At 36.9% G+C, this 144,179-nt stretch overlaps 5 protein-coding genes across 7 annotated transcripts in view; 4 read left to right on the top strand and 1 right to left on the bottom strand.

The window, feature by feature from the left end:
* CCDC80 (coiled-coil domain containing 80) overlaps positions 1-16,536 on the top strand; it is a 76,516-nt gene extending 59,980 nt beyond the window's left edge. Inside the window, exons 6-8 of the mRNA XM_072426787.1 lie at positions 1,943-2,046; positions 11,647-11,727; positions 12,985-16,536. The gene's annotated coding sequence lies outside the window, so the exon portion shown is untranslated. The remainder of the gene's footprint in view (positions 1-1,942; positions 2,047-11,646; positions 11,728-12,984) is intronic.
* A 7,781-nt stretch (positions 16,537-24,317) lies between these two features.
* SLC35A5 (solute carrier family 35 member A5) lies at positions 24,318-38,349 on the bottom strand. Of its 2 annotated transcripts, XM_072426752.1 has the most exons (8): positions 38,185-38,349; positions 32,924-33,011; positions 31,476-31,637; positions 30,459-30,557; positions 28,638-28,771; positions 28,298-28,365; positions 26,805-27,552; positions 24,318-25,346 (listed from the first exon to the last, which is right to left on the bottom strand). In XM_072426752.1, the coding sequence occupies exons 3-8, from the start codon at positions 31,603-31,605 to the stop codon at positions 25,278-25,280; spliced, it is 1,248 nt and encodes a 415-aa protein (XP_072282853.1). In that variant the 5' UTR covers positions 31,606-31,637; positions 32,924-33,011; positions 38,185-38,349; the 3' UTR covers positions 24,318-25,277. The 2 variants fall into 2 exon arrangements, with proteins under 2 accessions (XP_072282853.1, XP_072282862.1); XM_072426761.1 differs by lacking the exons at positions 31,476-31,637; positions 32,924-33,011; positions 38,185-38,349 and having other exon boundaries at positions 30,454-30,551.
* Positions 38,350-38,510: 161 nt separating this feature from the next.
* On the top strand, positions 38,511-65,989 carry ATG3 (autophagy related 3). 2 transcript variants are annotated; one of them, XM_072426773.1, is made up of 13 exons: positions 38,511-38,603; positions 38,685-38,782; positions 42,400-42,441; positions 46,478-46,527; positions 51,837-51,907; positions 52,932-53,039; positions 54,808-54,857; positions 55,091-55,172; positions 56,845-56,879; positions 57,119-57,274; positions 64,019-64,146; positions 65,200-65,268; positions 65,772-65,989. In XM_072426773.1, exons 2-13 carry the CDS (start codon positions 38,711-38,713, stop codon positions 65,851-65,853), a joined length of 945 nt encoding a protein of 314 aa, XP_072282874.1. In that variant the 5' UTR covers positions 38,511-38,603; positions 38,685-38,710; the 3' UTR covers positions 65,854-65,989. The 2 variants fall into 2 exon arrangements, with proteins under 2 accessions (XP_072282874.1, XP_072282882.1); XM_072426781.1 differs by lacking the exon at positions 42,400-42,441.
* Positions 65,990-71,890: 5,901 nt separating this feature from the next.
* On the top strand, positions 71,891-117,723 carry F5 (coagulation factor V). Its single transcript, XM_072414088.1, has 28 exons — positions 71,891-72,219; positions 79,423-79,505; positions 81,523-81,645; positions 84,781-84,993; positions 86,774-86,929; positions 87,878-88,099; positions 89,879-90,032; positions 91,053-91,200; positions 92,421-92,517; positions 93,817-94,028; positions 94,465-94,609; positions 95,454-95,663; positions 97,157-97,549; positions 97,646-98,040; positions 98,113-98,252; positions 99,454-100,206; positions 101,738-101,912; positions 102,434-102,670; positions 102,864-103,080; positions 104,505-104,684; positions 105,626-105,742; positions 105,918-105,989; positions 108,316-108,410; positions 111,034-111,189; positions 112,212-112,356; positions 113,288-113,439; positions 114,665-114,847; positions 116,547-117,723. Exons 1-28 carry the CDS (start codon positions 72,068-72,070, stop codon positions 116,688-116,690), a joined length of 5,469 nt encoding a protein of 1,822 aa, XP_072270189.1. The 5' UTR covers positions 71,891-72,067; the 3' UTR covers positions 116,691-117,723.
* A 7,863-nt stretch (positions 117,724-125,586) lies between these two features.
* On the top strand, positions 125,587-141,650 carry SLC19A2 (solute carrier family 19 member 2). The gene is given in 6 exon segments (XM_072426741.1): positions 125,587-125,888; positions 132,247-132,843; positions 134,472-134,703; positions 135,578-135,770; positions 136,831-136,972; positions 137,539-141,650. Coding segments are annotated over 6 exon segments (1,458 nt in total). The 5' UTR covers positions 125,587-125,714; the 3' UTR covers positions 137,659-141,650.
* Positions 141,651-144,179: the final 2,529 nt, after the last annotated feature.

Raw genomic sequence — 144,179 nt, 5'->3', positions numbered from 1 at the left:
TATTCATATGTATACAGCAAATTAAATTTGCAAGTGAACAGTTTTCAAAGACGGTATTGAAATATACTGTACATTTACTATACAAGAAAGATTTTATTGCTTTAGTTCTTGTTGGAAAGCTACCAATAGAAAAGCAAATTTTCTCTTACAAAAATGTAAGGAATGTTATTCTCCTCTCCATGGGAAATAATTTGGTTTGTGGGCATATAAAAGTTTAAATGTATTACAGGTAGGTGGACCAAGTAGAACTAATGCAGCAGGGGACTGATAGGAAACCAAGTACATATGGAACACACAAAATATATTTTTTATCGCTCATAGATATCTAGATAAAGATGCAAAAACAAGATTTATCATACAACTTCATTCCACTTATGATGGTGGATGAACCCATATTAGATAATTTGCAAGAAAACAAGTGAGTACTGTATGTGACCCTTTATGCTATCTTTTTTTTTAGGTACAAGCAGTACTAATGCAGGGGGGCTCACAATATCATGTCCCTACCATAGTCATATGTCATTATTACGGTCAAAGGCCAATTAATATAACTGCATTGTTTTTTCATTTGGTCATTTTGTGTTGTAGATATGTTGTTTTAGGCTTTTTTGCCTTGATTTAGAGAAATCTGTATTTAGGGAGAAACTATACAGGGTGATAAGAGCCTGGTGAGTGGGGAAGTGAAATATGTAATGGGAGGGGAGAGGCAGATAGGTGAAAATGTTTATTGAGAGTCATTGTCATATCACTAACTCAGAGAGCTCACAATGTAACATCTTTAGTACAGTGTAAGGCCAATTTAGGGGGGATTCCATGTTTAATAAGATGTGGGAGGAAACCAGAGAACACTGAAGAAACCCACACAAACACAAGGTGAACATACAAACTCAATGGAAGCAGTGTTGGCTCTGAGATTTGAAATGGTAGCACTATCTAAATACAAGATAATAATAATAGTAAAACTAACAATTAATAGTTTAGAAAGTTGAGATCTATTTACCTTCCAGTGTATCAATATCTGTTTTGAACCATAGCTATGTATCCTTTTAGAGTATATTTAGGTTCTGAAATAGGAAAGGGACTTGGTGATTGATTGAAGAAAAAGCTAATTTTGCAAAGTGAATGTTCATTTAGATCAGTGAATGTTCTGACATCATCTTCATATGTAATACCTAGTGTTTTATAAAAAGAAAAAAACAGGATTTTACTTGATTGGATAATTAGAGTCCAGGAAGCTTTCTTTACTAAGCTAAATATTTTGGCTGGAAAGTAAAAATCATCTACTACTTGAAAATACCAAATCCTGTGATTTGTATTACAGTTATTGTATTTTAATTTAAATATGCTGGTCCGGATATTTGAAGAGACACTGTCACTTATATATTTAGAGCAAAGTAACAATGATTCTTAAAAAAAATGCTCTTATAACAGGTTATGTTTACTGATCTGTAGTATCTCACTACATCCTAACTGCATTAAGTAAGCCCCATAGATGAAGGGTGTTGGATATTACCTGGGTGGGCAATATCACTGCCAACTCTCCACTGTCTTGTGATAAAATAGAGGTTCATGGTTGGCCTCCAAGGCCCTAGCAATCACATTGATGAGCCTGTCACATGAATGAAGTCATATGTTCTCCTGTCCCAAATGCCCCATTTTTTTACAACAATGGAGCCTGGGCAGGGCAGTGTGGATCAGTAAGTATAGCTTGCTGGGGTAGTGTGGTATCTTAGTTGGCCATTCAGGTTTGTTCTGGCAAGTAATATCACAATTCTATGAGTATGATGACGTTGTTCTAACATCCATTTTTATGTTACTTTGCATATCTAATGAAGTTTCTCCTGTCTTCCCTAAAAAGAAATGTCACTGAATGAGGATTTAGAGCACAGATAATAAACTGTTGTTAATAGCTGTTGCTGATAATTGTTTTTCTTTTGCAAAGATTTCGGTGGAGAAGAAGACTACTCATTATATCTGCTCCTAATGATGAAGAGTGGGGATATCAACAGCAGCTTTATGCACTCAGTGGACAAGCTTGTAATATGGGTAAATGTTCTTCATTCATAATTTATATATAAAGATGGCATTTAACTTACAAAATGGGAGGAAGTTTAAGTTGTGCTTGTTTGTTTGTGTAAAACTCACATACAGTTCCAGAATCTAAAATATACTGTCCGGACATAAATCACAAAAAAAGTCACACATTCTAATATTTCATTGGACTGCATTTAGCTGGGATTTACAACATGCATGATATTCTATCAACAGGCTTATGCAATTCAGAACATTTGTTTCTGTCCAGAGTTGCATTTTTTTTCGTCAAGATCTTTTATTGATGATGGGTCAGACCACTGTGTAAAGCCTTCTTCAACGTATACCAAAGTGGGGGTTTGGACTAGGTGGTCAATCGATGTGTGATTGTCTTCTTGGAATATGCCCATCAGGGCAAAAGAAAAAATCAATTCACGCAAAACCTGGTCATTCAATACATTCAGGTAGTCAGCTGAACAATAACAATCTTTAACCTAGAACTGACCAACTGAAGCAAACCCAGATCATAACTTTCGATAAAAAAACTTTAGAAACAGATAATAAAAATCTAAATATAAACGATATAGTTTAGGTATTAGTTGTACACATTTGAAGGTACATGCAAATTTTGACTTTAGTTGCTAAAGTCAAGCTCCCTCCCCCACTTCCCTAAATTCGTTGGGTTCCTGATTGGAGAGACAAGTAAACCCTAACAGAAACAAAACAGACTTTTATATCGTATTTACAGAAAATTTCAAAATTATACCCAGTAAAAAGTTTGCTGGTAACTTATTTACAAGTTATTCACAAACACATTTTTCTTAAAATATCTCCATAATTATAAGGCTATTTGCAATATTGTATTCCGGTAACTGTATGTGGTTAATACCTGTAATTATAGGATTTAATATATAAATTGTGGTTTTATTTCGCCTGTCTTATTTTATATTTTTCCCCACATTGACATAAAGACCAAAATGTTCAGCAAAAGCGATAGTTACGGGGGTTGGGATAAATCGACAACACTGTCAGGAGTACTTACAATGTATGCTTTTATTTACATGGTTTAAACCTTTTTTTCCAACTGAAAGAAAAAGTTTTCTGTAAAAGCTTAAAGCTGGAGCTGGGCTTTAATTTGTTTGTTCCTCATTTAAAATATATTTGAAATGACATCTCCATCTATGATTACCTTGTCCAGAGGTGGACAACACCAGAACGGACAACTTTCCCAACCATTTAATGTATTGGTAAGATTGGCTGGTAAAAAAAATCTGTAACAATAAAAGAAAACATAACAATAAGATTAAAAATAATACAAGGGAAACCAATTACATTTACATTGATAATGTTTCATAAGTGACTCTTTCCTTTGCATTTGCAAGGGTATCACATGGAAATTTATGAGCAGTTTCCAGTTTTTCAGTGCAGCCAAGAAGAGACAGAAAAGCCTTGTTTGTTCCTTGTTTTGCTTTAGTGCCTAACAGAATGAGCAGCCCACGGATAAGAAATTTGTGCGTGTTCCAGGTGATTAGAGGCTCTGGGAGTAAAATATTCCAGAATATCTTTGTGTTTGATTTCTAATGGCAGAAACAGGGGCAGTGTAGGGAATTCAGTCCTCACCACTGGAGACCCTGAAACATAGAGGAGGCCAGCTAGCTATTCATCCATTTGCCATTTCATACTTACTTTTCAGGCACACCGGAATGGAGTTACACATTAATTATATGAGTATAGTGGATTCCTACATTAGAGCAGGTTATAAAGTCAGAGGAACGGAATGGTACTGTACATGTAAACATATACCTCAGGGTTTTCCCTCATGAGTCATTTGGCCAGAATACAAAATAACAACATGCCTACAGATAAAGCCCACAGATCCGGCCAACTTTTTCCTTAAAGGAACATTAGATCATACTTTTAAGTGGGAAGCTGGAGATAAAATCCCTATCATTATGCTGAGTCTAAAATAATAAAGATGAATTAGGCTAAATAAGATTTGAAATGTATTGTTTTGATTTATTGGCACCTAAATATCTATCATTATTTCCAATCTACTTTTTTTAGCTTCTTTTATTGTGTTTAAAGGAAAGCTTTCCTGAATAATAGATTGAGACCGCCATGATGACTTCTCATTCTGCATATGCCAGTTCTCTGGCTGTTTTATTAGCTTTCATACTTAGAGCCACAGATCCAGAACAAGCAGCTCTGACTTCTATATATACATACTTGTTCCAGAATAGTGACTTTACTATGAACTTTTTTTTTTGCTAATATTTGCCTTCTTTGGTTCATCATTTTCCCCTTATCACACTGCTAAGGGTATTGTCAAATACCGACATATATTCTTGAAAACAAAAAGCTGTAATAATACCCACATGTGATGCTGAGTCTCCATAAATAAAAGAAAATAAATCCAATAATCAAACTGGTGGACCGGAGAGAGTAAGCCTAAGAAATGGCTAGATCTTCTACACAACACTAACTTAATTTCCTTTAGATAGTCAGGCTCTTGTTAACTTGCTGCAGCACACTGTGAGAAGCTGACTGTGCAAGGGAATCAGAGGAAACGATTTCCTTATAGGAGAGAAGACTGTACACATGTGTAAGAATAAAGGGGAGAAATAAGAGTAAGCGATATCCTTATAGGAGAAGAGACTGTATACATGTGTAGGACTGAAGGGAAGGCCGGAGCTAAGCTTTAGGTATTGAAGCCAATGGGTGAGCATAGTAGTCATGCATTTTGAGAAGGAGGTCAGCATGGCAGCCTGTTAGGAAAGGTTTATTGCACTACACTAATAAAATATTAAATTGATTGAATGATTGACCAACTTGTTGACTGAGATGCTTTTCAAAGTTAGAAAGGTCTACAAGGAAGAAGTTTTATTTATACCCCTTCTTAAAGATTGGTCTAGAGCTAAATTTTATACATATATCAATCAATATAGCAGAAAGTCACCATATGTCCTAATTCTTTGGTAATGAGGATAGTTGGGCTGTACCATAATAACATATATGGCATTGTGCCTAGGGCATAAGGGAGAAATGGCACCCTCAATATTTGCAAATTCTTTTACCATGTCTCATTTTATTTTCTCTGGTTGGAGATGATTGGTCCTACAACACATAAAACCTTCTCTTCATTAGATTTGTTAATGGCCAGTCATGTCGAAAAAAACAACTGTACCACAAAGCAAATAGCAGGACCCCACAACAGCACAGTCTACCAATAATTATTATTAAGATAGATAGCCAGAAACTTGGTGGGGATGGAAGAGAAGAGAAGAGAGGAAGATGCATGTTAAAAATGAAAAAAAAACAAAACAGAACTTAAAACAGAAACAGAATTTAACTCCTTTACTTATCCTTATCTGCTACCCAATAATTTCATTAACTCTATGTAAGACTTTTAAGTTTTAACTTTCCTTTATGATGGTTTATTTAGCAAAATAACTAAGTATAGGCAATGGTCATCTTTAAAACTATTAATCTCAACAGCTGATGACCTAGTTTCTTTTTCCTGGCTGCCTGCCCAACTAGTGGTTATCCCAAAACCCATATGTTTTCCAGACGCATATTATTGAGTGAAATGATGGAAAAGAGCAGATTTTTTACAGGGAGATCCTTTAAACTGTTAGCTTTGGATTGAACAGACATGGACATATGCAAAAAGTTGCAGTTTCCGCAAAATAGGAACTGTGTGAAGGGGGTAGCATATTTATCATTTTTTACTTTAAGCCCAACTCTAGCCTCATTCCTTATATTACTTTATATCCAAATACCACCCCATGTATTTTTTTATATAAAAAGTTTATAAACAGTATTTATATATATCTATATATATATATAAATCTAAAGTGATGAAATTTAAACCCAAACTTAACACTGAACATCAATGCCCTTTGAAGTGAAATGTCTAAAAATCCTGACAATGTGTCAAAGTTAACATGTGAACATGTATGTTAGAAGCAGAGGTACAAATAAACAAAATATTCCTCTGTACAGAAGTGAAAAGAACTTACTGAACAGCTTGATAAAATTGTTGCCAGGCTTAGATGCTTTTCTATGCTGTAGTTTTGTCGGCACAAATACATTCTAAATAATAAAGCATGTATGATCATTATTTTAATGGAAGGAGACTTTTGTAAATTCAAGTCCAAAGAGCCTTAGGTATAAGGGATAAATCATCACACACCTCTGCCTTAGCCTATTTACAATTACCCCTGAGATATTCTGTATTATATTACAGTTACCACTCACAGTTTTGGAGACCACACCAGTAGTGTTAGATACATAGACCAGTGACCCAACTGTTAATGCATTACTCAATAGGCTCTTTGAGCAGGGGCATCAATGAAAAATAAGCTTTGTACGTACATTACCTGTACTTTTACCAGTGTTTCTGCATCAGGTCAGGAAGTCTCTTACTTTACGTTCTTAGAGTTTTCTACTATGACTCCCTCCCTGAGCAATAGAGGTAATGGGGACACCACACTGCTTTAGTGTAGTCAACATATTTTTTTTTTAGTGGAAACTCTGATCCCCTTTAATTACCCCAAATGCACTCACATTACTTACCCACCCACAAAGGTACTTTCATAGTGCTGCTGGAATAATGTAAAATACTGGGTTCTGCTGTAGAACTTTACTAATGTTTTCTCTAAACCAGGCTAAACATGAACATCCTTTCTTTGAATACACTTTTTGGTATCTAGAAACAACTTTTAAACAGGACCTGTACTATCAAATGTGTGTCTGTGGCCCCCTGAAATTGATCTTTTACTTTATTAATGATTTACCATGGTTGTCCCACATTGTGTCTCTGTGAGGAGTCATCCATCTTGGTAGAGGCAGAATCAATCTGTTATCAGTGGATGGCCAGGTTTCAGGTGATCTTTTCACAGGGAAACTTTTTCCTTTTCCCAGCACAACTATGACAGCCACTGACTGGTATTTCCAGTTGCTTTAGATAATGTAAATCTACCTCGGAAACGTTAAAGCATGACTACACCCCTTTCTTTTCCAAAGGAATAGAGAATTGACTTTGGCTTGGACTTCAGGTAGCTTGGCCAAATACCAGAGGCCTGTGCCAAAGGTTAAAGGAGATCTAGTTTCAAAAAAGAAATGTCATTCAATTATTGATGAATTGAGGAGGGATATAATCACCTTGTATAAATGCATAAATGGCTCATATAGTAAACTTGGTAAAAACCTTTTTTAAAGTGCACCCATTATAGCACCCTCCTCTGGACACATATACAGAGTCCTATTTACTGATATTTGTAGGGCTACGGTTATAGCATTTGTTTTCTACCAACAAGGTAGCCACCATCTGTGGGGTTCCCTTCCAGCAGTAGAATACAGCCCCATAAAAAGGTATGGAGCTGTACTTTGTATGATCAAAACCCTTTAGGTTAGAAAAGGTATAAATAAAATAATGAACAATGTCTTTTAAGGGTATTGCTAAAGATGCATGTTGTTGTTATTAATATTATTATTATTAATAATAATAATAATAATAATAATAAACAGTATTTTATATAGCACCAACATATTACACAGTGCTGTACTTCAAATAGGGGTTGCAAATGACTGACACACAGGAGGAGGCGAGGACTCTGCCTGAAAGAACTTACAATCTAATAGGCATTTGCCTATGGAGAAAGGAGATTTAGCTATGTACCTACCTATGAAAAGGCTCGCTAGTGCTGTAAAAATGTGGAATAGACTTCTACAGTTTTAGTCAACTTGTTCAAAAAGACTACATGTGCTTCCAAAATGCACAAAATATAACCGCATGTAAATATTTATAAAAAAAAATAACTCAAGTTTGTTGATCTGGGGGAATAAATGTTTTCTCTGTTAAACTAAATTAACCCACTCTCTATATGAGTTCTACCTATTTTTGTATTGGGTCTTTTTTCAATGTAACTTATTAAGTGTTTAGTTCTATGCTATAAATATTACTGATATCTCTGATATCTCTCTATCCGCCATGGCTGAACAATTGCTTAGAAATCCTGGATTCTGATCCTTGCTTAAACAAAGACAACATCTCCACCTAATGGCCACACTAAACATCAACTTTATTTACAAGATTTCACCGAAACCTAAAAACCAAAATGACTGCTTTTTAAAAAAAATCTGAAAGGAGCAGATTATTAATTTTATTATTATTATTATTATTATTAATCAGGATTTATATAGCCCAACATATTACACAGCGCTGTACATTAAATAGGGGTTGCAGATGACAGACAAATACAGACAGTGACACAGGAGCAGGAGAGGACCCTGCCCAGAAGAGCTTACAATCTGAAAAACAACTATATGTTATAACTAAATATATTTAATTTTTGTTTCCTATAAAATAGAACATAGAGTCTTACCGGTCTCTATGTGCAGCTACTCACTTTCTCTAACAAAATGTTTTTTTTTTTTGTTTTTTTTTTAGCTATGTCCTTTTAGAAAAAATTGACTTTAGTCCTTTCCCCATGTCACTAAAAAATGGGTAATTGCTCCCACAGAGACACAAATAGCTTTTGTTTATTACAGTGGAGAAAGATTTATACGTTTATATGTTTTTATTGCTTTGTGTTCATTGGACTCTCCTACTGGTTTATATGTCTCAAGCAGGTGGAACAAGAGTGAGCCATGGGGGTATTAGAATTAGACATAGTGCACCTTTTAATAAAATGGACCAAGTCACATCCCCTCCACTTCTCTACAAGAAATGTCTTTGTACCGAGGGCTGTGTCTGTAATTAAGCTACACCAGCACTAGAGTAGGAGAGCTTGAAGCAACACTTACTGAGAAAAAAAAGTTTTGGAGGCATTCGTCAGGTACAAATTATGTCATGTAGGGGAACAAAGCAATAGAAATGAAGAAGACCTATAAAGATTAAAATAAAACTCTCATGAAGCACAATTCCAACAGAGAAGCTTATGTATCCAGGAGCTCTGCGTGTAATGTGACCCAGAACTAGTGGCATACCCAGAAAGCAGATACTTTGGGCCTGATTTATTAAAGCTCTCCAGGGCCAGAGAGGATACACTGAAGCTGGGCCATCCAGCAAAACTGGAATGGATATGGTCCAAGATTCAAAACATTTGACGTTGAAGAAATTCAGTCCAGGTTTTCTGGATCACCCAGCTTCACTGATGAAAGTGTATCCTCTCCAGTCTTGGAGAGCTGAGGCTTCCCTCACTGATTTTTTTGTTTCATTTCCCTTTAATAAAACACTGGTCTCGGGGATACGTTTTTCTTATGGTTCAAAGAATCCTACCAGCAGCTTTAAATGGTTCCGAGACAATTGAACACAGGAGTTTTCTTAGGCTATCACTATAAAGTGACTGTGTTGTGGTTACATTCCTAGCTATATTTAGCCATCTGTAAATGTAGAGAACCTTATCTGTTTTGATTCATGAGGTTCGGGCCAGATATGCCACCAGAAACTGGCCAGGATGTGTATGTAGTGGTCTGCATTCCTGACCACATGAAAAACGACACATCATGTTGTCTTCAATCTCATACAGCTGAAGGCAATTATAGTTGTGGGTGGCCACTGCTTTGTCCCCACATGGCGAGCACTATTGTAGCCAAATAGATGAAGTTTGTTTTTTGTATAATTTCCTGATTCACAATTAGCGCAATGGGAAGCTTTTTGTTCAGAGCAGCAGCAGCAGGATAAGAAATCCAAGGGAACAGACAATGAACCGGTAGCTTCTATACCACGATAACACACAATATATTTTTCAGACACTGCTGCATGCAGTGCAAATAAATATTGTTACAATCTTTGAGGTTTGACAATTTCCATTTAAACCACACTTTATACAGTGCATTTGTTTCAATCTGATTGTGTTTCAGAAGAGAAAGATGTTCCACTTCAGTTCTTTATAAAAGACAATCGATTAAAGCTTTTGTCGATAAAAACCTGGCTGTAAAGGAACAGTACAAATACTTATAGTCATGTGAAAATGTAAGTGCACTTCATAGAACTAGTTGTGTTTTAGCATATTTGAGCACATATTTATACAGTGCCTACAGATAAAAGTAATATACATGAATCAAATGACCTTACCTGGTGGTAATCAATTACTGCCTTTGATACACATGGACCTGGAAGATTCTCATGGGGGAATATCTGATTCCTTGTTTTATAAATAGAGCCTATAGTGTTTTCAAACTCATAATCTAAATTCATGAAAATGTAAATTTGTAATGTGGATAAAAAAACATGCATTTATTTACCATTGCTTCAGTTGCAGGATTGGTTCCCAAGATCAATAACCTACTTTGGGTTTATGTTTGTGGGACCTGTGTCATTTACACCTGAGATATCCAGTCTCTGGTGTTCTGTTTGCTATTGATTTGTTTTAAAGTTTTATCTTTATGCCATGATCAAAATACATCATTAATTCCCTCATAGGTAAAAGCCAGCTTGACAGTTCTTTGGAACTCAAGTATTTCACTGCAATTAAAATAATTTATAATATAAACAGATTTCAATGGATTGCTTATGTGACCATGAATGGTTGGCCCTGTAAATGCAGGCTAAGAGCTGGCTGTTTGATGCTCAAAAAGTCCTCTAGAGAGCTAAAAATATACGCAGGTAACTCTTCCGACAAAGTCAAAGTTCATGCTTTTAATATAAGAGAATGTGAAGAGATGGAGAAAAGAACATTAGAGTAAGACTACAGTTTGACATTGAACGGGTAAGCAAAGGTCAAACCTTCTCAAACATGTGCTGTGGACTGATGAATCAAAGACAGAGTTGTCTGTGCAATATAACACTGGAAATACTTACAAAACGACTGTGTTTTAGTAGAAGAACCTCATACAAACTTTGAAGAATGGTATTAAAAATATAGTGCTTGAGGTCGTTTAACTGTTTTGGCGTCTGGTTTGCTTTCAGTCATTAAGTCAACTATAATTTTGCATTACATCAAAGTGTGCTGGATGGCACTTTGAGGACATCTGTCTATAATTAAACTTGCAGCAGAAATACAATATACACAATGTTGATCTGAAGCACACTACCACATTCACCAAAGAATGGTTCAAAAAGAAGAAATGGAGGGCAATGGGCTGGCCAAGTACTCATTTGAATCCGATTGCACATGATAAACCCTAACAAAGGTTTTAAATGGGCAGTTAATGGAAGGTAACCCACAAACATGTTGAAGAATTTAAAAAATAAATGATTGGTCAGAAATTTCATGATTGTCTTTATAAATATGTTTACATATGTTAAGAGTCAACATTTTCCATGGGTGTACATACTTTATTCACATTGACATTCACTTTCTTGAAAAACTACACTTGCTGTAAAAACTTCTGCATCCGAAACTGTTGTGTCAAATGTGTTGGATCCTGAAGATTCCCTCTACAGGTATTGCTCTGCAAGAGGGCAAAGATCTAAGGCACAGGTAGTAGGACAGGTAAATATTTGTACAGGCAACTTTCACTATGCATTGGTCTCTATAACTAATTTAAATGGTTCTGCATATGTTGACATTAGAATATATTAAACATCCTGGTAAAACACAAGTAATAGAAGAACTATGTGATAAATATTACTATTTCTTGTAATAAAATCAATTTTTTTGTTCTAAGGACTGCGGCATATGGCCATTTTAAAAATGGTTGGCATGGGTGTTGATGGAGGTGGTGTTTTGGAACTCTACCCAATCAATGGTAAGAAAATATTAGTTGAATTATAGATTGTGGCATGCTTTTAAAGTTCATATTAACTATGCTGGCAGTTTTATAGCATTATGTGCCCCTTAAGTCCAGTTTTATTTTTAAATCCAGGCAGAGGAGTTAGGAATCTTATACATGTGTCATATTTGATTTTAATTTCTCTTAAAAAAAACTACTTTCCTAATTTTAATTTACATTATTTTGTTATTGTGCTTCTACATTTCTTCAAAAAAGCATGGAATAATAGTCATAGCTAAAAGTTCTAATGCTGCATATATAGCTGTGATGAGAATCCTGGTGGTAACATCACATTACTATTGTCAGGGTTGACTTTGACATAATTCTGGGTAATTCTTTTGTGACAGGGAGCACTGGCTATCTCCCTAGGTGACTGCTAGCATTGCTTATGGCCACATATGGCCCTAGATGTGTAAATTACAAGATTGCCTTATATAACTTCAAATATAGTGGCAGGTAAAACACTCCACATACTGTATATTGTAGGAATTTAACAAAACATTAGCAATAAAAATGTCTAAAAAAAGTTATACATATTGCCGTTCAAAAATTATTCTTTTTCAATTTTTTTCCATCCAACATTTAGATTCAAACTTTGAAAAGAGGAATGGGAGTTCTTGGAGTTCTAATGTAATTGTAGGGATTGGGCTTCCATGGTCCTTTCCAACCCTGTATCCTCACAACCTCCATATAATACAGTTACCTACTGGTTAGGCTCAATTAGCAAAAACATAACTTTACTTCCAACAACTTTTCTCAGACATTGTCTTGAACCAACAGGGCCACCTTCCTGGCCTGAGATGCTAGCCTAAAGATCACACACTCAGATCAATCACTCAGGTTTGATAAGGATCAGCCCTTTTCTTTAGCCTTTAACCTTTGACGCAAGGGTACAATATTGCATTCTAAATACTGTGGTTAAGGAGACTGGGGTTTTTGGGCCAGTGAGGTTAAATGTGTAAAGTAAGGTCTCAAGCTGGGCTACTAATAGGAAATCAATGGGGACCGTAGTGAACATCCAGTGGGGTGGCCAACACAGGCAAGGTTCCAACCACATAAGACTGCCTATTCTCACTCATCTAGAATTCAGGGGCTGCTTTTTAGTGGTAAAATGTAGTTTTGTAATATTCATGTTACTATGCATTATGACACATCAGAAATGTATTGATGTAATAGAGTTACTAAAGTGTATTGATCAGACTGATGCCATTTAACTATTTTTGCCCATCACAGGAAGTTCCAGTGTTGAAAGAGAAGATCTTTCCTTTAACTTGGTAAAAGACATAAGAAATTATTTTCAAGTCAGCCCTGAATATTTCTCCATGCTCCTGGTTGGCAAAGATGGCAATGTAAAATCTTGGTACCCTTCACCCATGTGGTCCATGGCAATTGTCTATGATTTAATTGACTCTATGCAGCTCAGAAGACAGGAAATGGCTATTCAACAGTCCCTGGGAATGCGTTGCCCAGAAGATGAATATGGAGGATATGGTTATCATGGTTACCCTCACCAGGGATATGAAGATGGCTATCAGGATGACTATCGACACCATGAGGGACACTATCATAGATATCATGACTAATACTTACTTGGCTAAGACTAATGTTTTTATTATAAAACTGAATATGTAAATTACACATTTCAGAATGATAAAAGTGCTAAATATTGTTTTCCTATATATGTTTTTGAAAAAATGGTTCAAGCAGGGACTGTTCTGTAATCCTGAATTGCATCTTGGTTATGGTAAATGAAAAGAACAGGATAGCATTTTATTTACTTAATTTCTTTCTTGTTTCATATATATTTATTTAAAATGCTACAGACTCACATTGACTGTTTGCCAAGTAGGCCATAAGCATATTTTATATGGTGTCAGATTACACATACATTTGTTGGCTTCTCCAGCCCCTCCGATATTAAGAAATTCTTCCAACATATTCACTCTTGTGATGGATTATGTGAGATATTTATGCTTTCTAAGTCTTTACTATATTACATTGGTATGCCACAGAGAATATTTCATCTTCCCACTAGGCCCTAACCCTATTCATGTTGCAGATATTGTGCAACAAAGACATTAGGCTTAATTCATAAAAGTAGAATGCATGTTATTTTTTACACTATCCTATTTTTATGATCAAAAAAGGATTTACACTTCTGCAAAGTTTTAATCACACAGATCAACAGAAAAAAAAATTAAAAATGGCCATTAGATGTGGTGATTTTTTTTTACAGGAAGAGGTGTCAAGACTAGTAAAATGAAGGTTGTTAGTACAATGTCTATCAAATTATATATCTATATTTGTTACTAAAATTGGGATTTAAAGAATAAATAGGGCTATTGTGTGTAGGACGTCATACTCAGGGCACATAGCAGTGTTTACAGCAAATGCAGAAATAACACCGAGTCCATCTAGACCAGCCATTCACAATGTTTTTACACAGGAGCAGAGGTCGGCAAACTCCGGTCTCTGGGCCAGATATGGCCTAGCCGGAAATTTGTTCCGCCCTAACGCCCCCTGGCCGATCTGGCCTAATGCTGGCCGGCAACCTGTGGCTCTGGAGCCTCAGGTTTCCGGCTGGGATTAGGCCAGAACAAACTACTGGAGGCGCATGCGGCTCTTGAGCCTCCTCTTGCTGTGGCTCCCTGAAGGGAATTGCAGAGGAGAGGGAATGTTCCCAATTTACCCCGGCGACGGAAGTGTTAATGCCGGCCGGGGTAAATAGGAAACATTCCCCTTCCTTCGTATGCATTGCAGTGGAGAGGGAATTCCCTTAAGGGGGCGTTCCTGGTGGGGGCCGGAGCCATTAGGGCGGGACTTGAGAGAGAGTCCAGCCTAGTATGCTCCTGCCCACCCCTGAAATGGCCTAGTGGCCAAAAAGTTTGATGACCCCTGCCCTAAAGGAATCCTTAGAATAATGTTCAGGTCCCAGGGAAGCCCTAACAAAATAAATTCATTGGAAAATGCTTCTTACATTGATGCCAGTGTGCAGAATGTGCCTCTTACTATGGTGATCCAAATTCAATAGATAAAAGATTATTGGGGTTCATACTTGTGGGCCTGCCAGGTGGCAATAAACCACAAATTTTGCATGTACCATTAGATAGAAGGACAGTTACCACAACTTACAACCAAGATGATGTCGGCAACTAGCGGTCTTGCAAAGTACAGCGGGACAGGCAGAAGCAGAGTCAGGAGACAGGTAACATGCTGGCAGGTACAGTACAAGGCAATAAAGTGGAGAGGGTTAGGTAGCAAGCTATAGATATTTTCAGAGGTCTGAATCCAAACGCCAAACCAGGGGTAATTCAAAGAACAGATCTAGAGTCAGATCAGAGTCTTCAGTTAGACCACTCAGCAAAGGAGTGAAGTTGAAGTGTTTAAAAAGTCTGCACAACTAATTAGCATGTAATTACATGTGTGAAGGTTTTACACCTGACTTTCTCACACATAGGTGCAGTGCACACAGTAACCTTGCACCGTGCTCAGACAAATGAGCAGGCGCACAACAGTCTTAAGCATCTTCTCAATCATCATGCTCACACAAACCAGCAGGTGTACAAACTGTTCTGAGCATTCTCCTATAGTTCCATTATGGTCCTACATTTTCAGGTATGCGCAAACGAATGGGGGATGAGGGGTTAATAAATAAATGCTCAGTTCAGGTTTGTTTTAAGGCATCGGCTAAAAGATTTTGGAATGTCTTATGTCAACCACAAATCATTTCTTTTTTTATTTAATATTTGAAATGTTCTTTAAACTTTTAAATTCCTTTTCTTCATGTGGCACATGTTTATGTATATTTTGTTTAACTTCAAGAGACAGATAATTGGTCTTTATTTTTGCATTTGATAAGCAGTGTCATGGCCTGTATTTGCTTTCTATGCAGTATACAGCCATTTTATAAGATTATATATAGTAAATATAAATTTAAGGCATTTCAATATGCAGTAAGGTCACATCATTGGACTGTATGTGAAATGCCTCTTCTTTGTGTCAAACTGCCTTTTTATCCATTGGAGTAAAATGATACCTATGTGGTCTCTCTGTAACATAGGCTATTGGATATATTTTGTTCCGTAAGTAACGTTTATTGGAACAAATGAAATATTATGTAAGGCTAAATGTAACCTTTCACCTTTCTAATATGCCCTTGCTAGTGCAAGAATGTAAATACAATGTTTTCTACCAGCCTTCTTCTTTGGATGCACATCAGCACTCTGTGTCAGAATATATAAACCTCAGCAGTGGAATGCGCTGAGAATAGCCACCCTGATAAGGAAGGTGCAATAAAAAAAGAACACATTAGCGTAAGCAAATCCCAATATATTTTTGAAGGAAAAACGTTAAGAAAATGTTTGGTATGACTACAGGATCTAAATGAGCTTTAGGATGAATAATCTAGATTGAAAAAATATACAGATAAAGCTGAACCTCTTTCTATGATGGTGATGTTATGTTCGCGTAATAGAACATACCTTCTATACCAATAATTTTTGTGATAGAATAAAAAAAAAAAAAAAAACTAGAAATAACAGCCATGAAAAATTCTACTTTGACCATTAAAGCCATATAAAAATGGCATATAGAATGCAAACTGTTGTTTACTATATATTATGAACTTATCATTGGAGGTGGACTGTTAAAACCATACACAATTTATTAAACCTGTTGTTCATAATATGCAAGATGACAGTATTGTAGCACTAGTTTGTAAAGCAAAGATGGTGTGCGAAAACAAATAAAATGTGCAATCAATCAATAAAGATTTTTTAAAAACAATCGATCCTCATGTGATTTTTTTTAATCTACATTTTATCCACTAGCCTCTTTTATACCTGCAGTCTAAAATAGTATTGTTAGCCACCCCCAGGTGCCCCTAAATTTGTGTGTTACTGGTGTATACAGCGATACAGTGGGATTCCATGTGGTCTCCCCCTCCAGAATCCCATAAGGTTAGTGCTCATTGGCCCATGGGTAGTCTCAGGTAATTTTTCTTTGCCTGCTTAATGTACCAATTGGGTTCTGATCAATACTGCATGATAATTGGCATAACCAGTGTATGCCTAACTTTTATATAATGGGGAATGGCAGTATAGAAAATATGAGGGAAACAGTGGGATGGTTTAGAGGATTTCTGCACTTTTTCTTTCAAAGGATGCCGCAGCATGCGGTAAACAAAAAGGAGCTCTAAAAAACTTTTCACGCTTGAGGAGACAGGGCCATTTGGGGCCACTATGGCTTGCAGAGAGGTGGTGTGAGCCCTGAGAAGGGCCAAGGCACAGAATCAGAAGCAGTAACCAGGTCTTCTCCAGAGCCTCTAGCAGTGAGGATGTTATGCTGCTGGTTACTGCCAGGTTGCGGTCCTTGGGCACACCAGGGTGGGCAGGATGATGCACGGTACAAAATCACTAGGCAAGAGAATTGTCTAGGAAGGCCAGAGTCACAGCAGGCAGCAAGCAAGAAGGGTTGGGAATAAACCAGGGTTCAAGAACCAGAAATCCAAGGAACACTGGAACATAACAAGGGAACAGGCATGCATATACCAGACAGGGGAGTAAGGGGTTAACACAGGAGCTGGATAGGAAGAGCACTGAATTAAGCAACAGGTGTGCAGGAACTTCTCAGCAGTGCTAGGAACTTGGCACTAGTGGAGACACATTACATGAACGCTGAGTGCGATGTTTGCTACTAAATAGCCAGGGATGATTAAGAGGCTATTTCCTGATTGGCTGGTGAGGTGGACGAAACTGATAAAACTTGGGAGAGCAGGCAGCCCAGGGTCACAACTGCCTGCACGCTCAGGAGAGAGGCGCCTGTTCTTTAGGGAGGAAGAGGTTAAGTGTGACACAACCCATTAGTGAGAAGCCAAATATCTTGCTTTGATCATCCTAATTTAAAGAAAGGTTCTACTAACGTACAATTAAAAAATCAAGTTCAAAAAATCATTTAGAAAAATAATGGTGGAAATACATTACATATAATTTTTGATAAATTAGGGATCTGCTTATGGACATATGGGCTTATGGACACATGGACTTAGAAGATTTCAGTACATGACAGATTCACTGTTATAAATAGACACCAAGATGTTAGATTTGACAGCTGAAGAAGGTAGTGGTGGACCTGCAATAGTAGGATGTGGAGATGGCGGCTTTGGGAGACGCAGGGGTGGCAGACACTGAAAAAGGTAGGTGGTGCTATAATCAGCAAGTATTCAGTGCCTCTTTGAATATTATGGAAACACTTGTGCTGGTGACAACCAAGAGGACATTTACCTGACTTTGAAGAGATTTTCTTGGACTTCCTGGTATGCCTACAGAACACTCATGAGTGAAGGAGTGAAGGAAAATCTTTACAAATGGGACACCATTTGTAGACACCATTGTCTACACAATCCAGAACTAAAAACACATTTTAAGATAATTTAAGAGACATCTTCAAAATGCAAATGTTCTAAAATTTGCATATCACTATATGCAAATATTTCTGGTTCATTGGTGTTATTAATAAACAGGTTTTATATAGTGCCAACATATTACACAGCGCTGTGTATTAAATAGGGGTTGCAAATGACAGACAGATACAGGCAGTGACACAGGAGGAGGAGAGGACACTGCCCCAAAGAGCCTTCAATCCTAAAGAAGACTGTCACTTTTTTTGTGAAAAACAAATAATGCCCAAAATAATGCTGCACGGACCACACCCACTCTGATTCTGAGAACATGCTCTGCACTGACACCGCGCTCCGTGCACAGGGAATCCCTCACGTCAAACTGGTGAGCACCCCCCCCCAAATCAACTCCAGGCCTTTTATCTGCTTAATTGATAATGACATAACAAAGGAAATGCCCACACCAGCCCATGAAATAGCCTTTGAGTCAATTGTCCAATTATGATTGTGTAAAAAAAAGGCTTTATGAAACTGATAGAGATTTTATGCAGGCAATGAATTACATAAACAATGCTGGATCGATGACCTAGCTGCAGCATGTGCTAATAGTAATACAGCATATTGTAAGGAATGTTGTTTCATCCAAATAGAAATAGAAACACGTGGCAGGATAATGGGAAAAGGGTCAGCCTGAGGACAGATGTAAAAGAAAAATAAAAACCCTTGTAGAAGCATGAACATGTACATGTGTACATAAAGTATGGATGTTTTGCTATAGCACTTAAGTCATTTTGGTAAAATAGTTAATAGAAGAAGAATGCAGGGACATTAAGGGGAATTAATGAGGTTTTATTTTAAGGCGTAGAGCATAATGAAAACAATGTTCAATTTGGTAACACTTCAAATATTTAGCAGCTGGTAGCTGTCTACATATATACAGCAAGTAAACAAAGAGTTCTAGTGCACAGTTAGGTCCATAAATATTTAGACAGACAACTTTTTTCTAATTTTGGTTCTGTACATTACCACAAATTATTTTAAATGAAACAACTCAGATGCAGTTGATCTGCAGACTTTCAGCTTTAATTCAGTGGGTTGAACAAAAAGATTGCATAAAAACGTGAGGAACTAAAGCCTTTTATTTTATTTTTTTTTTTTTTTACACACAATCATTTCATTTCAGGGGCTCAAAATTAGTTGGACATTTGACTCAAAGGCTATTTCATGAGCTGGTGTGGGCAATTCCTTCGTTATGTCATTATCAATTAAGCAGATAAAAGGCCTGGAGTTGATTTGGGGGGGGGGGGCGCTGCTGTATGTGGAAGATTTTGCTGTGACAGACAACTTGCGGTCAAAGGAGCTTTCCATGCAGGTGAAAACAAGCATTCCTTAAGCTGCCAAAACAGAAAAAAAACAAAAAAATTGACCTTAGACTGTATAAATGACATAGAACCATGCGTAGGGACATTGGATTGTGAGCCCCTTTGAGGGAGAGTTAGTGACACGACTATGGGCTTTGTACAGAGCTACCGTGTTTCCCCGAAAGTAAGACCTACCCCGAATATAAGACCTAGCACTTTTCCCCCAACCTGCCCTAATATAAGACCTACCCCGAAAATAAGACCTAGTAGAAAAATAAAAAAAATAAAAAAAAAATAAAAGCAAACATTAATTAAAACAGTACTCACCGAGCGGGAGACAGCGGGCGTACACACAGCCGGCTAACACACAGCCGCACAAGCCGATGCTTTCCTTGTAGTTCCGGCTCCTGTCACAGGCGGAGTGATATTACATGCACTTCGCCTGTCAGAAGCTGAAGTGCATGTAACCAGGCTAGTTCTAGTGAGCCCTTAAAAATGTGTTAAAAAAAAAAATTAAAATAATATACTCACCTGATACGCGATCCTGCGTGTGTTTCTGGCTGCAGCATGTCTCTCTTCTCTCCTCTGCCAGCATCGTGTTTTCTCCTGTCTGTAAAGCAGAGCGAAAGAAACCGGCACAGCGCCACCTGCTGTTCCATATCCTAACTGCCGAACAGTGGAAAAAAAGCACAGAGTGATCAGAAGGGGAATTTGTAAGGGGAATTTGGGAATATGGTGTTTTTTTTCATTAAAAAAAGTATATAAGACCTACCCTGAAAATAAGACCTAGTGTGTTTTTGGAAGCCCAAAAAAATATAAGACAGTGTCTTATTTTCGGGGAAACACGGTATGTAATATGATGCCACTATAAAAATACTGTGTAGTAATAATAATAATAATAATATGTATATATTAACCTCCCAACCGTTAAGCCCGTACTTTTTCGTACTAAAAAAAGTTGCAATTATTGTTAACCCCGTACTTTTCTCATTATATTAAAATCTCACTTACCTGGTCGTGCTGTGCTCATCCAGCGTCGTGTCCGTGTTCCAGCGTCGTCCTCTAGCGTCGATCTCCCTCTCCAGTGTCGGGTGCCTTCTCATATACCAGCGGGACCGGTAAGATGCCGGCCGGCGAACCACAAGATGCCGGCCGGCTTCTTACCTGGTCCCGCTGATCATCCAGCGTCGTTCTCGTTCCAGCGCCGGGTGATCTCTGAAACAAGAAGCCGGCCGGCGGAGGAAAAAAAAAGCCGGCCGGCTTCTTGTGCGTGCTTACGTGATGACGTCAGCGCGTGTGCGGGAAATTCAAATTGAAACTCATTCATTCATTTTGTATTGGATTGAACACAAACTCCTGTATCCAATCCAATATAAAATAATTAAAAATAAATACAAAGTATGTATTTTGTATTGGATTGGATACAGGAATTTGTATTCAATCCAATACATAATGAGAGTTTGAATTTTGTTCTCATTTTGTATTGGATTGAATACAAAGTCCTGTATCCAATCCAATACAAAATAATAGAAAATATATTTATGTGGTTTTGTCTATAGGTATGTGACGGACACTAGGGAGGTGTTTTAGAAAAATATATTACTATACAGTATACCGAATTATCGCATTTTCAGTATTGGATTGAATACAAAGTCCTGTATCCAATCCAATACAAAATAATAGAAAATATATTTATGTGGTTTTGTCTATAGGTATGTGACGGACACTAGGGAGGTGTTTTAGAAAAATATATTACTATACAGTATACCGAATTATCGCATTTTCAGTATTTTTCATTTATTTATGCATTCTTGTTTAAGCTGAATTTTGTGTTTTTCCTTTAATTTTATTAAAAGTAGTTTTTTTTTTGTTTTACATGATTGTGTGTTTCAAACATTTTTTATATTCATTATATCTACTAGACCCCTATTCGGACATATTTCTGTAAGTTACAGGTCTACAATTAAAAAAAAAAAAAAATTCATGAAAACCTGTAACGCTTTTGGTACAGAAATCTAGACCTCAGTGTAACGCCCAGGTGGTTAACCAATAAGTAGCAATTGCTTTGTCTGCAGGATGACTTACCACTATTTTGTAAACAGACCTGAATAGCAGAACTATTACTACTACTCCCAACACACATCTGCCTGACTTGATAAGAAGGACAACCCCTACTCCTTCTTTCTTATGCAAGTTTAAACCTACACTAACCAATGGTGAACTTATATGTTTTTGATTTTGTACCAAGGTATATTGCTCAGGTTTTTCACAGGCAGTATTTAAAAATATCCCTAAGGAATGAAACAACATGTTTTTCTAATCATTTAAATATAATTTTTTCCTTGAATACCTTAGGAAACAATCTCCTCCAAAAACCTCCTAAATTCAGCACATGCAGCATTAATATACATCAAGTTGTATAAATCAGATTTTCAGAAATTGAACAGTTTTGAGTATAAATATGCATTTGTTTATTATGTTAAAAACATGGCAAAGTGAAACCTGAACAGAATTCATTTTTTATCCCTTTGTAGGTTTATAAGAAAAAATAATTTAAACAATGCATAATAAATTCTTGAAGCTTCCAACGTACCATCAAAATAGATCTATTATAGTAATAAATACTGTGTTGTATAGGTAACAGTCTAGATGAATACTGAATTAAGCAAGATAAAATAAGCAAGAAAATAAGGTAAACAGACAAATCACAAAATGGGCCAAATCTATATAGCTGATTGTACTGTTGTAGATTATACGTTGATACATATCCACAAATCTATTTTTTTGTCCTAAGACAGAAGTAAAAATCATCAAGACAATTGGCCTGATTTATTAAAGCTCTCCAGGGCTAGAGAGTACACACTTTCATCAGTGAAGCTGGGTGATCCAAAAAAGTCATTTGCTATTTGTTTGTCAATCCTGGAACAGATCCACTTCAGTTTCACTGATAAAAGTGTATTTTCTCCAGCATTAGAGAGCCTTAATAAATTAGGCCCAATAACTGTAATCACGATAACTACAGGCAATCATGGCAGGAGAAGTACAGATTCCTTCTAAAAATGCCAAATCTATAATTAACATGCTAATAAAATGTAAAGCTTTATGTTATTGACCCAGAAGTGATATTTCAGAATACCTATCAAAAATACTGACCAGGTGTACATATTTGTTCCATTTTGGAAACATAATAATAACCACAATGCTTTTTGTTTCCTAACTCAAGCAGGTAAACAAAGTTTCTTTATTTGAATATCATGTTGAATGTTTTTCAATACATAGGGAATGGTTACCAACCAATGAAAAATTAGAAAAGCCAGCTTTATAAATATGACCCAATTTAAATACACTAAAATTATTGTCATTATTAATATACAGTAGGATCTCGCCTATCTGGCTTGCAACTACCCAGCCTCCGTACTATCCGGCCTGGTGCAGAGGCCGAAAAAAAAAAAACTCCATTATTAAATGCCGAGGCGGTGCAGGTGGACGTGTGCTGCAATGCTCCTGCATGGCACACTATGCAACGTTGCTGCTACCTGCTCTCCAGAACTGTGTCGGATGTCTGCAGGTGCAGCGTGGGTAGGGCTGGAGCATGTGTGGAGTTAAGTATAGTGTTTTATTAATGGAACTTCGGACTATCCAGCTTTTTTGTTATCTGGCCTATCCTGCCACCACATTAGGTTGTTGTTACAAAATATTAATTGTTAAGTCTCATGTCTTCACTTTTTCTCTATAGTATACAATTAACTACACACAACCTATTCAGAGTCAGAAAAGCATGCAGGAACAGATACATTCTCTATAGCACACTGAACAGGCTCTGAGCTTGTAAATAGATGTTTCTATAGAGGCAACAACATTTTTGCATATCTAAAATGGTGCTGATCTATGTGTTTGTTCATACATATATTTATATAATATTCTGCTGTTTAAAGGTTGAAGTAAATAACACCCATGAATACTTAACTCTACTTTCTTGCAATGAAACTGCAAATTTGAAAGTCAGTAGATGTGACAATCAAAGGTAGATGTGGTGTCAAAATGAAGGATAGGTTAGAGATAATATTTGACCAGCGACGGGCTTTAAAAATGCTCATTTACACTAGAGGGTAGACAAACAAACAGGCTAACTAAACTGCCAATACCTTGGTTCACCTGTCTGGGATAAAAACAAAAAAAAAAGGAGACCTCATAGACTTATGGGATTTGTCATCCAATCAAAGTAACAAAAAAAAAAAAAAAAGTTTAGTTGTACTGTTGTGGCCTCTTATTAGTGAGACTTCTTGGGGGAATCCAAGATGACATTCTGACCTCCATACACACCATATACAAATTAAATAATAACCAATCATGTGCAAGAATATAAGTATAAATGGTTTTCTCTTGTACTCTTACTTCATGTGAATAATCTCTTGCAGAGTAAACAGCCTGAACTGTAGTTTTTTTTTTACATCTGTCACTTGAATAAAAAATTGAAATTGTTTAAATCACTGGTCATATAAAATACATGTACAATGAAAAATACTTTATAACTATAACCCTATTTTCTGAAATCTTTTACAACCTGGTACTTTTGCTTTCAACTTGAAAAGCCACCAAGTTTAAATGTCAAACTGTTTTCAGAATTGTATGTGTGTGTATATATATATATATATATATATATATATATATATATATATATATATCTCACACAAAATACATAAATAGCATGTCAGTAAAAAGGGTCACTTTCTTTGCTTGTTTAGTTTCCAGCTTTTATGGTTTACCAATACCGAAACAGAAAAATAAAAGCACAATCTTTTCAGATATAACAGTTTTTCTGTGGCAGTATATTTTTTTTATTCTATAACTCCAAAATACAAATTCAATGGAAAACGTCCTGCACAGTAGGTATACTATGTAAAACGAAACAAAGGCACTCATATTGGAACATTCCTTGTAACCATGTTAGATTATCAGTTTTATTCTATACCAAGCCAATTTAACCTCTAAAAGGTCAATTGCACCCAAAACTGATCTCACTGATATGCAAAACTACAGATATGCTGACTCAGGGGGAAGAAAATTTAAGAAAACTTTACAACAAAAGGATTTATTAACAGTCAGTCCAAATGATAGAGTCTGCCCCGTAACTGGGAAAAGTAGTAAGAAACCTAATTAGATGTGGGGAAATCTAACCAATGTTTCGAATGGAATTCTCGTCATATCGATGAGGCACCTCTGGTAAGACTCATGCAGCTAAAATGTCAAATAACATACCTTAGTTGGTATTTTATTATAATATCCAATGTTGCTTTCCAATGATTGGTTATTTGATTAGAAATGTTTGCTTTTGTATTTTAAATAGCACTAGTAGTTATCTTTGGATGCTCGGCTTACTCACCCTTAAAATGGGGTCCAATTATCTTATTTATAATATGTAGTTGATTTACCTGGGGATCTGCTATACACTAACCACCATTTAGGCGCTTGGTATAATTTGCTTTTTCCATTTAGAGAAAAATACACCAAAATGCAAAGTAAGTAGGCCTTCACTGTACAAAAAATTAAGGTTAGAGGGGAAGAGGGTATATCAAACGTTTTTGCCTGAAACTTTTAGAATTGATTGAAGGCAAGTGGTCCATTTAGGCCCATCCTAAATGTCTCAATATAAGGAATGTCGTAAAATAATGTTGCCAATAAAAATGGCCTACTTTGTGCAATTTTTTTTTTAATAAAGTGTCCACAAATTTGTTTTTTCACACTATGTTATCAGTAATGTGTAATAATTAGAAGATTTCTTCATCGGTCTCAGAGTCATCACTTGTTCTGGTTAGTTTTTCAAGTTCTTGCCCATCCTATAAAAAAAAAACCAGAATAAATAAAAATGACTTATAAGGTTAGTAGGAATTAACAAAAGAATCCAGCTATACTTTAACAGGCTAGTCAAAAAAAATTACCTGATTTATGTAAAATGAAAAATAATATGAATATTCTGAACTGAAACTCTATCAAAACAATTCATTTTCCTGGAGAATGTGGGGTAAAGGGCAAATAAGTGAAGGTCTATAACCCCAGGGTAGAATCAGACATAAAAACCGACAAGGTCCCAGAGCACAGTCAATTATTTTACCCTGCCTGGTAACATGGATCAAAACAGCAGTTCTTTAAATCAATGTTACTTGTCAGATAGGACACACTATAGAACACAGAAGATCCCAAACATCTACCATCAAAACTTAAGCAGAAATGGACCATATTTTATCTCCTAACCTGATAACATTCAGTGTGGTGTTGTTGGGGGGAGGGGGTGAGGGAGTATAAAGAAAGAGAACAATAAAAAGAAAACATTAGTAAAAGCTCAACTTGACTATGTAAATAAGTTGTCAATAATAAAAATAGATTTAGAAGGCACTGATGACCTCTGATATAAGATAAACAAAACTGAATTAATTCTCCCTTCGGAAAAAGGGGATGAAGTCTAACTAAAAGCACATTTTGCAAACTTAATGTCTGCTCACCTTAACGTCAATGTATATGTCAATGGGACATACTTTGCCTAAGCAAAGAGCCTAAAGCTACGTACACACAGCAGATTTTTATCGCCCGATAATCGGCATCGGCCAAATATCGTGCGAAAATCTTCCGTGTGTACAGTCGGTGTCGTCCATCGTCCGAACGACCGTCCTGCCGGATCCACGGATGATGGACGACAACCGATCCTAATGAAAGGGAAGGGGGAGAGCGCGCAGCAGGGTGCCGCTCCGTCGCTCTCCCCCTCCCCTCTCCATAGAGCATGAACAGTGCTGTATGTACAGCACCGTTCATGCATCGTTCAGTCCCTTGTCGTTGGAAAGGATCGTGAAAGATCCTTTCCAACGACAAAAATTGCAGGTGTGTACGCAGCTTTAACCACCACATACAGGTATCCTTTACAAAAATAGCTGTACAAATAGGGATTGGCTAGATATACTCAAACTCTGTATATCTCTTTTAAAAACTGGGACATTCCTAGATGTGCAGATTGCAACTGTATATTAATAAGGAGAACACCACAGATTGCTGAAGCAGGGTGCATAGGATTGCTTTAAAAATTCAGTAAGGATTTGTTTTCTCTGGTGGAAAAATTTGGACCCTTTTTATATATACTCTGAGAATGCAGGTTTTTTATTTATTTTTGTATTTGTGTTGAATTCCTGAATATACTTTTATACTTTAATACTTTCTTAGTTTAGCTGGTCATACATGCAAGTATACATTATGTTGAAATTAAAACAATATAGAAAGAAGAATGGAACTCAATAAAAAGTACTTACCCCACCAGATCTCTCCCAAACGTCTCCATTTACTATTTTTAGCTTTTCACGTTGTGCTGGCCCTTTGGATTCTGATATTCTGCTGGCATTATAAATATATATAGAGAGAAGAACCACAGGTGCTTCTAGGAAGAACTCCAGAGAGGGTTTAAAATTGAATACAAAAAACGACACAATTGTAATTATAACTGTTGTCACTTGTGCCGTTAGGACATGAAACATATTGTCTCGGAATTTCAATATAAAAGCCACCGACAATCCTACAAATGCAGTTGCAAAAATGAGAGCAATTGAAAATCCATTATGGCCATAGAAAAATCCACAGGATTTTATTTTGCTAAAGTGCTCACTGTGAAAAGACAACGTGAGGCCATTGAACAACACGCCAAATACGTAAAGTTTGCTGTTTTGAATGAAAATGCTCTCGGAAATCTGGTCTCCGTCTTTTAAAATTTTCTCATTGTAGATGTTTGCTAAAGCGGATATAACACATTGAATTAAAATTAGAAAATGGCCAAATCCAAAGGGCATATTCTTCAGTGCAGACTGTAACACCGATGTCTTGGTTTCTTGGCTTCCTGGATCAGTCTTTGACATGATGATGCAACTATTAGATGGAGCTGAATGGAATATGTGGTGAACCTCCTGAACAGATACATCTTTGTGGGTTTTATTTTGTGATGTTAGGCCCATAATAGCTAAAAAGAGAATAAGCAACGATGCCCACTGTACATAGGAAAGCTGTCGCCTACAAGAGAAAACATGACAGGTATATTAGGGCTCTGAATGCATTTCTTATCTCTAATTGTGTGTAACCAAACCTTGCAGCTTCTTCCATAAACTACAAAGCAAAAAGCAACTATTATATCTTTGCACTCTGGGATTTGCACTATGGCCTCACTGCAAGGGAAGTTTTTTTGCTGAACCTGGAGTTCAACTTTAGGGAACACTACTCATCTACTTGAAATGCCAGGCATAACAAATAACTTAGCAAGTGTAACACATAATCTCTGCCTTTCTTGTGATTTAGGGGATGTCACAGTCCAAGTCACCTTGCTTTGATTACATTTAGCCTGTCTGGACTGTACAGTATAGAAACCTGACACTAAATTAATTACGTCAAATAGGTGGTTGTTGTATATGATGTAACATTCATCATTGCTGATGGAAAAAAGGTTTTTTATAAAACACAACATTTTGAATTCAACTGGACCCATGGAGACATCTGCCAGATCAGGAAATAAGAAATCTTACATTTTAGCTCAGCCATATAATAGAGTCTATCTCATCTTCCTAACTGTGTAAGTTTCATCGGGGGTTCTTTAAATTTTTCTACAAAATCTTAGGGCAGACCTTGCATCAGATTAATTTTTAAAATTTTATACATCAAATTTAATAAATGTCAATTTGCGCAAATATTTTTTTTCAACCCCAGCCCTTTGCTTTATTGTCCCGTAGCCCAACACCTCTCTGTCAGATAAATCTGTACTTACTTAAGTATGATCCTGAAGAAAAATGCAGTTGTAATGATTACAAAATTGGATAACAATACAGCCATGGCCTAAGAGAAAAATAAAGCAAAAAAAAAAATTAATAATCGCACTTAGGAATGTAAATTTTGAACTGCAACATGTAGAACACCCCCTTACATTACCTGTTGCTTTTTGGAAGCACAGACTATGCTGCATTTTTGAAAACAAAGAACGCCATATTTGGTTACATAAACTACATAATTGTCTTTATATTTGTCAGTGGGAATGTATGTGCCCTTAAAACTGTTTATTCAATATAGACTAAACATGACATAAGCACGAAAAAGGAACCAGTACTTACTGGCTGTAGGTAGGTCAAAACATAGAAAATGATCAGATTATCCAGAAAGTAAAGAAAGGCTGGTACAGCCCATTTCATATAGCGACAGAACTCCTTTAAAGTAAAACCTGTACAGCATCTCAATGGGCGCCTCTCTAGAAAAGAAAAAGAAAAAGTAAGAACATTTTATTAAAATGTACAAAAGCCAACTAAGCAAATCGAAAGAAACATAAATCAACTTTGTTTTATGTATTAATGTATTGCTGTGCAACCAGTACCAGTTATTTTTTAGAGTGCCTTTAAGGTAATCCTTAAGTTAATGTAGGGCTCAACGATGAACTCTCTTATTTGCTTTTTTAGTCTGTTAAAAATATCATTTAACATTTTGTTATATTTTTTGCATTCAATGAATGAAAAAATATACATGCCAGAAATCTAAAAAATCCAATAAATTCCTGGTTGATCTGGCTCTTTACTGAAACAATCTCAAACAATGACACAGTCAGCAGAAATCTTCACAAAACTGAAGGATGAGGAGTGGGCAACACCATGGATTTTCTTATTGTGCTAGTTGTCAGGACCATAGGAATTACTGTACACAGAGCAGTGCACTCCAACAACTTTATTCTTACCTAATTAAATGTAGGACTTCCCCTCTGATTTTGTGACAGTGGTCACCAGGCTAAATAGAATATGTCTTTCTAATAGGGTCCCTATACCTGTAATAAAGGTAAATGAAATGCACTGTTGTGTGCTGTAGCTTTTTTGTGGACTACGTCGTGTGAGCCCTGCCCAGCTGGCTTTTCCTAAACTACATAACCACTCTCACTCAAGATACATACACATATGCAACAATTATCACTGGAAACACTTTTTAGTGATTACGTAGAGCAACAGCCTGAGCTTGGGCTTGAGGAACCCCTAGAGATACTCTAGAGCTCCATGGAACCCTGGTTGAGAAACACTGGAATAGATAGTGCTGTTCTTTTTTATGTGGGCTGATTTGAAACCTGGAATGAATTTCTTAAAAATCATTTGCTATTTGTTAGTAACTATTTTCATTTCTGGACAAAATCCATTACAGGTTTGCTGGATCACCCAGCTTCACTGATGAAAGTGTCTCCTATCCAGCCTTGGATAACAAATAAATAATTGGGCCTCAATAAATCAGGCCCATGGTGAGAGAGGAGGAGGAAGATGAGAGGCAGGCACCTAAAGAGAGGTTCCTAATAATCTGGTACAGGAGATCCCTAAATGACACCAGGGGACAGTTTTACAAACGCTGCACTCTCGCCCACTGAATAATCATCTTGGGTACCGAAAAGGTTTTAACTCTCTTCAACATAATGAATATTCTGTAGTCCCAGAAACAGACATGTATTGGATTTTTTAAAGTGTGTGCAAAACACACAACAGCTCTGGATTTCTGACATAGTTATAAGGTTAATTGTAGTTATTAAAATGATATACCAAAATGTTTTAATATTTGTAATACAATGATAGAGCAATGGTAATATATTTCAATGGATACACAGCAATGTTTAAAAAACAAATAAAGTGTTTGAAAGATTCTACACAAGCAACAAAACAAGGAAGTGAAAAGGTAAAGTAAGTAAAGTAATGACAATCATGGCCTCAACCCTCCAGCACAAACATATCAGACACTGGATATTAGGCTGTGCTTTTGTTATTTATCTAACATTACTTAAGTAAAATGAAATTACAAATTGGCAGTTATGACAAAAGCATAAATATACGAAGATAAAAGATCAATAACATTGTTCCAGTGCAGATTACATTCGTTTAGTCAGCTAACATTGGAAAATGATGCAGACACCTTGCCTTTCAGAAGGACTCTAAAAGCCATTATCAAGCAGGAAAGCAGCTTGACAGCCTCGGCGCACACATTAACGGTAGTGGGAACATAGTCATAAGTGTTATCTGCAAAACAAAATACACACAGTAATTGAACATATACTTTTTGTACTTTTCACATTAAGCATTTGTGTCCTGGCGCACAGCTTGACTCTTCAGTGAAAAGCGATCTGACAGACACAAAGCTTTAGCACACAAAAGGACTTTGATGGGTTGAATTTCAAGGCTTTATCTATATGTGATATAAAAATAAACTAGAAAAAAACAGTAGTTACATGTACAATTAGTTTAGTGAGCTGAAAGAGTTATAAGCCAGTCATAGGGCCATGGCCTTCTTGTTATTGCTGAAAATGAACAAAGATAAAAAAAAAAAAAAAAAAAAAAAAAAAAAAAAAAAAAAAAAACACAAGGCCAGTTCGTGCAGTAGGATACAAAACCTACAGGAATATGACACGGTTAAAAGAGTTATATTGTAAGCTGAGACAATTAAAATGTGCTGCTACAGGAGCAGCAATGAATTGATTCATAATTTGTTTTTTGTGTCATTTAGATTTTCCATTCAAATTATCTATTTATTTTATTTTTTGTTAACATCAAAGCAAAGTAAAAAATGATTAAATTACTTACCAAATAAAGTGCATATACTACATAACGAATAATGAATTTTAAAATCATTGATGACTGTAAAATCAGGCCTTTTATGCTAGCTATATGATTGAGTATCGACATAACCTGGGTTCTAGTGACACCTGCTGGTCTGAGCATGAATAACCATTGCTTATGTTTTTTGGTGTGCATGCTTTTTTGATGTTTTATTTACCGTTATATTTATTTAAAGGTTTATTATTTCTAACATAAACCCTCCCTCCTCCTGTACAAACCACATAACATGGAACTAATTTAAATTCCATCAACCAAATGACAAGAAAAATACAGAATAAAATGGTATACAAAAAAGTATTTGAAATAAATCACTTGACTTACCCTCATTGGCTGAGAACTTGACCAGAAGCACGCGGCTTGATCCCAGAGCAACATAAGTGAATGCAAGCAGAAAAGTGTGCAGTGTTGATCGAGAGAAGAATGATGGACTCAGACAGGGCTTGTACCTCATTGTTTCAGGTTGTGTGCAGCATGTCCTGTTTACTAAAACAGTAGACAATATTCTGATTTATTGTCTTTTTTTTTTCTAAAATTGATTTATATTGCATAAAACAAATTTCAAAAGCCAATGAAGAAAAATTCAAATTATATGTGTTAGCAATATGATGTGTTGGATTACTAATGAATGATGCCACTGTAAATTGTATTACTGTCCCAGCAGCAGGGCATCTTCCACTGCTATACCCTCCTCCCCTGTCTTAAATTAGTTATTAAACAGTATTTATATCGAGTCAACATATTAAACAGCTCCGTACATTAAATAGGGGTCGAAAATGACAGACAAATACATACAGTGACACAGGAGGAGGATATGACCCCGCCCAGAGAAGCTTACAATATAAAAGGTGGGAAAAGATAAGTTTTGAGTGCTCTTTTAATTAAGCAGAAAGTGTGAGCAAGCTGAATAGGACGTAGAAGGCGATTCCAGAGACTTAGGGCAGCTCTAGAAAAGTCTTGGAGCTGTGTGTGTGTGAGGAAGTCAGTAGTAGGTCATTGTAGGAGTGAAAAGAGCAGCTATGTGTGTATTTATCTATCACATCAGAAAGGTAAGTGGGGCAAGAACTGTGGAGTTTGTGAATTTGAAGCACAGTAGCTTGAATTTGATTCCCAGGTGAAATGGAAGCCAATGAAGAGAATTACAACGAGAGTTTGGCTGCAGCATTCATAATAGATTGTGGAGGAGAGAGTCGGGTTAGTGGAATACCAGAGAGGAGGATGTTACAGCAAATAGAACAAAAGAGGTACCATTATCATAAGCGGAGTCTGTCGGTGCAGTAATTGTTACTGCGCGCTCACCTGAAATGATCACCAACAAGAGTTCCAATGGATAACTAAAAACTGATCATAAATGACAACACACTAGCTTTGTCATAGCATTCTAGATCAAGGATACCCGAAAGTTATATTAGGTTTAATGTTTGCCTTTTCTCCCCTTTGTGTGAACATCCAACTTTGAATTCCTCTTTAAATATCAAATTAGCAGGCAATTCACAAAGTTGTGCTGTTTAAAAGAAGCATTTTACTACATTAATAGAGGGGGTTTTTGGATTACCAGAACAAACAACCCTGACAATCTGTAACTATGTGCCTGATTTAATAAAGCTCTCCAAGGCTGGGGAGGATACACTTTCATCAGTGAAGCTTGGTGATACAAAAAACCTGGAATGAATTTCTTTTGCCATTTGATAGCAAATGTTTTTTTAATCGTGGACCAGATCCATATAGGTCCTATAATTAATATTAATGAAGAATAAATAAAACTTTCATACCTTCTTAGTTCCAGAATCTTTAGATTTTTCCACTGTCATGGCACAGCTGTTTGGGAAGAGGCGAGACTGATGTGGAGACAACTGCAACCTGTTTTTTAACAAAAGACATAAATAAAAAGTAAATATTATATGAAAGAAATTTATCACAACTGAATTGTTATCAAACAATAAAAAAATAAATAAATACACAACACTGCCAATAAATCACTTACAACATACAGCCTTATGGCTTAAGCTACGTACACACTTCCAATAATTATCGTTGGTAAACGAACGATCCTGCACGACATCTGCGGACGATCGTATGGCACCGATCCTGTACATACAGATAACGACACAATCTCTCTCTCTCTCTATATATATATATATATATATATATATATATATATATATATATACACACACACTCATATACACAATACAGCCTGTATGAATCGAACGTTCGTTCATCGCGCATGCTCAGACCATACACGATCACTGAACGACCGTACACACGATAGATGGTCAACGATCGTCGTCCAATCCGATCCGCCGGTCCGGTCGTTCATTTCCAACGACTATCCTCGTTCGTCGGCGTCGTTGGTTACTTGTTACGATTTTTGGCCAATCGGTCGTTCATCGTGCATTTCCAACGATAAAAATTGGAAGTGTGTACGCAGCTTTAGTCTACACGGACTATTTCCCCAGTGTTTAACCTGAGGCTTTTAAAGCCCTTGTTTGAAATCTTCTATGCAAAAAGTGTTAAATTTTTTGCATGGAATTTTATTTTAGATTGTAGGCTATAATTCACCGAATTACTCAATAATTACTTTTAATTCACCGAATTACAACGAATTACCGCATAACTTACCAAAATATGTCCAAAATTTTATAAATTTAATAAAAAAAAATTTCTTTTATAAAACATAAAAAAAAATAAATCTTTAAATAAAATTAAAAAAAAAAATAGTCTATAATGTAATGTATGTGTACAGTAGCTTATATAATATATAAATAATACAATTATATATATATTATATAAAGATTTCTTTGTATTGGACTCAATACAGCTTTTTTGTATTGAGTTCAATACAAAGTTTTTTAATTTCCCGCACCGACGCTTGCAGCGACATCACTGGGTCATCGTCACTGAACTCGCCGGGAGAAGACTGAAGTGTCCGGACGGATGTGGGGACGGAGAGGACGGACGTGTCCGGAGGAGCTGTGGGGACCGGGTAAGTATATTCTTACAGTTGTAATCCGATTGTCATACAATGTATGACAATCAGATTGCAATATAACGCTTGTTTAACCACCTAAGAAAAGTTTGGGTTTAACACCTTTTGCAAGTGTTTTTACCCTGAACCAAGGTCAGGTTAAACGGCCGGGTGGTTAAAGCACGTTTAAAAAAGTGCAACGTTTAAAAAATTAAAACGCTGGAAAACACCCAAAAAGGTGAGTAAACGCTTCCATTGATTTCAATGGGACATTTTCTTGCGGTTTCACGCGTTTTTAAACACCTAATATGCAAAAAAGTTAAAAATGCGGCATATGCAGTTTCCAGCATTTTAAAGGCAAGCTTTAAAACGCCAATAAAAGTGCAAAAAAACGCATGTAAACGCAATAGGAAAGTTTACGTTCGTTTTTAAAAAAACGTCCATGTAGACCCAGCCTATAAGAAGTGTATAAAATGTATGAAGTGCATAGTTTCCTTTACAAGAATTATACAGAGATACAATAACACATATTTTTACCTGACATACAAGTACTACTCACTATTTCCCAGCTCTGTGATCCACTTTTTGTAATTTTAGACACTGCCCAGAGTTCTCAAACTAAAACTGTAAGATTAACAAATGATGATCAGGGCTCAGGAGTGTTGCTAAGGATCTGGTTTAGGAGATTAGTAGCCCTGTTACACACCACGCCCGTGTATAGCACCGATTGGGAAGTCTATTATAAATGTTTATATGCCTTTGATTGGCAGCCTGAAATGAAAACAAACCACACCAAAAAGGTAAAACTTTCACAGTGTAATTTACTGAGAGAAATATGGAGGATACTATTGCTGACTTCATACTAGTTAGGTAGCTGTGACTTTTTTTCTGAAACTGACTCAGAACATGCATGTCCAGATCTGCATATTTATTCCAGGTACATGACTCAAAGTATTAAAGGAATTGGATTAGAATGACAGCCAAAGAAATAACTGCCTCCATATATTCCTCTAATTGATTTTTTAGTACTGTCATTCCAAGATTGTTAATGCTGGGTTTTCTACTGAAGAAACAAATGCATCTGTTTTGGGGATTTTTTTTTAAAGGCAAAATACTGATACAGAATTTTAGACTACTAACCTTTACTTGTGAAAATTACAGTTGCTTGGCTGTTATGCTGATCTTATAGCTTCTACACTTTCTGGTACATTGTTAGAGATGTGAGAAGTTTTACATCTCCTCCATTGTACTGAGCTGTTTAAGTAACCTCTCATAATGAGCCTGATTCATTATAGCTTTTCAAGGCTGAAGAGGATACATTTTCATCCGTGAAGCTGGGTGATCCAGAAAACCTGGATTGAATTTCTTCAAAGTAATTTATTTGTTGGCAAATGTTTTTAGTCCCGGACCAGATCCATTCCAGGTTTGCTGGATCATACAGCTTCACTGATGAAAGTGCAATGCTCAACCCAGAAATTATTTTAGGCTGGGTGGGAAGAAATTTTAGGCGGGTGGCAGCCCCTGTATTGTGACCCAACTCATCAGTAACTACCCAAAAACAGCCGGGTGGTTACTGAAAAGTGCCGGGTGAAGCGCCCGGTTAAAAGGGGCTGGGGAGAACACTGAAGTGTATCCTCTCCAGTCCTCATAAATCAGGCTCCCTGAGCTTTTTCTATTTTTTTTATGTCACTGTACACATACGGTAGCTATGCCACTTACAAGGTACCAATAAAGGACTATTACAAGGTCATTTTTACTACATTTATTGAAAAGCTGTACACCTGATAATAAAGGAATCTATGTTTGGGAAATGGGATAAACATTGTTCTAGGGAATCAATATACAGGCCAAGTTTTTGCAGCAAGGGCCAACAAGGAAAAATTACCCTGGAATTATAATACTGACAAAAGGGGGTCTATTAGGCACATGTTTTACTGATCAGCTACATGTCAAAATATTACTGGACTGAAGTAAGTGCGCAATGCAAGATCGGGTGACAGAAGAAGGAAGAAGGCGGCTGAAGATGGCGGCACCCGGCACTTCTTCCATCTTATCAATGGGCGATAATATACAAAGCAGAGAATTCTCCCCTTCACTGATAGTTGTTAGGAGGTTTGGGGCACTGTGTAATTTCTAGCAGTAAATGTATGAACGTATGAAGCGATACTCTAACATTGTATATTCTGTCATACCACGGCACTGGAACAGAAGAGGGAGTAGCTTGGTGATTCTATTTAGGATTTTAAAATAAATATACATTTATTTATTTTTTTACAGATTTTCATGTAATATGTGCCATGCTGACAAATAATACATAAACAAAACATTCATGGCTCTATGTTAGTTTACCATTGGTTTTAATTTATTTGACAAGAGTTTAGCTACATGCAGGCTCCCAAATATGTCAAAATGTGTAGTAAAGTCACTGTACACTTTTCAGTGACCAGGTACTGCTTGTTCACAGCAAATCAGGATGAAAACAGAGCAAGGCTGTGCTGCTGGAAGCAGAATTCATATTTAGAAAAAAGTAACTGGCATTTTTTTTCATATGTTGTAGAATACATAGAATTTTTATTAAAATTATTATTATATTAATTTGACAAAAATCACATAAAAGGGTTTTTGCTCTTGATTTGGTGTTTATAGGTTTCCAATGGAGACAAAAAAGGTTTTACAGTTGAAAATTGGATAAGTGAGTGTGGGCTATATATTAGGGAGCGGAACAACAATCATGTATCTAGGTGATTATCTGATCTGAACATGATATGTATTGTATTGTATTATCTTTGTCTCAAGATGTAAAGTGATTGATGTATCCGTCATAAACGTGTCCTTCTGAGGAAGCCTTTGTGGGGAAACACGTCAAGGACAGTAAAGTAAACAAAACAATGAATATCCAAATTATTGTACTCCAAAAAGGAAATAATGTTGTTTGTAATTGTATTATGTGTTTTTAATGAATTGTATTGGTAGAAATAAAATTGTCTAGAAGATTTTTATTGCTAAATTGGAGCTGTGCGTTAAAACACACCTAAAAAATCCCATCTATTTGGAAAGGAGATATTTTTCCTCTTTTCTCTCTAGAACCTAATATTATTGTTATTATTTATAAACAGGATTTATATAGCGCTGTACATTAAATAGGGGTTGCACAGACAGACAGATAGATACGGACATTGACACAGGAGGAGAAGACCCTGCCCTGAAGAGCTTACAATCTAGGAGGTGGGGGAAGCACAATAGGAATAATATATTAATTTAAATAAAAGTCAACAAAACCCATTTTCTTTAGAAAGCAGCCACATCCTAAATAAAAAAGCATGTCTTCTGCCAGCATGATTCACAGAAGGACCTTTTGTTGTGTGCAAGGAAGCAGTGGTTGTTCTGCAGAGGTCTGACATATCGCTAGATAAATCTGAGCTCTCCAATCAGCAGGGAGCATGATCTATGCCAATGTAAAGGTTTGAGACCACTGCTTCCCAACTGATATGGTAAAGGAGCAAACTTCTTACATAGCATCTGCTAAGAAAGGAATCCTTTACCCAGGTTGGGTAAACACCTTTAGTTTAGCTGCACCTAAAACCTGTCCAACAGGCATTAAATGAGAATTCTGTTGGGCGTCAAAGATAAACATTATGCCTAACATAATCCAAACATTTGTTTGCTGCAGCAACATCCGGATTTGATCTATACCAGTTTATTGACACAAACTGATAACTGACACGCAGATGTTCTCTGTGTCTTTATGCTCCAACTGATTACCAGTATATTCCTCCTACTACAATCATTGGACAGGTTATGTATATGAGGTTTGTATATAATACCAGCTGGCTCACCACAAACTGTCACATATAGAATGCTGTATAAGTGAACTGTGAACATTTTGTAGTAATAAAGCCAGCATACCTTATGGTGAGATACAAACCAGTACGAGCAGAGTAACAGCCCATGCCTCCATACATTCCACAAGGAAATAAAAAGTTTGTTGTTCTTTATTAGGGACAACTTCCTATACCATGAGTGAACTTTCATCCAACGTTCGCCAGTTGCTTCCCCACAACTTACCTGCAGCCTGTTTTCTGCTGAGTACAGGGAGGAGGGACACGTCACCGGTCTCCTGGCACACATCCCACTCTTCACCTAGCTTGGCAGACCTGCACACCTACAAGAGCCGCTTCCGGGTTGTGACGTCATGCGCTCCATGCCTCGTTTCCATATCAAGCCAGCTTCGTTTTAAGTATTAAAATAAAATAAAATAAAAACCCACCGCTTTAGTATTGCTTCAATACTAACACAGTTGAAGTGACTGTAATTACACTTTGCGTCAGAGTACAGCGACAATGCTGGCGTCCCATCCCACAGCCAGCCTTCTCGTCAGCTGTAGTCCTGCGCAGAGGCTATTTCCGGGCGTGGCGCCCCCATGTGACAGGCAGTGGGGTAGAAAGGCGGAACAGAGAGATTTCCCCAAGAAATTCCAGAGGCAGGTGAGTGGAGTTGTCATGGAGACAATGCCTGCCAGCTGTCAGTTGTGTGCAGAATAACCCGCTTGTGTCTTTCCTGTGCAGAACCCCTGGGAGGGGAGACGAGGGCCATGCAGAGCGTCATTAATACGGTGAAGGGCAAGGCTCTGGAGGTAGCCGAGTATTGGACTCCTGTGCTCAAGGTATGGGAACCATCATGGCAGACCTGAGCCATGCCTGGGGTGTGGATACAGAGACATGCTGGGGGTGCTGAGCATCCTACTGAGAATAATAGACACCCACCTGTCAGAGGTGCAGGGAGTTCCTGATACAGCCATATAGAACTGACCATATTATTATTAAACACGATTTATATAGCGCCAACATATTACGCAGCGCTGTACAATAAATAGAGGTTGCAAATGACAGACAGATACAGACAGTGACAAAGGAGGAGGGGAGGATCCTGCCCCAAAGAGCTTACAATCTAGGAATGTGATTTTACAATCTATGTATAGTGACAACAGCTATACATTGATGTAGTGTTTGTAAACAATCCAGTTTATATGTAATCAGGGTAAACCTAATGCTACATAGTTACAGGAAAATATAAAACTTTGTGTAGTCTTTGTACCGAAGTAGTATTGTCAGAAATCCAGGTAACGCTGACCAAACTCAACAATGACATTGCCGGTTCCTTCTGTAATAAAGAATCAGCTTGATCCCCAATCTTTTATATAGATTTAGCTTTAACCCCTGTTCCCTGGGAGGAAGGACTGTCGTTGTTATCACTTACTATGGTGGGTACATGGGGTACCGATGTCTGGCTCCCCAGACTTTTCACACGTGTGCTCGGAGAATTGATACAACATTCATAATGGGATGTGACTCCACAAAGCAGGCAGATTTGTTAGGGATCGTGTATGTTTATAATGTATAGTTAAAGTATATTTATCAATAAAGGGAAAATATAGTGTATTTCCAGTGCATATTTGATGGGTTATTTCAGTAATGTTTGATGTGACTATCGCGTATAACGATTTCTATTTATAAATCACTCCTAATCTCTTATAATGTCGGATAAATTGCATTCTGACTCCACCTGCCTATGCTTTTTTTTCTGGGTCTGGAAACCTTTCTTGGCCGTTTGGGTGATCTCTGATGACGTGACTTTTGCACATTCACATCAGGCTTTCACCCAACCAGATCTCATCATCCAATATAGTCTGTAGTGTTGTACTACATTCTAGCACACCGGTACCTGGCTTGTGCCTGGTCCTCCCTGTCAGCCCACATGCTGGCACTATTACATCCCTATATGCCTGGCTAGCCCAATATGATACATTAAACTCTTTGTTTCAAACACAATGGCTCCCAAGTTTTCAATTGGCTGCTGCTTGCCGAGGTGGCACAACGTCCAGCAGTTTCCAGTCAATAGTTGGGCCGACCTCTCAACAACCCAATATTAGAGTTCTCCCCAGCCTCTCGCAGCTGGGCGCACCACCTGGGATTTTTCAGTAACCATTCGGCTGTTACTAAAAAGTTGGGTCACAATTCAGGAGCCACCACCCATCCATAGCTTCCTACCACCCAGCTAAAACAAATGTCTGGAAAGAACACTGCAATATGTACCTTAAAGTGTAAGTAAAGCTATTCAGAATCAGCCAGTTGGTTATTGCAGAAAGGAACAGGCGATGTCTCTTCTACAATAAACCATCTTACCTGCCTAATCGCATTGGGGAACTGTCCAAATCCTGGCTTCCCCTGCGCGTGCTGGGAAGAATGAACTCCCGTGCTTTATAAGAATGGCTCCCAAAAGGAAGATGGTGGCACCCTCTGATGGAACAGGGATTGGCGAGTTGCACAAGTTTAGTTCAGATTTAACAGTGATGTCTCCAGACAGCCCAGTGCTTAAAGCGTACCTAAACTCAAAATTTTTACTTTACACAAATTGGTATAGAACCCTTTTATTTAAAGTAAAAATGTTATTTGTTAGTTTGCCCAGGTGATCAAGAATGAAGAGCCTTCCAGGGAAAGCTACGTCACGCATCTCGGGAGGCTCTTGGCTATTCTTGGGCATGTGCAGAAGGAGCCCTTTCATCAATAGGTAAAAAAACTGCCAATCTCGCACATGTGCAGTGCGAGATCAGGTGACGTAGGAGGAAGAAGAGAGAAGATGGCGGCATCTCCTACTCCCTCTGTGCCAGGCTGAAGACGGATACAGGGATGACACGAGACCTGATGGGAAAAAAACGCCCAGCGGATAGACTGATCTGCGGGATTGAAGGTAAGTGTGATTTTATTGTTTTGGGTTCCTCTTTAACAACCAGATATTCTATTCAGATCTATTGGAAAAGGGCAAATTGATTCACTACTGGAAAATGTTTCAGTGAATGTCATAACTGTGTATTTCAGGTGAATGATGTGGTAAAGTAATATGAGATAAATTATAAACACCAGTCATCCAGTGGATGAGTTAAATTATCCATGTGGCTGATTTGCAATTATGAAAAGGTTTAGAATGGACTGCAAAAGTCTACAGGTAGAGTAAAAAGTTCCTTCACTCTGTGCATGGAAACATTTCTGTCACTGTGCCACATGTTGTACATTCTTGTTCAAAACATGCTCAACATTTCCTACAAAATAGAAAAAGGAAGTGGCAATAATGCCATTTTTTACTTGTACAAGGTTCTCCTATACAGAATTCCTCTTTATCTCTGTAAATCTGCATCTTTCAAATTTCAAGTACACTGCAGTAGATGAATTACATAATTAAAAGACTAATTTACCTAATTTAGAAATATAAATGTGGTATAGTACAGATTGTCAGCACTCTCCATGAAGGTTGACTACACATGCACATTATTCTGGTTTTTTTTTTGCCTGCAAACTGACAGGCAGTAGCAATAATTTGCAGGAACTTTGCACACTGATGAGGAATGTTGGAGGTGTTCTCTTCTGTTTTCAGTCTGTATCCAAAGGGAGATTTTTTTATCATTAACTTTGCCAGCAGAAAATAAAAAGAAATCCTGCCGGTAGGCACACTACTTCTTCTCTACCCAGCTTTATTGAAAAATCACCAAAAATCATCATGAAACAGTTATTGTCAGATTGCCCCAAGTGTTCATGTTTGTTTGTGGAGCAAGAGATCATCCTCTGACACTAGTTTATTGGTCATAAGAGACATCCGTTTTGTTCCTTTGTGAAAATCGAACAAGTAAATTGTAAGCTCTTCTTGCCAGGGTCTTCTCCTCCTGTGTCACTGTCTATATCTGTCTGTTATTTGCAACCCCTATTTAATGTACAGCACTGCGTAATGTGCTGTCACTATATAAATCATGTTTATTATTATTATTATTATTATTATTATTATTAATAATAATAATAAACAAGTAAACAACTTAGGCTGTGTGTACACGTCAGATAATCATTGCCTGAGATGCATGGTTGTTCTTGTCTCTGGTGAAAACCTGACGTGTTCAGCATTTGCCTGACATCTTAATCAATCTACCATGCTAGAATAATGAATGACCGACTGGAAACGTCCACTATACATGTCAGTGGAGGACGGGCGTTCTGGGATCTTCCTTGCTCATCTTCCCCCTCCCGTTTTCCATGGAACAGAATGGGCACTGTGTGTACAGCACTCATTTATTCATCTGTCACTGGAAACAAATTTGAAAGATTAAATATCTGACAATATTCTGATTTTGTTTTTTTAGTGTCTGATCTCTGTTAAAGTTTAGTTTGATGCAAATTTTCAGACTAAAATATTGTTCATATTTTGCAAATTTTTTTTCATTTTTTTTCCATCACATAGGAGTCAAAATTTAAAGAGACTGGAGTTATCACCCCTGAAGAGGTAAGCAGAGAATTTTTGTAAATTGAAAATAAATCTGTGCAACTCGCCTATCAGTGCCATCTTCCTTTTCTTCAGCCATCTTCATTGGTCGTGCTGGGACGACGTAACTCCTCCATAGGCACACTGGAGTTATTTATCTTTCTGGCTTTCCCTTGCAACCAAAGCTGACGCAGTGCATATTCAGCTCAGCTTTGATTTTTCTCTCAATACAGATGTTTGCAGTCACCACATATATGCATGTGTTGGCTCAAGGTACATAGTTTGTAATAGTAATGCTGTCAGCGCCAAATTCGAGAAAGGTGTCATGGACCTCCTTCCATTTCTGCTACAAACCCACATTTAACCACCCGGGCGGTTAGCCCGACCTTGGTTCGGGGTAAGTAAAATTGCTACTATCGTTTACCCCGAACCAAGGTCGGGGTAGCTAAAAATATAAACAAGCGTGACATTGCAATCTGATTGTCATACAATATTGTATGACAATCGGATTACAACTGAAAAAAAATACTTACCCTTTCCCCGCAGCTCCTCCGGAGACGTCTGTCCTCTTCTGTCTTTTCCCGGCGTGTGCAGTAACGATCTCCGGGGTTTCCCGGTGGCGTCGCTGCATGCGTCGGTGCGGACGGGAGGCGGGGCGGGAATTTCAAATTACTTTGTATTGCACTCAATACAAAAAAGCTGTATTGAGTCTAATACAAAGAAATCTTTAAATAATATATATATAATTGTATTATATAAGCTACTATACAGTACATTACATTACACTATTTTTTTTTTTTTTTAAAGATTTTTTTTATGTTTTATAAAAAAATGTTTTATTATTAAATTTATAAATTTTTGGACATATTTCGGTGAGTTATGCGGTAATTCTGTGAATTATAAGTAATTATTGAGTAATTCGGTGAATTATAGCCTACAATCTAAAATAAATTTCGATGCAAAAAATTTAACACTTTTTGCATGGAAGTTCGGAAAGAATTAGAACACCCGGTGTTCGCGTACACGTCCCTCGGCGATTCCTGATGATGTGCCCTTCGACGGGGTCGTAGCGGGAATTTCAAATATTTTCTATTGGATTCAATACAAAGTTCTGTATCCAATACAAAATAATACAAAATATATTTATGTGGTTTTGTCTATAGGTATGTGACGTTGGACTCTGTTTTAAAATTTACAACACTAGGGAGGTGTTTTAGAAAAATTTCTATACAGTATACCGAATTATTGCATTTTCAGTATTTTTGATTTATTTATGTATTCTTGTTTAAGCTGATTTTTGTGTTTTTTATTTAATTTTATTAAAAGAAATTTTTTTTTTTTTTTTTTTTTACATGATTGTGTGTTTCAAACTTTTTTTATATTCATAATATCTACTAGAACCCTGTTCAGACATATTTCTGTAAGTTACAGGTCTACAGTTTAAAAAAAAAAAATTTCATGAAAAACAGTGTACCGCTTTTGGTACAGAAATCTAGACATCAGTGAAACGCCCCGGTGGTTAATGTGGAAGCTTATAAATTTAAAGTCAAAACTTTCCTTTTTTTATTTTAGTGTAGAGGGGTGATTAAAACTTCTGATGCCATTAGTGAGAGTACCTCTGTCCAAAGTAACCCCAATTTAGTTTCCATTAAAACAAGGTTTCCCTTTCAGGTTTTCACCTTTTATTTTTGATCTGGAGACAACCTACAATTTTTCCTTATTTCACGTTTACAATAGTCACCAGGACAAATAGTCAGAATCTCCTCAGCAGGCAAATAATAAAAACTTAATGCAAATCCAACCATTCCATACAACATCCAAAACAAAATCAGACCTAAAATAGGCTTTAAAGTGAATTGATGATCTTTTTAAAAAGTATTCTCTACCAAAAATACCATCCTAACACAAATAGGACAAAGCAACCTCCTCAAGGCTTGGGCTCCTTGCATGCTAAAAGTCCTATGTCGTAATCGGTTTTAAAAGCTTCATAATTTGGTAACTTTTAATTTTTTTTTTTTTCCACTTCATGTTTTTTACTTCCTTAAATTTCAAATAAGTTGTGTAATATTCTTAGAAAAGGGACTCTTGATGGCCTATTTCTCAAAAAGTGTGTTCTGACTGTTGTATTTTTTACAGCCAGCATGCTACAGTTTTAGTGACTTCCCTGTGGATTGCTCACATAATCATAGACCGTGTTTGTTGATGAACCTCCTCCAGCAAATCTTATGCTGATTGCACCCAGATTGGTTAATAGCTTGGCTTCAAAAATGTGATGGCAGCCTTATAATTAGGGACCAAAGATGTTGTGGGCATAGTTCTAAATATTAAATGAAACATATCCGGGAAAGACAACCAATCTCTTGGATATAGGTATTCAGTAGTTTACAGTTTATTAACCAATGGAGTTGTATACCAGAGGGAACATATAATTGAAATATGATTGGTGCCATAGGGAAAGCTATTTGTCAGCTGCAGATGTCATGTAATGTGTTCTGTACAAGTCCTGTAATGCACATCACTAAAGTATTCCAGTATGGTTAGATGTTGCATTGATGGAATAGATCAGTACAATACTTTTATTTTTCTTAATCCTTTTATGTAAAAATATTAAATGTATATATTGCAGGTTATCATTCTTTAGACGTGGTATCTGCAGTTGATTTCTGTTTTTCAAGCTATTTTTTTGTTTTTTATTTTCACCCATAGACTCTGCCTGCAACATACATTTAGCCCTAGAATGACAATGCTGGCTTATCATTTTGTATAATGAAAAAACAAATAGGGCTATGGAATCCTGCCCCTCTCTCATTCTTAGCATGGGGGTTAGTACTCCATGCAGAACAATGTAATTGATAACAGTCAATATACACTATACTATACTATATATACATATATATTTATTATCTATACAGTCAAATATTTACTATATTATATACTATATATACTATACTTCTCAAACATAGCAAGATATAGCAAGATGCTCTCAATAGTAAATTTAACAGACTAAAGTTTGGGTTAAAATAAGCTTTGAAGAGTATGTGATGTTTGCAAATAACAAGCTGCATATTTTTCTAAGTACATTAAAAGAGTATTATATCCAGTGGTCACAGGATGACAAGGGCTCTAATTCTATTAGTCTGTATGGTATAGGATGTGTACAAAGAAATGGAATCCCAAACTTTCACAGTTAAGGTTTACATACACTTGGCCAAAGCTCAACTGTCGCTTGTTGCAGTTGGGCAGCCATTGATAGGATAAAGTTTGTTTATTGCATGTTCCTCTGTATGAAAGGCTCATTACAACATTAAAAATATAAATATATTCTGTTAACCAGCGCTAATCCTTCAAAAGCTTGTACCATCACTTCCTTTTTTTCACACATATTAAATAAAATTTCAAATGTGAAGCAAGCTGCCAAAGAACAGCCCCTTATTGTTGTGTGTGTAACTTCTATCTACAGTTATGCCCAGGAAATGCCCCTCTTGTGATATTTGCCATTTGCCTGTTCATATATTTTTGTTGTCTCTGAGCATGGCCATACTACTTTTTAGATACTAGTAGGTTTGAGCTATGAACTATGAAACATTTGTCTTCCATATTTCAGCTAAAACATTTTTTCCTAATATGGAATCAGTGCTGCTGGTCAGTGTAATATTTTGAAAGGCTGGCAACCTCATTTATTTGTACGGTATATTCCAAACAAGGACTGTCTTGAGTTACCCACAGCCACTAATCAGATCCATTAATGTCAAAATCCTAGTGCTTTCCTTGTTATCCTTTTAGTCTATGTCAGTGTGGGTGTTCCACTAAACCATTTCATATTTTCTATCCTTCCAACGCAAGGTAGGTTTGAACAGATAACAATTTGTTTTGTAAGGTAGGTAACTAGAACATCTCCTCATTTTAAAATCTATCCCCTTTTGATTTGACCTTTTGTTGCATAAAATAAATCTTTGAATATTAGAACAATACTGTAAGGTATGAATTCTGTCTGTCTTGTGCAGTATTATTGTGATTCTTGGTAACCCCTATTTTCCGTCTTTTTTTTATCGATCAGTTCCTGGCTGCTGGTGATCATCTTGTTCATCATTGTCCTACTTGGCAATGGTAAGTTATTCCCCCCGGACTCCACTACGCTGCCTTGCATTTCACACTGTAATATAAGAGCGCACTCTCTTTGTATAATTTTAAAAATTTTTTACATTTTTGTCCACCCCTATAAATTTGCGGTGACTGAACCACTTTTACACAGATGTTGCTGATACTCTGCTTTTCATTAGTGTTTCTTCTGTGGGTGAGGGTGTAATAGAACACAGTAATGATAGGAGAGGGAGGTGGAAAGTGAGATTTAGGGAGCAGGTGAGGGAGCAACATAGGAATTCTGTCTGTGACAATACTAGTAATAACAAGTAACGGAGGAGTGCTCCCAGGGAGTGACTACACTAATGAAAAAATAAGGGGCTGGTAAGATATGGAGCACAAGATCTTGAGGAAGGAGATGGTTTTGGGGGTGAAAGTTTCCTTGTCGTGGTATGCCACCAGAAGGTGAAGTATTGCTGCAGGAGATCCGGTTGTCAGGTGTGTGCGTAACATTTCTATTGCATAGATGATCTGAAAGTTAGCAGTAACGAGCAGTATCCTATAAATCTACCCTGGATTTATACTTCATCAAGCTTTGTTTTGTTTTGAGAGTAACACATCCTGTCCACTTTGTATTGATATTTGTGAAAACCCTATTCAGGGGCTGTGGTTTTGCAGCTTTCTTTCTTACCACTCTGCCTTCAGCCTGCTATAGAGGATTACACTGGGGAACAATTTTCAACAATTTTTTTGGTGACTTCAATTTTTAAGCTAATTTACACTAAAATAGGCATGCTGATTCCGAAAGTGCAGTTAGTTTTCTTTTATCACGTCAGGTTTTTTCTCTACCGCTTATATTAATGCAATTACTGTAGCGTGGATTTGTATAGGCTATTCATTTACACGCAAGACAGTGTGGTCAGGTGAGGTTGTGCGCTGCTCTACGTAGTGAATAAGCAAAATTTATTTTTCTACTTACACGCAAATTTTTTTTCAGATCATGTCTAGTTCTGCTGTTTTTTGTCGTAAGTGCCTAAACCACCCTGATTCATTTTGTTATATCTGTGGCAGTTTCACCATTCCCAGTCAAAGGGCGAACATCCAGATTTTAAGAGCAAGCCTATTTGGCATATTTCAAAGTTAAACTTGGTGATCAAGATAAGTCTTGGGCCCCTCATAAGGTGTGCAAACAGTGTGTTGAGGGTTTTTGGATGTGGACAAAGGAAACAAGTCATAATATGCCATTCGGTATACGTATGGTTTGACAAAAGCCAGGAGATCATTTCAGTAACTGTTACTTTTGTATAGTGAAAACTTCAGGATATAACAAGAAAAATAAATGTAACCTAGAGTAATCTAGTCTACCATCGGCTATACGCCCCGTGGCTCATTCAGATGAAATCCCAGTGCCGGTTTGCGTTACACTACCCTCTCTTGAAGAATATGATTATGGTAATGAACTAGGTGACAACAATGATGAAGAGTTTGAAATTAAAGAGGACTCTGTTCGTAAGAGATTTGATCAGCATGAGTTGAGTGATTTGGCACGTGATTTGGGACTATCAAAGAAGGCTTTAGAACTCCTAGCATCAAAACTGCATGAGATAAACATACTTGAAAAAGGAACAAAGGTATTGTACTTTCAAACCAGAGAAATTGCATTTCTGCAGCGGAGCTTAAAGTGTGTCCCCCTTCACAATGGCAATATATTTGGGTCAGTCCCAATTGGTCATTCAGTTTCTCTTTGTGAAGAAAATGCAGACATAAAAAGAGTCATTGAGTTTTTGCAATATCACCAACATAATTGGGTCATCTGTGTTGAACTTAAAATGGTATGCTTCCTTCTTGGTCAGCAACGCGGATACACCAAGTATCCCTGTTATCTGTGCATGTGGGACAGCAGAGCTTGTGAGAGGCATTGGGTGGAAAGGAATTGGCCTCCAAGGTCTGCCCTAAAACCAGGTGATCCAAACATTCTACATGAGACACTTGTTGATAGAAAGAAAATTATATTCCCATCTCTGCGCATGGAACTGGGTCTGATGAAGCAGTTTGTTAAAGCTTTGCCAGCTGAAGGAGACTGTTTCAAGTACCTAATTTTGGCTTTACCTAGCCTGTCATTTTATAAAAATGTTTTATGTGTTTGATGGTCCACAGATTTGGTAGCTTATCAAAGATGAACATTTCATCAGGACAATGTCAGAAGTTGGGAAGAATGCTTGGTTAGCATTCAAAGCCATTGTCAAGGACTTTCTTGGAAACACACAAACAAATATTTACACAGAAATTGTCCAGAAACTATTGGAGAGCTACAAAATGCTTTGTTGCAATATGAGCATCAAGGTGCATTTTCTGCATAGCCATATTTCTAACTTCATGGAAAGCCTTGGTGCAGTCAGTGACGAGCATGATGAACGATCCCACCAAGATTTGAAGGTCATGGAAGGACAGTATCAGGGTAGATGGGATGTACATATAATGGCTGACTATTGTTGGAGCATCCCGCAGGATTGTCCTAACACTGAACCCTCAAGGAAAGGCTAAAAGTGTAAATTTTTACCTTTACCACTTACCCAAACAATTTTCAAATGTTTTACTGTAAAAAATGTCATAGAGTAACAATAAATCCTTTGTATGAACAAAAGAAATTTAAATAAACAGTACATTCAAGTTATTATTTTTCATTGTATGTAAAAAGGTTAATGTTTTTTGACAAAAATGGAGGGTACCCTGTATCTTAAAAACTAGATGTGATAGCAAAAAACTGGGGTCATTTCTGGATTAACCACCCATAAATTAGTAAAAAAAAAACAAGAAGATCTAACTCAACAAAAAAATGTGTTCCCCAATATTATAAGTGGGTATCAGTAAAACTGTCAAGGACGTACAGCTCTAGCTTTCACTGTCTAAAATATTTTTTGATGACCGCACCAAATAATTCAATAGACTGTTTTGGTCTGGCAGTGCTAGCACTGATAATTACATAAAGTGAACACAGATTTAACTTTCTGGCGTTATGCTAGCAGTACAGTGCTAGCAAAGGAAAATAGCACTTAACCAGTTTACCTTACCAAAACTAACCTACAATCCCCCTATAGTATCACTTGCATCAGCAGATGCCCTTGGTTTAGACTAGACACATTTATTAAGGCTCCATATTAGTCTATGAGGGCTGGTACTGTAAAGGAGGCTTCTGATGTGTAAGTCGGTATTACAACTGAATTGCCTTTATAATATTCCGAGGGGTTATGACTTCAGTGCCATTTAAATTAGAACATGCAGTCCACTGACCATAGTCCGAGAAACACCAAAGGTGGCCCTCCAAATTCAGTCTTTCTCCTTCCCATCAATAAACTTTATGAGCAGACTGGAAGTCCAACTGCCAGCACCAACCGAGACAGGAAAGTTGGAAGTTATTGCTGACAAGGAAGATGTGAGATTTGGTACTACCATTTTATTTGTGTTTGTGAGTTTAGCACAAGACAAGCCCAAGCACAATCTGTACTCCGGCACTAAAGTGTCTCATCACACTTCTTTCATGTATCTGTTCTACAGCAGCTTGTTGTGTTGAAAATGAAATTCAGAACACTCCGAACCCAGGAAGCTGCTTGTCAGGTTCATTCTGGGACACTGCATCTCTTGCTCCTCTTATCAGACATAGCAGGAAAGAAACTGCATTTTTCAGTCAGCTGGCTTGGGAGCTTGATCTTGACCAAGCTACGATGCTGCTGTTTAGGAAGTTGAGGATTTGATTGTGTTGTATAACAGGAATATACAATACAGGCTGTAATCCTCGCCGATTACCAAGCACTGTCACCACAAATTCTCTATAGTCTTTCAGATTGAGTAATGACTAGCATCTAACCTGAAAGATTGAGAAAGTATTGTAAGTGCAGGGCATCATGACAACCCCCCCGAATGGTGGATATGGTGCTGGCATTGGAAGTTTTTGGCTACATTGCAAAGATGTTTCTGGGCTTCTAATGAATTGCTGTATTATTAAGGAAGGGAGACCTGCTTTCAGTTGTGCCTGATCCTGAAGATTTGCTAGAGCTCAGATACTTTTGAAGCTGGGAGCTACACTTTAGTGGTGTCTTAACAACTCAGTGTAGCTTTAACATATATTTGCAAATTTATTTAACAAAAACCTGTTTTTAACTTGAATATCTGAAACTGTTTTCTGCTGTTAGTTATATTAAAGATATACCAACCCATGAGGGCTGTTATCATGAATTCATTTCTTCTCTGCAATGTTCTCCCCAGCCCTTTTTAGCTGGGCTCACCACCCGGCACTTTTCAGTAACCACCCAGCTGGTTTTGGGTGGATACTGTAGAGTTTGGTCATGATACAGGGGCTGCTACCCACCTACATTTTCATCTCACCCAAGTTAAAATAAAATCTGGGTTAAACATTGCTCAGAATACCAAATTAGTGAGTGGGGAGTAAAGTGTGACTCTCTGTATCATAAAGATCTGAAGAGTACCATTTGTGTCACATAGGGGGTCTAAATGGTAAGTACATATAAAAAGTGTTAAATATGACCCACAGTCTCCAGGGATGGGAATAGGGGGTGAGTCAGGGTGGAGCCTGGATACCATGGTCAGGATGTTGGAAAGTCTGGCTTTCCACATACCTTTTAGCCATCAATATTTCTCTTTCTACTGATCATTCTAATATTCAGTAACCTTTGTTTGACTTTGTATGTATTTTCTCAAAAGATTCTTATGTTGGCATATATAAATCCTGTTTAATAATAATATTGCTCCTTCGTATTGTAAAAAAATATCATTGGTTTGTGGCTACTAGAGTCATCTAGAAGTCTGCCAAGGAAATCTGCAGACTCTCATTCTTCTCAGTGTCTGAATTAAAATTCTGTTGACATTTTTCAATATGTTACAAAGGTTTAAAAGTTTAATTGTGAGCCCCTAGGTTTCCACATACTGTTTACTGAAATAATTACTCTTTCTGCAGTGTTGTGACTGCTGTGCTGGCAGCTTGAGTCTTGAAAAATTCATGTGAACTGTGTGTCTTAACTGATAACAGAAGCGATTATTGAGAGAGGGAGCTGAATAATTTATCCACCATTTTTCTGTATTTTTTTGTCATTGGAATCATTTTATATGTGTGTGCATCAGCTATGCATTTTCTAAACAAATAATGTATGTCCTTTATAAGAACACGGCCAAAAAACTTTTTTTGTCAACAGTAGCGCAAGCATAAGTATAGAAATTGGGTGTTTTTTACTTTTATTATCTGTTTACAACCCAAAAAAAATGACCATACATCCAAAGAGCTAAAAATACTTTTTATCTATGTAAATATTTTTTATTTTTAGGGCATCAGGTGAAGAATCTAAAGTTAAACCTTATCTACCTAGCGAAAAACAGTTTCTGGTGACAAAAAATGGTAAGAATATATGCTCCTTCTCCACACCATTCTCTTTTTTTTTTTTAGTTGTGTGTGCATATACTGTCACAAGTAAATATCTGTAATACAAAATTAAACATAGAAGCATTTCATCCAACTGTAATAAAATGAGGCACTATAAAAGTGTATACACATTGGGAAGAGGATTAAAATTCATATCAGTATCCAATTAGAGTATCTTTTTCCCCCCATCAGTCTGTCAGCACTTCAAATTCGGCCAACCCCCTTAATACTACCCAAAGTCTGAGGGGCTGGAACCCCAGTCAGGTCTAAGTACTGTTACCATTTCAGAGCTTTACTCTATTTGCTCCGATGACCAATGTCACCAGACCAATGAGAAACTAATCCTGGTGACAGATTTTCTCACTTTGGAGAGATTTTCACTCAAATGCTGTTGTCTCTCTATAATAACACTATCAACAAGCTTGTTAGCAGGGGTCTTACCCTTACCTCTTGGTTTTTTAAACCTTGGTTTTGTATTTGGCTATACTATAAATAGTTTAACTTTTTGAATATGGCCACCACAACATTTAAAACTTACATTGGCCTAGGGCTGTGATGACGGTTCGTCCAATGTAAATGGCAAGAAGAGGCAGATAAGGGAATAGCGTGTTTATATCAAGCTGTCTCGGTGTAATAATTCAATGTGTGCACTTTTTGAATTGTAAGGTGGGCCAAAGATGTAATGAACATGTCAAAAGCACTTTTTCAATAGCTTGATCTTTTTGTGTGTAAAGCCAGTTGAAAAACAACTGTTAAAATGGCTGATATTTTATGGGCTGATTTTCTAATAGCACAGAATTTTCCCTAGCTTGTTGTGAGCTGCATGTTATCAGTGTGTATAGTCACTGAGAATAGGAGGTGATGGGCCCCTGTACAAAATCAGCTATATCACTAGCACAGACATACTGTGGAAAAATGTTCCAATTGAGTATTTCTAATACTTCATATGATTTATGAAAATGAGCGGGAACACTCAATAACATGCTTGTTACTTCTTCAGTGCCCTGTTACAAAAGGTGTAAGCAGATGGAATATTCAGATGAACAAGAGGCAATAATAGAAGAGGATGATGGGGACGGTGGCTGGGTTGACACATTTCATCATGCAGGTGTGTTGTATTATTGTTTTCCTTGTTATAATGCTTAAAATATATGCAAAGTGTATTTTATTTTGCAAATAAAGTAAAATCAGTAGGTTTGTTTAAAGCAGGGAATGATTTAATGATGGTTGAAAGTGACCAGTCCTATTGCTCTGCACATTGTGACCACACAGCAAGCATTAGATGCTGTAACAGGTAACTTAAAACATTCCAATTTCTTGTCTGGTGCCTTACAAGGATCATCCATTCCTTTCCATCTGCTGCCCTGACCATCCTCCTTCATCTATTTACTTTCTCATCTGATAGCCATGTAGTCTCATGTGTGAACATCACAAAGGATAGTTTGCATGCAAATGTTTTCAGGGGTGCTTTTGTGGTAATACGTTTCTACATTTCTGGTGTTTATTTCACACAGACTTTTTTTAAACTTATGCTCAATACAATCAAAAGGCAGTTTCATCAAGTCATGGTACTTTGGGGTTGTACCATCAACAATGTGTCTGCATAAGCACAAAACTCATCACAAGTTTTAGAAAAATGTGAGATCCACTCCCCAAATGGGTAGGGAGTTATGTAGCAAGTTTTAGGTTTGCCCAGAGTGTTACCATAGGAGACCTGAGCTAAGTAAAGGATTGCCTGCACACTATCATGTGCAATATGCCTGCAGAGCATGAGCTGGATATAGGTATCAACCATGTATGGCATTAGAGATGGGCAAGGTGACTGTGCTCTTTGTTTATCGGAGTCCTCATTCAGTCTGCTGAACAGATTACTGCTTTCACTGCCTTCTTTGCACTTACACACAATCTGCTTCTGATTAGTCACTGATCACAGAGATTTTGGACTCCTCTTTCTGGTTCCAAATGATAGATAGTTTTAGTGCCAGAACCTGTAGGTTCATATACGGTACTTACCTTTTTCTCCCTCCTCTGCTATTGTTTTTGTTTTAGTCAGAAGGCATTAAATCCAGGTATGGGGGACCACATGATATTCCCAGTAGATGGCATATATTCGTTTGGCTACCTAGCCTTGTCACGTGTAGCTAGTAAAATACCTTCAGCTCTAAATTTGGGGCTATACAGGGCTTGTTTTTCTCACACAAACTGACAAATCAGAAGAGTTTAGGGAAGGAGAGTTCTAGCAACTGGAAAAGCACATTTTCACTTTAACTATTAGTGATATTACAGTGGACTTTATATGGTGCCAACTTATTTTGCAACCCTTAACAAATACAAGTTAATAAAAATAACAAATATGATTGTTCTGTTAGTACAGAATTAGTTTTAGGTGTGTGTTTGGTTTTACCTGTCAACCCTGTAAAAGGCCTTCCTAAGACTGTTGTTGTTTATGTTATTGTTTTTGCCAAGAAAGCCTCTTTTGTGTGCCTTTCTGTTTCTGCATTTATTTTGTTACAAATTGCCATTGCAATCCAGGTGGCAGCAAGAGAAAAATATCCTGCTGTCCTGGTTAGCTACCTTTATAGAAACGGTTAAGCAGTCTTTTGGCAATCCTGTTGCTGGTAAATTGTTACCAACAATATTGCTTGTGTAACATGGCCCTAATAGCTATACATCCCCGACCTTGACCCAAGCGTTCTCTTTTTAAAGCTAAGCCCCAGCTGCTTGCTACCACCCTTTTTTATGTATAAGGCTCCTTACTGGTCACTGAGGGTTGGAGGGTGACAGACATTTTTCACATTTTCTCTTTTTTATCTGAATTTCATGTTTAAATAATTATAAAAGCTGAATTCATTTTTAATACTTGATTCATTTTTTAGGTGTGGGCAACCTAACAGAGGCAGTAAAAGAAATAACACTGGAGTCCCAGGTTTGCATAAAGTCTGTATTATTATTTTTAAAAAATGCAGCTTAGCGCCCTCCTAATTTGTGGCACAGTTTCCATTATTTAAACAGTCTTGGTTTCTGGTCTGTGGAGTGTTATGGTGTGGTTTTTTTTTTTTTTTTTTTCTAGCTGAACATGATTCTAAAGTTTTCTTAATAACTTATTAATATATTATTTATATTCATAATGAATGTCGATTTTGCATTTTTATCTCTAAGGATTCTGGGAAAGTAGCTGGTAGCCCAGCTTGTGATGATGACGATGATGATGACGATGAAGGTGAAGCAGCAGATATGGAAGGTAAACATTTTAAAGAATCTAAACTTATTTAACGATACATCAGTTAGTGACTGACACCATAGAGATGCTGCTTCTTGTAGTTCTTTATTGCAAACTTTTAACAAAATCCCAAATCCAGTTATCTGTGCATTCCCTGTGTGGCTGATATACAAAAATATAAAAGCACTAAAAAGTTTGGTTTCTGTTTAGACTCTAGTAGCACAATTTCACCTTCTCACGTAAGATGAGTAGGTGACCTTGGCACCAACTTAAAAAAAAAAAAATGCAGGTTAAAATCATAAATTCACTGCTTGTTTTCTTTCCCATATATTATTTTTTTGTTTATTTACAATGTGCTAATAAACTTGCTTGAAAAATTACCTATCCACTTACCTATCCCAGCCACCTCTCTTCTTGCACACCTTAGCCCTTTTTTTCTTATGGAAATGTCTAATTGTTCTCTGGGCTGAATGAACACCTCTACTCTTACTCTCATCTACTTCTGTGATTTTAAATGTTTGGTAGGTTTCGGAAATTGTATTGATGCTCACAACTTATGGTGATACATAAAAAAAGAAGCATGTATTGCCTATGAGGTTTAATTTTGTACGGTCTCACTTTCTCCCTTGCTTCTGTCGTGACAAATCTTTTTAGCACAGACTAGTATACCATGGCTCAAGGAACCTTATGATGGAATAAATAGACTATCTAAGCTAAACCAATGTTCTTTTCTTCATTCATGACACAGTCATATACTGTGACTTTTTTTTACCCATTTTTTGCAGTGTGTTTTTTTTCAACATGCCCACCTCTCTCTAAGTTATGTGAGAAATAGAAATGTATTTCTGGTTTTACTTATGTATATAATACTTTCTTTTGTTGTACATTAGCTGTAAAATTTAGGAGGGAGATAGATGATGTTAAAGAAACAAGTCAATATAGCAAGTGCTCAGTTCCACGTCATGGCAGGAAACTTCCGTGACAAAAGGCAGACAGGTCAATCTTGATCACAAGTATATTATTGTTTATTAAAGTGTGTAACAATTGTATTTCAGGGAAATTACAATGTCCTTACTGATGTCCTTTTATCAGGGATGTAGAAAGTAGGTGTGAATGGGTAAAGAATAACGCAAAGATTCGTTTAGGATCTGTCCTAAGAAAACAGCCTAAAGAAGGGAAAACTGTATTCCTCCAAAAATGCAATGTCTGTGTACTACTGTGAACAGTAAACATACCAGTGATCAAGAATGATCAGTATGTAAGATCAGACTGCCTTTTGTCGTTGTGTTTTGTCCCTTCTCTGTATTTGTGAGTTATGCTCTACTGACTTTTATGTCAGTTTTGACTCACCCAGTTTATGTACCTCAGGCCATCTCACTTTATGGACCTTTGTTGCCTAATTCTGTTTTCCTATAAAAAACAAAAAATTGCAAGCTAAAGGAAATGTATGAAGGGTACATCTCTTTTCTACATAGGAAGGTGGTATGAAGTCCCCCTTAAATCTTTGTGTCTGCTTTATTTTTAACTCTTAGAACACAATGTATTTCTTTTGTAAGTCATTTAATTAGATTGGTTGGCACTGCTTTTTTTTTTTTTTTTTTTGACTGAAAAACATAGGTTGACCAAAAAAAAAAAAATGGTTGACAACCTAGGCAATTGTAAAACACTTAAATAATTCCCTTTCTTTTTCCAGAATATGAAGAAAGCGGATTGCTGGAAAATGATGATGTAAGCCTTTAGAATTTTATATTTCTACACCGGTAAACCTGGCTGAAGTTAGGCTCAAGTGTTAATTTAAATGTTACAGTTGGAACTAAGAGCGAAAGATAAAGTAATGCTTGCACATGTTTTGAATGCTGGGAGATAAACATGAGATTTTATTCAGAAATGATATATTCATAATTGTATGAACATCCATTTAGCTTTATTTGTAAAAAGAGTTTTTTTTTTTTCTATTTGTAAACTAGGCAACTGTGGATACAGCAAAAATTGCAGAAGCATGCAAACCAAAATCTGATGTTGGGGGTGACGATGCTATCTTACAGACCAGAACTTATGACCTTTACATCACATATGACAAGTATTATCAGACGCCAAGACTTTGGTTATTTGGTTATGACGAGGTATGTCCTGGGGAAATATGTTTAATGGACTGGTATTTGTTTTTTTTGTTACTGAACACGATATTTTGCTTATAGTATATTCTGTTGGTTTAACCAGGTAATTCATGTACATATTTTGTATGCAGTATTAGTAATAATAACTGGTAACCTGCAACATCACAGAGTCAGTCCAAAAAGGGTTCAAAAACTAAAGCTTTCCTTTCATCCTTTCTTTTCCATTGGTCCTTTGGCAAACTCATACCCTCTTTTGACTATTACAACCATCTGTTTGAAGATTACACTCAAATTTATCTGTTAACCCCTGGCTTGTCCCTCTGTCCTGGATAAAGTTTCTTGCTTGCTCTGAATGGTTGACTGCAACCTAATATTTATAGCTAAAACAAACTCGCCATCCTCCTTCCTCGCCTTCCAAATCTCCGGCGGTGTTCTCTTGTAAGTAACATGTTATTTTTTTCCCCACTGCCAGGCATGCTGTCTTGATATCGCCTTTAAATCTGCACTCTCATGCACTCCCCACATTTAGAACATCACTAGGTCCTGACACTTGCTTATTTTGGGAATGTTGCAAATGTGCCCCTTCCTGTCCCCAGAGACCTCCAAACTCATAGCACAATTTTATATTGTCTCTCGCCTAAACAACTGCAATATTATTTGTTCTCCACTAATCAGACTCCCACCTCTGTAGTCAATAATGAATGATTCAGCTAGACTTTATCCTTCCAACTACTCCTCTGCTTCTTCAGGCTTCATATCTTTACACTGGTTTCTATTTCACCTCATCAAATTTAAGCTACTGTGCTTTTCCTTTAAATCACTCCACAGCCCTTGTTCTGTTTACATTTCTGACCTGAAGAACAAATACACCCCTAGCTGCTCTCTTTGCTTCACTAATGACTTCCTCACTCCTAAACTCTTTATATTCACAGCTCCAAGTCTTCCCTAGTGTTGCCCCCCTGGATCTCCCTCCCTCATCCCAATATGTATGCTCCTAACTTCAAAACATTTAAACAAGCCCAACCTTAAAACCCACCTTTTCAAACTTGCCAACCCATCCTAATCTTGCTTTTAACCCACCACTAATTATCTGTTATTCTATTCCCTCACCTAATTTTGCACTTCTCCATCTCTTGGATTGTATGGAATCGGGTAGGGTCCTCATCTCCTGTGTCATTGAATGTCATCTGCAGTCCTATTTATTGTATAGTACTGTTTATAATGCTAGGTGTTTATAAATGAAAAGCTAATATTAATAATAATTCCACAACTGTCAGATTTCATTCTGCATTGCTGAACTCAGCACTTGGTGAAGAAGCAAATATTTACCATTCAGGCAATGTACACACACTAAATAAATCTAATGTGTGTACAGCAGGACCCTGATGTCATTTACTGATCCGTCCTGGTGGGTCAATAAATAACCAACCGGGGATGGCCTATGTAATCTCTTATAGAGGAGGATACAGTAGTGTTCCTCACACTCTTCCTCCCCCGTCCCTCCCAATGGAACTGAACAGCGTTGTGTATACAGGGCTCGTTTGTTCCTCTGTCATTTAGAATAAACAGGAAAGATTTTTCCTCCTGCATAAATCTAGCTTGTGTTTAGCCTTATACTTGAATATAGTATATAATACCAGATCCAAATATAAACAAAGGTGCCTTTTTTACCTAGAGAATACAGGGAACCTGCCTTGACTTAAGGATAAACTCAGGTCACCAAATGTGGTTGTCACTGCTAACTTTCAAAACCGTAATGAAATGCGAAAACATTAACATACCGTGTTTCCCCGAAAATAAGACACTGTCTTATATTTTTTTTGGCTCCTAAAAACACACTAGGTCTTATTTTCGGGGTAGGTCTTAAAAATTAAAAAAAACTTACCTTTCGGAAGACGCGAGCCCGAGTTCTGGCTTCTGACAGGCGGAGTGCATGTAGTATCACTCCGCCTGTGATAGGAGCTGGAACTAGAAAGAAAGCATCGGCTTGTGCGGCTCCGGAGTGTGCACTTCCGCATGCTTTCTTTCAGTGTCCCGCTGCCTTCACAGGGAAAGAACACCTATCGGTGAGTACTGTCCTCCGGTTTTTAATTTATGTATGCTTTTCTTTTCTTTTCTTTTTCTCCTCTGACCTGCTGTATGTAGTTAAGGGGGATCTAGAGCAGGGGTGGGCTGGCTGTTACGGACCCCCGCGTGCGGGGGGGGGGGGGGGGGCGGGCGCTAGGGCTTGCGTGCGGATTATTAAACTTTAGATTAGGATTTTAAATTTTAGATGGGGGTATTAAGCGTTAGATTTTTTAGGCTGAATTACAGTTTTGGGTGGGTTTTTTTCTGAACTGGACAGATTTACACTAGGTCTTATTTTCGGGGTAGGTCTTATATTAGGGCAGGTTTAGAAAATAGTGCTAGGTCTTACTTTCGGGGTAGGTCTTATTTTCGGGGAAACACGGTACATATTTACATCCATTGTATTGTATTTTTATTTCAAAATGTTTCTATAGCTTTTTTTTTTTTTTTTTTTTTTTTTTTAATCATACAAGGCTACAATAATAAAATAAATTACACATTATTGAACCAAACATACAAGCTAAAGAGCTTGATGAAAATGAAAAAATAGCTTAACAAAAGTAGGGGAGTATAAAGGGATATAAAGAACTGTAAATGTTGGATTCAAAGTCTATCAAGTAAGACACATAGCATGGGCCCAGTTAGAGGGAGAACTGGTCCAACAAAAAAGGGCAAAGCACACACTACTATGAGTGGACGAGAAAAGGGGCAGGAAAAAGGAGATAGTAAAGAGAGAAACTGAGAAAAGTCAAAGGGGAGGCAGAAAGGAAGGGGAATCAAGGTTAAGATTAAAGTGTCTATGTCTACACTGGATTGGCAGCCTTACTAGGTCTCCATCCTCTGCTACCACATTGTATGGTATTTTTAAAATCTTTATTTAAAAGGGGAAATCTAATTAAAATCACATGGGCTCAGACTATATCTTTTCAGTTTAAAGTACTTTTGGGTTGGGTCTTTAAATATTCTTCCGTGCATAGTTGTTGGTCACCAGTAGATGGCCCTGTGTCTTCAAGTATGTCTTCAAATATTTTTTGAATATTTTAAAAGCGTGCCTTAAAAGTCTCATGATTATATTGTGATACAAAGAAAATCTACATTTTTGGGGGGATATGGCACATTCTGTAAAGTATCTATCCATCTACCTCTGACCCCTAGAAATACGATTATAGTATCTATCCATCTACCTCTGACCACTAGAATTAAGATTATAGTATAACATCTGAAACTAGTTCACAGCACAAAAATATTTGAGGACTAATAACCTCAGAACAACTATATAGAAACATAGGAAATGGGGGAGAAAAAGAAGTCTTACCAAATATAAATTGGTATGTTCCTTAGTTGCCAACCCACAATTCAAACATTAATACATTCAAAAAGGAAAGGGAAAAAAATTCGGGAGTTCGTTGCCAGAAATACTTAAAACAAGTTTACTCATTAATTGATTTACATAAATAGACATGGTATTACTTCATAACAAACCTGTAAAACAATATACAGAAGCATTTTACAGTAAAGGGCCATCATGTGGCACTATACAATCAACTGCTAGTATTCAATCAAAGGAGTCCTAGGAATTATTTGAATCCTGGATCCATGTATAGATAAATATCTGGTACATAGAGAAAATATCCTCCTACTGGTCCCAGTTTCCAAGTAAATGGTTACAGTCGTCATTAAAGGTAACCCAACGTGTTTCGCCTGTAATCAAAGGCTTCCTCATGGGTATTAATGGTTTGCATGAGAGTAGTGCTGCACTGTGTGGGAACACAAATATAAGTGGGTGAGAGTGTGTGTAGGAATATTACAACATATTATATGCACAATCCTTGATAACCTCAGAGCAAGTTAGTTTCTAATATAGTGCTGGTATTTCAAGAACCTCTGTCCTCCACTTAACATTTTTAATGTAATATCAGTGACGTACTTGGATTATGACAGAGTTAGCTTCACTATATTTGTCTCAGTCTCTTTGTTTCAGAACTGATTATTGCACAAAGTGAAATTGCACTTAACACTTTAAGAAACAAAGTAATGTATCTCAATAAGGAACTAAGCTAATGACCTCTGGATTACAACACTTTTGTTGTATTATTCTGAGGATGTTTAGAAATAAATCATAAAATAAATTAGTTCAATTTCATCTTTAGATGATGGTATGTGTAGCAACTGCAATAAATTTCCATTGCACAATTTTGATTGTAGAATAAAAGCTAAGATTTCTGGGAAATGGAGTTTCCTTGATTTCCTGCTAACTACAACAATGGAGTATTTTTTTTTTCTTTTACGAACTTGGAGAATTCTAGAAGGTTTGAAATTTTAAGTGATAGTGTTTGCTAAGTGGAACTAAATAAAATTGAAAAAAAAAATGTGTTTGCAAAAGGGACAAAAAAGGTGATGTCTTTTCTGTTATACCATAAACTTACCTTCCTGTTTGCAATCTTTTCTTCAATATACACTGATGTCTTCAGTTTATGATACTGGGCATGCACACAGTGAGGGAGTTGTAATATTCAGTCCTGGCCAAATGAGATGGCCGAAGATCATAACCCAAGAATGGAGTAAGGAAAGGTGACTATTTTAAAAATTTGCAATCGGGCTGGTAAATTATTTTGTGTTCTGCAGTAAACCACCCGCTTGCTTACAGTTTTAGTTTCACCTTAAAAATAAAAGGTTTTGAGACCGATCAGGTTCCTTCCTGAATACATAGCCAGCAAAGACTATTGCTAAACTTTTTTATATTAACCGATGGATGCAGAGTCTACTACTGCAATGACTGGAAGATTTGAATGCTTATACTTGGCTAGTAGCCCTTATGCAGTGATTTGGCAGTTATAAAAAAAAAAAAAGGCCTGGCCTTAACACTTCTAACATGGCCACAATACAAATGCCTTTTGGTCATTAAATGTACATGTGGTAGACTTCAAATGAATCCCCATGGAACCCCTCTGGGTCATAGACCCATCTCCTGTCCATTGCTGTTGGAACACCCCATGTCGGGCTACTGAGGACTTTAGAGGGACAAAAAAAATACTCTTGCTGTAGACATCTGAATGACTATGAGAAAGAAAGGGATCATTCCAAAATGTTTCTGAATACTTTAAGGTCCCACCTTTAGACAGCCTGATCTTGAAATCTAAGGGAGTAGTTGCTCTGCGGAGAAAAACAAATTAATTTGTGGACTAGCACAGGCTTTTGCAGGTATCACTAAGTGTCTGCAGTTTATCTACCTAGTTATGATTTAGGTCAGTTCCGCAGTACTACAAATATTATTCCCTGTGTGATGGTCCTTTTTTCATTGTATATTTGTTGCTTATTTTTTACCTTTTAATAATAATAACTCTGAACGCTTAAAAAAAAAAAAAAAAACATTTTTTAAGGGTTATTTTTCTGTTTGCTTTTAACTATTACCACATATGTTACAGAATAAAAACTTGCTTAAGGTCAAATTGCTAACAAAATTGCAATAGACCACAGTACTTGTGAAAGAGAAAACTGTAAAAAAATGATGCATTTTCTTAAAAAAAAAAAATTAAATACGTTCTGTGCTGTAAAGTAATAAAAGACATTGAGAAAATATATGCACATTGAATTATTATTTGAAACAATAAAAACAAATAGCAGAAAATTCACCAGTCTGCCTGTGAAGGTTCCCATTGATCCAGACCTTTGTTTATCTAATAGTAGACCCAGAGTTACCCATGATAGTCTAAGACCTCCAGTTCCCTACAGCTTCTCAAGCTTCTTTATCAGTTACAGGTAGTCCCTGGGTTACATATGAGATAGGGACTGTAGGTTTGTTCCTAAGTTGAATTTGTATGTAAGTCAGAACAGGTACATTATTTTAATAAATGCAATTGGGACAGATGTTTTTCTCAACATAATATTAAGCAGCGTGCTGTCTGTTACTGTTAAAAAAATCCTCAGTTAATCACAAACAAAGCAAATAATCAAACAACTTTATGAAGCCTAGACATTAATTAACTTCTGGAGCCAGCTGTGCTTTGATATGCAAAAAGAAACAACTGCACTGTTTTGTCTTGGTCATTAAAGAGTTACAAGAGGTTACAGAAGAGATCACCCACAACCTCAGCTGTGTTTACCAAAAGATTTCTTCTCCAAATAATGCAAACCGCCCCCCTCCAAGCCTCCATCCTGCACAGGAGCAAGCAGGAAAGCCCCGTTCAAATCTAGGAGTTGTCTGTATGTCGGATGTTCTTAACTCGGGGATTACCTGTATATGAACTGTCAGTCCCCAAACTAAATTTACTTTTGATGGCTACAGAACTGCACTTTGTACGATATATCCTACTGTCATGTTCAGAAGATTAGATGATCAAGTATGGAATATTATGAGAGATAATAAATCACTCTAAAGTCCTCCCCCAAGTGTCATAACCTTGCCTCAAGAATATTAACATTTTAAGTAAACATTGTAATAACCTATAGGTATGTTGCACTTAGAATAAACCTTCCATTTTTTTTTACTCTGTAATTTTTATTGACTCTCCACTATGTTCATTTTTCTTTGTATTAATGGGTTCTAAGTAATGTGTTTTTTTTTTTTTTCGAAACATGAAAGCTTTTTTCATGTTTAGGTTAAGTTTTTCACTGTAGGACTAATCTAGAAATAGCCCTCTGCAATGAATTCACCAACATATATGTCTTTTTCTTCAATTTAAGCAACGTAAGCCTTTGACAGTAGAAAACATGTATGAAGACATTAGCCAAGACCACGTGAAGAAAACTGTGACCATTGAGAACCATCCTCACCTCCCCCCTCCACCAATGTGTTCTGTACACCCATGCAGGTATTTATGTCCTGTCCCTCTGCGGTGGATATTGGTTGTTAGTGAGCAAAGTATAAAGCAATAAATATGACCTTCACCAAATATTTTAAAGCAGTGTTTCTCAGTCAGAGGTTGCTGGGGGTTCCTGGAGAAATTTGTGCCTCTCCGTTTAGTTAACACCAGTGATCTTTTTTTCACTTCTTCTCGGTGCCCATGTAAGAGGCATTCTTCTCACTGAGCACCATGCTAATGTAGTGTGAGCTGGAGACATAATAATTATAGCTGAGGTTCCTTAAGACCTGGACTTTATTTCAAGGGTTCCCCCATGTTAAAAGGTCAAGAAAGGCTGTCTTAAGGTGTACCTGGTGCATGTTTTAAGTGACATCCTACAATGATTGTTTGCCGGGTGCAAAGTTGTCTTTTTCATTTCGTTGCCAACCTAACATTTTTTTTGATTAAGATATGTGTTAAAATATAGTTTGGTATTAGTGTTGCCATGTATTTTACTGGCATCTACCAAGAAACATAAAACGGAATGTAAATGTGTCTAAAACGTAACTGTAAAGGATTGACATGTGGGAGCTCCTGCTGTCACTATTAGCCAGCTTTGCCATCTTACCTAGTGTCTCATATCTCCCATCTCCACATAATGACTACCTTATTGGTTGTTGGGATCAGTTCTGGCCATTTAATTATTCACATTGCACACCTTTTTGAGTATGGTGCATCTAAATAGTACTGAATCGTTACTTTTACTTGATGTGTGGTACTGAGAAGTCTCATTTCATTACAGTTTTTTTATGGGTTATGTTTTCTTTTGACTCTATCCTAAGTGGAAAAAAATTATTACATAAAGGGTGTGTTGAGGATCCCTTTGAGGTTTTTTTTTCTGGCACAATGTTTTAGGTCAGTCTTGGGTCAGTTCAGATTGTCTTGCATGGCAAGTTAAGTATCCGTTATCCAAAATATTATCATTATCCTCATTATTACATGCATATAAAAAGCAAATAGTTTTAACTTAATTATCACCATGAATGGACAATACTGTTTACCTGTTTTCTTTTTTACCTATAGGCATGCGGAGGTAATGAAGAAAATAATTGAGACAGTTGCAGAAGGTGGAGGAGAGCTGGGAGTTCACATGTATCCTTTTGTGGGAAAAAAAATGACAAAAAAAAAAATATTTTTAAATTCAACTGATAAAAACCTGATTTTGTTTTAGCCAGTAATCCTCTTTGACTGGAAAAAGGAGAAACAGATTACAAATACCCAATATTTACTCATACTAGCAAGAAACAGAGCAGAGAGATAACCTCATTAGTCTGTTGCTTATTTTTTACTGTTGAATCACAGGCTAAGGACAGGGAAATGACTCGCTGGGTTGCCTAACTGCGGGTGAAAATAGTCAGGTCACCGGGAGGGCTGTGCTATGTGTCAGAGCTGTGTGTATCTCAGGGTTGAACAGACAGAAATACAAATCATTTGACAAGTGAAATAGCTTCCATGTGGTGGAGATTTAGGCATTACTGCATATTTATTTCTATTAGGTGTATCATTTTGTATTGGGAAAATTAAAATGATAAAGCCTAAAAAATGGCCCTGGCTATAACTGTGCACACCTAATTTCCTTAACCATGTATCTTCAGGTACCTGCTTATTTTTCTAAAATTTGTACAGGCTGTCATTCCTACAATAGAATACGACTATACGCGGCACTTTACAATGTAACTGCAACCATCCATATTCAAATCCTGTGAAAGCTCAATTTTTAATGACAGTTACACAAACTTCTTTTTTTTCCAAATATGCAACATTTCTGTAATGTATAATACGCTTATTTGATTAAATTTCTGCATTTAAACAAGTCTGTGGTTCAATTGTTTTTTTTCTTATATTGTAATGTTAATGATTATGTGAAATTACTAGATGATGGCTAAAATCCAAATACTAATATTGAAGCCAAATACACAACATACATCCAAGATTCATGACATCTGTTTGGGGAAACAATGGATCTGATGTATTAAAGCTCTCCAAGGCTGGGGAAGATACACTTTTATTAGTGAGACTGGGTGATCCTGCAAACCCAGAATGCATTTCTTCAAAGTCATTTGCTATTTGTTAGCAAATGTTTTGAATCCTGGACCAGATCCATTCCAGGTTTGCTAAACCAGACAGCTTCACTGTTGAAAGTGTATCCTATCCAGCCTTGGAGAGCTTTAATAAATCAGGCCCATAGTATTCATCAACAGTCCACTATAACCAATATGCCATTTTTTGTGTACTTGCCTTTCTCTAAGATTGTTACTTGCATCAGTGTCTGCATGTTGTCATTTGTGATGGGTTCACATCTTCAGGTAGGCCAGCACTAAACTCCATAAACAAACATAAACATACACTCAGCTGTTATAGCTTCTGGGGGTTTTACCTGCCAGAGCTTCCAGCATCATGTTGCATATATTACTGTCAGCAGTAGGGTTACACCACCTTATGATTTTATAAATTTAACTATTGTGGGGAAATCTGCAGTTGAATCTGATGTAGCACAGAAATCTTTCTGTGTAAGTGGAAGTGATCAGGCACCATCTGGCCATTACAGTTTACATGTTAGAGCTGCCAGCATTGGCAGCAAAATCATTAAACCCATTGATGGTTTCCAATATTTCTCTATTGCTGAGAGGTTACCACTGAGTCTGCAAACTAACTGTTGCCACAAAAGTGTCTGTGAACACCCCAAACTCCCAGGGAGAGAAAAAAAAGGGGTCTGGAGCTTTGACTAGTAGATCCTGATCCCTGATGTCCTGTTACAGTTATCAGTCTTTATGGGATATTGCAGACATTGAGATGTTTTTCTATAAGGAGGTAACTTAGGTCAGGAAGAGCAATGCAACAGACTTATCTTTTTTTCTATTATTTAGAAATTTGGTGTGAATGTTTAAATTTATTTTTTTGGGGGGGAGTTCTTCCTGAAGTTGATTTAACCTAACTAGTTTAACCAGTAGGCAAAGGTAAGATGCATAAAAAACCCTTTTGTTCCAACACAGGGTCTGACAAGCCCAGTACTCATCAGATCAAGGCTTTGGCACTGGAGTGATATTGCAATCCCCTCCTAAAGTGCGTACCAAATCCTACGTGACATCTAGTCAAGTGCCTGAATTGCAGGAGACCTGTATGCTTGGCTTCAGACAAAAACAAATATACTTTGTACATTACAAAATCATTGGTTGATAAAAGTAAGGACAAATTTCTAGGTGTTTTTTTTTTTTTTGTTTTTTTTTTCTTATTAAATAGGTAAAACGCACTGTCACTTGTTCAGAAAAGTTCCATTAAAATAGTAATGTGTCTTCCATTCCGCACGTTCGCTCTTCCCTTATGATAATAGGCTTGTTTACTTAATAGATACAAGTTGTACTATGTAAGCAGCACCCTCTGTTCATTTACACAAAAGGTTAATATTTAATCAGAAAAGAAGGTTTCCGGCAAAGTGATTCACTTTCATTCTAATATTTGCACCTTTTTCACTCGTAGTACATCTTTCTGATCAAGTTTTTACTACTAGTATATGAAATCATTACTTTATCATTTATTTTTGTAAAGTATTCAGACCTCTCATCCTATAGAATATACCAACATGTACACTGAAATGAAAAAGGTCTGAAACTGCACCTTTTTTATACCCACTTAATCTTGTACTCTTCACCTAATGGCTTCCTTTTGTCATTAACAGGATATTTACTAGTTGTCAAATTTTTTTATTGCTATTAACAAGTGCCTCTACAGATTTCAAGCATTTGATTACTTGCCACTACCAAGGGCAAGTAATCTTGGGTTAAAAAAAATAAATCATATTTTCTGACCTAAGGTAACTTATCATTAGCTTCAGGTTTTCCTTTATACACCGGCACCTTGTAGTTATCCCCTCCTGCTACTGGTACCTATCTCATATTTATTTGTTTATTATTGTTATTAATATACAGTATTTATATAGCGCCAACATATTATGCAGTGCTTTACACTAAATAGGAGTCCCAAATGACAGACCAATACAGACAGTGATACAGGAGGAAGAGAGGACCCTGCCCAGAATAGTTTACAATCTTCACTCATGCTCTTTAAATAGTGCTTTGAATGTTGGACTGTTCACAGACTTTGTATTTGCAAAATATAAATGTAATATTTTTCTTATCTGAAATTTTTCTTGATCCAATATCTCAGTCATTGATCATGCAGTGGCCTGTATCCACTCTTACTGTATACTCACTGATCATGATTAATATAGGTCTCCTGGGGGAACATGACAAATGGTGGCCCTTATATTGGCCCTTGGATAGATGCATGCAAAGACTTTGTTTGAATAAACAGACTAAGCATGATTAACGTTTGAATCACATGAATGCCAGTTTATTATAAAGAACTAGACTTGGTGCTTTAATAATAATATAAACACTTCCAACATATTTGCATAATTACCATTCCACTGTTCCTATGTATCAGCACTGGAGGGTCTCCTCAGACTAAGACTACGTTTTTTCATTTTTGCCTAGACAAGCTTGACATCATAGTGTGTGGTTAGTTGTTCATTATGGAGAAGTGCTGACAAGTCGTAGTGCTTAGCACTTTTATCTGTTGGGTGTAACATCATATCCTGGATAGACGTCGATGCCCTATGATTAATTCTTGCTAGTGAAGGATTTGTATTGCTTTGTATGATACCATGGAAACACATTTGGAGGATTATTTTCTCATTTTATGTTGTGTATTTTTGATATTTTGTAAGATTTCTTGCAATAACTTCCCTTTTTATAGTAACCCACTAACAAACAATGTAGGGACATGGTACCTCTAAGTGGCAGACTTTTATAGATAGCACACAGGAAGATGAATTTATCATGGCTGCATCAACATGCAGATACCAGAACAAAATAAAGATTTGATTTACCTATTTATTAGATGGTAAAAGCAAGTGCCATATTTTGTATATCTGTGTAAAGAAAGAGGTAAGTAACACAACTCGGGTAATGTTGGGTAGAACAGCCAGTTTTGAGTAAGTGAAGACATGATACCTGTCATGTTTTTACTATTGTCCTTGAGTTTGTAGTGGATATTTTCCCTTACTTCCACTTTTCTTATTAATACAATGAGCCTGATTCATTAAAGCGCCTCAAAACTGGAGAAGATCGATTATCATGGGAGAACCAGGGTTATCCAGCAAACCTAGAATGGATCTAGTCTATGATTGAAAACATTTCTCAACTAATAGCAAATGATTTTAAGAATCCATTCAAGGTTTGCTGAATAAATAATTAAATAAATAAATAAGGTTTGCTTTAATAAATCCGGTCCAATGATTGGGACTACAAGTCTGGAAAATGTCCCCAGCTAAGGTATACACAACAATATATATCTAACAGATATAAACCTTACTTTTACATTTGTAATAGAAATAATGAATAGCTCTTCTTAGTTTTAACGTTTTAACTGCCACTTCAGTTTATATACAACTCTTATCTGCTAATTTTGCTAATTTTGTGATCATAAGCATCTTGACCACTGTGCATACACAGATCTCCTAAAACAATAAAAAACATATGACTAATGTTTAAGTCCCTTTCTGCCCTCAAACATAAAGTTCCTATTCAGGGGCTTGAGATTCTACATCCTTTGAAGTCCACTTGTAGTTTTTTTTTTTTACTGCCCCTCCAACTATTATTAGTGAAAGTTATGTACTAGTGTATAGTAGACCTCTTCTTCAAAGGCAAACTTTTCTTAGTTTAAGACGTAAAAAGGAGTTAAAATGGTCCACTAAACTAACCTCTAAAACAACCATTGACCCTAATATTAACCTAACCCTTAAACAGAGTCCTCATGTTACAATTAACAGCTGTTAGCCAAAAATTAACAGGTGAATGAAGCAATAAATCATACATAAGGATGGGCTGTATAATATAATAGCTGCAGTTTATTTTTAATTTACTTCAGGATGTTTCATGGCAATGACCTCTGCTCTATCAGTTTTCTCAGACTGGTATATATGATAAACATTAAATAGAAACCAATAGTGTCGAACTGTGTACCAATGTAATTTAGAATTCAATGTAACAAAAATAAACAATACATTTAAAAGTGTCCAAATTTCCCCACCAAGGGTCCATTCTGACACATTTCCTGTTCCTATTGGAAGATTTAGCTTCACCTTGTGTTCTGGTAACAACTGAATTTGCCCTCACTTTCTGTCTTGGTAATTTTGGTGCCAGAAAGTGGAAGCAAGAGGTCATTTTCCAGTGTCAAACCCTGTTTTAATGACAAAGTCACAGAGTGTTCAAATCTATAGTGATCTTAACCTTGCTATGCCTCTGGAAGTGAATGGAAATCTCTCCATAAACCAGTAAAATCCAACATGTTTCAGAAGCTGAAAAATCCCACTTCTTCGGGGCTGCGTAAAAGCAGGATGGTGGAATCTAGACAAGGTAGAATTAACACAAGAATAGGGCTTTTTTAGTAATCAAGTTCAGCAGCAGCCCAACTTGTTGCAAAATGAATGCTGAATTCGGAAAAAAACTAAAACTACTAAAGCCTCCCCCACACTACAAGAGCTAAATGTTCATTTTGGTATAGAAGTATAATAAAACATACATTTACTAACCTCATTTCTCTCTCTCACAGGCTTTCTACTCTTATTTGACTGTTCCCCTGAATACCTTGTGTACACCGGTTCAGATTACAGAATAGTCATCTCTATTGTGCTATAGCCAGTGTATGTAGCATAGAGCACAACCATTGTAAATGACCAAACTTCCTCAGGGGGTATGGTGATTACATGGTAAATTGGCCATAAAACACTTTTTTGTTACTATAAACGTGATGCTTTTGTACAATGAGAATATTAGGAAATACTTTATAATCTGCCATTTGTTTCTTGATTGTACGATTAAGGTGTTTTTAAGGTGTACGGCAACATCACAGCATTGCAAATAGGTCTTTTTTGGGACTCAGCATTGAAGCGCACAGATTATTCATTGTTTAAAATGCTCCGAAGTTACATCTACATGAAGTGTTGTCCATTCTTCTGGATTTTAGGATAGATGACAAGGTTGTATATTGTATTTTTATTATACCTCCTATGTTATGGGGATAGAGAAGAGAGACGCTGTTTTAAATACCACACCCCTGTAAAAATGTATATGCAAAAAAAACATTAATTAAACCAATAACTTTTTTTTACAACTACTTACCTTTCAAAACTAATAAGCTTTCAAAATTACAAATTGATTATTTTGGAGACTGCATTAAAGATTTAAAAATCGAAAAAAAAATATAGAAATTGAAAAAAAAAATAGAAATAGAATAGTACATTTGGGGACATCTGAGGAGGATATAAAAGAGGGACAATCCTTCCTAATCAGGGACACTCAGGAGCATGAGTATAATACATGGTACATGAACATATAGTAGGCAGGGTTTTATTACTTTGAGAAATAGTTTTGAGACCTGGAATTGATTTCTTCTTGTTTGTTTCTAATCCCTGGCTATTTCCCAGAACTGACCCACACATGGTTTACTGTTACTGTCAAAAAAATAGGCAGAATCTGAAAATATATACAAAAAATATATAAATATCTGAGTTTACCTGTCACAGTTAATGATTACACCCTCCACCCACCTATGAGTAGTTTACAAGGAATAATAATGTATCTGCCTGTGATCCCTAGCAGCCCAGACATTAGTGTAGTGCTCTACAAAGAAGCTTTCATCAGGTTCCTCTTACATAAGGGAGTGAAGTTTGCTGTCCTGAGTGGGTGTCTCATCATCTACTGGTCATGATGTCAATGCCTGGGACAAGAGGTCAGCCTTATTGATTGCTGTGCAAGCACCAGCAGCCTGTTTATTCAGATTGGGAACTCCAAAAAGAAGAAGCTGCCTGCATGCATTGCACTGAATCAGCATGGATCAGAGAAGATACCACTCCATGCCAGTTGTACTGATACTGGTGGGCTTTCTGGTGGGCATCACCCCAGCTGTCAGTGGACTGGTCAGGGAATACTATGTGGCTGCTGTGACAGTGGACTGGGATTACAGCAATGGACAAGATCCAAGGTAAATTCTTTATGTATGTCATGGAGCAATCAGATATCTTGCATTGGAGTCAGAAAACATATAGGGGGATCATTATTATTAAATTACCCATGATTCAGTTTTGCAGATTTGTACAGATACTAATTTGTTTACTATTTCTTTATTAGTTTAGTATTAGTTTATTAGTATTTAAGATTCATACTTTTTTACATTTAAATCAGGATTATTTTGATCAGTAAAAATCAACATGGAAATAATGAAAAAATTAAGTTACTGTTTAACTTATTATAACTTAAAATACATGTAGGTTTGTGACATTTTAAATACAAATGATGCTGTTATTTTTATTGTGGTTATGTGTGCATCATCCAGGATTTTTCTTTTTCTTTGCTTTCTTGCCTGAATGGAATAAGAAACAAACTATGACTATTGGGTTATATAGGATACTGCCTGTGTGTTTTTCTGCATTTATTTCATTGCCTTCCATAATTTCAATGCAGAAAAAGCACACAAGCTGCACTTTTCATTATTATTATTATTATTATTATTAATAATTAACAGGATTTATATAGCACCAACATATTACGCAGCGCTGTACATTTCATAAAACATAGAGATTGTGTACTCTATTGCTGTTTATTGCATTTTTTAAGTTGTTCATGTTGACATGTGTTGCATTAGGGCAGACTATTTATTTGTCAGGAGCTACCCAATATATTATAATGCAAGGAAAAGACAGCAACATAAAATTTAAGTTTAAGCTTAGAACAACACATCAGAATTCGTGTGTAATTCTTTCAAAAACTGGTGAACCTTGTTTGCTATTGGCAACAACTTCTTTTCCAAAAATGTTTGATGCATCATGTACCAAAGTTTGAACATGCTGTCAGATTTTGCTAATACCCCATTTAGGTAGACATCACCTCCTCATGCAGATGCATAATTTAGGTATAATTCTTGCATGATGAATTCTGTTTCCATATGGGTATGTTTAGACTGGCAGTGAGGTTGAAGTTCCATGCTTCCTCATTCCAGTAAACCTGCCTGGAAAGAAACGCTACATGCAGCTTCTGCCATTACACTAGGAAATCGTAAATGGCTTTTCTCTGTTATTTTCATAATGTTTTACGTATTGGTGTTTTGGTAAAATTTGTCTTCAGGAAATATTGTTAGTAACAGTTAAAGTGTATGTGAGCTAAAACTTGTTTAAAATAGGGAATGAGAAGATTACAAACTACTTTCAACATCTAGTTAGATTCACACTTTCCATTTGCCCCAATAGCCATGGTCAATGAGAAAGAAAATTTTAGTGTTGTCACCAGAATGTTTCCATGGGCTATCCAAAACTAATTAGAACTAATTTAAAACATCCGAAATTATGCGCGGAGTTTGCATGTTCTTCCCGTGTTTGCATGGGTTTCCTCCCACATTCCAAAAACATGCATTTAGGTTAATTGACTTCCCCCCAAAATTGACTTTAGACTGTGTTAATGATATATGACAGAGGTAGGGACATTAGATTGTGAGCCTCTTTTGGGGACAGCTAGTGACATGACTATTTTGTAAAGTGCTGTATTATAAACAGCAGGGGTGCCCACACTTTTTTGGCTTGCAAGCTACTTTTTAAAATGACCAAGTCAAAATGATCTGCCAGCAATAAAAACTTGGACGTAATAACTCCTGTTATTTTGAAAGGCAGGGCTCCGCCATTCACTCGCATTGCCTTTGTGATCTACCAGTAGATCACGATCCACCTGTTGGTCACCCCTGATATACAGTATACATTACACTATAAAAAATCTGTGTAATAATACTATATGATAAAGTATGCATAACAACCCCACCCCCAAAAAAACACACAAAAGACACAAATTTAAACACATAAAATGCACAAAAATGCACACAACACATAATGAAACTGACATAGAAGGGTTAAATACAGTTTAGGGGTATAAATGACATATCTGAGACAAACTTTTACATGTATCATAAGATCAGCAATTAAATAGCTTTGATGTACAACTAAAATTGTATAAGAAGTTTTTGTTCCAGTTAGGTTTACAGTGTCCTTCAATCCTCTGAGAATATACTACTCATAACAAAATTAGAATCACCAATTCAGCTGTAAAATGTCCCTGAAACAATAAAATGTTGCCATCTACAATGAAGGGGAATATGTTCATGTAACTGACAGATTATTTTGGGCAGAGAACAGTCATTATGAAAAACAAAGCAACATTGTCAAAGAGTTTGTATTTTACGTCATGCGTTTAAAAAAATTCCCTTCCAGTTGATTAATTCAAAGATTACCAGTGCTGTGATTTTAGATGCATTAACACAATTAATTTATTCACAAATTAGTGGGTCAGCTTTAGATGACAATACACATATTATAAACGAACACATTTAAAGCCCAATGTTAAGTTTAGATCAGCTTTATCTTTATTTAAACCAGGGACATTAAAACAAAAGTGTGCAAAGTCTTTGCGTTTGTTTGATTTAAAAAACAGCCACAAGGGTAGAAAAAACAGAGCCCTACCAGCATACTTCAGACAAGAACCCTTGTTTGTAGATTGTAAGCTGTGTCTCTACAGGTCCAATACACTACCTGCTGGTTAGGACCCTATGGGTCCAGGTAGGGTTATATCACATCTCAGTAGACACACAGTATTCCAATTCTTGTAAATAATCACCTCTTTGTACTCTTTGAGCCGAATTTCATAAATCTCTCCGAGGGTGGAAAGGATACACTTTCATCAGTAAAGCTGGGTGATCCAGCAAACCTAGAATGGATCTGGTCCAGGATTTAAAACATGTATAACTAGAAGCAAATTACTTTGCATAAATCCATTCCAGGTTTTCAGGATCACCCAATTTCACTGATAAAAATGTATCCTCTCCAGCCTTGGAGAGCTTTAAGAAAGCAGGCCCTTTGTCTTTAGTTTATTTGGTCCTAGTCTTGCTCAATAAACTGTCCTACTGTTGGTCAATTTTACACTGCTGTATCATCTGCTAGCATCTAAATGTAGTATGATAAAAATTGGCCAATGCAAAACAGTTTTGTATCAGCAACAACATGGGCAGCATCAGCTAATGGAAAAAGTAACAAATCATTTTACAGTCAATGATGTGCTGCCAAACTACACTGGTATTACGACACCTTAACACCACTTGAACCCTTAGCAAATAAAACCTGTGCATATTCATCATCTATAGTAGCCAACAGTAGGAGCTCGGAAGTATGCCTACCACATGTTTTCTGCAGGGTTTTATTTCTCTCTTTATCTGTGTTAATGGGGTTCAAAATAATGTTACAGTTGGACACAGCAGTGCACAAATGAACAACCACTGCTGGGGTTTCTTGTGAGAAAGCCCAGCACTATATGTGAAAATACTAGAAGTCACTAATGGGGAATATCTATATTAGATCATCTTATAAACTTGCAAACATTAGTAAAACCCTATTGTACCTTTGTTTTAGAAGTAACAAAACACTTTTTTCTTACCTGTAACAACATTGTAAAAGCATAATAAAAGTGCAAACATAGCTATGACTATTTAAATTAGGTTTACCATCCAAATAGGTCTATTTGTAGAACAGTGAATCTGACCTTCACTGAAACATTTATAAAGAAGATTCACTGCTTTAAAAAAAGACCCCTAAATGTATTGTGATTTTTAGTTTTAGAGAAATGACACTGACATATGAACTGTAATAGAGAATAAATTTCTTACTAAACAGCAGCAACAAACTAAAAACTGTACATCAACATAGCACACATTTCTGATGAGTTTCCAAGTGTCCTGATGATTGTTACAATGGGACAATATTAACAATTTGGCTTCTTCTGTGTAGAATTACTGCAGCACTAAGCAAAGAGCAATGAAAAGCTAACTAATACAGGAAGCCTGTGGGTGGCTACTGATTAGCTACTGTCTACATAAATAAATAATGCAAATAAAACCAAAGTCTGACATTTTTTGTACTGCTGGTTACACTGTAATAGCAACACAAATACATTTATAAATAAATACTAAAAAGTGAAGCCTTAGTTTGGTCCACAAGTATTTTTTCCACTTACCAAACAGATATGACAATCACTTTCAATTGTTTATTGAAGGGAGTAAATAGGAGAAGTTTATTGCTAGGGGTTATAGGCATTAGATTGGTTGCTTCATGCTGCTATTGACTTCAAACTTCTTCCAGTTGTACTTGAATATACTGCTTAACACTGAACGTGGATAAGGAAATCTACACTTACTATTAGTGCCCACATGTCACAGTGCTTGTACCCGCAAAGTATGCAGAGAGCACAGTGTTTTTCCAATCCCTTTAGCTGGGTGTACCATCCATCACTTTCCAGTTACCATCCGGCTGTATTTTTAGTTGGTTACTGAAGAGTTGGGTCACAATAAAGGGGCTGCCACTCGCCTACAATTTCTTCCCACCCGGTTTAAAACAAAATACTGTCTTGATCACTGGAGCTAATGCTTTGTCTGAGCCAACCTTGAAGTTAATCTTCATTAAAATAGTCTGAAACTATTCACAACCAGTGGAACACGCTATTATTATATACAACACAATGTGTAGGGTATGTTGGTCCTTAGTATGTATTATTGTGTCCCTTATATTGCTGATCAACAGGAGGAAAAGTTTGGTGATCAGGGGGAGGAAAAAATGCCCAGAGTTGTTAGTTAAAGGGATTATAAATACCTGGTGGTGGAAACATTGCTGCACTGGGGGGTGGACTTGTGCTTAGCCAGGTTGGGGGTATTAGAGGGGGTCTGCGGTGTCAGTTAGGCATATTGTTTGCATGATTAAGCATAATGAGTGTAGCAAATGCCTACATTTGCACAACTACACACAAATGTGCCCCCTGGCTGCACATAATTACACCATCCCCATACAATCACACACACATGCACACAAATGTAACATCCCTTCCCCTACAAAGCACAATGTGAACACTTCCATACTTTGTTTCTTACGACTAGCTGTCCACATACAACATGGGTATTGTGCCTAGTGACAGGGTCCAGTTTAACTTTTCTGGGCCATACTTCTGCATGCATGTTGGGAGGAGATTAATGTACAATCTGACACTTTATCAAAGGAGCCGAAGCCAGGTGTTGAAATGGGTGTTACGCTGCAGCCTGGGGTGTGGTGGGGCGGGCACGCGTGCCCATTTTTTTTTTTACAAAGAAGTCTTTGATGGTCTGCGCCTCTGGCCGGTCCGCCCCCCGCAGGTCAGGGGAAGGACCCATGAAACACATGGAGGAATGAACAAAGATTAATTAGGAATAAAGAGAGATTTATGTATATGATTTTAAATGATTTAATGTGTATGAACAATTGATGTTGTATGTTAATCAATAAAAGTTTTAATTCATTGAAAAAGTTTTTCAGCCTCTTAAAGTCTCTATTTTTGAAAAATAAAATAAACATATGCGGCTCCCTAGGGATGAGGCAAAATTGTGTTGATAACACATAGATGGAGTGTATTCAACTATTTAGATATTGATTGCTTCCTACTACCTGTCAAATAGGAGATAGTGAACAGATCCATTTGGTCCAAGATTAGCTATTTTTTGCAAAGAGTTTTGAGCGGTAAATCTACTAGCATTCTAGTCACTTTTTGTTTTCCTCTAATTTTTTGTGTGCCGTTCATTGTAAAGTCAGTGTCACTGTAACATGTAGGATGTGGAGTCTACAGATTTAATGTAATAAATGTAAATCTTGTCACTTTCCAGGCACTAGAGGCCAAGTTCTCCCTATATTTAGGTTTGAAATAAGGCTCTAAGTTTCCAAGATGCTATGAACGCACCAGTGACTTTTCTATATACCGTCTGTACAATTGTTAAAATGGCATTAGCATGATACCTACCACTGTAAACATGATACAAGTATGATACATAGCGCGCAGTTTATTAAAGCTCCCCAAGACTGCAAATGATAGATATCATGGGAGAACCTAAGTGTTCCAGCAAACCTGGAATTAATTTCTCAACCACCATTTGGTATTATTTGCCAAATATTTTCAATCCTGGACCAGGTTTGCTGGATCAAACAGGTTCTCTCAAAATTCTTCTCCAGGCCCATAGAATCCAACAAAAAAGCAACAAAGTGAATAGACATCCCCTTCCCCGACACCTTCCTATTATGGACACATAAGTTATCCAGATTTGAGAACTCAAGTGTGCTACCTAAAGAAAAATTTGTTTTCAGAATAAAATGTCTAACGCAATGCAACCCATGGAAGACAACTGCCATGTGTTGTGGTATTGTTTGTAGCCAGAAAAGGGTCAGAGTTAGTTTGAGAATCACTAATGTGAGGTAGGAACTCATTCCAAACATTAGGGTTCCTACACAACACACCTTAGCATACTTTTACCAATGTTTATGATTTACACATTAATGCCCAACAGTTGAGATGAATAGGGGGATGTAGAAGGGGTCAACTCATGTTTGGTCAGGTCACTACATAGTCACAGACACCTCTTGTTTGACCAGTTTTGAGGTCAGAATTGGTCACCTAATGTATGTGAAATTAAAAATCACCACCTCTTATCTCTCTATTGGTTCATTGATAAGACCAATGTTTCTTAACCTTTTTTAACATGGGGGAACGCCTTGAAATAACTTTTAGGTTTTTAGGGAACCCTTACTATAATTACTGTATTTGCAACTCACAGTATATTAGGGTGGTGGTCAGCAAGAAGAATGGCTTACATTGCTGGCCATTGAGAAGAATGTCACCCTTACAGATAGCCAACCAGATAATTGCTATCTATTAAACTGACTTGAGAGTCACAAACTGCTCATTGCTCAAGGAATCCCTACCTGTGAGCATAGTCACCCTTGGATAGGGAACATATTACTATGGAGAAAAGTTAAAAAATATCTAAAGACTGGTAAACTACAATAATTACATTTTGGATTAGATACACTTTAACGTGGGGGATTTACTGGTGTGCGGAATTGCATTTTGTGTAATGCTACTATAAATATCTTTACGAGGCATTAATTTCCTCTGGCAATCAGCATATCCATAAACAAAAAGGAAATATATGGAAATAGATTTTCACATATTTACAGTATGAGTACATTTTGTTCGCAATTCCCCTAACAAGGACACAAATGTGTAAAGCATTTTTTAGAATTTTATTGGTTTTCTCTGCAATGTCTGATACCTTATAAATCTATATCTTTTTTTTGTTCCACAGTTCTGATAATGTGTTTAAGAAGATAGTTTACAAGGAATATGAAAAAGGTTTTATTGCATTAAAACTTGGCTCAAAACTGTCAGGTAAGGTCAATAAAAAGTTTTAATGGGTAATTGGATATATCTGTGATGGCAATAGTATATTCTGGCATTAGTTATTTGCTAGCTGTGCTACTTTGCTGCTTTTCCCCATTCCACCCAGGGCTCCTGGCAGGGAAAGTTATTTATGCAAATTTTTGTCTGATGAAGACGTCTGTATTTTTTGAAAAATTATACATATATATTGAATATGAGCAACATTATTCATTTCGTCGCATCCACCTTATTTATTTTGTTTCAAAGTAGTTACCATTATATATTTATATGTTCCCGGAAGAAGCAAACCAGATCTGTAATATGTGTTGGAGAAATATTCAATAGGTGGGCTGCTGGGTTTACAACTATATACCTTTTGGTCTATTTCATTATATTCCAATTTTATGTATAATTTTGATTGACCAGCCCTACTTGGATGGTGCATTGAGGTTTTGAATTATGTACTTTAAATATTTATTTTATGTTTTATTCATGTACCAATAAAAATTTGCTGTTTTTTTTACATTATCATTTTGTGTGGTCAGATGCCTCTAAAATCCCATACCTACATTTTCCTAAACATTTTTGTTTCTGCTGTCTGTGTCCCTGCTATGTCAGCCTCTTTGTATTTCCAGGTGACTACTGGTGACCACGAGATTGTGCTTGTCTTGGTGAGGGGAGAGGGGTATTATTAATATAAACACATTTTCCTACCTCTCCATTCAATTGTTTATTAATATGTGGGCATATTATGGGCCCAGAGACATGGAACTGCCATTGCCAAATCATTGTGGCTAAAACTAGGCAGGCTTTCATTTCATATCTTCGGATGCCTAAAGTATGAGTTATTCAACTTTACTCATATGGCCTTTGAAGGTATGGAATATGAAATGTGTAGCAAATTCTTTTAAACTAATAAATTCTAAATTATATCTGACTTGGGTCTGTTTACGTGCCTATATAAAATGTTTTTACAAAAGATTGATACATTTTTAATGGAATTCGAATAGAAAGACCCCACATAGAAGTCAAAAAATGTTCAAAAAGATTTGTCCCGTGAAATATTTAGACCGGGAAATATTCTTGTTTAAAATTGTTGGCCGAAGATCTTTGTTCGTTTTTAAATCATGAGGTCTCTTATTTACTTTTTTTGAAGGTGGGCCTATTTTGTTGATTAGTGTTTGCATACAAGATGTACAATCAATGGGTCTGATTCAATAAAGCTTTCTAAGGCTGGAATGGGTGAACCTGAGTGATCCACAAACATGGGCTGAGAAAGGCTGATTTATTTACAACTTAAAATTGCAATTTACTTTACTTTTTATTGTTTTTAATTAATGTTATATCATTAATGTTTTGCAAATGTTTACTTTGTCACTTTCAACTTTCATATTGTCCGTATTTCTGTAAACTTTAAATTATATCCCAGAAATGTTAAAAACTGTAGAAATTGCTAGCTTTATTTTACCGTTACTTCTATAAATATTGTTTTGTACTCTTTTAGGTCAGCACATAATCTTCTTATAATTGCATTTCCTACTGCTTAAATCCCAAATCTTTCTTATCCAGGAACCCCTGCTGTTAAAGTATTTGCTTCTGGTGATGGCCATACACTCGGAGGCTGATAGGCATGAGACTTTTAATTACAAGCTCGCATATATATCATGGTCAGGGGGAATAAGTTGGGGGGTTGTTTTAATAAAACTGGGAGGCTTTTATTAAGCTGTAATGGCTGGAAAATTCCATTCTAAACTATGTAATATTGCAGTGTATTGGTCTGCTTAACAAAATAAAACTAATATGATCTTATAAAAAAAAGAGAAGAGATATTCTCTCCTACAACTGAAAGTCTTGTTAAGGACTTGAAACCTTATCCAGTAAGGAGTATTGTGTATTCCTGAATGTAAACTCCTAAAAAGGGCAAACAAAATGAAAAAAAGTATTTAGTAAATTACTGCAATACATGCAGATTACATCCATGATATGAAATGCTGGAAATAATAATGTTCTCCATGTTTCTATTTAGGTATCTTGGGACCAACTCTACGTGCTGAGGTTGGGGATACATTAAAAGTTCACTTCAAAAATATGGCTACAAAACCTCTCACTATTCACCCACAAGGAATTTCATATGGAAAACTTTTTGAAGGTAATAGAGGTGTTTTTACTGTTGTATGTTATTTTAGAACGATTTATACTTCAATATGAAAAATGTATTGTTCTAGAAGAGGTTGTTTTTTGTATTTTGGTTTATGACTTATTTAGATGTTTGTGATGTGGTAACACACACAGCACCCCAACACACCTTGTAGCATGTTGTAACATATGGTAATGCAAGGTAGTTGCGGAGCATTGCACTCAAAAGAAAAGGCTTGTGCTTTTTTAAGCATGCTAGGGTTGGTGGTGAACTTATTTGATTTCAATGGGCTATTTTAATGCGATGCATGGTAATGCACAATATAACACATTTTTTTTTGCTTTGCTTGCATGGTATTGCTCAGGTTGTACAAAAAGTAATACTGTTGGAGGTTTGTTGGCTTAAGGTCATTGGGCAGGGTCTTACTGACACTCATATATGTTTGTGACTGTTTTCTGAGCCACATAGACTTGATTCAAATGCCCGTACAGATTGCCACCACATACTTCAATGGACCTCATCTAAATCCACAAGTATTTTAGATCATGAGTGTGTTGCAACATGTAATTGGTCATAATAAGGCTTCAAAATGGTTGCAGCAGTATTTATTTTAGTAAAAAATAAACCCATATATAAATCATGATAAAAGTTTATTATACACAGTGCTCTATTTAACCTACATTTAAAACATTCCAAGAGATTTGTAGCTCTCATTCATGTTTTGCACTATTTAGAGCTAAAAATGTTACCCAAGGCTACTGCTGATAGCCAAGGCATGACAGCAATTTGTACCTTCATTGTTATCTGACGGTTTCTTACAAGTCAACAGTTTTGCTGTTAAGAGATGAGAGGTAATTCATGTTTTCTGTAATTTACAGTAGAAAATATAGAAAATCACAGACTAAGCTCCAGAAGTATCTATAGCAGTAAGTCAAACCCTACTCACATAACTGTTTGAGTTACTGAATCAGAATAAAATACAAGAAAACTAGAAAAGGTTTTTTTTTTGGAGGCAATAAATTATGTATTGTAGTCATACATATATACATATATAGTAAAAGCTTAGCAGGTCAAACAATAATAGAAAGAGTTCCACGCAGGGAAAACTATAGTATATGGTCTACCTCATTCAACATATGATCTCCTTATAATAAGACTTGATATGAATAAGAAATGATATAAATTTCTTATGGTAAGTTAACTTCCTATTTCTTTTGTTAACCTACAGTAGAGTATGTGTAGAGTTGGTAGCTCAATTGTCTAGGTGGTTATATGATGTTTGTTGGATTTTTGTGTCACAATTATGCACATTATTGTGCAAATAATTGCTTATATTTTCTCTTGCTTTGTTCAAAGATCATCAAAATGAACATGAAAATTTAAAAATAAACAGCCTCCATGTTTGTTGCTTAGCTTATTAGGTTTAGTGAAGTTATCACTGAGGATTGGTACTGAAGCCTGTACTCTATTCCAAACAGGCTGGTGAAAAGTGCTGTAATAGCTTCTCAAAAACATAATAGCACCTGTCTTAGTACTGCTTTCCAAAGCCTTCTGCCTTGACTCAGACTGGCTCTTGGAACAAGTTATGCAAATACAAAATGTCCTGATGGATGGTTCTCGGTCTGGAAAAGTGGGCATTCCTAAGCAGACTATAGTTGGCCTCATAAAAAAGTACTGAAAACCAAAGAATGAAAGTGGTGGGACAGAGACAGTAAGGGAAGGAAAGAAAGGCTAGATAGATGCTACAGCCAGGGAAAGAGGTAAGCTCTATTAGACTTGTTAAAGCTTCTGTAACACACTGTGAGCAAACTATTCTAGTACAGAAAAGAAACCAGTAGAATGTTTACAAAGTATAGTGGAAGTTTCTAAAACAAAATAAAAGCACAATAGAAAAAAAGGCATAAACCTTGTGTTAAAATTAATCTGTTCAGTTATTCTTTATAAAAAAAAAAAACAATAAAAAAGTTACAGTAGCATGACATCACTGCACAGCCCAGGTTATCATCTAGTGATACCTTACTGAAACCTTAGTGAAACTTTACTTAACCAGGATTTCACGGAAGCCTAGAGTTCTTCCGAAGGTTACTGGAAGTTCTTTTAGCAAGGATATATTGATCTCTGACCAACATCCACCACCAATATTAAGGACAAAACTTTTGATCACCAATATAAAGGTTGCCTTTCTTCTACTGATATCTAAGGTTAGAGGGCATTACTTTACTTACCACCACCCTATAGGGGTCATTTTGCTATTGGCCTCCAATGTAAGGGGCAATTATATACTTCAGTCTTCATTAAGTGTCTTTTCTAATATTAATATTGATTTACTTTTACCTAATGATTTCTAGTGAAAATAAATATTTTAGGTATATAGCAGGAGAAAATTGATAAATAATCAATATATACCGTATCGTACCGGAATATAAGACGCACCCAATTTTAAAAGAGGAAAATCTAGAAAAAAACGAATCTGAAAGATTATTCCCCTTCTGATCACTCATGTGCCATTCATACCGGTATTCCCCTTCTGATCACTCATGTGCCATTAAAATTCCCTTTCTGATCACTCTGTACCTTTCAAATTCCCTTTCTGATCACTCTGTCATTCAAATTCCCCTTCTGATCACTCTGTGCCGTTCTTACATTTTTTTCCACTGTATGGCAGTTAGGGCAGGGATCAGCAGGGGGCGCTGTGCCGGCTTCTTTCGCTCTGCACTGCAGCCAGGAGGAGACACACGCTGCAGCCAGGGAGGAGAGGAGACACACGCTGCAGCCAGCGAGGAGAGGAGACACACGCAGGATTGGGTATCGGGTGAGTATCTTATTTTAATTATTTTATAACACATTTGTCGTATAAGACGCACCAACTTTTCCCCCCCAGTTTTGGGGAAGAAAAAGTGCGTCTTATACGGCAAAAAATAAGGTATTGTGTTTTGAACTGCAGATAAAAATAATATATAATTAATATTGACAGTGATTACTTAACTTTCTAAAGTTCCTTTTTTTTCCCTCAGAATTAAAAATGTAGAAAAAAAACTCTCTCTAAAGAGTCCTGGGATTGGTACCTGCAAGCCACAGGTTTACAGTATTAGTGAATTGTCAATACCAAATAATTTTTTACAAAAATATCTTTAAACTTTTTTTTAGGGGCAAAATATGCTGATGGGACCTCTACACTGGAAAAATCTGATGATTCAGTGTTACCAGGCCAAACTTATACCTATATCTGGGATATCACAGAAAAGATGGGGCCCAAAGAAGATGACCCTGACTGTCTTACTAGCATTTACTATTCTGCAGAGAACATGGTAAAGGATCTGAACTCTGGATTGATTGGTGCATTGCTGATATGTAAAACAGGTAATTTGCGTTTCCAAAGGAATAAATTATGCTGTTGATGGAAAAGTGTTGGTTCCTAAATGTGATCATATGCACGTATAGGCATTCCATTTGTGCCTAGTGTACAGCTTGGGATGTGAGTCTGATAGGTGCTGGGACTATTCCAACTACCACACAGACCTAGGTACTTCTATCACAAGTGAGAAGCGAGAGGCATTCTTTGCTCCTATATACAGAGAAGACATGCAGAATGGTACTCCCATACCTTCTTGGCACCATTTGTATTGGAAATAAAGGTTCCATTGCCTATCCTCATTTGCATTTCATGCACCATCCAAAAGTTCAGGGTATTGAAAAGGGTACTCTATCTGCCAAATTTACTAAAGGGGATGAAAATGTTCACCTAATAAACTGACGAAGATACACTTCAAATATTCAATGATAAACAAATCCCTGTTAATTTATTTTTCATCTGGATGATGGGTATTTAAAGTAAACACAGTTACAGTTTATTAAATGAAGATTCCCAGCTCAAAGTAGCAGAAAACAAATAGCTAATATCAGAGAAAGGATATTAAGAAGGAGTTAATTAGGGCTGATTATGATTAGCCAAGCATTAGGAAGAGTTTAAATAAGCACATGGCACATGGCAAAAGGCACATGCTTCAGTGCATAGATGTGCATCAAATGTGCAAGATCTCTCTGTGCCTTTTCACACCCATCCATATTCATGTTGATTAAGCAAAAGTGAAGTCTCTGACAATCTGAATATACTGTGGCAGATACAGCGAGTGGTTTATAAATCAGCCTCACTTTGATTGTGAACTAAAAGGTTACAAAAAAAATGAACAAAACATAACAAAAACAACATAACAAAAAACAGGTTATGATGTCATTCTTTTTAAACATCTTGCTTTTTAACCGTTTAAAAGCAATGTGTAGTATTGTTTTATATGATTTTTAAAAATATTTGTATTATATATTTAGTATCACCTAGATTGTGAGCTTTTCTAGACAGGGTCCTCTCCTCCTCTTGTGTCACTGTCTGTATCTGTCTGTCATTTGCAACCCCTATTTAGTGTACAGCGCTGGGTAATATGTTGGTGCTAAATAAATACTGTTAATTAATAATAAGAATAAGAATTTCATATTTACAATTTACAACAAGCAGGTGGTGCTCCAGATTACAGCTCCAGATTTTTACTGAGCTGACTTTAATGTTATTCTGTGACTAGTGTTGTACACAGATCTGGAAAGCAGGATATACATTTATATACATTCTGCTCATCTTTTGTTTTTTTGTTTTTTAATATTGTAATTCAGTGTTTGGTTAGGCGTTACAAGGCGTTCAGTAAAAAATTCAGTAAAGGCATTCTGAAAAATTATGAAAACTTTCAAGTAGACCATTCATATAAATTATCCTTGGGCGCCATATATCAATGACTTTGTTACTGCTCCAAAAATTTGTTTTGGAATGGGGACACATTTGTTGTCAGTTGAAGTAGTAAAGAGAGTGACAACAGAATGCTGTAACAGAAATGTATGTTCTTTCATTGCCTAAATGTATACCTTCAAAATGTTAAGATTACAAGTTTATGTAGTTGGGGTTGGGAGGTTGTTCCAGCAGTATAAAAACTTTAGTTACCTGTGAGAGTACATGAAGAAGGCATGGAACAGCTCAGGGAGCACTGGGCAGATTATTTTTAATGGTGGGAGATTACTATATTAAGGTAAATAGATTTGTATATATCACATGCAACTAACTTATTATTATTATGTTATGCCTTTTTTCTCCTCTTAGGAAGTCTGAATAGTGATGGAACCCCAAAGAACTTTAACAAAGAGTTTGTCCTGTTGTTTGGGGTGTTTGATGAAAGTAAAAGTTGGCAGGCTATTCCCACAACAGGGAGGCCAGTAAAGTACACAGTCAATGGCTATGTGAATGGAACTGGACCAGGTATTTGTACTTTGCACAAAATATACATTATTTTTAAGCTGATATATGCATTATATATATATAATCTTTTTCATTAAAACATATGGACCCGGTAGATTCTCAACCATGGAATGTTATGGTAATGTCAGGCTCACTTCATTATAAACACACCCCATAGTGTAGAAATGATGCACAAATTAGAATGTTTTATACTCCAAAAAGTAGTGGTATTTGTCTCCCAGCTATAGCTGAAGTATTTATATACATTGATCCTGATTTATTAAGGCCCTCCAAAATGGAAGAAGATACACTTACTTTCATCAGTGAACCTGGGTGATCCAGAAAACCTGGAATGGATCTGGTCCAAGATTGAAAACATTTGCCAACAAATGGCAAATCACTTTTAGAAAATACTATAGTCGATTCCGTAGCGGTCGATAGTCCTTACATCTCTATCATGATGTCTATCTTCTCCAGTCTTGGAGAGCATTAATGAATCAGGCCCAGTATTTTTAGTAAAGCATTATTCTTTAAGATTAAAAACCAATAGACCATGAACCAAACATGCATTTTCCTAGAGACTGATCAATATTAGACTGAAGTGTCTACAAGATATTAGAAAATAGGAACATACATTTTGTCTGGGCAAGGACATTGTGCCACACTGTATTAATATCTTATTTTAAAAAAAATTGCTTCATATTTTTGGAATGAATTTTGTATGGAAGTGTGCAATCTGTAGGTTGTGACTCCAGAAGAGGTCTATATGTCACCGCTTGTGATCACATTACGCCATTTGGGCTTTATTAGGTTTTACATTTTTATAATATTTTACTACTATGAAAATATAGTATTTAAAAGCCCAGAGAACTATTTTTCAAACATTTTAAATAATACAATAATAGAATACACACAAATCTTTTATATTTTTCAAGGTACCTGTTAATCATCTATAAAACTCTTTTTCAGATTTTAAAACCTGTGCTGATGACAAGATCAGTTGGCATCTATTAGGCATGAGCACCAAACTGGAAATTTTCTCAGTTCATTTCTTTGGTCATACCTTGTACGAAGATCACTATAGAGTGTCTGTCATAAGCCTTGCTAGTTCTGCATCCACTACAGCAAACATGACTGCCACCGAGAGCGGCAGATGGACAATATCATCACTTAATGAAAAGCACATTGAAGGTGAGAAATGTTTATTCCGTAATACATCTAACACAAAAAAATGTGAAAGCTAAAAAAATTAGAAGTCATTTGTTTGACATTATAAATGTTACTTCTTTCTCTTTCAGTCTGAAGTTTTACTTCTCCTTAACTAATAGAAAAGTAAGAAGTTGAGTGGTAATAATGAAATCCTTTGTAATGCCTATATCAGACGTATATAAGGAAAACACATTTAAATGCTGTATGATGTTGTCACAACAGATCTTCAGATATGGTATCAAAATGGGCCAGGGGCCTGGAATTCTTGAGGCTTTAGTATGTTTGGTATCACTATAGATATCAAATCAAAGTATAGAGAAAGAGAGGGTTTGGTCTACAAAGAATGTTTACTTATTAACAAGATTTACACATGACAAATAGTGGCAACACGTGTACTTGGTAAACAAGGCCCTATACAAATGCTGCTGGTCTTAAATCGTAGGAACTATAGCATGTTTTTCCAGTATAAAGACATCAAGTAGTTGGTTGCTGTCATCTCAATACTTCCTTATGCGTTTCGCCTAAACAAGCTTTTTTAGGAGTAATGTTGACATGCAATATGAACTAGGTTATAGAATTGTACTAATCAGATTTCAGTGTAAAAGAAATATGATATAAAAATGCTATATATGTGGAAATGGATAAAATAAGGTACATATACAGGTAGTCCTCGAGTTAAGGACATTCAACATACGAACCAGTCCTAGATATGAACAGGGCTTCCCTGCTCGCTGGTGTGCAGGACGGAGGCTAGATGGGGGAGGGGGACGGTTCTATACAACACAGGTGAGGTTGTGGGTGAGCTGTTCTGATACCACTTGTAACTCTTTAATAACCAAGACAAAATCTGCAGTTGTTTCCTTTTTACATATCAATGCATACCTGCCATAAGTTTAGTAAATGTCTAGGCTCCGTAAATTTTTTTTTAGCTTTGTTTGTAATTAGCTCACAGTGAGGATTTTATACAGTAACTGACACCACGCTGCCTAATAATATATTGAGACAAACATCTGTCCTAATTACATTTATTAAAATAATGTACCTGTTCCAACTTACATACAAATTCAACTTAAGAACAAACCTACAGTCCCTATCTTGTATGTAACCCGGGGACCACCTGTAGTAGTAATGAGTACTGGCAATGACTACCAGATATTTTACATAAAATACAAATTATATCCTATGTTAATTATAATAAGTAAACTAAACAATATTCCTCACAGAGTATATATTGAATCCCATACATGAAGTGAAAAACTAGAATGACAAGTGAGTCATGATCAAGTGCCAATACGGTAAATAGATGGCACGTAAAACATATATGAGAAAATGACTTACATGTCTGGATACTATTGTGAGTTTTATTGATGTACCTCTAAACCATGCAACATTTTCCTTGGGTGAATCTTGTTTAGGTTTATTTTTACCAGGTGACCTTTGCGTGAAAATGGGTGAAAATCACATTTTTAAACACAGTTAATTTTAAAAATTTAATCCAGTTTGGGAGTCAGGTAAAAATATGGGTGAATGTTTGACAAACCAGCTGGTGAAAGATTCTTAATTATACACAATTGTTTCCTCCTCCCTTAACTACTTTGGATTTACCAATAGCTAGGTAACACACTGGTCTTTGAATGGTCCTTTCACTACACAGTTCATATAGCTAAAGGTGATTGTACAATCAGATTGCAACAGACGTGCCCAGTTTTTTTACATTCATGAGAATTTGTAAAAATTGTATTCTAAATATTTTTTTTTCAGCTGGAATGCGGGCCTATTTAGATGTTGAAGCATGTACAAATAAAGAACGCCGAAAATCCTTTTATCAACCAAGATATATAAAAAGCTGGGATCACTATATAGCTGCTGTTGAAGTTGAGTGGGATTATGCTCATCATAACTCAGAACACACAAGGTAATATTCTCTGCAGATTTATGAATATGGAACTTCAGAGACTTCATATACTACTGTCATACCTGATAAAGTTCTGCAAAGTGCCTAAATGTATAATAGGTATGATAAGAATTACTGTATGTACTTGAGTATAAACTAAAAATAAATAATTTTTTTTATCTGATAATTAGAAAAATCTTGGTTTATACTCGGTTACACACAGTGACATGTTCTGAAACTGCATTTGTCTCTGGTTTTGTCAAAGCCAAGCTTTGTGTAACCTATTACATGAGGACACAGTGCCATCTACTGGTGGCCAATAACCATAAAGAAAAGATCATTCACGAGCATGTTACTCATCGTACCTAACTCATAGGCACAAAAGACTTTAACCTGTAAAAATGGGAAAAAAAGATCAACAGACTGAGCCCATGTGCTTTTATTACTTTACAAATAACACATCGTAGACACTATTTTCTCACATCTGGTGCTGTTCCTATTGTATGGGTTCACAGTAGCAGTCAAAAGGTTTATAAACTTTTTTATTTTAGTCTTTCTTTACCTTGTCCATATTGACCGGTGTTTCTGATACTGTGGCCTTATCTATGACATCATATTTATATTTGATTTCATTAATTTTTGCTCAGGAGCCTATTTCATATATTACTTCTATATTTTATGTGTTAGGATGTCAAACAATATTTTTTGCGGAAAAGATTTCCCTTTTAGCCTGGTAACTATTACATTTCATATGTACCTTTTTGAAACCAGTAAATAAAGCAATAAACAAATGCAGAACTATCGCTGAGCTTTCCTATTACACAGCCAAGCAATACCTGAACAAAATAACTATTTATAAACTATGAAACTTTAAATGAACTGTTCATAAAATTAACAATTGGAGTTTTTGAAGATTTAGATGTTAAATACGAGTGACCAAATAGTGATGGTTGGGGCTTAACCCTACTAGAATGAGAATTAGGGATAAAGAAATAGATAAATCTGATTGACACATCTGAGCTTTGTATATATTTTTTTTAGCACATCTTGCCACCAGACATTTAAAAAAGTTATGTATAAGCAATTTACAGATAGCACTTTTACAACTCCAACTGAACCCGAAAGATCAAGAAAGGAACTTGGACTGATTGGGCCTGTCATCCGAGCTCAGGCTAAAGACACAATTATGGTATGTAATTTATATTTATCAGCTTTAAGGTTAAGGGTCTGCAAATGCTGTCTTTTCTGTGTTTTTTGTGCTTTTGTAACACACCTCAGATGCTGCTTGATGTATTTGAACAGGCAAATGAGGTTGGGCCTGAATTCTCAAGACTTTCCAAGACTGGAGAAGACAGACTTCTCATGGGTGAATCATGAAACTTGGCATTAATCTGTTCCAAGATTGAAAGCATTTGCCAAGTAATAGCAAATAATAATAATTTTAGGAAATCCATTCCATGTTTGCTGGATCACCTATATTATCCCATGATAATGTATCTTCTCAAGTCTAGGAAAGCTTTAATTAATTGGGCCCATGCCTGTGGATGTGGAGTAACTGCAGAAATTTAAAAAAGCAAATTAAGTCATATACATTTGCATGTGTTCTAGGGACAATTGATCCTCCTAACCTAGAGGGCTATTCTCGAAAGTGGAGGGAAAAAACCAAAGGAGTTAAGCTATGGACACACGCCCAATGGTTCTCGCCCGATAATCGGCTCAGGGCGGATATCGGATGAGAATCTGGCGTGTGTACAGCACCTGTCCATCGTCCAAACGACCGTCCTGGCGTATCCATGGACGACGAATGATCCTAATGCACGGGAAGGGGGAGAGCGCGCAGCAGGGTGCCGCTCTGTCCTTTTCCCTCCCCCTTTATATAGAGCAGAACAGTGCTGTATGTACAACATTCGTTCATGCATCGTGGAGTCCTTAGTCGTTGGAAAGGATCATGAAAGATCCCTTCCAACGACAATTATTTCACGTGTGTATGCAGCTTTAGTCATTCCTTAACAGATTAGGAATCTCCACCTTGCACAAAATGTCCTGCTTCTGCTATACACTTTAAAGCAAAATGAGACTAAAAAATAGAAGTAAAAAATAATAGTGTCTACTAAAGTCTATGTACACACGCTAAATTTTTGTTGTTGGAAAGGATCTTTAAGGATCGATTCCAAAGGCAAATGACTGAAAGATGAATTAATGACCACTGTACATGCATGACCATTCTACTCTATGGAGACGGGGGGGGGGAAGGACAGATGCTCGGATCAGCTAGGATCATCTGACGTGTGTACATAGCCTTATTCACAAGAAACATTCCCTTAATATAAATAACTCTTTCAGAAGTTTATGGTACACACAATTATCTAATATGTTGTCTAATATGATGAATATTTTGGTGTGTTTCAGGTTGTTTTTAAAAATATGGGTAGCCAGCCCCACAATATATATCCACATGGAGTGTCATTGCAGAGGATCTTTAAAGGATACGCACCTAATCTTAAAGGTCTGAATTTTGCTTGCATGTCACATAAACTAAAATATTATTTTTGTTTCTTTTATTCATTTTTAAAATTATAGTTTTGAGTTTAATCATACAAGGTTGGAACCTGGAAAACCTCCTCTTCTCTACTACTATGACAGAATGACCTCTCTTGATAACTGAACTTCCCAATCATCTTACTGGAGTTTATTTATTAAATGTTCTTATAGATTTTCCAATAGCAGGATGGGGTATTGTGGCCATGCTGTGCCAGGATTGACTAAAGTAAGATTTCCCCCTCAGGCTTATTGATAGCCAGGCATGTACTTTACTGAAATAAATACCCCAACCCATTATAACGATTATAGAAGGGCAATAGCAAAGAGGAAAATGTTTACAAAGAGCAATGTCTAATTGGTGACCCATAGGGCCCCTATTGTGCAACTAGCCAAGACAATGGACCATAGTGAGGAACAATTATTTATCTCTGGCATCTGACTACAAGCTTTGTACAGACACTCAAAACATGTTTGTGACCCTGCAACCAAATCATGGATACAACTCAACTTCACCTGACTCTTATCACATTTCATTAGATTCTACAGAACAAGGGCATTTATTTACTCATTCATAGAAAGTGTGAATGGACACAACTATGAATGTTGGACAACCTATTACTTTGCCTATTAACATTTCCTGACTTTTTCACAGCTTAACCTCCATCCAAGGGACTAATTCCTGTGGTTACTGGGCAATTATTTTAGAAGACCTTTTACCTCTTTACCTGATCAAACTCTTCCAACAAATTTATACCCCAATAAATAAATAAAATTCCAGAGTTTGTTCCTTAGATTGAAATCTTCCTAATGATTAGCTTTGGAATTTATATACCATATGTATCATCATCATATATCATATATTTAATCATATATTTAAACCAGGATTTTTTCAAAATCTCAAAATTCCTTTAGAAAAAGAATCTTGGTTTATACTTGAGTCACAGAACTAGATGGTGGTCTCATGAAAAGTGTGTAACAACTGCTTGAGATAATATTAGTGTTTGTTACACACTTTACATGAAGACACAGTGCCATCTGCTGTGTGTGTATATATATATATATATTATGCAAATGAAAGAATAATAATCTCAGCGCATATTTACCAGTGGCAAGACTAGGTTAACATGGCTTCTCTTTAGAACAACATACATTTGCAAAAGCATGTTATAGCTCCACAACTGTTTATGTCTGATGTGTAAGCTGAATTTTTTTGTTATTTATTAGATATTGGAAACATTGTTTTATTTATGGATGTTTTCACTAGGTGAGGAGATACAGAATAATACAGTCATGCCTGGGGAAACAGTTACCTACTACTGGACAATTTGGGACAATGATGAGCCAACAAAAAATGATCCTCAATGTCTGACAAGAATATATCATAGCACTGTTAACACTGTGAAGGATATGGCATCTGGACTGCTTGGTACACTTCTAATATGCAAATCAATGTCACTAAGTACCAGAGGATTGCAGGTACTATTGGAAACAAATTTACTAAGAATGATGTAACACAGAAATGTAAAAAATGTACGGTATGTGGATACAGTATATAGTGCCATGTGCCTTATTAGTTCACAAAATGATAATTTTTTTACCAGTAGTGACCACGTTCATTTAATGACTGTTCCATGAACAATGTGTATTTTTTAGCTTACGTGTCTAAGAAATATAAATTGGGGTGACGGGGAACAAATAATAATCTGTTTTCATAAAATCTGTTATTGTATTGCTAGATAAGGTAGCTGATACAAATAATGGGCAGTGCACATTCTCTATTGTATGCTAATCAAGAAATCCTTATTTTGTTCTTATGGAACCCCATCTGACTCTACCTATTAGCCTTTGGATTACTTTTCAATACACTGGGCTTCGGGTTGATCAGTAATATTTGTCCACTTCTCCCACTCAGGAAAAAGCTGATGAAGAGCAGATTGCAATGTTTGCAGTGTTTGATGAGAATAAGAGCTGGTACTATGAGGTCAATAAGGCAAAAGCCTGCAGCTGGATGCTCACTAAAGACCCCCAAATTCTCCACAATTCATATGTTATCAACAGTAAGTTACACTAAATATTTAATCTTTATAAAGATAACAGAATATTATCAGAATTTCTTTATATAAGAAGTATATTACCACATACAAAGTATAATATAATTAAAGAAAAAATACCTTTGCATGTTGATGATTTAGGGAAACTTTTAAGTCCTTGATATCTTTAAATAGTTATAAAGTTCTTTTCCTGTCTATTTCTTTCCTTTGTTTATAACCGTAGAGTGCTACCATACCTTCTCATTGGCACCAAGATTGCCTATACTTCCTGGGTGCTAGCCTTGTAAGATAAACTTATAAGTCATCTAACGGCTCAATGACTTATGGTCCCAAAATATTGTAAGATGGCATTCGTATTGTTTTGTTACAATGGGACCTGTGGTAGTTTTTCCCTACCTCTTTGTAATTGGTGAAACTGTTTTAATATGGTTTTATTAATACTGTTCTTATTTAGGTTATTTTTTGATAAACCCCTCTTTCTTCTGTACTCTTTTCTTGGTTCTCTGTCTATCTTATAAGTCTCATAATAAAAGGTTTTTTTACAGAAACAGGTATAAGGAGATATGTACCAGAAGCACCACTTTGTATCTAAAGCAGACAACACTAAGCCTCTGCCTCGCAATTAGCAGCAGCATTGTCAGCCTGCCATGCAAGCTACTTTAGTTGTCTGTTATAAGGTATGAGGGAGGTATGCACAGTCCTAAAAGGTAACCCAATCATAAAGTAAAAGAAAGCACATGACACGATCACAATGTCATAGAAGTAGAAAGGCAGGAAACTTTGCAACACACTTTTGCTATTAAGTCTGCTTTTTTTGTTCTGTTTTTGTTTTACATTTCTTTTTTTTCAGCTATAAATGGACACTTTCTTGAAAATGTAGTCTTGGGGTTCTGTTACAACCATGTGGTTCAATGGCATGTTTCAAGTGTGGGAATCTGGGATGAAACTCTGACCTTACAGCTCAGTGGACATACTTTTAGATACAGAAGAGGAAGTGGAGCTCTAGTAACTCTCTTTCCAATGACTAGTGAAAGCCTTATCATAGAAATGAATAATCTAGGTAAGTTACTCTTTTTATGATTAAATAATGTTTTTAGTCTGACACGAAACTAAAAACAGGAAAGAAGATAAAATCAGAGTATGTCAGTGCCCATTTACTAATTCACTGAACTCGTGGACCTATCGATCAAAGATCAGTGCTAGCCTTGAGAAGTATTAACGCAAAGTATGTGATTATTCAGGAATAAAATCCTAATAGTAATATGTTGTAATAGAACATGTTGGATGGTGTAAATTGGGTGACACAATAATATTAAAGGCTGTAGTGAGTATGGTATACAGTGAACAAATGCCAGTTTTGTTTCTGTCTAAGGATTTCAAAAATTGGATTTTAAAGAGATGGTTAATGGCCCCAGTCATCTTTAAAGGGGGAGTCCAGCATTGGATTACACTGTAATAAACATACAATTAGTGTTATCGATGCTTTAGCCAGTTTTGCTCCCTGATTTCTCTAGAAATTGTAGGAATGTTGTAACAGGCAAACCAGACAAAATCACAGCATTTATGTTGTATGGGTGGCAGGACAACAATTGAGTTTAATTGAGTACAATAGTAACATTCACTTTTCACCCCACCTGTGGACAAAATTGCATAAGTGCAGCGAATTAAACTTTGGACAGATTGTTTGCCAAATAATGCTCTCATTAGACCTGATTTATTAAAGCTCTCAAAGGCTGGAGAGGATACACTTTCATCAGTGAATCTGGGTGATCCAGCAAACCTGAAATGGATCTTGTACATGATTCAAACATTTGCTAGCAAATAACTTTGTAGAAATCCATTTCTGGTTTGCTGGATCACCCAGCTTCACTGATGAAAGTGTATCCTCTCCAGTCTTGAAGAGCTTTAATAAATCAGGCGCATTAAGAGCACTGTGTGATTATATGTTTCTACGGTCAGTTAAGCACAGGAGGAAAATCTAGCAGATCATCTGAAAAAAAATATGTATGTATCTGTGTAGGGCAATTTAGGCTGAATTCTATTCATAAAAACTTTAATACATACATTACAAAAAACAAGAGGTGGGGCAGACACAAGACCACTTACCCTGCACGTAGAAAAAAGCAGTGACTGGTATTTATTACATACATATCTTGCATAGTGCTGAAGGTGTTGATAAACTGAAAGAAATGACTGAAAGATTCAAGTAAGAATAAATATGGCTCTTGTATAAGATTTGATTTCTTAAAGCTCTTTAACACTGGAGAACATAGACTGTCATGAGAAAATCTGGGTGAGCCATCAAACCTGGAACCTGGAATATTTTTCTTTAAAAAAATATTTGTGATTAGTTGGCATTTTTTTTCAATTCTAGACCACATACATTCCAGGTTTGCTGTATCACCTAGATGAATACATGTGGTTCATAAAGATATTTAGGAATTTTCATTATTGTCATTATGATTTGATTTCTTCTGTTTAGCTGTTTAAATATTGTAATAATGACTTTTTTTTTTGTTCTTTATTGCATTTTTTTTTTATATTTTACTGCAGGTGTGTGGATATTTGGTAACTTCAACCTCAATGGAAAATCTGGCATGACTGTCAGATTTAGAGACGTGAAATGTATCGATCAAGAAGACTATGATGCATTCCAAGATGACGAGATTTTTTTTACATATCCAGAAGTCAGAGCAGATACACATTATGAAGACAGTGAGGAAATAAATGTTCCTACAGATGAGGATGACTACAGTGAATCGCTGGCTGAAATGTTTAATATTAGGTCTCTCAGGAACAAAAATGTGTCTGTAGATGAAGAATTAAATCTTACTGCTTTAGCCACAGATTACATGTATGAGACCAAAATTAAAAATATAGATGTTAATAGCAACACAAGCACAGAAGCTTATGAGTCTAGTGAAAATGCTTATGATAAGAATGCCTAACTGGATGTGGCTCAGAATATAACTAAGGAGTCAGCCACCGAATATGTTGTACCAACAAACTCTAGTGATTCAACTTAAGGATTCAATGTCACAGACACATTACAACACGTCATTCCTGAGCAAGATAAGGAAACATTTATTAGAACAGAAGATACCTATGTACATGAATATAACAGCACAGATCCTGGCAAAGAAGAAAGCATTATTCAAGCAGAAAACGTCACTACATATTTTTATGAAATTACAAATGGCACAGGTAAAGAACTCATGGAAGGAATAGAGAAGACAAACAGTTCAGAAACCACACAATCTCTTAGCTTTGCAAAAAGGGATTTGGAAAAAACATCAAATTATATTGATATGTCCTTAGATTTAACTTATGAAGAAAGCAGTCCAAAGGAATGGGAAGAAACTGTTCCAGAAAACATTACCAATCAGTGGCCACTTGGAACAGCACCATCAAAACATGAGTTTAACTCCACAACTGATGTAACATCACAAACCAGGTTTGATAGTTCCCCCGTAGACACCCAAACCAACTCACCAACTGTAGCATCATAGATACTTTCACCAAAGAGTCCCATGGAGTGCACAACCCTGACAGCTCAAGATGAGGAAACATCCGCGCCTTTGTCAGGATTGAGTCCAACAAAGGGGAGCATTACTGATTACTATGACAATGAAATTGAAGAAATGCTTGGGTATGCTTGGTATATGATTTAGATTTTGTTTTTATTTAAGTTTAAAGAACATAAACTTATATTTGACTTCATGTGGCTTGTTAGACATATGTTTGATAAATCAGATTTTGGAATTGCTGTGAGGGAAGTGTAAAGTTTGAGTATAATTTTTAGAGTCGATAACTTACCTTTTACAAATGTAATTTTTCATATCAATCCTGGGAGATTTGTACAACCCCCCTACCAGGTACTTCCACCAACTTTGATCTGCCTGTATTTGAAAACATGTAAGCTATATACACCAGTCAGATCATTATCACCAGAGATAAATAGTTGTTTTAAAATCTGGCATGTGTACTTGGCAGATTGATGAACAACCGAGCAGTAACAACCACTGTACTTTGATAGAGGAGAGCACATAGGGGGGTGCCGATTGTTCGTCCTCCCCCTTCCTTCCACTGTGTGTATGCAGGGTGAGAAGTCTGAGGTCTACCTGATTTTTGTATGGGGTCTCGGGGGTTATGCCACTGGATCTAAAATCAGATATGTCATAAAAACAGAAAGGTTGATTTAGCATTTTGATCAGGAGGAGACCAGGAATGTGTATAATGTCAAAACATCTCATGACTATAAACTTTGTAAAGCGCTGTGCAGTATGTTAGCGCTATATAAATACTGGATAATAATAAAATAACAGAATCATGACAATAATAATCATAAATATATGCATTTTTTAGAATGAACTCAAAATTCATTTTTTAAATTATTCTCAGAAAATCGAAATACAATTCTTTTGTTTTTGCACCTCATGAATTATGCACTTACAATATGTTACAGGAACTCAAAACATGAAAGATCAATCTGCTTGGAAAACATCCACATCTGGCATTAAACATGGGAAAAGTCTTCATTTGATCACACCAGGCAGTGTACTCCATACCATATGAAATTCATGTTTGAATGTTTGTATCATATGGATGTTTTAAAAGAAGATTGAACTTACATGTTTGTGTGTTCATATAGTTTATATAATATAATATATCACTCTTTCTGCTTTAGTTTATATATTGTATATTTAATAATGTGATTACTATATTGGAAGTATTGTATTGGAGTGTTCTTTTGAATGGCTTCTTCTTTGGCACCATATTGGCAGATTTAGCACAGTACACTCATGTTCATTTACTTTATTTTAATTTTTTTTTTATATTTGAATTCACAGCACTCAATTACTAGAAGATATAATGAAAACCATAATGTCTGAGCCACATAATAATAAAACAGACTTGAAGGAGGATTCAGAACTGATAGCCACTACAGAAAAAACAAATGATGGAAATGAAACTAGAAACCATTCAAATCCATCTTTAGATATTATAACACAACAAAACTCTCAAACTGGAGAAAACAAAAAGCAAAAAATAATTTATGCAAAGAAAATGGTCAAATTCGAAGTTAATGGCATTGTAAATAATACCAGCGTGGTCAAATATGTGAAACGGAATAAGAGAGTTAGCAAAATAAAAGAAAAAAGGACTGCAAACAGCAGCACAAACCACTTATTAATGTCTAATAGTACACAAAATGAACACGAACAATACGCATTCTCAAACAACTCCTCGAACGATGAGAACATCACTGTGAACAGCAACATGACTTTTTCTCCCAGAGGATTCAATCCTAGAAGTTTTTCCAAAAATGGTAAAGAAATTGTGTTAGGAGTACCCAAAGGGGGTGATGGTGAATATGAAGAGTATGATGCAGATACAGAGTTCAACATCAACACTGAGGAAAAGCCTAAAGTTATAGTTGCTTATGAGGACCCATACCAAATACAGACAGAGGACGATGTAAGCCGCTACACAAACCCTGACAGGATCATAGAGCATTATCTACGGACCTCAAAAGGAGCAAAGAGAACTTACTATATTGCTGCTGAAGAAGTGCAGTGGGATTACTCTGGACGGGCAATAAGGTAATATTAAATACTTGTGTTTATTTACTTGTTTTGATTGCATTTTGTATATTGTAATGATTTTTTTTTGTTGAGAAAGATTTTTTTGAATTACTAAGTATTTGTTTACTGACAACAAATTACACAGTCCTTTACAGAGTATTTTTTTTTCTTAATTGCCTTCTGGATTTTCTGACACCTAACTATTAAAAAGTCTACTGTTTATATTATGAGTTTTCTTATTTTCGGCTTACTAAATCACCCTTTCCCTATCTTCTTCATAAAGCCAAGCTTTAACCTTTAAATACCAACTTAAAAAAAAATTAAATGGAGAGAGAAAAGCCCTAGATAAGTTAAATTCATAGCCTTTAACTGCCATTGGATGTATCCCGATTGACTGTTGGTTGTCAACCAGATTTTCATGAACCGCCTCTGAAAAAGCACCAGCTGATGGAAACGCTGCCTGCTGTATACGCTACTAACCACTATAGCTAAAATACATTTAATTGACTTTGATTGATGTTTCTCTCAACACATGCACTTTTTTATCTCTAGTCCTGTGATGTGTGCAAATCAAATTCAGGTCATCATTAGGTAGCCTTAAAAACATAAGGATCACATACTGGGCATACTTCTGCAGCATTTTCACCAGGTCATTACACAAACACACAACGGGACTGATTTACTTAATGGTATACACGAATGAAGTCACTTTGTAATTTATTGCAATAAAAATAACTTTTCATTTTTCTTTTTTTTGACAATAAAATCTGAAACAGCTATTTCAGGTTTGGATTTACTTCTAAAGGCATGCAGCTGTTTATAATTAAATTTCTTACTAATTATTATTTTGCAAAGTATATGTAAAATAAACAGATATTTCTTACTCTCATAAATGGAGAAAGTTAAAAATATTTTAGAAAAATATTATTTAAAATCTGTGCAATGTGCATTGATCACTCAGAGGGAATTTATATATTCCCACTAAAAAATGGAATTATACTTTAAAGAACTACTAATACTCAACTACTAGTATACGTAGTAATGTCTACAATAAATTTGCAATATCTCTTTTTTTATTATATTTTTTATGTATTCATATAGCACCACCATCGTCCATGGTGCTGTACAGATTTCATAGAATAAATACAGTAGAGACAAGACACACTAAGGGGAGGACCTTACAATCTAGAGGATTATACCAAGGAAAAATTTTCCACTCCATGTCATTTCTAAGTTTTAACTGTTTTTAGTACTCAGTGTAGTGTAACTTTATTTTTTTTTATCACTATTGTATGTCCACCACCTCATACCAGTCTTATGTCTGACCTCCACTGATACCATGTAACAATGAAACCATTCAAGAACATCAAAATTCACTTTAAACAGAACTGGGGATTTTGTGATTTTCAAATAATAAGTAAATGTGTGTAAAGATGTGTATAGTGTAAACGTAAAGTACATTTTAGCTATACAGCAATAACTATTGACTTTTTTTCTATAGCCTCTTTTACAATTGTACAAAAGTCATTAATTATTCTTTCCTTTAAAGGTACAATGTCAATGAAAGACCACTCAGTGAATCTAGAGGGACTGTATACAAGAAAGTTATATTTCGACAATACCTAGATGCCACTTTTACAAAACCTGCTGTAGATGGGGAATATGAGGAACATCTTGGTATACTTGGACCTGTTATCAGAGCTGAAGTTGAAGATGTTATCCAGGTGAATATCTTTATATATAGGATTGTTTTTTACTATAGTTTGATGTTCAAAAGTGCTTAATGATAACCAAACTTGGACTATTTTTACATGGTTTGAAGACCAGTGACAACATGTAAAGCCTAATCCCATCTAAATTCTTCGGCCTCTCTACCCTAACGCTTGGTGTGTCTTTGGTCCAGTAGTTAGCACTTCTGTTACTGAGCAAAATGGGGTAGGAAAGGGGTGGAGAGGGTCACAAAACCAAAAAATCTAAATCCTGCCTTGCTGATGACAAGGCTTCATCACCCAAATAACTTACAAAGTTAAAGATGCATATTATTCTGCAACTAATAGCAACATTTAAATAAAACGTCCATTGCGAAATGTACCTTTACTATACTTTTAATATTATTTACACCTTTTAGAGTTTTTTTTACAAAGCTCAAAGTTTGCCTTTTTCTATTTTTGTCAGTATATATATAAATATACATATATATTTCACAAAAAGTCAATATGTGACCTTATGTTTTTTCATGTGGTAGGTGACTTTTAAAAACTTAGCATCTCGCCCTTATTCCATTCATGCCCATGGAGTTTCTTATGAAAAGTCATCGGAAGGATATAACTACAAGGATGAAACAGAAGATTGGCTTCAAGGAGATGACATTGTTAAACCTGGCGATTCTCATGTTTATGTGTGGTATGCCACAAAATATTCAGGACCTGACCGAGAAGCGTCAGCCTGCAGAACATGGGCCTATCATTCTGGAGTCAGCCTAGTAAGAAACCAGATTTTTTACCATGTATAAACTACCGAAGGTTTGTTTTCAAATAAAGAATACTGAAAGAAAATAATAGTCCGTAAATCCCCATCTTCAATATGTACCTGTGGTGGGTGGGGTCGGAAGTGGTGTCAATTTAGTGGATCCAGTTTATTTTTGACGTTGAGTGTATACCTTTATTTCTGAATAGGAAAAGGACATCCATTCAGGCTTAATTGGTCCATTGCTGATCTGCAGAAGTGGAACTCTTGATAAAGAAAATAACAGGCCACTGGATGCTCGTGAATTCATATTGTTGTTTATGACATTTGAAGAAGAAAAAAGCTGGTACTTTGACAAAACAAAGAGTCAATGCACAGACATCACAGAAAAGCCAGCATATCCAAATAAATGTCACACATTTCATGGTATGATGTTATAAACCAATGTTTACTTTATTTAGAAATGTATTTTGCAGATCAGATTACCTAAAGCATAACTCTTCTCCTCCTGTGTCACTGTCTGTATCTATCTGTCATTTGCAACCCCTATTAAATGTACAGCGCTGCATAATATGTTGGTGCTATGTAAATACTGTTTATTAAGATTAATAAATAGTTACATATGGTGACTTGTCATCATGCTGTTAAAGCAGACCTGTCATTCTTTTTAAACTTTGAGAAATGAAGGCTAATTAAAGATTAGCTGTGCCTCTTTAATTTAGTTTTACTTTGTTACTATAGGGTTGACTTTTCTGACTTCTTCAATAAGCTCTACCCAAATGTCACTGCCATCTCTGTGGATCTGTGGAGAAAACTATAGTGATCATTAAACCAGAACATATATGAAACTGCAAGGTCCTCTAATTTCCTGCCCCCTTTCCTTATAATAAAAAATGCTATGTAAAGCTAAAAAACATTGGGAAAACAAAAATTGCATTTAGAACAGGGTGGATTTACAAATTTTTGCCCTGACACATCTGTTGTAATTGGATTATATAATTTGGAGGGTGACTGAGTTACTTGTGTGATTTTAAATACTAAGGTGTGTTCCTGATATTTATTAGAAGCAAGATAAGCTGCTTGGTTAGGCAGCATTTCACTGTCCCCAGCATTCTAAAGTTTTTGTTTTAATTTAGATTTACCTTGGCATTTTTATTAGGATGTTGAGGCTGGGAAATAAGCATATCTTTCATGGGGTCTGCTTTAAACTCACTCTCTTATTGGATGCAATGGGCCTGATTTATTAAAGCTCCCCAAAGCTAAAGAAGATAGACTATTGTGGGAGAACCTGTGTGATCCAGCAAAGCTATAATAGCTCTGGTGTAGGACTGAAATAATTTGCCAACCAATAGCAAATTATTTTTAAGAAATCCATTGCAGCTTTTCTGGGTTACTTGGGGACATTCATGATCCACCCATGATAGTCCATCTTCTCCATTCTTGGTGAGATTTAATATGCAGGCAGGTTGACAATGCTTGGAATTAGGCCACCTAGTATCATAATGAAATTAAATCAGAGAGGTACATGAAAGTTAATTTACTGGGAGCTCTGCAAGATGTACATACAGCCGCAGCCCTGAGGCAGGCTGGGCAATGACAGGTTAGTTAATCTGAGGTTTCTAATTATATTGAAGGAGAGATTTATTTTAGTTTATTTATAGTAAAGGAGTACTGGAGATGAAGCTTACACCTCAAAAGCAAACAATTGCAGAATCAACTTTAATCTTCTCATTAAAGCAGTCATAAACCCAGGGCCATGTAACTACCCAAATATGGTACAATTTGGTATTTATGATAATAATAATTGTTTTCTTGCAATGTTTTTCTTATGCATTATCTTTTGCTTTCAGCTATAAATGGAATTATCCACAATCTGCAAGGCCTTCAAATGTACCAAGATGAAATAGTGCGATGGCATTTGTTGAACATGGGAAATCCAAAAAATGTACACGTGATTAATTTTAACGGCCAGACTCTTACTGAAAGCATTAATAATGAACATCGGCTGGCAGTTTATCCTTTAACACCAGGTATATCATTTCTAAATTTTCTTATTTCTCTAATTGTTTTTGTTTAACATACTTCTGTTAACTAAATCAAAATATTTTGTGGGCTATGTTCAGACTGGCAGTGGGGTTGCCGTGTGGTTACCGCTTCCTCGTGCAAGTGAACTGCTGCACTGGGGTAGACAATGCCTATAGCATCAACCCCTAGAAGCCCAATAGAAAGTGAATGGGTAGCAGAGTAAGCGGTTCAGTCGCAGTGTGAATGGTTGAGCAGCTGGCAACTTGTTAGCTGTCAAGAGCCATGCGGGATTGCTGGATCCCACCGCAGGGCTGAACCTTCCTTTTTTAGACCCATAGCCTTACTTGGACCTCAAAACACATCTCTGGGCAAATATTAACCCCCTTCCCACCTCTCCCTTCCTCTAATACCCATCCTGTGGGTCTTTTTTTACCTTACATTTTCTTTTCTTGGAAACAAAGATATACTTTCCTTAGTCCCTCCTCATCACAGACTGTTAATCCAGTGCTGCTGATATTACCATACCCTCCAGTCCTGGACAATCCCCTTTTGATGAAGTCACTACTGCAGTCTCTCCTGAATCCTGGGAGGACCCCCCTACTATCCACCCAATAGTAAGTGTCCACCTCACTGCCGACCGTGACATGGACGCCCTAAGAAGGATCCCTCCTTCTGTAATGAAAAGAGAAAAGATGACATGGCTGTGACTTTATATAAGTAATAAGGGCAATTTTTATTCTCACTAATACATTGATATGTAATATCAATGATAAGTTTGGGGAAAATAGGGGGAGATCAGAGATTAGTTTTACCAGGTAATCCTACCCTTAACAAGTGGTTATAATTTATTACGATTGGATGAAATATGTTGATCATGTCATCATTAATAATTATGGTAAATAAAAAAAGATGACAAATATTCAGTTTTTTTTTTATTCTCTTAAAGGTTCATTTGCAACAGTTGAAATGCGGCCTTCAAAACCTGGCCTTTGGCAACTTGATACTGAAGTAGCAGAATATCAGCAAGCAGGAATGCAAGCAATATTCAACATTGCAGACGCAGGTAAGGACAAATGAGGGATGTTGTTAATCAGGGTATTTATTTTATTATATGCATGGGGCATACAAAATTAGAATTATTTTAGGGCCTAATAAAGGTAATATACAATTTTCTTTAATTTGCTGCACTAATCTATTGAATCTTCATTCATTTTACATAACAATGTTATTTTTTTTAGAATGTAATTTTCCTCTTGGCCTGGCAAGCAGACTGATATCTGATGATCAAATCACTGCATCTCATCACATAGGTAGGTAACGTCTAGAATATATATATTTTAATAATATACATACCGGTACATCTGTACAGACTTTATCCTGAATCGAGGTGAAGGTAAATCTTCTATTAAGGACACCTGTTCTTCGCTTACAAATTCCAACTGTATCTGTGACAGGGAATGAAGGGGAATCTGCCTTTGGTTTTAGAAATCTTTTTAAAGTGTACCAGGTCACAGAAAATGATGTAAAAATAATTTTAGCAGGACTTATTTTATCATGGTAAATAAACTTTCCTGAAACCCAAAACACATAATAAGTGTGACATATTGGTCCAGCAGCTGGACCCTCCTCAAACATTATTTCATCATATTTTAGCCATTCTCTAATTCATTATACATGACTATTTGTGAGACAAATTATGACTGTGATGATGTTTGTTTATGCAGAAATTATTTTTTTTAGGCTTTATGTGACATTTTTTACAAGACAAATACCAACACATTAATATGTTTTATTAATTACCAAAGATGAAAAAAATATCATGTGGATCCCCAATTAAGGTTGACAATGCCTAGTGCAGATTTCTTATTTAGTCTGTTAACTGATTTGGTCAAACGTTATATGTGTGAAGTCCCCTTCCTACTACTGCCCTAATGTTACAAGAAAGAGCTACTAATTTAAAGCACACATGCAGGTTTCCGGGTGAGGATATCACAATTGTATAACCTGCTGCTGTTTACCCAAAATATCATTTTTTTGCTATATACAGTGGTTAATAAACAAGACCATGGACCTGATTTATTAAAGCTCTCCAGGACTGAACGAAACAGGCTTTCATAGGAGAACCTGGGTGATCCAGAAAACCTGAAATGAATCTCGATTAGGATTGTAAACATTTGCCAACTAATAGCAAATGCTTTTCAAGAAATCTATTCCATGTTTGCTTGATCCCCCAGGTTCTCCCATGATAGTCTATCTTCTCCCGTCATGGAGACCTTTTATAAATCAGGCCATGTCAGGGAGTCTAGAAGACCCTCTGAGTTGCCAGTGGCCATAGCCAACAACAGATAAGACAGAATCTGAAACAATGCAAGTACTCAGACAGATGTTTAAATGACAAGCAGATAGTCAGACAGAAACTTTTCACACACAGATAGTCCGACAGAACCTGGCTTAGATATGTTAGAGGTTTAAGGGAGGCGTCATACGGAAACATCATCTAAAACACAGACTAAAATCAGAATCCAGGAAGAAATTACAAACATACTTGTTGTGCTCACACAAACAGAAGCTGTTCATGAGTTTCCTATGTAGGTGGTTTTTGAGGTTCAGGTGTCATCTGCAGTGTGGCTTTGCTGTAGTGCAACCACCAAATAGTGAATGGTTGAGGCTACGTACACACATCAGATAAAATTATGGGATGAATGGTTGTGCTTGTCTCAGATAAGGATCTGTACCACAGTCTCCCTTCGGGACATATCTATGAACGACTGATGGGGCATGACTGCTATACAAGTCAAGGGAGGAAAGCGCAGTGGAGTGCTGCTTGCTTGACTTCCCTTGTTCTTCTCCATAGAAAAGCATGGTGCTGTGTGTACAGCGCTTGTTTATCTGTCACTCTCTGTCGCTGGAAACGATCATGAAAGAAGCAGCTATAAAAATTGTACATGTGTATGCAGCCTAAGAAAAGAAGCTACAGTTTGCTAGGAAACATGATGTGATGACACATATGCCAAATGGCATGTCATATGAAATGTTTCTGCAGTAACTATTTCTGCAGTATTTCTAATATTATTTGTATTAGTTGTAGTATCAGAGCCAATAAATTCAATATCTCTGTACAATTTACTAAGTGATACAAAAGAATACAGGTTGACAATGAAAATCCAGCCATCGATAATTCAGTTCCTTCAGTTTTCCAGCATGAATTTCAGAGTACATTTTCAATACATGTACTGCAGTACACTGTTTGGCCATTTATGGCGCTGTTCTCCAGAAACAGCTGTTAGGTCTTGCTAGCTACACTAAATAGACTTTGAGACGTCCCTGCTGCCTGCTCCCTGGAATTGTGCCAGATGTCTGCGGGTACTGCAAGAGGAAGACTGGCCCGTGTGTGGAGCTCAGTATACCCTTCAAAAATCCGTAATTTTAGAATATTTGGCACTCCTCAGGTCCAGAGGTTGCCGGATTTTTGAATGTCAACCTGTACAAGGAATAACTTCTAATAATAAATAAAGGTGGAAGGATCATGCTAGGCTGAAGGAGTTTAAAATTGGAAATACAGTAATAGGGTGGTAGGCAAATTTTCAGTGCTGCACTTCCTAATATTGCATTAACTTTTACTATTTTATTTTTTAGATTACTGGGAGCCAAAACTTGCCAGATTGAACAATGCAGGGTCATACAATGCGTGGAGTGCACACATGAATAAATCCTCATTGCCATGGATACAGGTATGTGTTTTTTAACTTTTTTCTCCTGTACCTAACGAACCAAAGCAGTTTGTAATTTTTATCAAAATTATGTTGAATTCATTATACAAGTATAAATAAACTTCTTGTAGGACTAGGGTCATAAGACAAAAAGACATATATGACCGGCCTGTAAATAGTAATAACACAGCATTTATTCTTTACCTCCATCACCCCATATTAGGAAATATTAATTATGTTTTCCAATCATTCTTAGCGTCCTGATGTTCTATGGTAGGGTTCTTTATATAATACAGATCCGCTTGCTAGAAAGAATTGTACTAAGAAATGTTATGAGAACAAATTGTTCTCCAGGTCCTTGGGAAAGCATTTTTGGACTTTGAAGGACAGTCAATTGATAAGTTATTCCAAGATAACTGAAACTAGTGTCTCCAATGATTCCTTTCAATGTCTTTGTAATTAATAATGTGCTGTTTGTGCAACTTCTTAAAGTGGAACTTGCTCAAAAAAAAATCACCTTTACTTATTGAAAGTCCTTGATCAATGTACACACTGCATCCAGTGAATATCTCTTGGCTTGTGTCTTGGTTTTTGTTTTCCTCTCTGGTGCTTGCTGCAAGGCACAAGGTCTTCCTCCAAATGTAAGTAAACGTTTTGGGGAAACATTTGGGGAAGAGCCTAGAGACACATTGCCCGATCTCAGGCATAGGCAGAAAGAACAGCCTGCATCCTCCGAGCCTATGTAACATAAGTATCCCAGGAGGCTGCGGGTTTCCCCTTCAGTCTTCTTCACAAAAAGTAAAAAAAAATTTAAAATATTAAAAAAAAGTATTATGTAAAAGGGGAGGCATCCTTTTACATAATATTGAAAATGTGATGATAGGTCCGCTTTAGGTGAATGACTTTGTATATCAGATGTTTATATTTGGGTGCTTCTACATTTTGCTTTCCTCCCCCCTCTAATGCTGTTACTTTTTCTTCCTAATAATCCTTCAAAACTTTCACAGTTTGTTGTTTTACTTATAACCTCATACCATAGTTTACTAAATTAGGATCTTATCACTAGATCTGTTGGTTTTTAAATCCTTGTGACAAAGTGACACGTTGCTTATTCTGTAGGTCACTTTAAATTGACATTCAGCTGCTGGGCACTCAGATTCCTACCTAGACTGTGGCTTAAACTATTTTTGGCAAAAAGAACTTACATTTTTGAACCACATAAATAAAACTTAACAGAGCCCTGCAGCAAGTATTTCCTAAATTTATATGGGGAAAAAGCAGACCCAGAGTGGCTAAGAGGATTTTGTATTGCCTGAAAACACATGGGGAATTGGCGGTCCCCAATATTTATAGCTACTACCAAGCAGCCCAATTGGCCACTTTACCAGCTTATCACGCTGCTAAGCATGCGCCTGTGTGGGTATCTATAGATGCATCTTTGATATCACCTATGGCAATTGGCACATTACATTGGAGCCATCCACGCTTGCACAAACATATCAACGACCCTATTATTAAACACTCCTTTTTGGTGTGGGACTCTGTTAATGGTAATTTGATGTCCCCCCACATGCCGCTAGCAACTATCACACATAACCTAGCTTTTCCACCCTGGTATGACAATCCCAAGCGTTTTGCGTGGTGGGTCATGAAAGGTTTTGGTAAAATCAAAGATCTGGTGATGATTAATGGAATAAGATCCTTTGACTCTATCAGAGAAAACCATGAAGCCAAATCCTCTGAGTTTTCAATACTTACAACTGAAACACTACGTCCAGGGTACCCTGAAATATGCCAAAACCCCTACAAGTACCATTAATTTTGAGCAAATGTGTGATAGAGACTCTTTAGGCAAAGGCATTCTTTCCTTGATCTACCATTCTTTGCTCACAGCCAGTTACTCGCACCTATTACCGTAAATCTCCCGATGGGAGACAGCTATTGGGCAACGGTTAGATGAGGAACAGTGGCAACAAATGGGGGATGCTGCGGACCATGGTACCCCCAATGTACTGTTCCACGAAGCTAATTAAAAAGCTTTTACTCCAATGGTATATGGTCCCTACCAGATTGGCGACATATCACCCTGACTGTACCCGAAGCTGTTTGCGTGGCTGTAGGTAGACAGGCACTCTTTACCACATTTGGTGGCAATGCCCTAAATTAAAGAGATTTTGGACAGCTGTTTACTAAATTACTTATACCCTTATGGGCAGAGGTATCCAAAAAGATCCGTTTTGAGGCTCTTTCGATGCTGCGCCCCCTGGCAATCTCCAAAAGTCAGTTGTGACTCATATAATTTGTATTCACAGCTGTGAAGCAGACATTGCCTAAATCATGGTGGTCTGGCATGCCTCCTGTGGCACAGGTGAAGCGGAAAGTAATATGGTATCTGGTCAACGAAAATATGGTAGCCAGACTTCAGAACCATTTGCACAATTTCAGAAGGATTTGGGATCTATGGATTGAGAACTATTTGCCAGTAGATTTTGATGTCTCTTTCCTTACTATATGAACGGGATTTTGGATGTATTTCCTCTTTGCCACTGCACACATATGAGAATTAGCATCCTAAAGTATGGAATTCGGTCTCTCCCTTCAATAACCATAACATTCGATAACCATGACATTCTTTTATATTTAGGTGGATTTACAAAAAACATATTTAATATCTGGAATACAAACACAAGGAGCTAGTAAATTGTTCAGCCAATATTACATCACCGAGTTCTTTGTTGTGTATAGCAAAGACAAGAAGAAGTGGACAGCTTTCAAAGGAAACAGCTCTTCATTGCATAAGGTATGCATAGGTTTCACATCAATTTAAATAACAGGTACAATTTTGAAGCAATTGCTGACACTATATTAAACTGAAACTAAAGATGCTATGCTAGACACAGACTGAAAATACATCTCCTGCACTTCGAGGAGTTTTGATTTCCCGTGTTTCCCAAAGCTCTCACTGTTTCCTGCCACTGACCTTCATGTCACTACTTCACTTGTGTTAAAAAAACAGATATAGATATTCTCCATTTTGTAATTTTATGTTTGTGAAAGATTAATATATATATATATATATATATATATATATATATATATATATATATATATATATATAAAACGTATAGTGGGAAAGCATTTAGCAAGCACACTTCAACAGGAAAAAAAATTTTATTCCATTTTTTTTGCTTAGATTTTAAGCTCTTCTGGACAGTATCCCCTCCTCCTCCTGTGTCATTGCTTGTATCTGTCTGCCACTTTCTACCTCTAATGTATAGCGCTGTGTAATATGTTGGCGCTATATAAATACAGTTCAATAATAAGAATTCCATCAAGCACAGCAGAGACATTTTTCCTCACCTGGCCTACAGTTCGAAGTAAAGGTACTCTCACCCAACCATTTATTTTTGCTTGGGTCCTTCCTTTGCACTACCCCAACACACTATGTACCCCACCTATGTTAAGACACTTGAATTGTAAGCCGAGTGAATCACAAATAATAAAGATTACCTTTTTCATTTAAATTTGTAGATGTTTCTATTTTTTCTTTTTTTTCTAATTCTGTTTGTATGATTTGCTGACTTTGCAGACATCACCTGGAACAATACTTTTGTTTTGGATTTAATTATTCTTTAAGGCTAAATCATTTAAAAAATGATACTGATCCATCAATACTTTCCCAAAAACTGTGAACATACCATATATTTTTTTGCATTCTTTATAAAACAGATTACATAGTAACAATAACAGCATATATATATAAACTTTTCTGCATGCAATTTATGCAAAAAATAATCAACCTGTTTGTATTCATCTTTGCAGATTTTTCAAGGGAATGCAGACTCATCCAGTATAAAAGAAAATCAGTTTGACCCTCCAATTGCAGCACGATACATAAGAGTATATCCTACAAAGTACAACAATAAACCAGCACTTCGCATGGAATTGCTTGGGTGTGAAATAAATGGTAAGGTTGTTTAAAATATTGATTTTTTTTAATTTAATAGATTTATTAAATGAAAATAAATCATACAAAAGCACAGCAAACCACTCACAGTTACTATAAATAACAAAACATGCAGAAACTGCCTACATTTCCAGAATTGCTGATGCTTTATAGGTCTTCTTTAACTTCAGGCCTGGGAAACATTTGGATAGATATTTCCTATTATGCTGATGGGGTCAACAGTAACAAAAAAGCATCCACTTACTATAATACTATTAACCCAGACACTCTCAATAGACTCAGATCTTGCACTGAAAAGGGCTGGTGTTATGAAAGTGCTGTAATCATTCTAGGGGAATGTAGGATTACTTATGGCCATCAGAATGAGAAAAAGAAAATAATCTTTGAGATGTATTCTGGATATGTCCATGCACACGTAAGTTCATGTAGACAGCTCATCCACAATACAACATTATAGGAACAGTATCTAAAACGTACTGAATGGATGTGGTCCTTACAATCCTGGCACCTGAGGAAGCCTGCTCATACAGAATCCTGAACTTCTCGAATCTTACTTCTTGGTTAAGCCATGACTTGGTCTTACCTTCCCCTATTGTATCACCATAGTCATCTACAGTAATGCAGCTACCAATTAGTTGCCACTGCCAAGTATCTTTTAAAATGAACAATTGTCCAGGTGTTTTAGATGGGTGGTCAGCGGGTGGTGTGGCCTGGTGTCTGCAGCATTAGAGGCCTACATATCTACTGGAGGAAGACAAAAGGAAAGTGTACTTGACCAATGACACCTTGAAAAAATTATGTTTATAGAACAAATAGGGCTTAGGAGGTGCTCCAAGGAGAGTGCAGGCAAGCCAAATTAGGGCTTTTTAAGTTACAATATATCAATTTCACATGGCGACGTGTTTTAATGAGATGTATTGTTTTTATCCAGGATGTTCAGCTCCCCTAGGCCTGGAGAATAATAAAATCAAGGATGAACAAATAACAGCTTCTTCATACAAATCTTCTTGGTACTCATCATCATGGTTACCATCATTGGCACGCCTTAATAAAGCTGGATCTGTTAATGCTTGGCAAGCAAAGGTATATTCAAATTATTTTTCAAAATATTTTAGGAACAAAATACTTTTCTATTAGGTAGAATTAGACCTAAAAAAATCTAGTTAGAAATATTTTTATCTTTAAGTTCATATTTAAAAAATTTATTCTGAGTGGAGGACAGAGTGGGGTGCCTGCAGCTCATCCAACCCCCTCTCTATAGGATTAAACAGATTTGTGTGTATAGCTCATTCACTCATATCAAAAAGATTGTTTTTAGCTGTAGTAATCTGAAATATGTATGTAGCTTAGATGTCCTAATAAGTATTTATTTTAATGTATTTTAAAAAAATGCTATACAATGGAAACAATCTATCTGCACAGTGCTCTAAGTTGTAATGTAGGAGCTATGGTTGTAGCTGGTGTTATCTTGCTTATCCAGGAGTTCTGAAACAACCATCTCTAGTTTTGGAAATTATTAGCTCCACCAACTATTAATGTGGTTAAGATGGCAGGGTTATTTACAGTAGTTCCAGTATTTTATTGGCAGTAACCATGGAGGAAAGCATCCACTGCCTGGCATGTAATGGAGGCTGGATAGACGCTCAGATAAAATCTGCATACAACCACAATACATGGACTTCCATGCTTATTTTGAATGCTTTGTCAACTGAGCCTTAACTTTGCATTAGTCTTAGCTGTGGCAACTGCATTGCCTTGTGCTCTGATACTGAAATCCTAAAAACACATTCATAATGTGAGTCTTCAGAACCCTCCATTATTTTATCATGATTTTCTGTAATGTTTATGTCCCATGCCCGCACACATTTCGCTCCTTAACCCTTTTGGCTTTTGGATGTCCAGCCAAGGCACTGCTCTGACATTCAGCAGTTGTGGTTGCTTGCAGAAGCAAAAAAGTTTCACCAAATGGACATTGTGCTTTCATACTGGTTCGATACCATTGGAAGGTCATTTATTGATTTTATTGATTGTCTGGAGTTGACATTTATATATCCATTTCACCACACTATATATTGTATATACTGTATATTTATAAAGCATTGAAACTTACTGCAAATGAATCTTCATGGTATTTGTATATTAAATAACATGATGGATTTAGCTGCAGCAAATGCTTTGCAAATGTCACATTCACTTTGTAAATATATTTGTTCTTCTGTATACAAAATATTGTCTCTATTTGTTATAATATATGACCACTTGAGGAGGCAATTAATTTGTGTTTTCTTACTTTTGTTTCTTCATACAGTCAAATAACAACCAACAGTGGCTTCAAATTGACTTGCTTACAACCAAGAAAATTACTGCAATAGCAACGCAAGGTGCCAGACAGCTCACTACTGAACTGTATGTTGAATCCTACAGTATTCACTACAGTGACAATGGAAAGACCTGGAAATCCTACATCGATGATTCCACCTCAATGGAAAAGGTAAAATAAAGCTTGTTAGAAGGGGCTAGGGGTGGCTGGGTAAGATAGAAGGGGTTGGGTGCTGCATGATAAAAGAGGTCAAAGGGGGCTTGACTCTGCAAGATGGAAAGGGCTGGATGCTGCATTATAGAAAAAGGAGTCAAAATGGGCTGGAATGGGTTGGATGGCCTGGGTGCTACAAGGTGCAAAAAGTTAAAGGTGACTTGTTGCCTCAAGATGGAAATAGCTGAAAGGAGCTGGAGACTGTGCTGGGTATGGCTGGGTCCTGCAAGGCTGTCTGCTGCAAAATGGAAGGAGCTGGGTACTGCAAGACGTAAGACACCAGAGGGGTTTGGATACTACAGGATGATAGGGGCTGTAGGGCGCTAGGTGCTGCAAGTTAGAGAGGGGTGGAAGTGAATAGAGGTGACCAGGCATTGCAAGATCGAAGATTCTGAAGGTGCTGGGTGCTGAAAGATGAAAAGGACAAAAGGAGGCTGGGCTGTACAGAATGGAAAGAACTAGGCAGCTTGAGCTTTGCAAGATGGAAGGTGCTGGGTGCTCAAGAATGGAAGGGGCTAGAGAGGGCTTGGTGCTCTAAGATGGAACAGGATTAAAGGGGCTGGGTTAGTAACAAGGAAAGTCGACTCAGTGCTGAGTAGAACAATAAGATAAATATCTATTTTTCCTAATTGGTAGCATGTAATTTAAACCCGTTCTCAGGATTCCAAAATAATATCTACAATGAAATTGGTGTTATGATTTTGTCTGTCCTTTAAAACTGAACTCTTTTCAGCCCCTTAAGACCCCTGAAAAGTACCTATCTTACTGTCCCCTCAGAATATGTTTTAATTACCATGTAATCCCACCTATTAGCCCTTGTGACGTCAATAAAGGGGCTGGAAAAAACAGGATCAACCCTTTATTTCTCTAATTTATTGAAATCAGAATAACTCTCTCTCTCTCTGAACTCTGGTCACACCCAAAATCTGCTCCATACCTCCAAACTTGCTCTCCCAAACAGTTTTTCAGTAACCTTTGTTATCAGTTTCCCTGTACAACCGCTGACAGCACAATAAATCACAAACCCCAGATCTTTTGTGTTGTGTCTGTGCTTGTCCAAGGCACCTTTATTTGCATTGGAGGTTCCATGACTCACTGAACTGCTTTGTGACTCCTGTGTTAGCTGTAGTCTGTGAAAAAAAGCACCATGTCAACAGAAAAGAAAATTTCTTTTAAAAACAGGGGATTTCTCAAACCACAGCACTGCCTCTCACACACTGTTCTAGTACATAAGCATTCCTGGCCAGGCTGTATTTGCAGGTAGACCACCTCAGTAAAGGCTCGCCCATAACGCTGAAATAAAATGACTGATAGGGCAGAAAGCAAATAGTTGAAAGAGTCAGAACAGCGCACATGGAGAGGAGTGGCCAACGTTTTTGGCTCATCAGAAAGGAAATGCAGAGCGTTCAAAATACCACTGCAGCTTCTAATGCTTTTTTGTAAAACACACAGTGTTCAGGGGAATATGACTAAACACTATAAGTACAGGACTATCTTAAAGTGTGGAAATAGGAAAGTAATAGGCTAGAGTTCAGCTTTAAACAGCAGCAGTTTATATTTGTTATTGTTAAACATTTGGGTTTGTAAGTTAGAAATTAGATAACCGTGTATTGTTTGATTAAACAAAAGTTGTCTCACTGTACTTTTTTGTTTTTAGATATTTAAAGGAAACAGCAACAGTGTCGGATATGCTCAGAATACCTTCAATCCTCCAATATTTTCACGATTCCTGAGAATAGTTCCAAAAAGTTGGAAACAAAGCATTGTCCTGAGAGTGGAACTTTATGGTTGTAATATTTAAAGTCCTCAGGATCTATAAAAAGTATTTTGAGTTACATACAACCATCCAGAGACACGTTTCTCTTGTTGATTTGTGGTCTCAATGTTCAAACAAATGTAGCCTGATGCTTTCCAAATGTTTTTATATATTTATAAAAAAATAGTTTTTTTTTAGATATCTTTGTTGTTTTTTGGTGTTATTATGTAACTGCTTATTTCTACCACTGCAGGTATAATCTATTAAAATGAATCTGTACTATCATTTACCATAAAGATACAATATTTCCATCATTTACTATAAAGATACAGCATTTCAATAATACCAGTTTTTTGGGATGGCTAAATAAGGAGTAAATAAGGGATGTCACATATTCCTTAGGAAAATCTCAGCAATCCCATGAATTGCTTTAGTGTGAGTCACTAAACATCTAGGAGCTTGGTTTTGTGATCTCTGCTGCAGTGAAGAATCTATTCCCTTTCTTCACCTGAGATCATGTGATCAGATGCCTAGGCCATTATGCATGTGGCCACCACCGAGGGCAGCCTTATTTGTATTTTTCTGTGGAGTGGGTTTTTTTTTGTCAGCCTCTGTATAACTCATCTTTGCATAAAACAGCAAGGCTGTCAATATAGCCTCATTGAAATATCTGAGTACAGGTATGTTAAATAAAACTGTTTACATTGGTGTAAAATAAGACAAACATTTTACTTTATTATGTATGTACAAAATAAAAAAATCTAAAACAGATTTTTTTTTTACCCAGAAAAAAGGAAAATGTATACAAATGAACTCATGGATAACTGTCCTCTGCATGGCTGTGTGTGACACTTATGCCATATCTTGCCTCAAGGTATTTCAATGTCATACAGCAATCAAATCAAACTAAAATATGATATAAAACAACTGTCTCAATTGTTCAGACTTTTTTTTGTATGTATGCAATTTATTTGTTTCCTAATGGTAGTTTTATGAATTATGCTTATAGCTTTACTTTTTCTATTGTATTGTTGTTTTTAAAAATTATGTTTTTAATAAAATTTTAATCAAAAACAAAGCAGGTACATTGAATGTGTTTTCTTCCCATTGCCAGATTGCATAAAGGGTTCATTTTAAAAAAAATAGTTTAAGTTGCTGTGTTAAGTTTTTTATTTCAGTTATCTAATTTACTGAACAGCTTATTAAAGTTATCAAGAACTGTGCCCTAAATAAATATGCCCCTGAAGATATGTGTCCAAGAATAAAGTCAAGCCATAGGAGAAAAAGAAATAAACCAGGATGCCTAAATCAGCCTTTATCTTCTATTTACACGGGGGAACCCTTGAGATAACTTTCAGGTCCTCAGGTAACCACTTTTATAACCACTATATCTGAGGCTCACAAAATATTAGTGTGGTGGTCAGTAGGAAGAATACCTCTTACATTGCTGGCCAGTGGGAATAATGTCACCATTACAGATACATATCAAGCGTTGTTACAGATTTTAAAGGCAACTTCCATCAATGGACGTTCATAAACATATTTAAAAAAACATAATTGATTTAAACAATAAAGCATACATGTAACAACTCTATGTGTATTATAGTATTATGTGTCTTGGTATCTTTCAATGCGTTTCGCAGGATGTGCTTCTTCAGGAAAGAGAAATGATGAGACCAGTATGTACCAGTTGCACTACAATAATAATAATAGTATTAGCATACACTTAGATTAGTTATCACATTGTTCAAATAAATTTATCTACATCTAACCATAGGCACTTACATCCTAAACCTTGTCCACCCTCAAGAGAAATATATATTGTGAGGGGTTAAGCTCAGGATCTCCTTTGCTGGGGTCAAAGGACACTTGTCTGGTTCATCCAACTCAGTTTAGGGGGGTTTATTTGAAGGTTGCAGCTAAAATAACAAAAATAGCAAAAGAAAACCTTGCCTGTCCGGCACTTACTATACATCCAATGTTCCTGTCTATCAGCTGGAGGGCTTCTCCCTGTCAGCTCCAAACAAAGCTATCAGCAACCTTTTACTCAGGTTTCTGTTCATTCACCCAGACCAACTTTCTGTGTCCCCAGGCAGAGAGCTCCTCACAGACCGACTGTCTGCGCTTCCAAACAGAGCTCTCCCACACAGTCCAAAGTTACACTGAGCCTGCACAGACCCCTGTCTGTGTCTCTCCAAACTAGGCTTTCTCTCACACAGTCCACCTGGCTGTGTCTCTCTAAGCCAAGCTGAGCCTGCACAGACCCCTGTCTGTGTCTCACCAAATTAGGCTCGTGACTGAGCTCCTGGCTCTGGGTTATATCCCCATCCTCAGTGCTTCTTAATTAATTATCTCACAGGTGAGAGTCATCCACCTGCTACTTCACACAGGAGAGGAATCTTGGACAAATATACCTCACATAAAAGAGGAATCCTGGGCAAATATATCTTTCTTCCACCTCCAATACTGCCTTTGTGTCACAATATATATATGTCCCTTCCACAGTACAACATTCAGCCTTTACTCCTGGCTTGTTGGGTATCCTGAGCTGTCTTGTTTCTGATAAACCAGGCTTATGCGTCAGGAAGTGTCGTCCTCTTACCTCTACTGCTGGGATCCATACATTTCAGAAGTTGCAGAACAGCAGCTGGGGCTACATTAGCCAGGCCCTCATCTTCCATCAGGTAAGTGTTTCGTAAAACCTACACAACCGTTTTACTCCAGAGGAACTTTATTTCCAGGTTAAATTATGGAAAATTGTAGGAAAAAATAAAATAACCTCAAATGAAGGCAAAATCTTATCAACATTTTGGGAACTGAAATGGAAGAGGAACAGAACATCGTAAAATGTTTGTCAGATATATATACACCTCCTTCCTCCTGCTCCTCAAGGTCATGCACCCCATATTTTAAGTGGCAAATTTTCTTATTTTTTTGCTAAGGCCCAGAGAATAAAAAAAAAAACGAATTGGATTGCTTCCTTGCTGTTCTACAAGAAATTGGCTGCTAAGGTCAGGAATTTTTTCTGACCTCGGCAGCCATGTTCTTGTAGTCCTGAAGGCGGGCTGCCGGAAGATTTCATGTAATATGCTGCTGTTTTTATTTTGAACTTCCTGCCACCCTTTCAAGAGCACTTAGTATTTGTCTGGTCATCACACAAAAAATGGAGTCTCTGATTGGCTGGTTTTGTACTCATTTTACCAGTCTACAACAACATGGCTGTTGGGATATAAAGCTGGACTTGGGGACCATGTTTTTGTAAGCCAGCAGGACAGTAATGGCTTCCTACTCTTGCAGTAATGGCAGTGTTTCTGTTTTTTTTTCTTTAGTTTTTTTATTATTTATGTTTTATGGGTTTTTTTGTTATTTTTTTCATATTGGTTTAACTTTAGGGTTGTTTTCTGTCCCAATTCCTATGTAAATATGATGCCTGCACCAAACTAGAAACTATGAACAAGGATTTAATTTTGATTTCAGTTCTCACCCAGCAACTTGCTTCAGAGTCACTTCAAATCCTTCACCTGGTATAGGGATGGAGTGTTTGGCCAACCCAACCCAACCCTTCCAAAACACTCCAGACCTGAATCCCAGAGGTTTACAAATTTATCCGGGTCCCTTATTCCTTTCCCAGATGAAACTTGCTTTTTTTTGTCATTTTTATTATATGTTATTTTATGGATGTTTTCTATCCTAATTCCTCTGTAAATGTGATGCCTGCACCACACTAAGAAATTCATTCTGATGTCAGTCCTCTTCAATTTGCCTTGCTTCGGATTTTCCTCAAATTCCTCACACGGTAGAGGGATGGAGTGTTTGGCCCGACAAACTCCAACCCAACACAAACAACCCAAACCTTCTAGAACACTCCAGACCTGGATCGCATAGTTTTACAAATTCACCCAGGCCCTTTTAATCCTTTTCCCAGGAGGAATGGGGGAAAAGCAGAGTGCACGGCAATCTACACCTTAGTTCATACAGATGTTTCTTGGCCTAAAATATTTCTTCCAAGCAATATGTCTGGATGAATGTAGTAATGGGCAGCCCATGCAGGACAAATGAAGCCTAAATCCTTGTAGTCTAGCTGTTGTGACTGGTTATGACGATTGTTAGGGGATTTCTCATTGGATATCTCCCCACTATTGTTCAATTGGGAATCAATGTCATACGTAGAGATTATTAAGGGGGAAGGTATTTTGCCAGCCTCCAGTTTCTTCCACCTAATGCCCCCAAAGAATCTGTGCTCTCTTATCTTTCCATTTACCCCTAGCCTCTTAGCGGGGTTTATACACAACAGCTTCTTCAAAATGTCGACTCACACAGCTTGAAGATTTGATTCTCCTTTCCCTATTTCTTGACACATCTCATTCAGAATTACTCCTAAGGAAAACTAATCTACACCATTATCATATCCCCTGTCTTTCCACATCCCAGGGGCAGAATATCTAAGAGTACCAACTCCTCCCTTGCTTTCCACAGTACTGGCATGGAAAGGCCAAAATCCGTAATCTTTGCATGTCTCTCAATAGTGTAAAGGATGTTTAAAGGTTTCAAATCTCGTTGTATGATATCTTTGGAGTGTAGGAACTGCAACCCACACACCAGCTTTGCACCGATAAACCTCACCACCTCGGTGTGCAGAGGCCGAGGGTAAATTATCAGTTTCTCCAGTGTCCCATCTTTGGCTAGTTCTATGACATAATAAATGTAGTAGTGGGTTGGAAATGCCGCATATCCATGTATTAAGAATGGGCATTGGTTTGCTAGCTGGAGAATATTGTGCTCAGCCATGAGGGATCTGTAACTTAAATTGTTCAATTGTCTCTTGCTTAAAATTTTTATGGCTACCTGTTCTCCTTGTAGATGGTCTGTTGCCATCCCGACTTCCAAAGTTTCCTTTTCTGAGAACAGTGTGGAAAGTTAATTTCTGTAAGGTGATAGGGACAGGGTTTGTCCCGTGGCTGGAGTAGAATTGGGATGGTTTTTGGCTATCTTCATGAGCTGAGGGGACAGGTTAAGGAATGGCGTGTGGGGGTATTTCTTCTACCTTATTCAGACTTCCTGTTGTGGCTATCTCACTCTGTCCACCTTCTTCTTGTGCTTTACATGCATTCTTCAAATCTATTGATGTTTTAATTTCCTTAGATTCATGAAAGAATCCCGCAGGATGATAGATTTTCTCATCAGATGATTCCACGGGCTGCATGTTTGTCTTTTCAGATTTGGTGATTATAAGTGCAGAAAAGAAATCTCCCTTAAATGTATAAGACTTGTTTGTCTTTTTCTCCACATCTTTTGGTTTCTTCCTTTCTGCTAATCCTAGCCAGGATGCGGCACTCTGGTAGTTTTCTTCTTCCGAATCTTCCGCAAATTCATAGGAGCTGCTGCTTATCTTTATCTCTGAAGAACCTTCCAGCTCTTCCAGGATCTCTGAATCTGCTGCTCTATCCTTAGGCTTTTTTTTCAGCCTTAGGAGAGATGCAACCTTGTGTCTACAGCCTTTTCTGTCTTTCTTTCAGTTTTTCCTTCTCTGCTCTCAACTGCCATCTGCTTTGTTGGGTTGGTGCTTGGGACTGACATCTTAGGACAGCTCCAAGCCTGTTTGCTGCAGCCTTCACCTGGATCTTCATGGATATGGTCAATGTTGTCCTTTGGAGGTCCAATCTCCTGGATGGAGCTTTGCTCATTATTCTCAGCAGGATCTGGTGTCTGTTGTTTTGGCATCTGCTGCTTCTTCATCCTTAAAAGAGCCATGTCTCTTTCCCGAATTGTCTTTACTGGGGCACTGGCCTCAGCTCCATTGCTCCTCTCCTCTTTCTCTTCTCTGATTTTTTCTTTACCGTTTTACCGCTATGATGCATTCATGTGACACAGTCATGTGGGGTCATGTGACATGGTCATGTGACGTGAGTGGGGTCTTGTGACGTGGTCATGTGACACGAGTGGGTCATGTGACATAGTCATGCGGCACAGTCAAGTGATGCAGTCATGTGACACGAATGGGGTCATGTGACATGATCATGTGACACAGTCATGTGATGCAGTCATGTGCTCGAATGGGGTCATATGAGGCGGTCATGTGACATGGTCATGTGACGCGAGGGGGTCATGTGATGGGGGGTCATGTGACATGGTCATGTGACATGAGTGGGGGTCATATGGTGCAGTAATGTGACATGGTCATGTGACGCGAGTGGGTCATGTGATGAGGTTCATTCTGTTTCCGCATAATATCTAGGTGAAAATTGCTGTATAACATGCAATGAAAGGAATCAGGTAAGTTTTAATCAAGTCAACCCTTTCCCTATAAGAGAGTCTCCATCTCTTCCAGCTTTCTATCTTAGTATTGGCATCTTCCAGCTTGCTCTCCCACGTTGAAAGACCATAATCACCGGACTAAATCTGCCAAACACCCCCCCCACCACCACCAACAATGCGTCTATGACCATGCATCTCCCCATCTCTACTTCAATCATCTACCAACAAGTCACCTTATCCGTTTTAAAAGGAGCTGCAACTCCGCTGCCAGGCTGAGCCGCAAAAGACCAGAAGGAGGGACCGCATCTCCACTTCTTCTTTGCTGACAAGCCAGATCCCTCTGACCTCTTACTCTCCCCCACTCTCTTCTTCTTCCCCGAGCCTTATTTTTCACCATTCTGTTCGATCTTCTCAGCACCGGAGCAGCCACCACCTCACACATTAATACTCTCACCTGGCTGCTCCGCACACTCCTCCCTTTCCAGCCCCATCAGATGTTCTATAACTTCTTTTTGTAAATTATAGAAGGCCTCCGGGCATGCACTATAGGTGTGGCCAACCTCACAAAGGTTGAATTTCACCGTATTGCCAAGTGGCCAAGCTCATAACAAAGTGAGCATTTTTTTTACTGAGCAGGAATCCACAAAGTGACCCTTCTCCCCACAACGATGACATAGTTCGGGCTGCCTAGCGTAGAAAGTCCCTGCCAATAAAAGCTGAAGAGGACACATGCTGCACCATATTACCCACAGTATGTAATTCCATAACTGTATGCCAGCCACCCGTCCTCATCCTATGGTCATCCCTAATGTTTATTAGGGGTCTTTGTATTTCCCCATACTGGTCTAGACAAAGGGTTAAATCTGCAGCTGGAATGGACTCTGGTGAGGATGGTGATGGGTTTCACCAAGGGAGGGCTGGTGTGTCTCCTGGGCACCAACCACTTCCACTCCTCACTAAGCTTACATGAGCTCCCATAAAATAAATCAGCACATTCAGGTTTAACAAAACATCACTAGAAGTTATGTCACACAAGTGACATCACTGGTAGTCATGTTGCTGATTAATTTATTCTGATTGTGCTGCACAACTGTTTTTGTGCTTGTTTCCACTGAAGTATATAAACTGGATAATTTTTTATTATTATTGGAGTGATCTGAAGTTTTGGATTGTCCAAAAAATCCTCATGGTTTCAGGTGGAAAAAAATTATAATTGTATACAGGTAGTGCCCGAGTTAAGGACACCCAACGTACCACAACTCCTTGATATGAACGGGGCTTCCCTGCTTGCTCCTGTGCAGGATGGAGACTTGAAGGGGGAGGGGGCGGTTTGCATGACTTGCAGAGGAAATCTTTTGCTAAACACAGCTGAGGTTGTGGGTGATCTTAGGGGGTGAGTTCTTTCTGCAGCCTCTTGCAACTCTTTAATGTTACATTGCATTTATTAAAATAATGTACCTGTTCCGACTTACATACAAGTTCAGCTTAAGAACAAACCTACAGTCCCTATCTTGTATGTAACCCAGGGACTACCTGTACTTCAGTAGAGGGATAGGCCAATATGAGTGCTACCTGGGAGAAATACCTGGGTGTAGTTTTTATAGTACGGTACAAACAAACCGGGAAGACTGGCAGTGACAGATGAAATGACAGCAAACCAGCTCTCTCTATACAAAATACGACCCAATCATGCAATATGGCTGCTACCAATACTAATGTACTTTGAACAAGGCAAGAGACATAACTTTGGGACAAATACAGGATAACTATATGTGCAAGGAGTTGTTATGTCAGAGTACTGACACTTTAATGTGATTTAGATATCTATGTGAATAAAAAACACTTTGACATGTTTTTGACTCTTTAAGCAAAACTGTCAAACTGTCTCTTTAGCATTCCGGAACCAATTAAATGTGACCAACCCATTCTAGCTATACCATGACCTGGACGTATGGGAAGCTTCACCGATATCCCAATCATCCGATCCAACCCCAAACCCCTGATGACATTCAGCCTTATTATACAATTGATGGGATGCAATAAATGAAATCTTACCTGCATCAGTCTATACATATGTCATAAACAGATCATGTGATCATGTAGGCAATAAACAGATCATGTGATCATGTAGGCAATAAATAGATCATGTAGGCAATAAACAGATCATGTGATCATGTAGGCAATAAAGATATCATGTGATCATGTTTGCAGCTGTAAAAGAATGAAGTTGGGTTGTAATAAAACAAAATGATGGCGTAACAATAAATTGATTAATTTTTTTACCAACCAATATATTTTATTCCTAACTCAATGCTACAGAATGAACTTATTCTATTAAATACAGTAAAGTAACTGAAGCACTGAAATTTGCACCAGAATTGATACCCAGTTACTGACCTTTTTCTTACTTTCCTGTTGTATTGACTTGTATGAGTAAGAATGCTATCAGAAACATTTTGAGCACAACTTTTATACATCAGGATGTAAAATGATAGGGGCTGACAAGTAACAGGAAATCAGCGATCATTGCAGGTGACAGGTTCACTTTATTCCATTCAGAGTTATATAACATGCCATGGCGTAGTGCAGACCTGTCACATGGTACCACAAGACGTATCACAAGAAGCATCACAAGAAGCCAACCAATAGCAGCGCTCGCTATAAATACCGCCCACTCACTATAGGTCGCACTGTGGAACATGAGGTTCAGTCTGTACGGTGACCTTGTACCGGGCTGCTACTCCTGACAGCGGCTAGGTGCCCGGGGACTTCCCGCGGCCAGCGCTTCTCTATAGACTCTCAGCCACCCCGGGCATGGAGCTCAAAGAGGCTGTGAGCCGCAAGAAAGCCTTCCGGATACCCCGGGGAAGCTGGTTGTTCCCTACCTGTGTTCTCTGTACATACGGCTTCTTCGCCAATCTCAGGCCGTCCGAACCCTTCCTCACCCCTTACCTGAGGGGGCCGGACAAGAACCTCACCGAGAAGCAGGTGGGTATGGGGGAGGGGAGCAGCGGGGTCGTGTCATGCAAGGGGTCACGTGATCTGGGGTCCTGGGCGGGAGAGCCTGGCATGGGATCCCCCTGTGCCATATGAGGTGTACAATGATATGAGATGGGCAGAGGTACATGTATAGTACCCAGACAAGCCTGGCATGTGATCCCCTGTGCCGCCCATACACATACCAGCTATATGAAGTGTACAATGATCAGACTGTCCTGTATGCTGGGTAGTAGTACTTGTATGGTACACAGGGCAGCCTGGCATGTGGTCCCCCTGTGCCACTTATATTCCTACCAGCCATATGAAATGTAGAATAATTTGAGACAGTCCTGTATGCTGGGTAGCAGTACGTGTATGGTGCGTAGACAAACCTGGCATGGGATCCCTGTGCCACCTATACACATACCAGCTATATGAAGTGTACAATGATCAGACTGTCCTGTATGCTGCGCAGTAGTGTTTGTAGGGCAGCCTGGCATGTGACCCCCGAGTGCCGCCTATACACATACCAGCTATATGAATTATAGACTAATATGAGACTGTCCTGTATGCTGGGTAGCAGTATTTGTATGGTCCGCAGGGCAGCCTGGCATGTGATCCTTGTGCCATCCATATACCAACCAGCAATATGAATTGTAGAATTATATGAGACTGTGCTGTACACTGGGCAGAGGTATTTGTATGACCAGCAGACCAGCCTGGCATGTGATCATCATGAGCTTCCCTTGACAGTATGCCAACTCATTGCACCCAAAGTGATATTTTCATGTGACCAGCTCTAAATAAATAATCAGAACATCTATTTATGTACAGAAAGATGGAACAGAAGCTGACCGGTAATAATGTATAAATAATAGAAGACAATCCTGTATGCTGGGCAGTAGTACTTATGGGCAGAACAGCCTGGTATGAGATTCTGACCAGACATCTAATAATCCATTCACTGTGTGTCTGTGATGCTTATTGCTGATCCTCTCAGTATTCATAGGACAGGGCTATAGATCAAAGGTAAAAAATACCATATCCCGGATACAAACACTTCCTATCTTCCTCCATAAAGAATTCACACATTCAGATCCATATTACCTTATTAATACCACATATATGTCTGACTGTTGTGTCTGTACAGTGCTAACACTGATTTGATCAAACTTTGTTTGCTAAAACATACTAACATTTTATTGATATTTCTGTCAAATCTTTGTTTGGGCCAAAGTCCCACTACTAAGAACTTCTTTATTCTTTGTCTTTTATCATTATTAAAAAAAAAAATTATTGCATGCAGGGTTCTCCCAAGGCACTTTTAGCTGGGCGCACCACCCGACACTTTTCAGCACCCACCTGGCTGTTTTTGGGTGGTTACCAAAGAGTTTGGTCCACAGTACAGGAGCTGCCACCCACCTAAAATTTCTTGAGTTGAGTACTGGAGTGGCTGTGGGTTTCATGCAGATCTTCATACTGAATACCACGCTAATATACTGTAAGCTGCAGATATAGTAAATACATCAGGGGTTCCCTAAGACCTGAAAGTTATTTCAAGAGTTCCAATCATGTTAACAAGATCGACAAAGGTCATTCTAGAGAAGGAATTCACACTTTTAGATGTAAATGGGCAATACATTAAGAATTGGTTTTGTAGAAAAAAAAAAGTCTTTTCACATCTTCCTATTGTCAGTTTCCTGGCTGATCAGTTGTTTATGTTATGTGTATGGCCTGCACAACCAGTTAAAGCAGATCTAAACTGAAAAAGTAGGTGGAGGTAGAGCTGACAATAGAGACATACAAAAAAACCTTGGTTCCTGGTGGCTGTTTGTGTTAGGACTACACTGTACAGAGCATATATAGTAGTAACATCAGCAGTGGCAAAGATGTCGGCTTCCTAGGACGTGGCAAAGACAGGATCCTGGACCTGTCTCTGATGTATGATGCCTCCTGTGCGTACTTGTCGATTATAGCAGTCTGGCATCAGATATGCTGACTGGGGGAGAGAGCAGAGTGATGAGCTCAGGCTGCTGTTGTTTTATTGTCCAATTTTAGGCAGGGGACAGGGACTAAGCTGTATTTGCTTAGACTGGGTCTACATGAACGGTTTTAAAAACGCATATAAATGTTCCTACCACGTTTATATGTGTTTTTATGCACTTCTACAAGCGTTTTAAAGCTTAACTTTAAAAAAAACTTGTATAAACACGTTTTACCGTGAATTGCTGCGATTTTACATAAGCGTTTATAAAAGTTTTACTTTTAACCCTTTCAGGGAATGAGGACAGGAGTACATAATACCCCTACACATTCCCTGAAAGGGTTAAAATATATGTAAAAAATTGGACGAGGCTTTAATGTTAAATTATTTTATTAAATGTGTGTGTGTTTGTGTAACTAAACTTTTTTTTTTTATACAGGTTATTCAAATGACAGGATGATTTCCATGGCTGCAATCATGACATGAGCACAGCCCTGGGACTCCCCCTGACAGTGAGGGATCGCAGGGCACTAGGGGTTAAATGAGGACAAGGCTCTCCATTCACCTCTAGTGCTCTGTGATGGGCTGAGCAATAGGAAACCCTGATGACAGCTCAAGCATGATCAGGATTTCCCTTTCCTCCCTTTCCTAGCCAATCAGGGAGCAGAGCAATCAGCCGAGCTCTGGTATGCTGACAGCTCCGCTCCCCTGATTGCTCCTGCAGCCCTGGAGGAGCTGTGACATGTTCTGTATCTGTAATACATGTCACAGCTCCTCTAGGGCTGGGGGATCAATCAGGGGAGCGGAGCTGTCAGCATACCAGAGCTCCGCTGATTGCTCTGCTCCCTGATTGGCTAGGAAAGGGAGGAAAGGGAAATCCTGATGATGCTTGAGCTGTCATCAGGGTTTCCTATTTCTCAGCCCATCACAGAGCACTAGAGATGAATGGGCACAAGTCTCCCCATTCAAGTTTAGTGCTGAATGGCTGAGGTTTTACGTTTCTCAGCCAATCACAGAGCACTAGGGGTGAATGGAGAGCCTTGTCCTCATTTAACCCCTAGTGCCCTGCGATCCCTCACTGTCAGGAGGAGTCCCACGGCTGTGCTCATGTTAGGATTGAAGCCATATGAATTATCCTGTCATTGGCATAACCTGAAAAAAAAGTTTAGTTACACAAACATGCATACATTTAATTAAATAATTTAACATTAGAGCCTCGTCCTATTATTTACACATATTTTAACCCTTTCAGGGAATGAGTAAGGGTTTTTATGTACCCCTGTACTCATTCCCTAGGGTGGGATGGTGGAGATCTGGAAGTCTCCTTATTAAAGGGGGCTTCCAGATTCCAAAGACCTGCTAAAAACGTTTTTAAAAACCTCCATTGAGTTCAATGGAAGCGTTTTCCCACGTTTTTATGCGTTTATCCAGCATTTTAATTTTTTAAAAGTTGCAAGCAATGTTTAAGATAAAGCTATTAAACATGCCTGAAGAAAACGTCCTGGTGTAGATTAGCCAATTGGAATGCATGGGGACTTCAAACGTGGGCTTTAAAAGCCTCAGGTTAAACGCTGGGAAACAGTCTGTGTAGACTAAGCCTTAAAGCAAACCCATGAACAATATTTTTACTCCATAAAAAAGTTTTATCCACCCTTTTATATGAAGTAAAAAATATCTTTATTTTTTTAAACACCCCCTCCCCTTCTGTATTTACTGCTACAATGGTAAAGACTGAATTTGATTGCAGAGCCTCCTGGGATACCATGTCTGGCTTCTCCCTGTGCACATGCCCGGTCATGCTCAGAAGGGGCATTTTCCTTTAATGGGAAATAAATGTTCATCTTGGCAGCACTTTTTTTTTTTCCATGTAAAGCAGGCTACATCACCCGATCTCATGCCTGCGCACTGCGAGATCAGGTGATGTACCTAGAAGATGGACGAAGATAGGGTACAGAACAGCGAGGGATCCAATCCAGGAAAGCTCTGTAGTGATCTGCGGAAGTTAAGGTGAGCGTTATTTTTTATTTTTATTTTTTTAAGGTAAGTTCCGCTTTAAGCTTAATAAAGAAAGACAAAGAGGTTACCATTCTTGCTTTATTAGGAACATCAAGTGTGAGACACAGGAAATCAACTCTACTTAAGTAGGTAATTCCTCTTTATTGTAGAGGTGTTCAGTGGTGGAGACAGCAGGTAACTATTTTCACCATCTTTATAGGTAACAGATATTTCCACTGACATTTTAGCAATAAAGTCAAAAACCGACCACCTATTCTAGCACAGTGCTCCATTGGAGCCTTTGCATGGCACCCTGTGATATGGCTATTGTCGGGTCATTGGGAAACCGATCACCAATCTTGAATACTGTATCATGATGGAGATGAGGAAGTTTTCAACATTGTCTAAGTACCAACTCTCATCCCTAATATAATGTTTGTCACCGGCCTCCAATAAAGCTGTAGGGGAGCATTGCATACATTAATAAAGGTGGTTTAGGGTTGACTTTGAGCCTCTATCCTAAAACCTTGCTGTTCACCAAGATGATTCCATTTCTCTTCACTTTTCCAAATAGTCTTTGCTTACTCTGCCTTGCTGAGTCATCCCTGGGATACGCACAACATGACGCATAAACCAACTACTACTACATTGATGACTTAAGGGTGTGACATTTTATGTTCAAATACATCCAAGCTGATAAAGAATTGAAGTGCACAGTCCAAACAGTCACTACTATGCTATTGAAATCATTCGATGGATTTTATGAGGATGTAGTATTGAGTTGTAAGGACCTGTAATGGAGTTCACATGTATATCATTTTGTATCACATGTATCATTTTTATAGAAGTCTAAATAGTTATATTATTTTTTTCTTACATGTTTTCTCTATAAATGTGCTTTGGTAAGTCAGATAAGTATTGTTACTACAGGCAGGCTTCCCATGAATATGCTTTCAGCCCCCCCTTCTATTGCAGCACATTGGTAGAGTTGGTGGCAGATAATAACTTTCTGCAGGCAATGGACTTGATTTATTAAAGGTCTCCAAGACTGGAGAAGATAGGCTATCATGGGAGAATCTGTCTGTTCCAGCAAACCTGGAATGGAGTCACTGAAGTCATTTGTTATTTGATGGCAAATGTTTTCAATCCTGGGAAGATTCTTCCCCAGGTTCTTCCATGATTGTTTTTCTTTTTCAGTCTTAGAGAGCTTTTAATGAATCAGGCCCTATGTATATGTCAAAAAGAGAATCTGTCACTTCGATCCTTAGGCTGAACCCCCCCCACACACACACACAATACGTTTCCTCACTCATCTATTAGTCAGTGCTCTTCCTTCTCTGCTTCATCACATGATGCAGTTTTTAAGCTCATGTATGGTAAGAACAAGTCCCAAAGGGGAAAGTTTTTTTTTTTTTTTTTTTTTTTTTTTTTTTTTTTGTTTAAACTGTAATTAAGAGGTACCTCTAAGTGTGCAATGGGCTCTTTTTTTTTTAAGAACATTGATCAGAGGTGGAGGGAGGACGCAACGGTTAAAATTATATTTTAATTTATATATTTTTTTCTTTATTTCAAATGGTTTTGTTCCAAAAGTTCTGTGTTAATTTATTTGCTTTGTAAAGCTTTTGTTGGTGATATTGGAGCAGCACAAGTGGCTAACCTTTTACTAATGTGTGAATGTGACAAATATTAAACATTTGGTAGTACATATGGTTGTATGAGATAGGTGAGAATAGTTTGGGGATATGGAATAAGGGGTTTCCTTTATCTTAAGAGTTCATGATCATATGAGGGTAATGTGGGTACCAAATGTTGTTATATGAGATTGAGATGCCCAAGCTGACAAAAAGCCTTTGGCCAAACTAAGAATGTAATTGTCAAAGAACTTTTTAAAATTATTTTATGACTGTTTTATTTCTAAATTAAGTACTTATATTTTAGTGCAGTCAAAAGAGACAATTGAGCAGGAAATGCCCATATCTCAATTTTCTTTCCAAGGACATTTCTTTTTTTCTTCTTGGAAGTTAATAGCTCCATCCTGCTTGTAACCTAATATTTTGTGCATTCTGAGAATTCTCCACTCCACTCCACTATTCAATCTCCTTCTGTAGCCCAAATGAGTTTATTGTGAAACAAAATATTTGTTCCCTTCTTCCACTGCAACCCATATAAGAAATTTCCTCAGGGAAGAAAGCATAAATGGAACATAGGCTGGCAGGAGGTGGGCTGCACTGGAAAAACTAGTTAAGTGGATTTGAGTTTATTAACATAACATTTGCTGAGAATTCTTTATAGCATTAGGTGGTGACTAAGTCATTTTACTTTTGGTTTGGAATTTGTTTTTCATGAAGCTTTACATCTGAAACCTTTTTTTTTTTTTTTTATTCCTAGGTATACAATGAAATTTACCCTGTCTGGACATACTCTTACCTTGTCCTGCTGTTTCCTGTATTTCTTGCTACGGACTATCTGCGATATAAGCCAGTGATCATCGTGCAAGGTTTAAGCCTGATAGTTACATGGTTTATGCTTTTGTAAGCTCAGGGCACTTTGGCTATCCAATTCCTTGAATTTTTTTATGGCATGTCCACAGCAACTGAGGTAGCCTATTACTCCTATATTTACAGCGTGGTTGACCCTGGCATGTACCAAAAGGTAACCAGCTTATGCCGTACGGCCACTTTAACTGGGTTTACTGTTGGCTCGGTTACAGGCCAGGTTTTGGTGTCTGTGGGTAACTGGTCCTTGTTCAGTTTGAATGTAATTTCTCTTATTAGTGTCTCTGTTGCTTTTGCCACCTCATGGTTTTTACCGATGCCAATGAAAAGTCTTTTCTTTCACCAAAGTGTAAGTGGTCATGACAAAAAGAGCACAGATCTGGAAAAATTGGACTGTTCAAAGAATGGTGGATTGGCACACACAGAATCACTAGAAGATATTGAAGCTCAGATTCCACTGAACATTGAAGAGTATAAAGCTGACAAACAGGTAACACTGAAGTCTCTAAGTAGAAAACATTTTGTGAAATAAGTTTTTCTTTGTGTACCACTGTGCCTCTCCATCCTTCTCTTCAAGTTATCACAATAGGGTGCTAAACCTATTTGCACATTCTGTTGAATTAAAAAGACCCAACTATGATGATTTGACTATTGTAGGTTGTTACTGGAGAACACTGATAATAAATTGATGGTGTGTCGCTACTCCCTCATTGTGCAGCTTTTCCTAATTCTAAAAGGGAAGTGTTGTAAACATCCTCCTTGTGGTGTATGAACCACAAATAGAGCTTTGTACTTCAACTGTACATTTGCTATATGTCTGGAGTTGAGCTTTAATGTAGAATTAAAGGACATCTTTGAAACCTCAATCTACACCAATATATCATATATGCCATATATGAAAACAACAAAAAAAAGTCACCAGGAGGTAGTTAATCAACAAAAGAGACCTGCAAAAAATTTGAATTTGTCTACATCTGATTCTCCTTATAAAAAACAATGGAAATGTAGGCTACTATTGTTAACCTCTTACGAAAATGCAAGTTGCTTGGTTGTCATGCCAGCCCAATGGCTTTAATACTTTCACTGACCCAGAATACGAATGTAGGTAAGGATGAGTGTATTTATAAAAAGTTCTACAATAACAAAGTGTGTATAGTGGTCAGCAATGGATGTCTCCAAATTTTCTCAGTTCAGGGTACTTTTAGATTGCGATCATGTGACCTGGTTGTGGGGGTCATATTTGTTATTTGGGGAATGAGAAGCTGCCATTTGGCTAAAATTCTGTGTCAAAGTGTACAGACTATCACTTTTTAAGCATTGTCTGTTATTCATAATGCTTGGCACAGAACTAAACTATTTATGTCTAAAGATATGTCTATACGGGTAAAAAAATATAGATTTTATTTTAGACAATATTTTTTTAATTGGGGTAGCCTAAAACACACTTTTATGGGGACAAGCCACAATGCTCCACCCTTGGAGAATACAAAGAGAGTACAAAGAGTCTGTCGAATGGTTAAAAAGTTCAACTAGGTGTGATTTTTGGTGGTGTTGCTGAATAAGCAGATCCTTTTTTGTGCAGTTCGTTCATCATGAATTACTGCTGTATTGGTGGTAATCCACATACCCTGGGTTGTTCTGGAGCTGCACACCCACAGCAAACACCCTGTGATGAAAAGCATCGGCAAAACATTTTGTATACATTAAATTTATTAGCTCCTAAAATCTAGGTGTGATAACGGTGAAAGAAATTTATTGAAAATTTATGGTATCTATAGATTACAGAACTATTAAAAATTCTTCATACTCCGACTTGTCATGACTCAACCTCCAAAGTTGTACAAACAGTTGCACAAAAGTCGCTAGTGTGGTTTCTGTGCTGAACTATTTTGAAATTTTACAAAGAAAATCAATAGGGAACTATTTGCTGCCCATGCTTCTCCAAATATTGATGACATTCCATGAAATCCATTGTGCACTGCACCTTTGACCTTTTCCATGCAAAATATTGGAAAAGTCTTTTTAAAAGGAGAAACTCAAAATTCATAAAAAAACAACTGTATTCCATAACTGTAATATAATAATATCCTCAAATGTGTTTTTCTCTTCATTTTCCAGTATTCCAAGACAAGTAGTTCAACCTTCATGAATGTTCTAAGAATACTGTGGAAGGACTTTTTGCACTGCTACTCATCACGCACACTATTCTGTTGGTCAGTTTGGTGGGCTTTGTCCACATGTGGATACTTCCAAGTGATAAACTATGTTCAGGGAATGTGGGACAGTGTTGCACCCTCCTCCCATTCAGAAATCTACAATGGCAGTGTAGAAGCAGTTTCTACTCTTCTAGGTAAGTTTAAGGTTGAGTCTGGGGTTGTCTTGTTCAATATTAGTTTACATTGTAATGATTATTCATGTTATTGTTTTATACCGATATAAAAGTTACTAGCTTTAACACAGCAGGCTTTAATTTTCTGTAACATGTAACATAGTTTTATTATATGCTGCTCTTGCTAGTAGATCATTTTTTTTGCAAGTAATGTTGGAATAACTTCTAACATTGGAAGGAGAGCTGTGACATTCCATTAAATGTATGTATGCAGTACTTATAAGAAAAAAAAAGACAGACTGCATTATATTAAGTATGCATAGGTAATGTTTAAAGCATACCTTTACTCAGAATTTTTACTTTACATAAAAGGGTAGACAACCTAAAAAAATTTGTTTGTTAGTGTGATCAAGAATGTATGGGAGCGCAGAGCGTCCTGGGATACCTTTGTCACGCATCCTGGGAGGCTCTTGGCTGCTCCTTTCATCAGTAGGAAAAAAAAAGTTTGTTCCCCAATCTACATCACTTGATCTCGCACCTGCGCAGTGCGAGATCGAGTGATGTGGGAAGAAGAACGCAGAAGAAGAGAAAAGATGGGACAATGTGGGACCCGATGGAAGAAACCTCTCGACAGACTGATCTGCAGGATTGAAGTGATTTTTTTTTTTTTTTTCGTTTACATCCACATTATTTATATCCATAGTGGCATTTCAAGTGTTATACTGCTCTCTTGTGTAGGATATTTCGTCAATGTGAGTGGAGAATACACAATGGTTCTGCATGGGAAATGGTATTTTTTATTCTTCAGGGCAAACAGATGTATTTCCTCTGTCAGCTTTTTTTTTTTTTTTTTTTTTTTAATTATTTTAATATTATTTATTTTTATTTTTTTTAGGTGCTGTGACAGTGTTTTTTGTTGGGTACGTTAAAATTTCCTGGTCCACATGGGGAGAGCTGCTGCTGGCTCTGTTTTCTCTGATTATTGCCAGCACGGTGTATATAATGAGCGTTGTTGGAAACATTTGGGTTTGCTACGCCATGTATGTGCTCTTCAGAAGTATCTACATGATTCTGATCACAATAGCCACGTAAGTGAATCCAAGCAAAGCTTTTAAAATTTTTCTTACAGTTTTTTGATTGTATACCCCTCTGTAGTCAAAAAAATGACTATAACGGGAATAATCGATCTCCATTTAAAAAAATATTTTAACAAAAAGTAGGTTTAAAAAAAAAAAAGTTATGCAAGGTGACCTAATGTTAAAATCCTTACAGGGAGGCTTTACTTGAATACCAACTTTGATTATGATAATAAAATGTAACTAAACTCCATAATCAAAATTGCAGTGTTTGCATGTACTCAGATGTGCTGGCTGCATTTGTTTTCTTTATTGTTCAGGTTTTTTTCTGTTTTTAACCTGGTAATTGAATGAATGCCACACTTTGTTCTGTGGTTGTATATCCCCCCCCCCCCCCCGTTCTGTATCTATGGACGAAGCCATGTATGCCACCCAGGCTGAACTCTTGTTTTTTGTTCTTCTTCATTACAGTTTGTTTAGCTTTTTACCAGATCACATAAAGGGTCAAGGACTTTAAAGTTCTATTTGCAAGGCCAAAAGGTTTTTTCTTCTCTACTTGCTGAAAATATTTTTGGCTTTAAAAACACAAATGAATGCAGCAACCACATTCAAGGACTAGTACCTATCTGCAAAAAGTTTGGTTAAGCTATCCTTTAAATTCTATGGAACCTTATCAGTTTACAAAATATTTGGGGAGGCATGCTAAGGAGGCCTATTTTTAACTATATTATAAAAAAAAATTATTTTCTAATCAAACTTATTGTACTGATTGGAAAATAATTAGGGAAAAGAAGTTGGTAAGGAAAAGGGATTTGATTCTTTAATAGGTAGTTTGAGTGTTTATAAGTTAGAAGCAGTCCGTTGTGCCACACTAATTTAAGCTTTTTGGTAGAAGACATATATTTGGCTAAATTAGAGCTGTAATGCTAAGACAGATATGGTTAACTGGTCACTGAACTGTATTCAGGTTTAGCTTGATAGTAAATGCATCTATTTGCCTCATGTTCAGTCAGAGTTGACAGAAAAACACAATCGCACTTATATAAAAAAAATGAGTTTTTTTTGGTTTTAGATTTCAGATTGCATCTAACCTAAACATGGAGTGCTATGCCCTTGTGTTCGGAGTTAACACTTTTGTTGCCTTAGCCCTTCAAACACTGATGACTGTCATAGTTGTGGATTCCATCGGGTTTGGCTTAGAAATATTTCCACAAGTAAGTCCTTTGGTCTTTTTTTTTTGGAAACAATGCAATAACGTGTGTGTGTGTGTGTGTGTGTATGTGTGTGTGTGTGTATGTATGTGTGTGTGTATGTATGTGTGTGTATATATATATATATTTTTTTTTTCTGCATTGACAAGAACCTAAAAGGACTATTGTTTATCTCTGTTAACTCTACAGTCCCACAGTGTAGTCTGCTTTGGACTTCAGATTACTGTGTAATAAACCATTGGTGTCTATATAATTTGGACTTTATCTTACAATAAGGTCTTTTTCCCTTTATTTTTAACTCCATTGAAAGGTTTTCCCGTAGTCATTTAGGCCATCTTGGTGTTTTGTGTGCTTCTGGAAAAATAGGGTATTTTCATAAAGGTTTTGTGGAGTTTTTATTTTATAGGTAGAAAGTCATTATCCTAACAGAAAGGCACACTAGCGACTAAAATTAAACATTTGTTGATACCTCTAGGTGCCTGAATTTCCTGTATTAAAATTTAAGTAACTTTATCTGTTTGAATAATATGCTCTCATGAAACTTTTTTTTTTTTTTTTTATATTTGCAGTTTACCATCTATGCTGGGTACTTTGCCATAATCGCCTTCATATTTTTAGTCAGTGGACTCTTCCATGCAGCAAAAAACTGTCAGCAAAGACGAAACACACCAGAGACTTCAGGAACTTGAGACTTTCTCTGAAGACAAGTGGACTACTTGGGACAGCTTTGGCCCGTTGATTTTGATAGCTTAGAAGGAAATGGCATGGCCAGCACAAAGCGATATACTACTTAATATGTATGTGATCAGTGCAAGGAAATTTCATATCTAAAGGTACACATGGCGGTGAAGTAGATGGACATTGGTACTGATTATGTAATTCTGTTACCCTAATGTTGCATACAGTCTGTTATGTTGCCTCTAAATTCAGCCAACAGCACTTAATGCATATTAGGTTTATCTTAGAATGTGTGAGATGTTGTGAATTTTACCTGTCTCCTACAGCACAGTGTTCTGTTGACTTTAGTTGGGTTGTTGAATTGAACTAATTTGGACCAGTAGAAGTTTATAGCTGATTAATTTAGATGTTTACAGTTAGATGCTTTTCTGTGATTTCCCTGGCCCACCCCTGATATTAACAGCCTAGTTCTAATGTGGAGGTGGGGGGTTAGGGCAGAGCCGGGATCCTACCGAAAAGACGGGATTAACCTATAGCCACATGTTGCCTATGGTAATTTAAGGGGTGAGGGGAGTCAAGAGGGTGCATTAGTTTGTTATACTAAATGATCTAATAAGTAAAAAACTGTTCCTTGGCTGTAGCCTTGGTGCTTTGAGATAAGGTTCTACTAAACTGGATGGCAAGGTCTGCTTAGAAGTGAAATCACTAAAGCCTTCTCAAACCAAACACTATATCTGAGTTTGAATTTATTTGCCTTACCTGTTGTATATTCACTAAAAGTGACCTTCATTTGCTATGTATAGTCTCAAATTATTTCTATATAATATTAAGGCAGCTTAATAAAAGAAGTATTATAAAGTATTCTCAGTTACAAATAACTGACCCCAACAAATGCTGTCCTCCTTAAGAGGAGGTTTTTTTTTTTTTTAAATTCAGAATATTTTATTTCAAAACGTAAAGTTTAAAATACATAATATGCAATTTATAATGCATTTCAAATGATACAAAGAACAGGGCTCTACACGTTTATCTGATATCTAATAAATATACATAAACTGTATAAGGGAGAATGGCTTCTTTTTAATAATGACTTTATAATAAGGTATTGCTGGTATTGCTGCTGAGTTTTTCTTTTTTATTCCAACATCTACAGAATTTAAGTTTTGACATAGAAATGTTGGTTGAGTGTTTTAGGTTGTGCAAGTGCTCCATGTAAAGTTTTTGGAAAACAATTACTCTTTCCCAAACTTGAGTGTCTACACAAAAGCAGCCACCTATTCCCTAATTCATATAAATTCATACATAATGTATATATACATTCACAGTTCATACATATTCATGATCTGTGGGTCAGTAGGGTCCACCAGTAAATATAACTTTCTAGGATGCTAACGTAAGAGTGCACAATAAACTAAATAGATTTGTTTATTGCAGAATTACAAATTCTGGGAAAGACATCTAAAAAGCAATAGTATAACAAAAGCACATTATAATAATAAAGATATATATAAAAAATAAGTGCTTAACAAGTTTTGGGACTGTAAAGCCAGTGGAGTCTGGGTGAGGAGGGGAAATTGAAAGGAAGAAAAGACATCTAGGAGGAGAGGTTCATGTGATCTGTCCATAATATGAATGTGTCTTTTCCAACCATTGAACACTTTGTTTTGATAAGCAGAGGAATGTAGGGCTTTACTGGCTTCATGTTGTATGAATGGGTTGTAAAACGCAAGCCCTAACTAATCTAAGTATAAACCAGATAGCTCCATCTGCTCTTCATAATAAATATGCCTGTAAGCGCATATCAAATATTTGAAGTATTCCACAACACTACAGGACCAGATTCCATTTCAGGTATCTAAAAATGACTTTTACTTTGCAAACTGTTAGGTTTGTAACCAGCTATGTAATAAAGTTTAAAATATTGTCTGTCATGTGGCCTGTACTTTAGACCAAATGTTTTTTGTGTGTGTTAAGGTACTCCTATTAAATCTATAGTTCCTGTATTTATTGTTTATTTGCTCAAACTTGTGTTTTGTTTTATGTACAGATTGTGTGTTTTTATATTTCTGATTGTTTGTTACTGTTTTCTTTGTTTTTCATGAAAATTTATTTCACAGTATAATAGTATGAGTATAATAAAATTTGAAACACAAAATCATGTAAAAATAATTAAAAAAAAATATATATGTGTATGTGTATATATATATATATATATATATTTATTTTTTAAAATTAAAAAAAAAGGAATAAATATTATACTCGTACTATTATATATACTGTTAAAATAAATGTTCTTGAAAACAATGTACCGCATTTACACATATAAATCCAATGTATTGCATTTAATACAGTTATTTTGTATTGAATGCAATACAAATGGATTTTGAATTTTCCGCCCCGCTGGCAGCGTACACACGCACTGACGTCACCGGGAACTCCCCGGTGACTCATCATGTGCAGAAGACGGGGATTGCGGCGATGGATGATGTGGGACCCCGGCGGATCAGGTAAGCGCTGTATTTACTTACCTTCCCATAGGTTTATACCCTGAGTGTGACTCGGTGTTACCGCTTTCAGCAACTTTTTTCTAACACTCAGGGTTACCGCTAGGGAGGTTAATGCTATGGGGACCATTTGTCATACTTTAAATATCTGTTTATAAAATACAGATTGTATGTAGCTGATGGAAACAACTAAAACCAGGTGGACTCGTATAAGCGGGAGCTTGGCACCTCCTTATTCCAGCCACACCTAATTTATTATTAGTGTATTGGATTGTAGACAAGACTTTTTATAAAAACCCTATTGTTCTTTTTATTGATTGCAACATCACACGTCAATGATTTATTTATAATTATTGTAAAATTTAACCAAAATAAATTAATTTTTGCATTTAAGTTCTTGCTTTACAACTGCTGTATAATAAATATTCCAGGAGACTTTTATCTATAGCAACTTGACAAGGCTTAGTTCTTGGGCTGCAAACACACGTGCAATAATTGTCGACAAAAGACTGAACAATGCATAAACCAGCGCTGTACATAAAGCACAGTTCTGCTCTATAAAGGAGGGGGGGGACAGCGGCACACCGCTGCGTTTTCTCTTTTTTTTTACTTTTATTATACCTATATACTTTTTATTATACCTTCATCGTCCATAGATCTGCCAGGACAGTCGTCCCTGAGTAGAATATTGGACGTGAATCATCTGATGTGTTTACATAGCCTTAGACTTGAAAGAACTGGCAAGAAAAGTCATGGTACAGGGAGTTATGTATACACTTATTAAATAAAGAAAGAGTCCTGTATGGTATAAGCTTTCATTCACAGTGAATCTGTTATCCTGTAGATCATTTAGTATTTTAGTACTTTACGTACATGACAGAATTACTTACATAAGCTTTATTTATTTGGGAAGTACTGCTCAAGACCTGTTTGTAAAAAATAGGCTTTTGCCCATGTTCTCACATTTGTTTTTTTTAGATTTTCTTATTGAAGTATACAACATTGTCATTATGACTAAAAATGAAGAACTGTCTAAGCTAAAAATGAATAACTGTCTAAGCTATGGGTTAATATGCTGTTCCTGTTTTATAATATTTTCTTTTGCAATTTTCAGTTATAGTATAGCTACTTTCCTAACCGCCAGAGGAAAAGCTCCAAAGGAGCCACCAATTACACTATTACATGATGAACACAATACCACAAATGTTACAATATTTAGTGAGAAGCATCTGTTGCCATAGCTCATGTTTCCTGTACATGCTTATACCTTGTCATATTTCCGGGTCTCCCATATCTGAACTGTATTACTCAAAGACAAAATTGAACAAAATCCTTTTGACAGCCTTTAGCCGAATCTGTATGTTCTACAGTATTCTATATAATGTTTTAAATTATATGCTTTTCATGTAATATTTACTGTTCTATATTTACATATGAGGGAAAAAATGTTAATTTGTATAAAATATAATTCAATAAATATTTTATTTTTGTAATATTTACCTGCATTGGTGTAATGGAATGTGATTTTATTTATTTATTGCTAGGTAGTTACTCCTGTTTTGATATAATGTATAACACCGGGGAACACATTTTTTTGTTGAGTTAGATCTTACACTTGTTTTTTTTACTAATTTTTGGGTGGTGAATCTAGAAACGACCCCAGTTATTTGCTTAATTAATCAGGTAAGCAGGTAAGGTAAAAATTTAAGCTTATAGCTTTTACTGGAGTGTTCAGTGTTAGGACAATCCCGCCGGATGCTCCAACAATAGTCTACCATCATATGTACATCCTATCTACCCTGATACCGTCCTTCCATGACCTTCAAATCTTGGTGGAATCATTCACCTTCATCATCACTGACTGCACCAAGGTTTTCTGGGAAGTTAGAACGATGGCTATGCAGAAAATGCACTTTGATGCTCATATTGCAACCAAGCATTTTGTAACTCTCCAAGAGTTTCTGGACAATTTCTGTGTAATTATTTGCTTGTGTGTTTCCAAGAAAGTCCTTGACAATGGCTTTGAATGATAACCAAGCATTCTTCTTAACTTCTGACATTGTCCTGATGAAATGTTCATATTTGATGAGCTACCAAATCTGTGGACCATCAAACACACCGGCCTTTAATTTTCCAAATGACAAGCTAGGAAATGCCAAAATTAGGTACTTGAAACAGTCTCCTTCAGTTGGCAAAGCGAACTTTACCGAACTTTATCGACTTTAACGAACTACTCCATCAGACCCAGTTTTATGTGCAGAGACGGGAATATAATTTTCTTTCTAACAACAAGTGGCCCATGTAGAATGTTTGGATCACCTGGTTTTTGTGCAGATCTTGGAGGCCAATTCCTTTCAACCCAATGCCTCTCACAAGCTCTGCTGTCTCACATGCACAGATAACAGGGATACTTGGTGTATCCGCATTGCTGACCAAGAAGGAAGCATTCTGATTTAAGGTCAACACAGATGACCCAATTGTGTTGGTGATAGTGCAAAAACTCAATGACTCTTTATGTCTGCATATTCTTCACAAAGAGAAACTGAATGGCCAACTGGGACTGACCCAAATATATTGTCATTGTGAAGGAGGACACACTTTAAGCTCTGCATTGAGCTATCGAAGAATAGTCGCCACTCCGTTATAGATTGGAATTCCCAATTCCTCCATTAAACCAGGTATGTTATGGCAATACACAAAGCCACTGTCAGTTCTAAAGTACTGCAGAAATGCAAATTCCCTGGTTCGAAAGTACAATACTATCGTTCCTTTTTCAAGTAAGTTTTACAGTCTTGATGTTAGTAGTTCTGAAGCCTTCTTCGATAGTCCCCCTGATCAAATCCCTTATGAACAGAGTCCTCTTCAATTTCAAACCCTTCATCATTATTGTCAGCTAGTTCATCACTATAATCATGTTCTTCAAGAGAGGGTAGTGTAACGAAAACCAGCACTGGGGTTTCATCTGAATGAGCCCCTGGGTGTATAGCCGATGGTAGTCTAGATTACTCTAGGTTACATTTATTTTTCTTGTATATCCTGAAATTTTCACAATACAAAAGTAACAGCCACTGAAACGATCTCCTGGCTTTTGTCAAACCATAGGTATACCAAATGCCATCTTATCACGTGTTCCCTTTGTCCACATCCGTAAACCCTCAACACAGTGTTTGCACACCTTATGAGGGGCCCAAGACTTACCATGATCACCAAGTTTAACTTTGAATTATGCCAAATAGGCTTCCTCTACAAATGTGCTGTTGTTTGCCCTTTGACTGGGAATGGTGAAACCGCCACAGATATAACAAAATGAATCAGGATTGTTTAGGCACTTACTACGGGAAACAGCAGAGTCAGACATGATCTGAAAGACAGAAAATACGCGTGTAAGTAGAAAAATAAATTGTGCTTATTTGCAATGTAGAGCAACGCAAAACCTCTGGCCACACTGTCTTGCGTGTAAATTATTAGTCTACCAATCCACGCTGAAGTAATCGCATTAACATGAGCAGTAGAGAAAAAACCTGGCGTGATAAAAGAGAACTAACTGCACTTTCAGAATCAGCATGCCTATTTTAGTGTAAATAAGCCTAAAAATTGAAGTCAACAAAAAATTTGTTTAAAATTGTTCCCCAGCATAATCATGCTTCAGTTTTTTTAAAAAAGGTTACTTTTATATTTTATCTCGTTTATTATGTGTTCTATGAAATATAAATATTGCTACATTGAAAGCATTTTTTACAAAGATAAATAAATAATTTTAAGTTCCTGTTTGTCTGAAATCACATTGCACTTGGCTTCAGTAAAGAGAATTTGCCCCAGAACTAGAATGCATATATGTTAATATACATTGTGTTAAGGCAACCCATTTCAAAATGAGTATCCTGACAATGCACCAAACCTTCAAAAAAAAAAAAAAGAGGGCATCAACCCATTTTGGCATGTAGCCCATCACAGTGTGCAGTGGTGAGTTTCTCTGTGCTAGGGTGCCTTTTAAAATAAATAGTACTGTAATATATTTACCATGCATT

The sequence above is a fragment of the Pyxicephalus adspersus genome, chromosome 1 (assembly GCF_032062135.1).
Source record: "Pyxicephalus adspersus chromosome 1, UCB_Pads_2.0, whole genome shotgun sequence".
Taxonomy (NCBI): domain Eukaryota; kingdom Metazoa; phylum Chordata; class Amphibia; order Anura; family Pyxicephalidae; genus Pyxicephalus; species Pyxicephalus adspersus.
The sequence above is the reverse complement of the archived record's forward strand: the minus strand, read 5'-3'. Positions and strand labels throughout refer to the sequence as shown.

Coding starts and splice junctions, on each gene's coding strand:
- ATG3 (XM_072426773.1), top strand. CDS start 38,711: ATGCAGAGCGTCATTAATACGGTGAAGGGCAAGGCTCTGGAGGTAGCC. Junction 38,783..42,399: donor ATTGGACTCCTGTGCTCAAG/GTATGGGAACCA, acceptor TCCATCACATAG/GAGTCAAAATTTAAAGAGAC. Junction 54,858..55,090: donor AAATAACACTGGAGTCCCAG/GTTTGCATAAAG, acceptor TTTATCTCTAAG/GATTCTGGGAAAGTAGCTGG.
- SLC35A5 (XM_072426752.1), bottom strand. CDS start 31,605: ATGAGGTACAAGCCCTGTCTGAGTCCATCATTCTTCTCTCGATCAACA. Junction 30,558..31,475: donor CAAGTTCTCAGCCAATGAGG/GTAAGTCAAGTG, acceptor TTTGTTTTGCAG/ATAACACTTATGACTATGTT. Junction 27,553..28,297: donor TTCTTCAGGATCATACTTAA/GTAAGTACAGAT, acceptor TTTCTCTTGTAG/GCGACAGCTTTCCTATGTAC.
- F5 (XM_072414088.1), top strand. CDS start 72,068: ATGGATCAGAGAAGATACCACTCCATGCCAGTTGTACTGATACTGGTG. Junction 84,994..86,773: donor ATTGCTGATATGTAAAACAG/GTAATTTGCGTT, acceptor TTCTCCTCTTAG/GAAGTCTGAATAGTGATGGA. Junction 111,190..112,211: donor ACAGCTCTTCATTGCATAAG/GTATGCATAGGT, acceptor TCATCTTTGCAG/ATTTTTCAAGGGAATGCAGA.